This window comes from Lepeophtheirus salmonis, chromosome W (genome assembly GCF_016086655.4).
Source record: "Lepeophtheirus salmonis chromosome W, UVic_Lsal_1.4, whole genome shotgun sequence".
NCBI lineage: Eukaryota > Metazoa > Arthropoda > Copepoda > Siphonostomatoida > Caligidae > Lepeophtheirus > Lepeophtheirus salmonis.
Window position 1 is genome coordinate 676,966 of NC_092585.1, and position 123,058 is coordinate 800,023.

The following is a 123,058-nucleotide window of genomic DNA, read 5'->3' on the forward strand; positions in this document are numbered from 1 at the left end:
ATGCCCTAGTAACACAGCTGATATGGCAGATCCTACACCCACCCCAACACTTGTCCATAGTGTCAGTAAGTCAGATTCTGTAAATCCTTTATTAATTTCTAAATCTAAAGCGACCCCCATTACAATTATATAAATTCTAGCTTATACAAGGTGCTGTCATACACCATTTTGACTACTACCTAGTATCCATACAAATCTTCCAGGTTGCTCAATGGCTTGTTGTGCCAAGTTAATACTTGCTATAGGAGTACCCTTTGTAGTACTGCCTTGTTTGGCAGCACTGCTATTTTTTACAGGAATATTTTTCTCACTTACTACATGTACTGGTGTGTTGTTTAAGTCATTATCTATGCCAATTGTAGGTATATACAATGTAACTGTATAGGGTTCATCTGCTACTTCACTTTTTTGATCAGTGCTAATGGTTCTATTTGGTCACTTATTTGGGTGGGTAAAGTGTGCCCTGTATGATTTGCCATAGCTTCTAGCTTTGACATACTTGTTTCATTGACCGGCACTACTGGTTGTGTAGTGCTATCTGTTATAATTCTAAATCATAAAATAAACTGTGAAGTTATCACCACACTAAACACCCTTTTTAAATCTAAATAAAAAAATAAAAAAAATACCATTAAATATTATTTATTACTCACAAAACTTCTACCTACCTTTTTTAATCCCTATACGGGGTGTTGTATCGAAATTACTAATTCTTCTTATCAAAAAGTCTTATCTTTAAAGTACGTACATTATGTAATCTATCGGCCAACTTTACTTGTGCAATACGTATATCTTAATTTTTACAACTGACTAATAGTTCTTCTGTTTCTTTCTTGATCAACTTTTTTTTACGGAAAGAGTTGGCCATATTCATAACTTTATTTACAATATTAGCTACATTAGTACCAAAACGTGCCTTAATATAAGACCGGGGCACCTTGGTATCTTCTAGTACATCATTCAACAGGGATGCTATAATGGCATCTTCATCCCTGGTTTCCATCTATAAAATCTCTGCCACAGACATAGTATGTGTATAATAAGGGGCTTCAGATTCTCTTTTTTGATCTCCATGACATTTCTTGATAAAGTGAATTGTTGCAAGTATAAAGTCTCTTTTCAGGGTAGTCTTGCTCAATAATAGCTTTTCGAAAGATTTTCTTATGCTTCAGATGAGGCAGTAAAGTCAAACTTGAAAGTCAAAATATTTAGGTACAGAATCCATCACTTTATTTCTAATGTCATGCATTATCTTTTTGATTAAAATCCACGTCTCGCTGACAATATTTCTGACTAATGCGAATCATTCTTCAAAATATCTTTTGTTTTATAGATTGCATTATTGTTTCCATACATAACATTCATATACTCTTTGACTGAATTGAAGTCCTTGGCGTAGTAGTCAATTGTTTTAGATCACCTGAATTAAAAAAATATATATTCACTTCAGAGATGATAATGTCTGTATTTTAAAAGAAATCAGGTAAGAGCGTTGCTATTCTGTTCAGCCTATGAGCAAGACAAGTGATATGCTACATAATTAGAAAATGTTGTTCAAGGTGTTGGGTTGCTTTAATACAATATGAAGCTCCGTTGGTAATGAAAACCTTCAGTCTTTCGCCTCTGAAATAAGAGACAAGAACGTTGCTGATACTTTTTACAGCAACACATGTAATCATTGGATACCTTCCAAATTAATGAGATAAGGACAACCCAAAAATAACCATCTAAAGGACCAACCAACACTGCAGTCATGGATTGCTGTCGATTGTCTGTAGTTTAGTCCAATACAAGAAATATACCCTTATCTTCAAGTTCTTTATCATGGATAACACTTCTTTTCATTGAGACTCCATTGACTTGGTAATGGAGAAGCGAGAGGGAATTACTTTTCCATAGTAAATATCCATGAACTTAACAAAATTTGGATAATTCATGATATGATATTGCAAAAGATAAGGATCTTAGTTATATCAGTAATAAAATTGGAATGTTCAGAATTCGAATTAATTATGTGACTTCTATACAATACCAAATTCCTCTCGTAAATTCGATTTTTAATGTGTTGTTCTAGTTTGAACGTCTTCTGGGTAATAGTTCCATAATTACAAAGACGTCATGCAAAAAACTCAAATCCTCTTCGTAACTCGATACATTTTTACTACTATTATTAACAATCCAGGATTTAATATCATTAGTCAATAATGTATCTCAAACTTCATCACGATACAACTTTACATGTTTCTCAAACTTATTAAAAACGTAGTTAGTAGCTACAAGTTACAGAATACTTATTTGAAATGATAATGATGACAGCATTTAATACTAGTTTGTGATAATAAGGATTACCAAATGCAAAAAGCCGCTCCCACCTTAAAGGACATATAATATTCATGTTTGCCTATCAATGAAGTAAAAACATAACAATACCCCCATATCGTATCTTCTCTCACACGCTTTCTCTTCCTTAAAGGTAAGTATTCATTGCTCTATACCAGGGGTAGGGAACCTTTGAGTCATGGAGTGCCAATTTCAACATTTCTAATCAATGAGTGTGCCACTATCAACAATATTGGTAAAAAACATACACAAACTACGGAAATACGTTCTAATTTGCGCGTGCCAGTGAATATACCTCTGCGTGCCATAGGTTGCCGACCCCTGCTCTATACAATAATAAGAATGGAAGATGATTACTCAAAATTCTTAGAAGTAAGGAATCTATAACAATTCCCTGCAATATCTCGTGAATTTTTATATATTTAATTTTAATCAAAGTTAACAAAAGTATGTATATAGGAGTATGCTGTAGTTTTATGGTAAGTATATAATATTTAGTTGACTACATAATCATGTCTCACCAAAGAACACAGGTAGAGAAGAAAAAAAAAGACAAGTACAAAAAACTAGAGTTGGCTTCGGCCCAAAAATCCTGTACCGGTCTGAGACCGCTATGACTTTAGGTGGACCGAACTAATTCGGTGTTTTAAAAAAGTTCGGCCTGAACCGGTCTCAAATAAAAATTCGATATGGATCGATCTTACAAAAAAAAAAAACGGTCTAGATCGGTCTCATTTAAAATTTGGTTAAAAGCGATACTTTAATTGTATCACGCAATCTTTCATGCTAAATGCATAATTAAAAAGGACCAAAATCAGTTGGTAGTGATACAACTATGGGCCAATTCTTACCAACTGTTTAGTTATTATTCAATAATTGTAAAAAATTGTTCACTGGTTACCAAGAGCAAATTTGCCATTTGTACGTTTAGAACATAGATAAATGGAAAAGAAGCAGAAACATAGACAGCCTACAACAAAATGTATATTTTTGTGTTAGCATGCTATAGATTAATTGTTGATAACGTCAGTTATGTCTCGAAATTGTGAGCATCGACCTGCAATAACGTCATATGAAGTTCTTAACTGACGTGTTGTATAAATCATATTTGTCAATTCATAAATCAGGTGGGATGGGGAGAAAATGGGTCCATAGATTGAGAACGACACAAAAAATTGGTCTGTATTGAAACAAAAAAAATTGTTTTATATAATAAGACGGAAAAATGTGTCCACGATTTGAAAACTATTAAGTTTTGGTCTACGGTCCCAGATGGGACTAGGAAATGTCGTATTTGTACCATTCCTAAATCAGGCGGAATGGGGAGAAAATCAGTCCATAGATAGAGATCGACAAAAAAAATTGGTCTATACAGGGTGTCCACGATAAATTGGAACTATCTTAAAATTCAACCTGCTTGATAAAAATGGAATTTGGAGTGTATTTGTTAATATGAAAAAGTTAGACATGATATTAAACAATAAATTTATTCAACATGTCCTCCCTTAGCAGCCACCATCTTCTCCATCCTGCCCCTAAAGGATTTGCATGCCCTGATGACTTCCGTTGTGCGTTTTGTTCAATTCATAAATCAGGTGGAATGGGGGAGAAAATTGGTCCATAGATTGAGACATACAAAAATCATTGGTCTATATGTTGAGACCAAAAAAATCGGTCTACAATTTGAAAGTGATTAAATTTTAGTCTACGGTTCCAGATCGCCGTCCGAAATATCGCTCTAGAAAAAATCCCTTAAGACCGAACCGAATAATAAAATTTGGTCTCGGACCGAGTCTCAACACTACAAAATACCTACTGAAGAAGATGATGCAAAGGCTAGTGAAGGGGAAAAATAACTAACGAAAAACAGTCGCACATCGAGTTATTGAAGAATATAATATAAAAGAGAGGCTTGATTCTTATTTTAATTTTTTTTAAAGATCGTTTCGTTGTTATTGTTTGTTAATTTGTTTATTTTTTGTCAGAGTAAAAAAATCATAGTCATTACATAATTATATATATCTACATAGTTCGAATTAGGTATTATAACACACGCACAAAAATACAATTTTTACCTGTACGAATTAGGATGTATTGCGTATTTCTTTCAACGAATTGTCGATCAAAAAGTGTATAATAATTATATAATTAATCCGTGGTTGTGATCAGTTACTGCATATTCAGCGTATTATTCTCTCATAATCGGATCATCGTTAAACCTATGAGTTATAGCATTAATCCCTATATAACTCCGTTCGTAAGCTGAAAGGTTTTGATTTGATTTTTTTTTACTTTCTATTTTATTATTTGGCCGTTGTATGCCTCTCATGACGTCATTAGTGGTATCGTTTTACGATGCATACTTCATTGCTTGATGGAACAATATCAAATATTTATAAAATAGAAAAAAATCTTATTTGAATTGTTTGTTAATTAATCAATTAAATTTTTATATTTCTTATAGCATTTAATCATATTAGCTAAATGATTAATTAATTCCCAGATATCAAATTACAAAAGCTTTGTTCCTTCATTCAAATCCAATTTAACACTTTATTTCTTGGAGGATTTTTGAAGACATTCATTATGTTATGATTTTGTATTCCACATATTTACGAATTAAAATGCAATTACTACCATGTACAGCATAATTAGTCATGATGTCATGTGACTTCCTTGATATATATAATATAATTCGAGCGTAGAAACATGTAATCGTTTTTCCTTCAAAAAAACAAAACGATTTCATTACACGGCCATGATTTTTTTAGTTTAAAATCATTATTTAAATTTAAATGATTTAAGTGACTTATATATAGTCCAATATGGTCTGTTTCGACCATAAAACCTATCAATTTATCCTTGTTTTATTGAAAGGTTCATTAAGTGTCTACATTTTGTGCAAAGGGTTAATCAGAATAATTTGTAGATAGAAATTGACGAATATTCGTCGAAGAAGAATACAAATGTAATCCGTGCAATTTTGAGAAAAAATACTTTAGCTTGCTTTTGTGCTGACGGGCTACAAATGAAGTCTCGACATTCCTCCACTTCAAATGAAAATATCTTGATACCCCTTGATATCGTCTCTCATTTTGTATAATTTTTCATACTGCTTTCTTGAACGACTTAAGTCCTTTTTATCTATTTTTATCTCATGTAAAGTTTATTAATAAAATATGTTTATTTTATTTTTACTTTAGTTATTTGCTCTTTATATTATATTAGTATTCAGGTCACGATACCTCGTTCACCTACTGGATTAGGCGTGGTTATATATTGTACTTATACCTATATATAATGTTAGATTTATTAAAAAAATATTGTACTCGAGCAGGGAAAACATTACATAAGTTATCTGTTAAAAAAACGTTTTCATAAAACTGCACATATATATTTTTTATATCTTTTTTTTTAAGATAAACATAATTGATTTTTGACTTTTATTTTAGTTATTATTATTGAATCATATTATTCATATATTAAGAGAGCTAATCACTTACTAGTCAGTGATAAATGACCTTAAATTTCCTTGCATAGAACGAAAAAAATAACCATCTTAATCTTTGAAATACAGTTACAGCTTGGATTGCGAACATCAGTCCTTTTTTTATATCTGTGATATGGTTGTACATTTATGTTCCTAATCTATATCCCTTTTTCTTTAAAGGCCTTCTTATTGGTTCATTATGGAATCATAATATAAATAAACCTACATTTGCGTCAATATGCGTGTTGCTTCTATTTCCTAGTTTTATTGTGCCAATCTGTTCAATAAAATAGGGTTTGAGTGATGTCTCAACTCTGTTCAAACAAGCTTAACCTTATTTTGGTATTGTGTATGGTCCTATTGAACTCATTTGTGCAATTTCATTGACATACTGTCTAAAATCTTTCTTATATTCGAAGTATATAACAAACTACAACTTTTATATACTAATGTAAATAATCTAATACAGTCAAATTTTTACTTTAAAAATGTAATGTTTATTTAATATATTCAGTAATTTTTTTCTTTGCTTTTTTGTGATATTAAAAAGTGTTTTTCGGGGTTAACTCATGAAATGTATCGGTATTGATTGAAAATCAATGAGAAATTAATTTAAAAAGAAAAACATATATAAAAATATGTTGGTTACAGCTTACAATTTGTAGGAAAAATCTTCATTCAAATTTTTTCATTCAGGCTCATGAATTCCTATGAAGTTGATAACAAAAAAGGGAAGAAAAAGTTGACTTTATGCAGATTTGTTACTTCATGTTTTTCCTATGCAAAGTATTTTATTTAGTAAAAAATTGGCATAGGCGTCTGCGGGATTATATTGGAAGGGGCTTAGATTTTTATCAAAAAATCCAAATTAAAATTTTTTCCTCATCGCTGAATTTTATTATATGAAATGACCTTTTTTAGAAAATAAATCCAGCCCTGTCTTCCCATCAATTTTTTTTCTTCGTTCAAAACAAAAATTTCAAGAATGAGGGGGGAGGTGGATGGGTATGTGAGAGAGTGTTGACTATATGTGTGTTTTTATTATGTCCGGCTTTGAATCTATATATATATATATTTACTTTGAGCAAAATGCCAATGAAATTTTGGAAAAAGTATCAAAACTATAAAAATATTACATTTTTGGGTTTTTGAATGTGCGTAATAATTTGTTTACTAAATATCTATGTTAATTTAAAATCTGCGGTAAAATAGTTCATTAGATCTCTTTAAGTTTGATCTTTTTTATTAAACATATGTAAACAGATATTGTTCCCCTTTTTCCCTTGATCTAAACTAATTATCCTAGTTACTTTGATTTTGGAATTGGGTTTATATCCACCTCAAGAGCCATGTAGCTTTATTGTTGACGTTTTTCAAAAACACTGCAAATTAAATAGTTAGAATTTTCACAAGTTTGAATACTAAGTTCAAGAAAACTGTTTTTACTTTCATTCGTTATCATTTTTTATCCTTGAAAATCAACCTCTGTGAAGCTACAATGAAAACAAGGACATAATATCCCGAATTTTGTAGTGTTTTTGAAAAATGTCAATACTAAAGCTACAGCTGTTAAGGCAGGCATAGACAAGGTTCAAGATCAAAGCAGCTAGTACATTTAGATAATTTAGACTCCTCATAATGGGAATAAAATTCGTTCGCATAAGTTTGACGATAAAAGTCGGATTTTAAAGGTCTATAATAAGGAAAAAAATATATATACATTGTTTAGATTCTGCACAGCCTATGATAAACTCTCATCCATATTTTTGTACTAAATAGTAGTTTAAAAAAAATGATATAAATACTTATTGTATTTTAATCTAAAAAATAAAGAAAAACTGTTAGATACATTAAAAAAAAACCCAAAATGGGGTTTTTATAATTTTGTACCAAAAAAAAAAATCAATTATGCCAAGGTAAATAGGTATTTCACTAAAATTGAACAAGTATGTTGATTAGATCCATACGCACTACCAAAAAAAGGTTAATCGTGATCATTCAATCTCCAATAGAATTTTTTTGTCTATTAGATTCACACTAATGTACATTACACAAGTTCTATTACCCATTTCTTTTTCGTTTCATTCAATCACAACATGACTCATTTTAATTACTAACCATTGATTAGTGCAATCATTTCATTTTTTACTATTAAAATTACTTATTTATTTTTCATTTACAAGTAATATAATAACTGCCGGCATTTGAGCCTTTTAATGAGCCACAGAATACATCTGATTAATTAGTAACTTTCAGCCATATAAAATAAGTCAAAAATTACACCATTGTAACTATTGCTACAAGGCGGAAATAAAACATTTTTGATGGAAAAAATACAATGATTAAAATGGATAAATTAATGGAGTAATTTATGAGTTTTCTGATTATAATGCTTCATAAATAAGTACTCTATTGTATATATAATTAAATGCCTACGGATTTTTTACACGTAAATAAGTAATTAGTGAGTAATTTTAGTCTATCAAAATGAAATGATACCATCAATTAATAGTTGGAAGTTGCTATAGTGCTATAATTTAATAGGACGTTATGGGGCATTCAAATTACAGCTTCGGCATTTTGCTATCAAAACATCAAAAATTACATAATTAAATATCGACTAGGGTTTTTCATTGTCTTTGAGCGGGATTCCGAGAAGTATTGGGATTCTATTATTTAATAATAAATACTGTGAAAATTAAGTATTTCCTTCTATATTTTAGGAATAGAGAATAAGTTTTTAGCTAGTTTTCAGCTATATTCTCAATTCGTATTTTCTCCAATTTTATCATTATTTCTATTAGTGCGCAAGCTGTTTTGTTTAAAGCCCGAATGTAATGGTTTTTTTAAAATTTTCCTAACTCGATCCAACTCGCAACAAGAAAAAAAAAATATTATAAAATTTAAATAATAAGTCATGAACGAGCTTATTTTTTGATGGATCTGGAGGTTGTATTATTCTGAAATACACAACCCGATCCGTGGGCTAAAAGTCAACTCCCATATCCCCAGAATCAATGTCCTCTTTTTTTATAAAAATATAAGAGATCTTAAATATCTCAGAAAATTATATTATCAAATAAGTAAATGCCGGACTTCCCTGGAAACTAAAAATTCACATGGAATTTCCTGTGTTTTATCAAACCCCAGGAAAGAAACCCTAATATCCACCAAATTAATAATATTCAATTATAACATTGTCCTCATCACAAGTCCTACTCTAAATTCTTCATCTCATTTTTGAGATATAACACAAACAAAATCGCAATTGGAACACGAAATATGACCATTTTAGAAGCAACTAAGTATATGTGATGCGTCAACATAAGAATCATCTTGAACAAAAATCGAGAATATGTAGAAGAAAATTTTACTGCCCAATATTTCATAAACATTTTTGAGTCCATTATAGCCATTGCTTTAATTAATTTTTTGGGATAATTTAATATACCGAATTACTTTAACCATAGTTTATAACCTTTATTTTAGTCAACAAACTAATATTGGCCCCGATATTGCATCTTTCAAGTAAAACATGTCAATTTCTCATTATTTTTTATTGTGGCGATTAATTTTGACTACTTTAAGTGCAATTTACAACACATCAAAAAAGTTAATAAGAATCATTTGTAGATGAAAAATACATTAATATACATCGAAGGATTTAAATTATTTCCACATTCACTTTTGAGAAGATTCATTTTAGCTTGAATTGTGTTGACGTGCCACATATATAATGTTTATTTATTTATTAGTATAAAGTAAATTTAATTTATTTCTTGGTCCTACAAATGGGGAGGTTATATACGAACGTGTGTGGGATGTAAGGAATCGTCTCTGTGGGTTTATTGATGTGACTTATTTGTGCTGTGACTCCAAATTATTTTTTTTAATTTGAAGAGTGTGTTATAACACACTTATTTATGTAGGTTCTTTTCTACTGTAGTCATTACGATTATTGTATTTTTACTTATAATAGACTGATAATTATTTAAGAATGGGGGGATCAGGCATGACAAAATATATTAATAATTAATTCTTAATGTTAAATCTTGATGGTCGAATGATGTGCCTCGAGATTATGAGAGATGCAAAAACTACCAACCACTTATATATGTATATAACCACCATAAACATGGCGTAGTAACTCTTTGTTTGTGAGTATGTAAATGTCTCTAGAAAAAAGATAATTATTTTTTATTTGGATATCTTCCCTACCGCCTATGTTTGTAGGTATATAGGTGATCATTACTATAATAATACTCAACAAGGTATGAAGGCAGACACAAAAACCACAGGGTTTCTATAGCAAGGAAGGGAGTTTATATATGTATATTTCGCTCTCAACTGTCGATCTTTCTGCTCCTTTTCCCCTAATCACTGTTCGAAAATTTGAATTGCTTATATTAGCTCTTGTTGTTGACCATTGATGGAGCCTGAGCGTTGTTTAGTTATATTAGTTAGTAAACTAAGCGATAGAGAGTGGCGCCGCCCTGGGGCAAAATACTCCCTACTACTCCCTAAAATATAGCACGGCTTTACCTCGCTAACACAAATATACCCTATGTATTTTGTTGTCAGCTGTCAATTTCCTTGTCTCGCCTGATACGTCATGGCTATTTCATAATGTATTCTTTTTGATAAAAGTTATTCTATTCTTATGCTCCGTTTCCAAAAGGACAGAAATACAATTTCTTGTTGATTCGTCGTCGTATATATAATATATATATTGGCAATTTTATTATTTCTGTGAAGAAATTTTGGCTATCATACACAAATACGAATGTATAGCTACATTTTTAATAAGACATTATTAAGCAATATTATAATACAATATCGAATAAACTACTATGTAGGATTTTAATATTACAAAATATATATACATATGTAATTCATTTTAAAAATTGTAAAGAAATAATATGACAGTGATAGTCTGGGAGTCCATAAGAGATAAATAACAGTTAGTATGATTGACTTATTTGGCTAACTACCATATTAATTGTGGCCATTTTTTTGTATCTTTTTTTTAAAAAATGATTGCATGATGCAATAAAGGTAACGACGTGATAGGTGTATCATGTTACTCACATAAAGGGCATTGTAAAAATTCTCCTCAGCATGAGTCATTTTTTTAAAACAACAAGCTACAGACTGTCACATTACCTTGCGGATAATAATTTATTCTAGTTAGTTCATGCCCTATTACCAACAATTCAATTAAAATAAGAAAGAGGGACTCAGGACCCCTTCTTAGCTTAATTGAATCACACAACCTTTCATATTAAAGAGCACAGAAAAAGAGGATCAAAATCAGTTGGTAGTTAGCCAATTATAGGCCAATTCTTCTCAACCTTGTTATTATTATATAATACTTGTTGAAAAATGTTCACAGTTTAACAAGATCTAATTTTAATTCAACCAATCAACGTTCAGAAGACTGATTTAAGAGAAAGAAATATAAATCCCGAACACTGAGAACAAAATACAATGTATATTTGTGTGTTAGGGAGGTAAGGCCATGAGGAAAGAAGAAGAATGTTATGATCACGAAACCTCTTAGATAAGAGTAGATCCCTACACTTTGACAGTGTTTGATAGTCCGAAAGAATTTGATAACTGTTACCAACTGATTTTAAGTCATTTTTCTTTTACGGGGAAAGGTTGAGAGACACAATAAAAGTAACCTCTGAAAAATGCACTAAACATGCCCCTTTTGTCAGTGGAAGGAAATGGGTCAATCTTGTGCAATTCACATCTTGTCTCCTCTATGATTTCGTTCTCTATAGAATTACTCTTATTTCCTTAGAATAATTTTTGGTGCATGAGAATCGTGGTTTTAAGGAACTCAAAATTTCTGGGGGGTGCAATTGTATAAATATATATTTATTTTATAAACAGTCTGACTTAAAATAAGGATCAAGAATGGCCAATGACCAGGTAGTAGATAGATATTCTTTCATTAATAAAGTGAATTCATTCCTGACCATAATTCCTGATTAAAACTTACATAATATTATTCCAGGTGAGAAAGTTTCATTCAGATTAATGTGCTTTATCGTTCACACTTTTTCCAAGGGAGCAGACTGTCCTACCCCATATTCCCCAATGATCACGCCACTAAGTTATGTATTTATACTCCGTGTGACTCAGTAAAAGAGTGACGAGATCTGAGTACAAATTGAGACAATGGTTTTCATTAATTTTCTTTAAAAAATCCATATTCGGATAGATGGAAATGGGGCCAAATTTAGTTCAATCGCCCAAATGGTTCAATTTATCAAGAGGTGTGTGTGCATCCATTATTCCCTCAGAATATTGATTATGAGTCTGATGGCGGAGGGGCGGGGGAGCCAGACCCCGTCCTATTTGTTCATTCATCTTTGACTAAGTTGTACTCTGACTAGCCTGTTCATTAGGAATATGCGTATATAATGTATAATAGTACGACTCATTGTCGAATAATAAGTGAAAATTGATGTATTTTTAAGTCGTAGAAAGAGAAAAGATGAATTAGTATTGGTAGATATCTCTCCGAAATACACATTATGAACTGATTTTCCTATTTTGATTCTTGAACTTATAAAATGATTTATAAACATCTAAGGGATTGAATATCTACTATTTAAATGATAGATGGGATTCATTGATTAACAAGAGAGTTGGTCCATAGTTCCGCTAATAAACAAAGTCCTATTGAGGCTATATATTAGGTATAACAAAAAAAAGGGGTATATAAAAAGAACACACTACTTTTTTTAATAGAGAAAATGAGTGAACAAATGAATCGAGACATTTGGTCAATAAAGGAGCTCATACGTAGGTTACTCAATCACATTTCATTTACTTTAATTATGGCTTGGAGTGAATTTTAAAGCATTCCAAATTATGGCTATAGGGATACTACAATAAGTAATACGTACTGGTTTTATATTTAGAATAGGGGTGGAGCATTTTCCCAAATGACATTCTACCAGAATTTTCCATGTCAGCCATTGGCATTTTCAATTGGGGATTTTAGCTCAAGAGCAGAAGATAGAGAAGCATTGAATAAAAGAAAAAGAAATGAAAGGATAAGGAGACCCATGAACGCATTCATGGTATGGGCCAAAGTGGAAAGAAAAAGACTGGCAGATGAAAATCCGGATTTGCACAATGCGGATTTATCTCGCATGCTCGGTAGGAATTATGATGCCTCAATTTCATAATGACTATTTCTAATTTTACTCTCATAGGTACAAAATGGAAGTCATTAACTCCTGCAGAGCGAGCACCGAGTGTCCAAGAAGCAGAGAGATTACGATTAATACACATGCAAGACTTTCCTCATTATAAATATCGTCCAAGACGAAAAAAGAAGGAACGATCCAAGGGGGATAAACCAAGTGAAAGGCAGTATTTATCAGTTGATACTCCAGAGCGCTCTCCAAATGAAGGTTCATCAGATTATTTCAGTATGTCTCACCGTATAACATTTATGCCAACTCCAGAAACCTTTCCTCAGCTCTCTAGCTCTAGCTCTTCAATGACTTATAACAATACTAATAATAACAACAATAATTCACGGGCAAATCCAGATCATTCATCATCGTTTAATGTTAATTAGTTACAAAATTAAATATATTCATAGAAAAAATATACAAATAAACAGATAATTTACAAAAAGAAACAATTTGCCTAATTTTTAGCTTTTGCTGCATTACTTGCCACTAAGACATTTGAGGCACCTACAAATTTTATATTCTTATCCCTACAATAAAAGTGTACCTTACAATTACAATTTTTTTTACAATTTACCCAATGCTTTAGGGCGACAAAAATTAATAAAGTCATTGAAAAGATTTGTCTGGGTTGATAAAAATATTTCATGAATATATTGTTATTGACATATTCTTGAATTGTAGCTTATAAATACATATATAGCTATATTTTTCGAACAATGTAATTTTAAGAATCACTACAATAAATTAAAGAGTTCTCTAAATAGACTTTATTTTTAGAAAGTAAGTTTAAAGAAGAGTTACAGTCCTCAGTATAATACTTTAAATATTGGAGACATGACGACTTGATAGTTCTGTGAATGCAATAACCTTCCAAGACAATTTTTTGAAATATTACAGTTCAGACAAAAAAATAGAAATTTTTGGTTAGAGTTAACTTTTACTTTTCTAGGAAGCTGCTGAGATATATCCTCCAGATCGGTGAGGAACACGGAATCATCAAATTGATAGCTCTCAGTATCTTTCCCAGAGATGTACTGTTACAAATTCAATAGTCTAAGACCATTTTTAAACTCCTTTACATTTGGAATAGGATTTTTTCTCAACACAGTCTTGAGTAAAGCGGCTACACAACAAGAAATCAAATTTATAATAATAAAGAAACTTATTCTGCAATGTTATCAGAGATGATGTACTTAAAATTATGCCTCTTCACATCAAAATATAAAAAGACTGTAAAATAAATATATTATACACTAAATTTAAAACTACCTTCGACAAAGTAATTACGTCCTCAAAAGTACCAAGCTTTTGAAGTCTAAAATTAAAAATAAAATTCAGTCTTAGTAATGCATAAATACAAATTAAATTTATATAAACAATTCATACATTTTATGAGGTCATATGATGTCAATACAGTACTTGTTGAATAGGCATAGGAGTGTTCAAGAAGTATACAACGTCCCGGTTCTGTGTCATTTTCAGATGAAGTATCTCCAACTTCTCCGACTAGATAAAAATCTTAGGTGGACACCGAGGCTTTATCTGATCTAAACAGTGATTGATCATGTGACTTCATTGAATTGAGGGTTGTTCTTGGTTTTGCTTCTTAAGTATAAGAAAATTTGCTGGGGATTGCACCAGAGTGAGCAGAAGATAAAACATGCGAGCCTTTCAGTTCAAAGTTCCTCCACCTCAGAACACGTAACCAAGCCTTATTTTGGTATAAATCTTTTGAAAAAAACCGGTTTATTCGATCCTGGAAAATGCTTATTCCGGCATCCAAAAGAAGCACAAGCAGGCATTTTCACACAGAAAAATATTCTTATAATTAATCAATGACTTCTATTCTTTTAAACTAGGGTTTTAGAGATATGTTTACTTGAATCAGCTTACATTTCAGCTGTCGAATGTCCAGACTCAACTATTTTAAGGTACTGCCTTACACAAAGATCTTTTTTACTGGGGACAATCAATAAACTGCCCCATAACACAAAAGCAAGCTAGAACTACTTTTCTCAAAATTGAGTGTGAATTACATTTGTATTCTTCGACGAATCATCGTCTATTTCTATTGATAAATTATTCTTATTAACCCTTTGGGTGCAGAGCAAGTTGCACTTAAAGTAGCCAAAATTTATCGTCCAAATAAAAATTTGAGCAATTAACATATTACATTTTAAAGGCCATATCGGGCACAAATGTAATCTTAAATCAAATAAATGTTCGAAACTATAACTAAAATTCTTCATTATCTTATCTCATCTCATAAATTTGAATACACAGTCTTTAATTTACTCAAATATGTCTATGAAATATTGGGCTATAGGTATATATGAAGTAAAAAATTAATTTTGATCATTTTCTTAATTTATGTTCAAGATTGTTTTTATGTTGACTTACCACATATATTATATACCTATGTGTTGCTTTGGATTGATAGTAATGTAGAGTTTTTTTGTTCGTTTGTAGATATGTGTAGCATGGACGAGGTAGCCTATCAGTATCCTAACTACGGGGATGCCTATTTCTGGAAAAACTATGATTACTTGGGATTTAACTATGCTACAGGAGCCTATAGAGTACCACGGCCGCATCACATTCCAGCTGCCTTTACTACAACAAGTAAATGGGATTCCGATTCTCATATTCAACAGTGTGGTGTGGATTACTGTGGGAGTAATGGAAGCAACAGTAGCTCCACCAGTAGTAGCGGCCATAACATAGATATGAATTTGAACTACTACGGAAAGCTCTACGCCCAACAATCACCCTTTTTTCAAGACTCAACAGCAACAGCTCTATATAATCCTCACCAAGATCAATGGTTAGGAGCTGGCGGGAATAGTATAACGAGTAGTAGTGGAGGAGAAAATAGTAGTTCTTTTGGGTTCGCTATTGAAGGCAAAAAAGAACCCCACTCCCATCTCCCCTCCTACCATCCCTCAGCTCACCATCCCCATCCTCTGCATCACGAATCATGAAGAATTAGTTTGAATTAAAAGTGAGACTTGATGTGTTACTGTAGTCAGAGTCGGTTTTACCGGCTGCAGCGCCTTTGGGAAACATAAATGTATGGGCCTGTTTCTTTCATTATTTGAATTTAATTTGAATCCTACATTTTTTTTAATATCTTGTATACAAGAGGCGATGTCTGTACGAGTTGCAACTTGTATAATCAAATCCTACAAGTTGTAATTTCATTGTCTTAAAATGCATGATTTCATTACAACAATGGTCATTCTAATTAACAACTATACATTCATACTATCCTTTCATTTTGATCTGTTAAACTGACAAGGTTATTATGTATTTATCAGTATTATAATTGTGGGCATTTTAACTTTATACTGTGCCACAGAATACTTGTATTTCAGTATTTTCAAGGATAATAGATATACAAGGTTAAACCATCATATAATCGGGTTTGGTAAAATTTTCAATCTGATATATTGTACCGACTGTTGAGCAAGACAGGCAGATTTGGACAAAACACGCAACCACTCATCTACTATAACGTCAATATTAAAAGCTTGGTGGAAGTCAAACATCAGTCGTACACGTGTTATGGTATGACCTTGTATTTCTATTAACCTTGAGTAATTTGTATCCAAATCGTCAAAAATGGCACTATTAATATATACATAATCCATGGAACATTCCATTATTGGATTGTCCTCATCCCAAGAAGTACTATAAAATTACTCATCTATTTTTATGGTTGCAACTTGTACAATTTTCTTATACAAAATACAACTTGTACAAAATCGTAACTTGTACATAACATAAATATAACATAAAACGCAGATCCTTTTTTATATTGTCACTGAGACATTTATGCAGTGGCAAAACAACACCATTTTTACAGGGAGGTTGTTTATAAAGTTTAGCGTTCCTTCGCCACAGATTTAAAAAAGTGTATTTTTACTTTCGATTAGAATTTAGAATCCTTTTTTTAATCATTACTAATTTCACATATTGACAATAATTACCTTTTTTTAAGAAAAAGTCAATCCTTCTTTTGATTTATGACCTTGTTTAAAAAAGGAAGGAGTTTATATTTTGTTTCAATGAAATGAATTGAATTTCTATCAATTTTTCTCCAAATTTATTACCCTCTCTAACAATTGCAGCCAAATACAATATTTCTCACTCGGGGGCGGGGGTGGCAATAACTTCGTGGCTCCGCTGCCACTTCATTTATGTGTTAGTTCATTTATAATTCCAAATTTTTGTTTTTTTTAAATGAACTATTTTATAGAAAAATATGTATTATATTTTTGTAAACTATTATCGTCTACCCTATGTGGAGCATCCTGCTTTTATAACCACTCCTAAGTAAAGTTGATAATTCTGTAGAGAAAAACGCGTGCAAGGAGAAGGGGGGGGGAGACTTTGGTATCATTGTTTCAAATACTGATGTGATTATCAACTGCCTGCTTTATTATGAATTTGAGGGCATAACGAAAGTATTTATTAGCAAAATGTTTAATGAAGATATACTACGTAAAATTGACTTAGACGCTTTTTATCCGTTACAGTAGATTAGAAAACGTCAAACTCCATGAAATTGTAATTCAATATGCCATATTCTCAGAATAATAACTAATGAAACGACAAAGTAGAGTATTCCGAAATATATATGAAGTTCCATGTTTAAAAAGAAGGCTTAAATTAAACATAATCTACATATTAAAAAATAAACCATCATACATTTATGTTACATATACGAAATTAAACAATTGTAATCATATAACTTATAATAACAATAAATACAGAATATTAAAATAATACATTGATCCAAATAATATTTTCTTGTTCTGACATGAATTCAGTTAAATATGTCATAACTTAAAGTTGCTAAACACAACCCAGACGTGGGGCTTAATCAAATTTTTACCAAATGTGGAAGTTGCTATATACAATTGAGCACAGGATATCTATCGATGAGATCTAAATAATTATCAATAATAAAGTAAATGTCAAAATCATAAAATTATACAATAAATATTCAAATAAAAAAATGTTAAAATTAAATCCATCGTAAAGATTTAGAGCAAAGCTAATTATGTAGTAATGTCCGGCGATATTACTCCTTATTAAGAGTATCAAAAAATATTTCCCCCCTGTTATTTATGCTTGTATAATAATATACTATTATCACGAAGGATACACACAATTGCTAATTTAAACACCCAATGTAACTACCCCCGTTGTTGTGACCATTTAAGCAGTTGTTTTTGCCTTTTATGAGTTTTTTGAACACCATTTCTTGGGGCTTATCAACCATAGCTAATCCTTAAGTGATAAAAATGTAATATTTATTGACTATGTAATATTGGAAAACCTAATGATCAAACCCAAGTCTTTAAGTGAAGAGACTAGTGTCAGACAAACTAGTTGTGAACCATCCAAAGCTACTACCTCTGTTTTTGTGACCATTTAAGCAGTTGTTTTTGCCATTTAATGAGTTTTGTATCATAATTCTTGATATTTTAGCTAAAATAGAATCATATTTTATGATTAGGTTTAAAAAAAAAAAGAATACTTTCTGTTAGATGGTACAAAATTCAGAGTTCCATTTCGTAATTTGTTGTGGATGACTCTAAACATGCTGAAAATTATCTTAACTTCACAATTTACAATGGGGGGTATTTCTATAAATGACATAATTACCAACATCTTCCATTAATTGATGATGGTTCCTCGGGAAGGGAAGAATTTACCCGTGTATTTGTCCATAAATTTTTGAACATAGGATGATTAGCAATGGATAATCATCTTTGTGAGATCAGAGTTAAAGTCTGACTTGATGTACTCATCGTTAACTTGATTTTATTGATGAATATCCATACTCTTGATATGAGATGAGGATAATGAATGGCGTGTAATTCTAGACAGGGGACTAAAGGCACATTTATATCGACAAATCCGACAAACCATCTGTTTCTCATCTGTTAAGTATTTTCCGAATTCCTGGGCCTCCATTTTCAGAAATCCAGACAAAAGGCGACGTTATTTTAGGCATTTTATTCAGTTCTCTATCGACTATCAGCATCTAATATTATATTAATATTGAATAATAAAGGCAGGAATGATAACGTTCTTGTTAGAAGAAGATGTATATTATTTAATCAATGATACCATAAGTATTTCTTCCCTTCTCCTTGCACGCTTTTGTATTCTTACCAAAATTATCAACCTTACTCCTAAGTAAAGCCGGCCTTTGCTGTAGTTGTTGTTTTGTTAAATTGTTATTCCTATATATTATAGTTCCAGAAGAATTGCAAAAAATCTGCAAAAAAGTCCTTCATAAGTTTCTAAAAAAGATATTGCAAATCTTTTTTATTTATTTAAATAATCTAATATTTTATATTTAAAAATATTTTTATCATTATTAATCATATTTTTTCTTTTACCAAATTATGATTACATTTATTACATTATTGGATATACTTATTTTCTATATTTGTATTTTTAGTAGTAATTTGCATTTTTATAATATTTTTTGGTTTAAAATGTATATAAATATTGGATTTTAAATACAATAATTTTTTCTCTTATTATAAAACCATTTTTCATTGATGATAATATCATTTTTAAATAAGAAAAAATTAGTTGTAAATTTCCCCCATTATTAAATTAACGAATAGAAAAATCACACATAAAATTATAATTATTTTTTTAAAGGAAACATGGTTATTATGGTGAATATTTCGTAGTAGGCCCGGCTAAAGCTTTAAACCCTACACATATTCATACAAACCGGGCCGTCAGAATGTCTTTGAAAAAATTAATTACAATTAATTACACCTAAAATGAAATTTTTTGCATAAAATATTTTGATAGACATTTTTGTAATCTATAAAAAGTGTTAAAAAAGGTTTTTTGTTAAATTGTCCTATGGAAAAAAAAGAAAAATAGTTGGAAAGATTTGACGATCCGCGGATCCTTTTTTTACTTTTTCAGAAAGAAAAGATCAAATTTTTTTAAAGTAATTTTCTCTTTTTGCTCCATAGGATAGTTTTACAAAAAAAACTTTATAAATGTTTTTTATAGTTTAGAATAATGTATATCATAATTATGTAATGCAAAATAATAATTAATACTGCATTTTAATCCTTCTTGGCGAAATAAAGAACTCTAGTTCTTTGCAAACTTTAGACAGGATGACATCGTAGAAAAATGAAATTTTTGCAATTTTCATACCATATGACAACTTTTCCGTAATTGAAATTTTAAAAAAACCTGTTGATAATTAAACTGGTCCGTTGCACTTGTCTAGCAAAAAAATATTCATGTTTTTATTTTAATGCAATATAAAGCGAACATATTAATTATATTTAAACTTAGTTATAAGTTCTATTTTATAGCATAATATTTAAAAATAGAAAAAAAACCTTCAACGACGTTACGAGGGATAGATTTGACCTTCTGCAAAAACAAACATGTGGGACTGGAATGGATTGCAGTCCTCACAGATCGACACAGTATTACTTAAAGCAAATAGAGTACCTCAATTGACTAATTTAATTATTTTAAGTATCATTTGTCAAAGAAAAAAAGAACAATTTATTTGTACCCATATGAGCTATTGACCCCTCACTTTTGCGAAATTTGTATCGGTATTGTTATAAAAAAAAGTTATCGTCGATTTAAAAAAAAATTTAAGTGTCAATAATTTTTTTTTCAATTTGTCGTTTCTTAAATCTTATATATGTAATTTTCCAAAATTTTATTATATGTATTACTTATTACTAAGGTTGATAATTTTGGTAAGGATACAAAAGCGTGCAAGGAGAAGGAAAGAAATACTTATGGTATCATTGGCCAGTGACTAAAAGAATAACCATCTTCCCACCCAGGCCCAGGAATTCGGAAATACTTACCGGACAAGAAACAGATGGCTGGTCGGATTTGTCAATATAAATGTGCCTTTAGTACCCTGTCTAGAATTAAACGCCAATCATTATCCTCATCTCATATCAAGAGCATGGATATTCATCTATAAAATCAAGTTAATGATGAATACATCAAGTCAGACTTTAACTTTGATCTCAAAAAGATACTTATTGCATGTATATACCCTTACCCATAGCTAATCATCTACGTTCAAAAAATTTATGGAGAAATACACGGGTAAACCTATCCCTTCCCAAGGGAACCATCATTAAATTAATGAAGGATGTACCCCCATTGTAAATTGTGAAGTTGAGATAATTTTCACCATGTTTTGAGTCATCCACACCAAATTACGATCAAAGTTATCAGTAAAAAGTATAACTTTTTTACTAATTTCGAAATGGAACTCGGAATTTTGTCCCATCTAACAGTAAGTATTCATTTTTTTTTAAATCTATCCATAAATTAAGATTCTATTTCAGCCAAAAATATCAAGAATTATGATACACAACTCATTAAATGGCAAAAAAACTGCTTAAATGGTCACAACGACGGGGGTAGTAGTGGATTTGGATGGTTCGCTACTAGTTTGTCTGACACTAGTTTCTTCATTTAAAAACTTGGGTATGATCGTTAGGTTTTCCAATATTACAAAGTCAATAAATATTACTTTTTTATCACTTAAGGATTAGCTATGGTTGATAAGCTTCAAGAAATGGTATTCAGAAAACTCATAAAAGGCAAAAATAACTGCTTAAATGGTCACAACAACGGGGGTAGTTATATTGGGTGTAGCATTATAATCAGCAATTGTGCGTATTCTTCATGATAATAGTAGGATGTTATACAAGCATAAATAACGGGGGGGGGATCTTTTTTGATGACCTTAATAAGGAGTAATATCGCCGGACATTACTACATAATTAGCTTCTGCACTAAATTTTTACGATGGATTTAATTCTAACATGTTTTTATTAGTATATGTATTGTCTAATTTTATGATTTTGACATTACCTTTATTATTAATAATTATTTAGATCTCATCCGTTGAGATATATCTATCACGTGCACAATTGTAAATAGCAACTTTCACATTAGGAAAAAAGGGTGATGATCTTTTTTATTAAACTCCACGTCTGGCTTTTGTTTAGCAACTTTAAGCTATGACATATTTAACTGAATTCATGTCAGAACAAAAAAAATATTATTTGAATCAATCTATTATTTCAATATTCTGTATTTCTAATTTATTGTTATTATTAGTTATGTGATTACAATTGTTTAATTTTGCATGAATGCATGATGGTTTATTTTTTAATATGTAGATTATGTTTAATTTAAGCCTTTTTTTTTAACTTGGAACTTCAAATATATTTCAAAATACTCTACTTTGTCGTTTCATTAGTTATTATTATGAGAATATGGTTCATAATGAATTACAATTTCATGGAGTGTGACGTTTTTAAATCTACTGTAACGGATAAAAAACGTCTAAGTCAATTATACGAAGTATATCTTCATTAAACATTTTGCTTATAAATACTTTCGTTATACCCTCAAATTCATAATAAAGCAGGCAGTTGATAATCACATCAGTATTTTAAACAATGATACGACATAAGTCTTTCTCCCCCCTCTCCCCTTCTCCTTGCACGCGTTTTTCTCTACAGAATTATCAACTTTAACCATAAGTCTTTCTCCCCTCCCCCTTCTCCTTGCACGCGTTTTTCTCTACAGGATTATCAACTTTGCTTAATATATATTTGAAGTTGTACCTGGCATTGCCTGGATTTTTTAGATGTCAACCAACAAACAAACATGGTTTTAATAGTTTAAGTGATAACTTCCTAACATAACATCAAATTTACTCTCCTTTTTTACGAACACATTTACAAGTGGTTACTCACTCAATACTTAAACATTCTCTCCACGAGAGAAATAGAATAATAATAACAGTTTGATCAATTTTTATATGATGTGCCAGGGAGTACATTAGCTTGTTGTCCACGTCGTTATCTTAATTGCATCACGTAACCTTTTTCAAAAAAGAAACGGGAAAAAGACCCAAAATCATTTGGTAGTTAGCAAAATTAGTCAATCATACCAACTGTCATTTATCTCTTATATACTCCCAGACTATCACTGTCATATTATTTCTTCACCATTTTTACAAATTTTTACATATTATTCAAATTTATATAGTATTTTATTCGACACTATAATATAATATTGCTTAGTAATGTTTTATGAACAGAGTAATTATACATTTTATTTGTGTATGATGCCATCATTTCTTCAAAGAAAATATAAAATGGTCAATATATATATTATATAAACGACGAGGGATCAAGAAGAAATTATATTCCTGTCCTTTTGGAAACGGAGAATTAGTAAAATATATCTAATTACTTTGTTTATTTATGAAAAAAAAACAACTATGAAATAGCCATGACGTATCAAGAGAGAGGAAGCAATCGACAGCTGACAACCAAATACATAGAGCATTTTTGTGTTAGCAAGGTTATTCAGTGGGTTAAACCTCGTCTAAAGGGTTTTTTAAATTTTTTTTCTAATAAAGTACTTCCCATTTTTCATATTTTTTTATATGAGTTGACTTATGCTCCTTTGAGATTTCATTCATTTTAACATACCATTTTTATACATTTCTATTGTGTTTTGTCAGTCCTTATTTATTTAGTTCAGTCTAGTCTACACTTAGTAATGCTTATATTTGTCCTGGGAAACATTCTTTAAGATTGTTAGTACTAGTACTGATTAATAAAAGAATAAATAAATTTCAGTGACCCCATCAAGGACCAAAATATATAATTTTTTTGGGACTGATGTGCAGGACTGAACTGGACCAGACTGCAGTCTTTCATCCTAAAGAAAGACTGACACATCATTAGATTTTATAAAAAAAGTCTTTTTTTTTTCTCTCTTTTTCTAATATGACGTGCAGGGAAGATTGTACTGTTATATCTTAAATCAAGTATCTACACTCAAAAATGACATACTTTCAATATAAATACATAAACTTTGAACTATTAATATAGATATAATTTAAGGCTGTATATGTCCTTAAATATGGTTTAAAACCGATTTTGTTCCAGTTAGTGCCTCTTTGAAAAAAAGGTAGGGTATAATTCGGGCCGTGACTAAAATTTGGCTCTTTTTGGGGAATCTTTAACAAGTTGTTTTAGTTTTTGTATAAATTTTAGAAAAATGACAAAGAACAAAATTTAGCAAATCACTTTTTTCTAAAAATTTTGGAGTTTCAATTTTTTGGAAAGATACAAAATTTGAGAGAATAACTTTTTTTTCTAGAAGAAAAAAAATTGTCACAAGTCCAAACTGGAGTACTATAAGGCCCTATCTACACAGAAAGTTTTTTATGGAATTGCAAAATGTTTCTCTGTTTAGAGCTTGTACCCACAAGAGGTGGGTGTTTCGTTTCATCTATCAAAAGTGAAACATTAAACATGTCCTGCTGCTGTGTAAAAATAAAAGAAACCTAAAATGAACATTTGATTAGATCAACTGAAAGCACCCATGAAAATAATGAAAGAAAGACTAATCTAACTCTTTCTATAGCAAGAACATATAGACAGGCATTACTCTGATGTCAATCCTAAAATTATACTATTAGTATAATAAAAATTAGACTTAAAACTCCAATGGAGCAAAGCCTCTATGTTACTCTCCGTCTTTCATGAACACAGGGGCTAGTTATTACTTTGTTCTTAGAAGTTCTGTCTACAAGAATTAAATAATAATGACGACAGCTTTGGAAAATGATATTTTTTGTTCAGATTACCATTTAGAAAAAGCTGTACCCGTTTTCTAGGACATGTTTTGCACACTTTTAATTATAAAACATTAATTTAAAACGTGATAGTTGAAATATTCGTTTTCTACCACAGTCTTTGTTCCTTTTAAATTAATATTCTTCTCAAAATACTTGTCAAAATGATGAAATTAACTACATAAATGCCTAAATGATATTAACAATGGTTTGTAGAATATGTGGTTGTGTTATATGTGCTACTTATGTAGTTAAATATCCCGGAAGATTTCATAATTACACTATAACTAAAAATATTAAAAATAATTTTAACAAAAAATTGAAACACAAATATTTGACCTTAAAGTAATTATATACTTAACAACTTATCTGATACTTTTGTTTACATTTCCTCTTTGAGTCTACAATATTAGTGTTTCTCTCCTAAGAATCTGTTTTCCCGAGATTTATTGGGGTTTTATAACATGTAGAAATTCTAAAAAAATATATTTCTCTAGACATTTTTCCATTTCATTATTTCATATTTAGAGATGGGATTTGTGTTCTAGTGTGAGGAGGAGGCGGGAGCTAGACCTATGATATTAGTGAATTAATATCATTGTCAATACCAGCTGCATGTAATATGATTTTAGGAGGAGAAAATGAATTACGGTTATAAAGAGGAGAATCTTCTGCATTTAAAATAGTATTAAAATTTTATTTAAATTCATCTATATTTATTTTATTATACATTTTTAAATCAATTTACACCAAAGATAGTAGATAATTCTTCTTTTAGAGGGAGATGTTACCACACCCACGACTTATTAAATAATGAAAAAAGAAGTAATAGGAGCACACGCATTACTTTACTTTTTTACTTTTCTAATAGCTATACTTAGTTTTTTTTACACAGATTCCTTCTTTTTTCATAATATAAGATACCATTATGTTGTATTTTGAGAGGTACATATAATATGTCCTAGAAAGTGAGAGCTGTCTTTTCTAATTGGCAATCTAATATGTTTTTTTTTTAAATTTTTGTCAATGCTGCTATCATTATTATTTAGTTATTGAAGACAGAACATCTATGTATAAAGTAACAACTATTGTTCATGCGTATGAAAGTCGGAGAGTAACAATGAGGGTTTGCTCCTTAGGAGTTATAATTGGAATATGTTAGATCAGAGTATTTCCTCCCTATAAGTCCTTGCTATATACAGAGTGAGAGGTGTGTTTATTTCCATCCTCTTTCGTCTGCTTGCAGTTTATCTAATAAAACGCCATGACAGCTAAGCTGCTCTCCTCCGAAACATTCTTCAAATTGTCAGGGTTACCACGTTTTTTTTTTGTTTGTTTTTTTGGTTTCTTTCATTTTTAAATTCCATAGGACATGTTATAGGGATCACTATGTTTTGAAAAGTTGAATTCAATAGATTCACCCGCGATAAAGTTTTTAAAGATTTATGTTACAGTGTAGTGTTGTCACAATTACAATATTTTTGAATCAGTTTCTTTAACAATATCCATACGTCAGTACTTTTATCTATTTTTTTGGGCTACAAGAGCAATAATTTATATTTAGGACTAGAAATGTGATGATTTTTTATTGTTTCTAAAATCGATTTTTTTGTCCTTTGTTTTTAACAACGAACAATTAGGTATTGAGGTGATTAATCTAAAGGTTACGTCATTGACGGCTGGGTTTTTTATATAAAGAAATGGAGCTGTATGTACTGGTTCTAATATTCAGTACTGTATGAAATGTCTCAGTACCACGGCACCCCTATAGTACCGGTATATTGAACAACACCACTACATTGTAAATGATGTGTTATGTACATAAACAAGCTGGGGATTTTAAATTTTGGAACGAATTTAGATATCAATATCTTGGTAACCCTGAGATCTATGTTTATAAAATTTGATCATCAAAATTCAACTGACAAAACCGTATTAGACAAAATAAAAAATCTTTGAGGTGTCCTCCTAATAAATCAGTCGTGTGGCCATTATTGTGTATCTCTGTCCTAGGCCCACGCTTAAGGACAGCCGTCAAAATTTCATTACAATTTGTTCCTCTGTTTATAATTTATTGTTCCAAGTGTGACGCTGCTTTTGTTATTTCCAAAAGAATGGATCAAAAACAATTCCATGTTTTAATTTTACACTGCTTCCTGATGAGAAAAAATACCGTTGAATCTAAGCAATGCTTAGGATAAAGCATCCTTAAAGTAAAAATAATAATATTAAAAAAAAAAATTCCAAATTGGAACCAAAAATAACGTTTTTTCTTTGTTAATCCCGATACTTTTCACGCCATGTGTTACGAAGCACCTATCACCATCAAACAAATGGACATTTAATTATTATAACTTCAACTAGGAAATATAGGAAACAGGAACTAATTTTGGACCTTAAATAAATGACTAGCTTCAAATTTATTTTTATCTTCAAAATAAAAATTAATTTATTTTTATCTTCAAAATAAAATATAATTCATTTTAATTAGAAATTATATATTATTTTCTATTTAATCTTGGAATGTCCCAGGACCATTTACCAAAAATAGAGCACACCTGTCTATATGTACATACGTATATGACAACACAGTCAAACTGACTAATGAATAGTTTAATACTCTCCCTTGTATATATTTTTTCTTGTACTATAATTTATTTAATGCTTTTAATACTTTCCATATTTCTTTTTGTCTGTTAAAGTAGTCCAATAATAACTTTTTTTCCTTCCCTTTGTATCTATTTCTATATTACGTTATTCCCCTCAGAGACAAAAATCTGTTAATATAATACATGGGCTAAAAAGTCCTGGGCTTAACAAAGAAAACACGTGTTGCTTTTTTTCCGTTCGAAATTAGATTTTTTAAATTATTTTGTTTCTGCTTAATGAAGCGGAGTCCTCATAATATTTTTCAAGTCATTGTTTAGCTTGAACGATATTTTTTCCCGTCAAAAAGAATTGTAAAATTAAAACACAAAATAACCAGCTCACACCTCAGCATTTGTGGTCGCAAATGAATGGAAATAGGGTTCCAACTCGAGATGACCACAGAACTAGCAATCTCACGCACTTTCAATCTTCTGCCTCTATCACTATATATATATATCCCTTTCATTCAAGCGCATGCAATCGTGGAAAAGTCACTACAAAGTTACATTTATTTTTACCATAAAAGTAATAACACTAATAAGAATGATTGCCCAAGGAAGAGTTTATCAGAACAATTGATGTTTGCCAATTATTAAACCACCAACCCGAATTCCTTCCCAAAGTCAAATGCAGGAAATTGGACGACTTACATGTTTAGAGATATGAAGAGTAGTCGTAGAGGTTGTGTATGTACAGAAAGCTTTATTCTTACTATATATTTAGGATTGAGATACAACACTTATATACCCATAATTTGCTCAAGAATTATGTATTATTTAATGCACTGTCGTCAAGTACATTCCAAATTTACATCGCGATTACTAAGAATATTAATACATTGTACTTTCCAAAGTTACGACACAAAGAATATTCTTAGAATTGTACATTAAAAATTAAATCATAATTACTAAGAATATCAATACAATTGTATACTGAAAACAATACAATTACGTAACCTCATTAAATAAACTAGTTACAAATACGTATTAAACTTTAGCAATCTTCATCCTCCAGATGTCTTCTTTTCCAGTGTTTTCCCCAATGTTGTATATCAGTTACTAAGTGAGTGACATTACAATATCATTGATTTTATCTATTATTTCTGGTGTAGAAGCGTCAAGTCCAGAAATCCAATGTCACATGTGCCCATATGGCCACTCCGAAAATTTTGAATCCACTTATAAACAGTTCAAAGGTGCAGAGTCCCCATAATATTTATCTAGCTTATTTTTTTGTCTCCTGATGCGTTTTGTCTTTCATAAACTAATGTTTAATCAACACACGAAATTATTTTTTGTCCATTTTTTTAAAATTACTCCACTTCTTCGATTCAAACGACTGCCAAACCGAAAGAAATTGGTCAATCTGGACGAAAGTTGGTGAATATTCTTCCAAAAGATACACGCCAATAGTGCCATCTCTCAAACTTTGCACGTACTTTTCAAACGACCCTCGTACAGTGTGGGACATGTATACTGATGTAAATCGTGCGTATTTTGGCATGTTAAAAGAAAAAAAATCAACATGGTAGCCCTGACAATTTCAAGAATTTTTAACAAAGAGCAAACAAATTTTACTCTGAGTCCACCATGGACTTACAATTATAACTCTCTAACAAATCCTGAAGGTTGCTCTCTGTCTTTTATGAGCACACACGAATGTTCCGTTAGGTTTTGAATATAATTAAATGAAGTTCACTACTTAGGAGTTGAATAACAAAGACAATAGCTAAAGAAAATAAATTTATTCATCCGATTAGAAATTCAATAAAAAGTTAAAAAATGTACACTTTCTCCTATCAATAATATATTTGATTAGTCATAGATAGCGTTAAAAATCATGTGTATTTTTGGCATGTTATAAATATGAAACCGAAATCAATATGGTAACTCTGACAATTTGAAGAATGTTTTACAGGAGATAAGCTGTCATGACTTTTCATTAGAATAGTTAAAATCAGCTATGAAAAAGGAGGAGGGGAGAAGGAAGTAAATATGAATATTGGGAGGAACTACTCCGATGTTGATCCCCAATTCTACTTTCAGTCCAACCAGGACTAACAATTATAGCTCTGCAACAAGTCCTCAAGGTTAATCTCAGTCTTTTATGAGACACACGAATGTTCAATCAGATTTCAAATGTAATTGATTGAATGTAGTAGAAAAAGAAATGACAACAATTGAGGAAAAAAATCATTCTTCAGCTTACCAGTTCGAAAGAAAACGGGGCACATAAAAAATAAACACGATTTGCATCACTAGATATGAATATATTTCCATCATCTCACAGTTGCTTGCAGCTAATTTAGTGAATCGTCATGACACATTAGCTACTTTCTATTCAAACATTCTTCAAATTGTCGGGGTTAAAATGTTCTTTTTTGTTCTTTATTTTTTACATACCAAAAATTCTTAAGTTATACAACTCTAATTCTCCATTAATAGGTATCATAATACGAAAAATATTATAATTAATTACCCTATGGCTGCTAATCGCCTTTAACTGATGAACAGTTCCACGGAATTATTCATAATTATTGACTTTCATTTCTTAATATTTTTACTTTCGATATATTAATTTTACAATATAAAAGGGAATTTTCATCATTGATATTTGGAACACTGTTATATAAGCTTCATACCTAATAGGTTTAGTGACTGTCATTATAGATGAGTAGTAGGTTATAAAATTAAAAAATATTTCATCTCTAAACATAAGGCATTAAAGATAACGAGGGTATTTTATATTCTTTTTGATATGAGAAAAAGTAACTTTATTTTCAAATAGAATACAAATTTAATTCGAATTTATTAAGCATTGTTTATTATATTTTATATAAATATTGTTCATTATACAAGTTTCAAAATTTAATAAACATATTAAGTTGTAGGAGGTGGAAGGCATTTGGACTCTCCAATTTAGACAATCGTCAACATATTATATAACCAAACAATTAATTGTAATTCGAGAATAAATGTAAAGTACTATTTAATACAAGATCATTTTAGTGAGGCTTAAAGAAGTCTATTGCAAATGACATCAGTAATCAAGAAGTTATGAACCAACTTTGTTCGTATGGTTAATTGGACATGATTATTGATAATTTACCATTGCAGTTATTGAGCATTTTCACTGACGTCATTAATTGCAACATATCAATGGTGATTCCATTTTCGGAGCTCAAAGTTGATATTTTTATTACACTTCATCAAATAACTTTAAGAATAAAAAAAGACTTGATATCTGCGTTGAATACTACTTTATGCCAATGATAAACCCTTATATTTGAATTAAATCAAAATATTACGCTAAATTTTTTACAATTATATATATTTTTTTGATCGATTAGGGACGGGAAAAGTAAAATAATTAGAGCAAAATATCTTTTATTTTTCGTCGTAACAGTTAATTTTTATATACAATATGGAAATTAGATTTTATTTCGACGTAATAACCCAATTTTAATACATTTTATGGTTTCTATATAACAAAACTAAGTAATAGAGGGATACAAAATTTATAGACAGTAAGGTTAAAGTCCTTTTGTTTATTGGTCCCATTTTGACATACCATAGTATTTTTCCCTAATATTAATGAAAAAAGAGGTTTTTATTATTATAAAACTTTTTTTAGGCCTCCTATTAGGGCCAAAATCCACTTTGTTGACGTCATTTGAAAATACTTTATTGATGAAATTTCAACAGTTGAAATTAATTAGTACCAAAGAAACAGGTTGCGAACTCCAAAAAACGGGCGAGTAAAAGAAAATTCATTCTTCAGATTTCTAATCCAAAAAACCGGGCAGCTAAAAAATACATAGTGATTTATATCACTACGCATAAATCATGTGTTCCTGGAAATTTTATAGATTGCCCGGCATTTTGCACATTGCCTGATTTTTCATATGGAACGTAACATATATATAAAATAGGGTTTTGTGCGTGTGCGTGTATGTCCTTTATGCGTGCCAACACGGTTGAAGCTAGGAGGTTGAAATTTTGTATGGATGCATCATTTGAACCTGGTCAGGCTAAGATGGGGGTGCTTCACCCAAAATACAAAAACCGTTTTTTGGAGCTCAAGTAGACTAGATAGGAGTTGAGTTATAAATCAAAAAGTGATTGGCGTCTCAAAAAATGACTTTACAAATAACTACATTTCTAAATCTATTCAAAATCAAAAAAGTTAATGGCAAAAAAAAAAAAAAATAATAATCGGTTAAAATTGGAATTTCGTTCTTTTCAGGTTCAAAAATATGAGCTTACAATTAAATATTGGATTTATAAATTGTAATGTTTTAAGGTGGTTACGTATTATAGCTCGTCGCCAATTTAGGAATAAATAGAGAGCCGGGAAGGAGTAAGTAGAAGGTATGCTGATGAGACAGGCTATCATCCCTCTGCTCCTCATCTTCCTAAGGATGTTCCTATTCCCTATACTGAGATAATTTCATTTGCTGCTGCAAATCCCAACTACTACGACGATGGTTCTTACAATGGTAACAATATAGTATACGATGATCGACCTATTTCCAACTATGGCTATAACAAATACATATCTTTATTTTAAAAAAGATAAGCTTTGGTTGATAATTTTAATGAATATTAATTATTGTAGTTTTGTGTTTTCGTTAATTCAAATTTTTCTTCAGATTTAATTTGTATGCATTTTCATACTTTCTATTAATGTTTTAATGGCTAATTTGATGAAATTCGAATTAAATATTTTTAAGTTTTAGACTATCCGTACTATTTATTAAAAAATTACAAAGAGTGACTTCATAAAATAATAATTATTAAATAACTTAAGGTGTTATACCTACTTTCTTTTTTTAAAAGGAAAAGTCTCTAGTAACTAATCGATTAATAAGAGGTTCAAACTTTCACATTTTTTGAAATTATAATCCTCTTCAATTTTGAAAAATAAGAATGCTTTTTTTTTTTATAAATCCATCAAAATAGAAGATTTTTTGATTATTTTAAATCTTGAGTTTTGATTTTTGGTGAGAATTTTTTTCAATGCAACTGAATGACTGTACTTGTAGATGTTTATACAATGTAAATAATTTTTTCCATAATATTACCTTGATAACGTAAATTTTTTGTATAACTTGAAGATCAAACATTCGAAAATCCAAATTACTCCAAGTTATACGGATCTCGTGGTTGCTACACATTTATAGGTCAGAGGAGGCGAGAACCAAAAGAACATTTCACTGATATGTAATAAAAATATTTATATAAGTATATAATCCTGAATTTGATAAATAACATTTTATAATAATTCGTACTTAATTTAATAAAGAAAGATCAATAAAATTGTAACCAAAATAAATATCTTATATTCTGGAAAATCACAGGTTGAAATTTAAAAAAAAAACATATAATATTTAAAATTAGTAAAATATTAAAAATAATTCGCTTTCAAGTGATGCATTTAATAACAAGCTTATAATATAAGTTAAAGGAATTAATGAGATTTCCAAATGAGACCTCAAATGTGGTGCCCTTGAAAATTTAAAGTTGAGATAGTGTTTTGTTCAGAAATTAGTGAGATCAAAACATTTTGTCTTTTCAATTTTCCGCACATTGTATTAAATATAATTTTTGCAATATTTCAAAAATAAACTAGTGATTGCGGGTTATTTTTTCATGAACATTATTCTCCATAACTTTTTTTGTTTATAGAAGTACGAAAAAGTTATTGGTAGGTTTGTTGGTGTTAGATTAGTCCTAGGACTGATCGCTTTATTTTTTTATCTGTCCGATCGTTTTTACCATTCAACCTTAGTAAGTACTATTACATCGGTCTTTCAGTCCTATGGTCATAGGTATTTTTTTATTTTCTTAAATCCTAGCTATAATTGAAGAATATAACAACTAAGAAAATAATAAATGATAGCTAGATAATATTTAATAACATTTAATAATATGTTCTAGTCACACATCTCCCACAGGTATCTTGTCTCTTTGAAAGAGGTAATGAAGCTAGTAGTAACTACGTAATTTTGGCTGTAGTAGTTTCTACAAAAAACCGATAAGTACAAGTTTTAGGACAGACAAATTTTATTAGGCCCAGACTAATAGGACTTTAATCTTTGTAGTATTTTAAGCCGATCCAACACTAATGCAGGGTATTTCGTTGTCAGCTGTCGATGCTTCTGCTTCTTTTCTTCTAATCAGTGTTCAAAACAATCAATGGTTATTTATTTTTAGGCTGTTAAAATTCTCTACAGTTATTTAATAATAAAATCACGATTTGGCCAACTACAAACTGATTTTAGGCCTTTTCTTTGTTGATGGAAAGGTTGCGGGATATATCAAAGTAAATACATGTAAGAAGAAACAGGGTCAATTCTAGCCAATGGGCCCTCTAGGTTTGCTTTTAGGCTTAATCTCTTCAATAATAGACACTTTTCAAAAAGAACATACTTTTTGGCGACCACCATTTTGACCAACGATCTAAGCATTTTTCTATAAGCTATACTGCATATACTCGGGGCTGGCCCTGGCCAAACAGTTAGGTGTTTCATTTGAGGAGCCATTAGATGAAGTTTACTTAATATTATTTGTGAGGCTTTTCTTTTTTAGGGGAAAGGCCTGTATTAAGCGGGCAGGCAAAGAAAATTGAAAAAGCAACCACTTAGTTTAGGTTGTCTCCAAAAAAAAGTGTTTCTTATTTTGTAGCAATTCTAAATTTTACAACTGAAAATGGCTACTTAGTGCAGTGACACGCTTTATACAGGGGGCCGGGATGACAAGATTAGACCGATTTTTTAAAAGGAAATAACTTTTATAAGGGTTCTATTATGAAAAGAAATGTATCACTACACTTAAATACATTTATCATTATCACTCGATTTGTTGCTATGTAGAACATATCTTTTAAGTTTTTTTTTTCATAGCTCAAACATTTCAAAAAATGAACGGGAAAAGGGTGAATGGGTCCAAGCCTGTTTAATATCCAAATAAACAACTATGACTACAACATGTCGCCCCTTAATTTGTTTTATTATGCAATCTGTGACATCAGTGATAACACTCAAAATTAATTAGCCATTAATAGCCTTAATTAATAATGGCCATTAAAATGAACCATATTTATAAATAAAACTGTATTTCTAGATGAACTAGAACTAGGAAAATGTAGAGAGATAGCTTTAATAGTTTATTTGAGTTAGAAATATTAGCTATTTATTTGTTAAAACAATTTATTCAATATTATACTTGAATTTTTCGAATTACAATACAATCTATGCTAAAAAATGAAGTATATCATAAAATAATATGAGATATTGATGCTTCAATCTCCTTTCGTCAGCTAAAAAAGTTCTCCCACCCATCTGAAATTTGGCATGTATTCTTATTTTTATGCATAACATTGAAATATAACTCCAAATCGGTCGAGCAAATCGTGTACAAATGTAAACTTGACGGATATGTGCGTCTTGTGCAAGAACCATAAGAACTACAAATTCAACGTTTATATGTTTTTACCTGAAAATAAAAGTAGTTCTTAGAATATTATCTTGAAGCTTATGTGGAATGCTTTGTTAATGAGGAATTCCTGTCCAAAGTCACTCAACTTTTTTGTGTAAGTTATGCCTTTGGCTGTGAAGTACTCCTCTATGAAGTTTACAATAGTAATGTTCCTTTAATACGTTAGAAAGTAAGAATTTACCTGAACATGGCCCCTGTTTTGTCTAATTTTCTACTCGGTTCTTACATAAAACGTTCATAAAAGTCCTGCATACATTTGTACACGATTTGCTCGACCGCACCGTAGCCATATTCGATTTTCTAACTTTTTGCATTTCGGCTCGCTGTACTGTATATAGTTCTCCCTCATGTATATCATTTTTTTTTTATCCAAGAAAAAACAATGTAGAGGTAACAATGAAATATTGTAGGCGTGGGCATGCAGCTTAGAATCTGTAGCACTGTTTCTGGTTGTTTTTTGGTATGCCTCTTTAATGCATATCATAATTGATCTGCAATTACAGTATATCATAAACTATAAATGTTAAGGTTTGAATAAAATATAAAGGCTTCTATTTAAAAATGTATTAACTCTTGCAGGTATTTTGTAATAAGGGGAACTGAAGGACTATTATCAATGAAGTAGTTTTCTTAGAGTAGAAAACGAAGCAGAGTTGAATTAAGGAGGAATGGAATAAGTATTTTCAATGAATGAGCTGTGGATGGAGTATGATAACTCTCTCTGTTCCCCACTGGGTCTTACAGTCGATTATTCTGTCTTATAATGGAACTTCTTAGTTCTTATAAAAGTATAGGATAATTTTGAAGAAAATCTGAATTAATTCATGTATTTTGGAGCATAGAGACAGTTTTTCACACAGTTAAAAGTCACTATCCCATACCTTGATGTGAAGCAGAAGGATTATGTTTTGCGAATTTTTGCCTGCATAATTTTTAGAAAATAAATCCTTAACGACACATAAATTGCATAAAGTAGAGGTATCGTGACTTGGTGAATTATGAAAGTTTCTAATGTATTAGTTTTATGAGTACTTTAGTTTGACATAAGGACTCAAAGGAAAGAGCAGACAGCTAAAAAATCAACAACAACCACATAGATATAACCGGGAGTACTTTAATACTCGAGTGTGCATTATATTTTACACGCCCTAAATTAGTTTTGTGTTGGTCCTTATTTAGGAACTCAGTCCGGTCCCACTTGTTAGTCCTTAAAGAAGATAAAATCGATCCTTTGTGACGCCAATGAGGGTATTTTTCCTTTTTTTAATTATTCCGTTTTATACTATAATTAATTATATAACTAAGTAACAATATAATATGTTCGTATTATAATTTAAAAAATCCTATTTTTTGCAAGATATGTACAATAATCTTAATATATATTTAATATATCTTATTTGGCTTAATAATCCATCGATATTTTTATGAAAAATTCCAAGGACCGACAGTTAAAGACCGGTGCTAAGACTGGACTGGACTGATTAAATAAGGACCGACACAACACTAGCCTTAATATTTAAGAAGTTGTGTTACAAATTAAGAGTAGGTGTATTGACTATATAATGTGTGTGAGTATAATTCTTAATTTATTGTTTGTTAAGAAAATTTTGGAAGAAAATTTAAACTAAATGGAATATTACATTCCAGATTAATCATTTTTACTCATAACTGGTAAGAAAAACTAAACTCTTAACTTTTTGTGTTTGAATATAATAGGTCGAATTCATTCATAATTATTAATAAATAATATAAATATAATATACAGATTAGAAAAATAAGTATTTGATCTCTTCCCGAATTTGCAAGTTTGCAAGTTTATAAAGATTTTCTATGGGATTTATGTCCAAAGACTGGACTTCTTCTTTTTTAGTCACTTCTTTGTTGCCATGGCCGTATGTTTTGGGTTATTGCCGTACTAGAAAATCAATTACTTCCCGTGCTCTGAGCTAAGGAGGTTGTCGCCCCAGATTTCCCTGATGATGATCCCTTCGATGTGATGAAGTCGTCTTCTCGCCTTCACCGAGAAACACTCCCAAAACATAATGTTCCCCCATTTTTGACGATGGAGAATGTGAATGGTGTTAGTTGGGTTATAGTCGGCGTTTTTCTTTCTCCAAACACTTGTTTTGTTTATATCATCAAATGTCCCTCACGGTTAAAATAAACCTACTCTTAAGATTACAAAGAGTTATTTTCGTTGTCTGTAGCCAGACTTACAAAATCGGCAAGCCATCATATACTTATTTTTTCGTTTGTACGTCATTTTTCAATTATTATGATAATTTATAAGCAATTATAAATTATAATACTTAATTATTAACGTCAATGCTGCAGTATTTTACCTTTAAAGGCCATTGGATCATATTTGGGACTGCATCCAGATTATGATAATTATTTATCCAGGACGATGTCAATTAATGTGGTATTGTATTACTCTTTATTATTATATACTAATTTTATAAAAACTGTTTCAATTTTAGAACCCAAGGGATTAATTAAATATGGGTTTGATTCAATCATCAACTTCTGAATGTTTCTATATTGTACAAAGCAGTTCAATATTTCTTGAAATCAATGGGAAAACAACTATTAATCGATATTATGTTATGTGAATATGTGTTATATTTGAATTGTATGATTTATATTAAAATTATAGACGAAATTAAATAAAATAATTAGATTGTTAACAACTTTACTTGACATATTTATTTATTTATAAGTAGGAACTCAATCAAAATTTATTAATTTAATTATCGAAGCTTATTAGTTCGTTTTGCACGCTTACTTTTACCTGATATTTTTTTTCCTAGCAGTATGATTTTGGTTTTTCATTTCATAAGAACATTTTTTTACAAGCAAATTGTAAATTTTAAAAGATATTTTATCCAAAAAAGTTATTGAATTTTTATATTCTGCTGTCATTATCCAAGACAAGTGTTCTTCGTTTTTAATCAAAATCTTTACAATAATAGCAAATACATATCTTGGATTCTTAAATGTAAATAATGTGTTTCTTAGAGTATCTAATTGACAAATTTTCTGCAATATTGTATAAAGATGAATTCTAGTCAAGTTTATGACTTTTGTTGGTCTTTTGAAACCAAATCCGTCCATAGTAATCAAAAATGAATTTGAGATATCATGTGCTCCAGTTTCATCGACATAAATTATAAGATCTGATGAACAGACCAATTCCATAGAAACATTTTGTTGTAAACATTTAATTGTGCTAAAGACCATAAATTTGCTAACGTAATAGATAACATTTTCTAATCTGGTAATTTTATCTATATTGGAAATCATTTGATAAAATGGATGGGAATGTTTCTTTTAATGTACTAACGGACCTTATGTTAATTTTCAATCAGGACATATTTGATTTATCTTTTCACTCTTTGAAAATTATCTACAACTCAAATAAAAATTAATTACCACCACCAATTTGGTGTTTTTTTCCGAATCTCCTTTCAATGGGGTAAGAATTCATTTTTCTGAGTAATATAAACTTAACGTATTTTATACGTAGGAGATAAGTCCTAGGCCAATCCTTAACTGTGTGAAATACAGTTTGGAACGTTTAATTGATAAACTATTGCGGTTACCAAATATTGTCTTCCATTTCAATCACTATTTTCCGAATGAAATTAGATACTATAGTTGTGTTCTTTGATAGTTAGAAATTAGTTTTCTACTGCCATCCCTTAATTTTACACGAAATATAGTTGAGTTAACATTAACACAATTACAAAATCTTTTTTCATTATTACTAGAAATTTCACAGTTTCGACGTAACTTTGCAATTCTTCATTATTTTTACCATAATGATTAATTATTATCTATTGTTTATTCATCAAAAATTTTAGTTATAAATTAACTTTTATTTTTCCAATAGGACGTGGATAAATTACTTCTAATATCCTATGATACATCGTGCAAGTGAACCGCTGGTCCAAAATGTGGATTATTACACACTGTCACATTCTTTTGATATAAAATTATACACCCTACCTATGGGTTGTGCAAAAGAACTGCAGGTTCAAGGGGTGGATCATTACCCACCGCCGCCGCTTCCTTGAGCATCAAAGGACCCCTTTCAATATCCTATAATACACCCCGCCCATGAGTTTTGCAAGTGAACTGCTGGTCGAAAAAGTGGGTCATTAGCCACTTCCACCGCTTGATTGAGAATCAAGAATCTTCGTTTTTCACACAACTCAAGAGATTGAACTTTCTTTTTTGTTTTATACTTATTGTGCTCTGTAAAGGTATGTGTAACTTTGCTGGTGGTTTATGACCGTCATGCAGCTTCTCTGCAACCAGAGGATTCAGGTGTTTTTTAATAGTAAAATGTAAGCCAAAAAGGTGAGCAATTTGAGGGAACGTATTAAAATGTGGGTATATCAGGATGACTAAAGCAACAAGTAAAGATCTAATAAAAATTTATATTAGAATTGTTGATTTAATGATATTCGAACTACAGGGTTGTAAATTTCGTATAATTTTTTTTTCTTCAAAATAGACATAAACAAAAACTTATTTAAATATACTTTGCAACATCATATGTAATCATTTCAAAAAATCAAATTTTTGAACTAACCTAATATTACCTAATTTTTACCTATATATTTTTACTTAATATATCCTAAACATAAACTCATTTGCCAAATAAACTACTTTTGCAGTATTCTGTGCTATTAAGGCATTTGCTATTACAGATTTTTTTTTTTTTTTGCAGATGAACTTATTTGTTTGAAGTCTATGCAATTGCACCACTTAAAGCCTTATTCATTTACATCCGACATAATTGATGCAATCAGTCGCAATGTAACTTCCTTCTATCTGGGAACTTCATCAACACTGAGGACGGACTCCTTGCAAGGGTCAAACTTCTTTCTTAAATTGTACTATTTTAAGACATCATTTTTCTTCCCTAAACACGTTGTGGGCATCAGTTTTTCCACGGTAGATACTTAGAACTTGGACGTTAACGCACCTCAGTCTCCTAAAACTGCATTTAGGAGAGCTATATCATCCTGTTTCATTGTTCTTCTTGCATGTGAGTAGCTCCTCTCTGTTGCACTTGGCCGTTCTGAACAGATTGTTGATGTGAGCACTTTAGAAATGTCCAATACTCTTCCTTTTCCCCCATGGTAACTTTGAAGGTTCTGAAGGGTTGCATTTAAGGCCGCAGATAGAACAATTTTATTCTCCGGATAGAGATTGTTGACAGAATTCTGATTTCTTGTCATCAACCTGTGTTCTCTCTATGCCCTCCTCTTCGCGCTTTTCCTCCTCTATATTTCCACACATTTCTAATAGATGCTACTCCATGGTTGTACCACACTCTTTGGATAAATAAAGGCCCTCACGCCCGACCTTTATCGGATGACCGTACATTACTTGGTATAAGTTGGCCCAATACCGTAGTGAAAGTGGTGATTCTTTGCATACTGAACAAATATCTGTCGATCATCCAACTCACTTGTCTTGTTATCATGTTATAAGAATGTCTTGAATGTTTCATTTTTCTATCTCATATTATTCCTAAGATTGTGAGTGATGGGGATTTCCATGCACATGTTCACTTGCACACCTGTGGGCTGAGTTCTATTTACTCTATTAGAAGGGGTCCTTAATGCATAATTAAGCGATGGCAGTGGCTAATGACCCACCTTTTCGACCTGTAGTTCACTTGCACAACCCATGGTATTAAAAAACGTGTATTATAGGATAGCGAAAGGGGTTCTTGATGCTCAGGGAAGCGGTGACGGTGGGTAATGATCCACCTCTTGAACCTAAGGTTATTTTGCATAAACCGTGGGTAGGGTGTATTATTGGATATCGAAAGGGGTCTTTGATGCTCAGGAAAGGAGTGGCAGTAGATAATAATCTATATTTTGGAACAGTGGTTCACTTACACAACCTGTGGACTGGGGTGTACCAAACGATACCAAAAGAAGGGGCCCTCGATATTCAGAATAGCTTTGACAATAGATTTTGATCTCCCTTGTGGATAAGCGGTTCACTAACGTAACCAGTGGAATGCAGTGTATTATAATATATTCGAAAGGGTCCTTTATACTCAGGATAGTGGTGGTGATGGGTTTTGATCCACCTTAGGGACCACCTGTTCACCTGCAGAACCTGTTGGTAAATAAATATTTGTAAAATAAAATGAAGTATCTTGTTACAATTTCTTATCATATATCTATATATCATTATCTATAGCTTGATTATCTGAATACAATATAAATTTCAATAAAAATGCACTAGATCATGGATGTCTAGCCACTTGAAATATTTTAATTGGTAACAGAACCTATTGAGTTAAATCTAAAAATGAAAAATGACTACATAAAACAAAACTATTAAATAAAATTTTATTTCAATTTTAGACGAAATATAAAAAAAGGCCAAATCTGATTTTTCAAGACAAAACTGCTTTAAAAAGCTAATCCGGCAACCCTATTAAGAGTCTCAGAAAATACGAGATACCGTCAAATATTTTTTAATGTTTGTACGTATTATGGGCGTTCTACGCGTTTTGATGACATTACGACAATTTTGCTTAAAAATACTACGTGAAGTGAGTATAACAAGTGGGCTACACCTAAACATTATGCTGACCACAACGCAGCCTGTGATCCACAGATCTATGCAGTATATTATCAAATTTCTGGCAATTAAATTGAATCTTAATCAAATACAGAATGATAAAATTGCTTGCAATGAATTGTTTAATAATCTAATTCCTTGGAATGAATTGTTTAATAATGAAATTTCTTACAATAAAGTGTTTAATAATTAAATTACCCACAATAATTTTACCTTAAAATGTAAACATTTACCACTTTATGGAAATTTTATAGATTGCTTGTGCATTTTGGACATTGCCCGCTCTGACAGGCATATCGAAAAATGCCGAATTTTCCACATTGACCGTAACATGTTAAAGACAGGTTAAGATCCCTTTTATATGTTATTTGAGAACTTTGTCAAAATATAATCAGTTTAAGTTAGTAATTTTATGTGGTGTGTTCCTTTATATATCCGGATTAGAGTGAAACGTAATTAAAAAAGTAGGAATGTTTTTATTTTACATTTTATTTTTCTTAACAAGTAAATAACCATCAAACGTACAAAAAAAATGGTCCTTCATGGACGCAGTTTGATTTAAAAATTTGTAAAATTATGAAAAAAATGAAATTTTGATGTTGTTTCTTTAAACTTATCGATTTTAATCCAGTTACATGACTATTATTTTATTAAGTTATATAGATTAAACATTATTTTTGCAAAAATAGTTCAACAGTTTTTCTCTAACTTTCCTAATGGTATGTGTATTTTAGTTCCAAACATGCTGTCAACTATATTATCTTTTGGTACTGCATATAACGCGCATTTATTTGGACGTTTCTCTTCATTTTTACTACTCAAATCTCGTTTTTTGATATCTATTGTTCATTATATTATTATTAAATATACTTTATTTCCATTTATGTAATTAAAATACCCTATTTCACCAATTTATAATTTTGGACTATGAAAACTGTCTAATAAACTTTTAAAAATAAGACCTTTATTTCTAGATTTGATTAGTTTTTAATTTAAACATATTTTTGTGAAAGGTTTTAACCAAGTAGCGAAAAGAGCACGAAAACAATAAACAGTTGGAAAATGTCTTGGTCGGAATTTACTCTTTTTATCCGCCAGGGCATTATTTCTATAATTACAACTCTAGCTATAAACTAGAATTTATTCGTGTATTAATAAAACTAGCTAGATTTGAGTCACAAGTGTAGAAAGTACAAAACTGAATATATTCTAATTCTACAATTAATAAATAACTATTAACTATAATTTAGTTTTTTTAGTAATAAATTATGTGAGGTGGTAAAATGAATGTAAGGGAGTCTTCCTAGAATGGTCAACTTTGACAGCTCTGCAACTTGTTCTTCAAAGGAGCGGATGAGCTTTAAGCCATATCAAGAGTAATTTTAGAGAATAACTCTGCCAGTCAATTGACCCCTACAAGTACTGTATGGCCTTGCTTCGCAATAGCAGATAATACCTACTTGAACATTAATATAAATGGTCTCCATTTTTTGGATTACTTCAATTCTAAAATCCAATATACTCCTCCAAAAGATGAAACCTAGTGTTGTGTATCCAGCAGGGCTAGCTTCGCCGACGATCCCGCAGCTGGGAGGTCACGTGATCATGATCCCATCCTATGTCGCCAATATTGTGTCTGGACGAAGGTGACGAGGTACCAGTTATTTAATAAAAGGAGGGATCCATGACGAACGGGAGAAATGAGGAGAAGAAAGACGTGGAGGAATACAAGGATTGTTTAATAGGAACAATTACATTCGTATTAATACAAAACCGTACTCTGGTATATACATAGAATACATAGCTATTTATACTTATAAAAAGGTAAAGACAGTACTTTAGAAATATATATACATACAAGAAAATACACTAAATAAGAGAATCAGAGGGAAGGAGACACGAATACATTACACCAAGATTGTTCGACTAAGTCGCAGACAATAAGGAATATTGCCTTACAATGAACAGTTACAGTTGAACTTATTGGAAGGGATTGAGTTCGATGAAGCTTTTCGTTCCCTTCAAAATGCGTCTTTGCATGATCAAAAAGATCGTCTGCTCCCTTGAAGAACAGGTTGCAGACCTTACAGATTAAAATATCCGAAGACTCCAAAAGATTATTCTTGTCAACTGACATAATTTATTTATAATTTAAAAGTAATTAACTAAATATATAACTATTTACAGACTAGAATATGATATAATATAAGATATTGATAAACAAAAAACACGTGTTACCGTCTTCAGTATAAGTAAATGAATGAATTCATAGGAAAAGCGACATCTAGTGAAAAAATATGTAAAATATTGACCATACTATTTTCTCAGGCTAATGGTTGCGTTTCGCTACTTGGTTTAAAGCTTTAATTTTTATATGCTACAAGTTTGATATTTTTAATTTATTATAAATATTTAATTTCATTACAACAACTCATAAGGGGCACAATCCCCACACCAAAAAAAAAAAAAAAAAAAAAAAAAGGGCTAGCTACGCTATTGGTTAGAATAAGCAAAACTGCGTAGGAAAATTACCTTCTGCTCTCTGTACGTAGTGACAATATACATTAGTATTTGAATAGAAAATTGTCCATATTTCTTGCTATTACAATTTCATTTCTAATTATTGATCTTTATATTATAAATATTTCAGGTAATAGTTACAGATAAATTTTCGTACTTTTTAAATAACCATTGTATTGAAGACAGAACGTTACGAGGAATGGATAAAAACTTTTATATGCTTTTTGGATTCCTTTTTGGAATGCAAATAATTATCAACTCTTCGGATGGTGCTCATGATACACTTATGAATCTACTCTTGCAAAGTCCAGATCACGATAAAGTCTCATTATGGCCCCTGAAAGAAGTATATGGGCCAGATCTAAGAATCATGGGTAATAACTAACTAATTCAAGTTTTATGAAAAAATAAACAAATGTATCCCCCCAACAGAAATTCAAGCGGGGCTACATTTGTAGCTTTCAACAAATTATCGTTTATTTCTATCATACAATAGTTCAGATTAACCCATTTGAGGCGCAGCAAATTGCACTTAGAGTAGTAAAGATTTATTGTCACAATTAAATAATTAAATATCAAGTCTCATTAATCAAATGAAGATTTTAAACTATAGCTAACATTTGTAACCCACCGTTAATGAATAACTTATTACTTTGTTTATTTATTAAAAATAATACATTATGAAATAGCCATGATGTATCCTGTGAGAGGATGGAATTGACAACTGACAACAAAATACATAGGGTATTTTAGTTTTAGCGTTGTAACTCCATGCAATGAAATAGTTTTCTTAGAATAAGAAACGAAGCAGAGTTGACTTAAGAAGAAAGCGACTTAAGAATTTCAATGAAGGATCAGTGGATGGAGGATGAGAACACTTTCTGTTCCTGGCTTGGTCTTTTAGTCGATTATTCTATATTTTTATGGAGCTCATTACTTCTTATGGAAGTATACAATGATTCCGTTCAATAACTGGATGAATTAATATATTTTTGAGCAAAGAGGCACGAGATCAGAAGTCACTATCACAGACTTTGATGGGAAAGGGCATCTACAAAATGAACGATCCTTACATTAAAGAAGATTACATGCACCGATTATGCAGGTCCTATTAATTGCAATCCATGATGAGGGGCAAGGTTAAAAGAAATACATGGTTAGACCATAACGTAATCGGACTTGCTTCAATTTGGTGTATCGTACCGATTGGTGGGCAAGACAGACAGATTTTGACCAAACATGCAACCAATCATGGTTTATGACGTCACTGTTGCTGGATTTTTCAATTGATGTATCGTACCGACTGCTGGGTAAGAAATACAGATTTTGACCAAACACATAAACAATGACGTCAATATAAAAAAGCGTGGTGGAAGTAAAACAGCAGTCGTATACGCGTTATAGTATAACCTTGTATTTCTATTAACCTTGGAAGAGGGGGAACTTTTTTAAGTTATTTGACAAATAACTTTTATAATATACAATATTGTATAAAGGTAAGTGGCAAACTATGAGGTCTTTATTAGAGCCGAAGTCATCTTTTACTTCAGGACTTGAATGGCTCACGGAACCTTTTGAAACTACCTGCTGTTTTTTTAATACATAAAAGTGAAGTGAAGAAAATATTATTCGTTTTATTCGGTCATCAATTAATTATAATTATAACTCACTAAACAGAATTGGAACCTGGAACACGAGTTGTACCTAACTCTTACTAAATTGGGACTTCATACTCCACGTGGACTCCATTTGGACTAGAAAATATAAATTTCAGATTTGATTAAGACTCAATATGAAAAACTCTAATTCGACTAGAATTCGTCGTCAGATCGACAAAGTTCAGATTTTAAAAAGACTCAAGGCTTGAAACTCACTTACTCACGTGTCCAAAAACTCGTGACTTGACTTCGACTCGTATTTAGAGATATTGGACTTTACTTTTGAGAATTCACTCGAGCTTATCTCTCTATAATTGTGATTCCACTTGTGTTCGTACAAATTACTAGTGAACATACTTATGTTTTAGATATGCAGAGGGGAGAGTGAGGAAACATGTTCAAAAAAATCATATTTTTTTAAACTGTCATAAGTTTCACAACTTAAAAGATAATTCAACGTCCGGGCAACATGACATAGGTAGTTACCTAAGACATATAATTCCAAAGTATTTTTGATCTAGTGCTATAATTAAGAACCATTTATTGGTGTTTTCGAAACTAACTAAAAGTAGGATATTTGATACACCAGGAGGAGACATGATACAGGGTAGGATTAGACATGTTACAACAGGAGGAAACATGTAAAATTTGCCATTTGTTAGATTCAAGCATTTATTTTACTTTTTATTACAGTTTGTCAGCATAAAGTAAATACTTATAACTACATAAATGAGATAAACAAATAAAACTTTTACAGAAATAAAGCTTAGTTAATAATAAAATTAAAAACAATATTTTTTTATTACTATTTACTGTGATTGATAATTAAAGTATAACTCTTCGTTGAGTCGTCTACGGGTTTGAGAGTTGCCTTATTGCAAGTTTGGAGTGTCTTTTCACCAAGCTCATCGTTGCTAGCAGATTTTTCGGGCTCTGTGTTTTTATTTGGGTCATTAATTTTAGTCAAAGTTGAAATAGGTGAGTCTGTCCGTTTATCTTGTGATTCAGGATTAGAAAAACTTGTCATTGTGCTTTCGGGTGTTGCATCAACAAGAAGAGTTATATTGGATCTATTCGAAGGTTTGTTCAATTTTTCTTCGATGTTCGGAGAATTTGATCTTACCTCATTCTTATATATAAGTTCTTTAAAATCCTTCAATGATGACTTTCCGTGGTCACACTTGGACAGGGTATGGCCGATTTTGAAGCATTGGGGGCACTGTTTCTTTGCTCTTTCAAATTCTTATTTAATAACACTATTTCTAAAAGGTAAGAAAATAGGCAATTTTTTTGGGATCACCATAGGCTTCGTACAGGAAGTTACTGGCTCCAATATCGCTATTTTTGAAATGTCGATGTTTTTAAGGCTTTTTTCGTTTATTTTTGATCTTATATTTGCCTTCTTTGACAAAGCTTCCAAGAGCAGTAAGGACCTCCTTGGGGGGAGGCCTCACCAAGGCACCTCAGAGCTTATATACGAAATGGCTTGAGTTGAAATCGTACAAGAATACTCTTCATTCGGATTATATCAATCACGAATTCTTCTTTGGTTGTAGTTTGTAAGTAGTAAGAAATGTATCAATACTTCTTAATTAATTAATAATTATCAAAGAAAAATAAAACAAACTCTTTTTCAAGGCACCTCTTCTTGAAAGTTCACTCTTCAGCTCCGTCAATGTCCAGTCCGAATAATTTGGTTTTAAATCCATATTTTTAGAGATTTTAATCCTCAGAGCTATCATAGCGATATGAAGTAACGATAAAAAATATAGAGTTGTTGCAAACGTCATCATCTGGTGGATTTACCTTGCACCTCTTTGTTTACCTTAGCAATCTATTGCTATAAAAGTGTACGTAAAAAAGAGTTTAAAACTCTTCCAAGGTTAATAGAAATACAAGGCCAGACCATCATGCAATCGGGCATGCTAGAATTTTCAATTTGATGTATCGTACCGACTGCTGAGCAAGACTGACAGATTTTGACAAAACACTCAACGACTCATAGTTTGTGACATCATTATTGCTAGAATTTTTAATTTAATGTATGATACCGACTGCTGGGCAAGAAAAACGCATTTTGTCGTACTCGTGTTATGGTATAACCTTGTATTTCTATAACCCTTGGACTTTTGTTTATTTTACTTTAAGTCAAAAATGTCTGATAGTATTGATGAAGAAAAAAGCTGGAAACTTATATAACGAATTACCTTCATATGTTTTATTAATACCATGTCGTTATGCAACATGCCAATATAATACCTCAATCCGTGTGATTACTACTGGAAGGGAAGTTGAAGAGGGAGGTGTGCAAGGTCAGCCACAAGAGCATTACTAGGGAGTGGAATGCTGTCGATTCCGCTGAAGTCATCAGGGCATGCAAATCCTTTAGGGGCAAGATGGAAGACATGTTGAATAAATTTATTGTTTAATATCATGTCTAACTTTTTCAAATTAACAAATACACTCCAAATTCAATTTTATCAAGCAGGTTGAATTTTAAGATAATTCCAATTTATCGTGGACAACCTGTAAGTTTAATAATTACGATTAATTGATGAAGGTTTAGTGATTGAAATTAATTCCTATTCCGATGTATTAAAGCATAAAAAATTAGTTACAAAACAAAACAAAAAAACCTGAGCTCTCTACTTTAAGTTCAAGTCAAGAAAATGAGTCTTCAACGTGATCTAAGAATTTCCATTCGCGCACTCTTTGACGCTGGGCGTCTCCAGGACTGCTGTCTACGCCGTCAGCAAATCAGAAACGTTAGAGAGGAAGAAGGACTCTGATAAAAAGGCCAAACTGGAATCACAGGAGTTAAAGAAAACAGCTGTGTACAAAGGGTTCCAGAGGCGGTTGGAGGCTGCTCTAGTCCACGAGGGCCCATGCAAGAGATATCGGGGTTTCATACCAGACTGTCCAGAGAGCTATCAAGAAAGTGGTTGGAAAGAGCCTTGTGAGGGTGGAGAGGCCATTATTGACAATATCAATGAAAAAAATCCGTCTCTGCTGTTGCAAGACTCTTTTGAACTCTTTTTTGACACTTTTAGCCCCCTACAGCCCTGATGCCAGCCCCCTCGACTAGACCTTTTAGTTGCCTGTCGAGGGGAACCCTGCAGTGTCCGTATTCCAAACACCGAGGCCCTCAAAATTTTATTTTATTTTTATAATAACAAACATACACAAGAAGTTGTGCAAAGTTTGTCACATCAGTAGTTTCATCAAGCTATATATATGCTGAGCAGCCCAGTATGAGTTTCTTTTAATTCTTGAATAATTTGACATAAAATATCCTCGGACATATCTGTTATCCTTCGTTTTACCGTATTGTTTGACACGGATATAGGCGATAATTTATTTATTGCTTCAGGACCGATCATGAGACGCACAATATCTTTGGTGCATGGAAAAATAAGATTATCAGCTATTGTGTGTGGTTTCTTAGTTTGTGCTATTCTTAATGCAACCGTGTATGAAGCTGCAATGGCGGCTAATTTTTTGTTTTGTAATAATCCAATGCTATCAATGTGCCGACTTTTGACGCCATCAACTTTTGCTTTAAATAAATCAATACTTTTATCTTTCAATTTCAATTTAGCTTAGTTTCGATATATCTTTGAAGTTTAGCTGGTTTCATAGACTCATGGGCAAGAACTTCCAAACATACTACACACTGTGGTCTTTCCACACCTGCATTAACTTTGTCAGTGAATCCCCACTTTAAGATCATCGCTGTATTTTCTCTTTCTTACACTTATTTTTAAAGGGTTAAGAATTACTCGAATAAAGCTAACAATATGTCACTACAAGTGCGACAACAAGACTGATGGGAGGAGCGACAGTGGTGGCGCAACCAAAATAAAACACGTTCAATACACCCTCAGACGTTGTGTTGAGTGACTTATAAGGAGCGACAGCGGTGGCGCAACCAAAATAAAACAGAAACGAAACATGTTTCATACTGTCTCAGACGTTGTGTTGAGTGACTTAATGAACTGTTTCATTTATTTTAATAGTGTGAATTTATATAACTGTCTTAATTTTATTACAAAAATTTAATTTATTTGACTTTCTTCATTTTTTACCGTATTTTATATAATATTCACGTTCGGGTCAAAATCGATTAGCCACCCCATGACATTGGGTTCGTGACCCACAGGTTGGAAACTGAGTGAGTAGTTCAGCCATTATAAACCATATTCCTTTTAGATATTTACAGTCACGAAAAACACGGGCGAGCGTTTTATTTTTGTTGCAGTCATTCCAAGGAGTGTCTCTCTCTATATAATACACTCCAAAGGCGACCCGTTATCTCAGGTAGGATTGCTTAGGAGTAAGATATGGATCGAATAATGACCTCACATATTGTTTCTGGATCATTTTATCCTGTATTTTGCATTTAAAATTGTTGCAGAGATCGTTTGGAGGGTGTTTTTTTCTCACTCACTCTTTAATTTATTTATAATTAATATTTAGTGCTACTCTTAGATGAAATGTTTTTTTGGTTGGTTTGAAGACCCTTAAGAGGGAAACATATAGCATACTCTAGGTATGTTAACAAAATTTGAAAAATCACAATATCGGACTAAAAATTAGCTCACAGGATGTATTTTGCCTTCTAGTGGGGATCAATATCTCTTTTACCATAATTTGTTGGATGATCACGGAGTAATTCTGATTTTTCGGGTCCAAAACTTAATACCTTTTCTCACTAACTTTTAGGTTCTACTTAACTTTTGCTGTTTATTTATGGTGAGCTGACCAGGTGATGGATCGGATTTGAAATAAAAAAACTTGTAATTCAAATTAGTGATTATTAAATTTATACGTTTATTTTTTGTAGTTTATTATTTTTTGTAGGTTTTTCGAAATAACTTAATGGATTCATCAGAAAGGATAAGAAAATTATGGGAATAACAAATTTTATGATGAAAAAGTTGTCTAACGATGCAACTATTGGTAGATGAATTCGTAGAATATATCAATTTCCAAATGCGATTAAATTAATCAAAAGACTTAAAATCTCCAACTAAAACATCAGCTCCTGAAGCATATGCTGACATTTCATATTTTTCTAAGGTATCTCTCTGTTTGAGGTCAATATATTATAAGACATTTTGTCAACATCGAAATCTTCCACTTTAGCATTAAGATTTTCTAGTTCAGAGTCTACAAGCCATAAATGACCGGCATTTTTTCCAATTATTTTTCCTTGAAGAATTCCTATTACTTCATTTTTAGTAGATGCATCAATATTAGTTACATCCTTCCATGCTGATTGTAATTTGCCTTTCTTTATTTTTTTTTCTAACTTCTTCCGCAATTTGTCGTCCTTGGATGTTTCTTTTATAATTTTTCTCCTTATCAATTTGCTACCTACTTCTTCATGGTACATTATCTTCTTTTTTCTATAATCTCTGGCTAATTTTATACTTTTTTATATAATGTCTTCTCTCAGTGGAGTATCCATATTGTCTAAATATTGAATAGTTTTATTCTTTGAAGCTCTTAACCGACATGATATATGGTCCATTGTTGCACTTTGGGATTAATTTTTTATCCTAGAAAATATGCCAATAACTTCCTCAGAGTCCAAATTATGACACCTTGCCGACGTTACTTCAACCTTAATATTTTCAGATATATTTGAACTATATAATTGGAAGTATTTTTTATATTGTCGCCCTCTAGGTTATTAACATACCTACATACTCACGATCGGATGGTTGATTATATCCCTGGTAATTACATCATTTATGGTGTTAAGACCCAGCTCCTGTCTGATCTTATTAGGAAGACCTATTTTTACTTCTGGGTTTCCAACTAGAGGGCCATTCGCCCCCGCTGACCTCCAATACACCTTGAAGATATCATTGGATGGCTTTAATTTGTTCCATGGAGATGATGTCGGCGTATTCGTATTTGTCAAAATTTCCCAGTGCAACTCTTGGTCCATCATTCTGAGTCCCCCTCTAGCCTTTGGTAAGAAAAGTCTCTGATGACTGATTGATTTTGGAGTGCCAACAAACTCTATGCTCTTTCTCTTCCAAGCTTGGGCCTTCAATTTGTCAAAAAGGGGTGCATCGAAGAATGTGATTAATTCCTGAGAGTATTGTCATATTCCCACATTTTATTTTATCAATAACCCCAATTTTGTGTTTGTGGACTTCTATTATTAAGTGAGATATTTTCTCATCTATCCGAGGTATGTTCTCCAGTCCTCCATTGAAACCACATTGTCAAGGACCTTGAACGGGATAAGTAGCGCTAATTTTGTTTAATTTTTCCCTAGAGTTTGTCAATATCTGTGTTTTCTTATCATTAATTATTAAACCTGACTCTCTTCCATATTCTTTCAGGAGCGTATCCTTGCTATTTTTTTCTTCCTTGAAATTCTATTGTTAATTAATAAACTATATTTTGTTGAAGTTTGAAATTAAATGTGTTCAAATTTTAATAAACCACTCGTTATGTAAATATTAATAGTGTAAAGTAAATAGAACATTTATTGAACATAAATTAAATCTAAACAAATAGTTATCCATCTTTTATTTAAGACACGAAAATATTTAATTCAAATAATCATTATTTCAAGTTGTAAAAGACTTGCCATGCCGAAATGCAAAAAAAACAAAACAAGATAAACAACATGGTGACCCTGAAATTATCAATTATATTTTAGAGGAGACCAGCTAACCTGTCATAAAGTTTCATTGCAAACAGCAATAACACGAATGAAAATTAACACAAGTCCCACTCCGTATCGAGCAGGGACATATGCAATTTTTACTCCCTTGTTAATACTCAATTCTACTCTGTGTCCAACAAGGACTTACACTTTTAACTCCCCGACAAAGCATCATTAATTCATGAACACACAAACTAAGATGTTCTCTCCAGAAAAATTAAATAAAGAGGATTTATGGTGCATTAACATTAAACAAACAATAAAAACTTGTTTTAAGTAAGTCAGAGGTGTGCGTAGGAGGTGGGCCCAAGGAGCTGTAGCGCCTCCCCCCAAAAAAGGAATTTTTGGTCTTCACTAAAAAAGTTTTTCGTCATTCGGGCAAATTAAGCAGCAGAGCAAAAAATTTAATATTTGAGATTTGATTTTTTTTAAGTCTAATTTTTTGTAAATAGCTATGGATTTTAAAAATTTTTTTTCCAAAAAAAATAATTTTCTGTGAATAAATATGAATTTTAAAACTTCCCAAAAATTTAATTTTTGAAATTTGTTTCCAAAAAGTTAATTTTTTTGTGAATGGCAAAGGATTTTTGAATTTTTTTTCAAAAAAAAGTCCAAGAACCAAGCCCCCTAAAAAATAGATAATCTTACGGACGCCCTTGCAAGTGCTTAAACCTGTGGGTTCTACAGATATTACCTCAAACAATTTTCATCAGGACCATTCCAAAAAAGTTAGCTAAAATTGAGCTTGTATCGAAAATGGTTGAGGAAGTCGGAATAAAATACGAATATGGAATGTATACATCAATACATAGAATTAAAAAACGTTACACAATTAATGGACTTAATCAAACAATAAATATATGTTTAATGTAGATCATTTATGATTTTAATTGTCATATTTTCACAAGTTATCAATGTAAGAATACACACACTAAAACATTTCTTAATAAGAAATCACATTACGTATACATATTATTAATTAATATTTTTTTTGTTCCTATTATCAGTGAGATGGAGCTGCACTGATTAAGAATGTATAACTAAACATTTCTTTCGACCAAGGAATTGCTTTGAAATCTATATACTATATACTTACATTAAATATACATGGGTTGTCGGAAAGTTTCCGACCTAACAAAAATACAAGACATATTTTCTGAATTTTTATTTTTTAACATAAAACTCTACCCACTTCTCCCAGGGATGCTCCCATCTCTGTAATCTATCCAAATAGTACTCTGCGTTTTTCTCTGCAAAATAATTATTCACGATTAACTTTTTGTTTTTGGCTCAATTACTCAGAGTTGGATTGACTTTGACGCGTCAAATTTTAATACAAACCTTTATTATATGGCTGATTGTTAAATTATATTTATAAGTTTTAACGCACATTCCGTTCAAGATAATAATTTCTCCCGAGTGTGTTGTCGATTGAGCAACGTTGTTACATTACTTTATCAATTATAAGTAGTTAAATAATCTTTCTTCATTTAACTTACGGTAATGAAATGAAATAGCTACAGTAATTCATTTGAATAGTAATATTATTTACTCTTCTTTATATTGAACATGAGACACGCAGCATTGAATACAACAAACATATAATGACTTTTTGGGTATATAACACCCATGACTGTCTTAGTTTTTTAGAATAAATTAAGTAAATACTTTAATTTCTTCTTATTAATAAGTATTATCATACGACCTATCAAATATTCACACATTGATGTATCATAGGTATGCTCGTACTTCCTCCATGCCAAAAGAATCCTTTCATACAAAATTTGTAATTCATTTACCGTGAGCAACTTGTCACAACATATCAGTTCAATACCATAGTTGTAAGATACATAGTCAAAGGAATGAAAATACTTCAACAGTTCTTTAATTGTTTTCGCATTGACCTTTTTCTTCCTTCATCAAAATTTATTTTATTTCATAATATCGAGACAAATCGATTTCCTAGGATAAGATTAAATACTTTTTAATATTTTAAATTCCATGATAATCTTACCTTATTACAGTTCATGCATTTTTTACCATCCAATAAATTTTGGCATTCGGGACAGAATGGACTATGTGGTTTCAACTTTTCAAGATTCAAGGGATCTTCACTACATTCTTCGCAGTTACAATACTAAAAAATTTGTTTTTTTAACTATTGTTGTCTAAAACTCCGTGGCTTAATGATATCTAGATAACCTACTCTTACATCATCAAAATAAGCAATATCTCACAGAGCTTTAACTACTAACGTACAATCAATGACGATATAGACTGTATTTGGTCTACAACAATGATCTATGGCAGAAAATTCTAATGATAAACAATGCCCAAAATTTATAAGTTTCTCATTCAACATATTTGCCGAATTTATCGATAATTTCGTGACTATATTCAGTACTTCAGATTCATTCGTTTTCAATACTCCACCAAGCTGATTTTGAATTAATCTTAAATACTCAAAGACCGTGCTCATAAACAAATGATCCATTATAAAAAATTTCCTTCTAAGACACAAGGTCAACAAATCTTCTTGAACGGCCATTGGATAAAGTAACTATATTTTTGCTATTAAGTGAATTTTTTTTGCTTTTAAATATATATTTATTAACTTTTATTTTTCTATTACTTTCCTCTGAATATCCACCATCAAATTGAAGCTTACAAAGTGTTCGAACAATTAAAAAGAAATCTTTTGGAGGCACTTATGAACCTAACAAACATTTTCAAGTATTTACGTTCGTGTTTATGAGTTTCCGTCCAAGAAGATCTTTGGCATTGTCTTCTACAATAATATATGACGCAACACCCGGAACATCTCGAAATTTTAACTTCTCCACGTGAAAAGCAAAAGTTGCATATTTTATCACGATGTTCTTCTTTAACGACTTATGAAAAGGGTTTACATCTCAGGATTTCGTCCCCTTTTTTATAAAACATGATCCTAGTCCTTACAGATTTTTTTAAAGAAAATAGTCTAAAAACCGGCTTAAGAGGAAATTTTTTTTTTGAAAAATCAAAATTTAGTGTTTTTAAGCCTTTTAATTATTAAATATAGCACTTTGTTGATTTATTGAAGCATTTTAGCAAAGAAATAATGCAATTTGGAGCTTTTTAAAGAAATTACAGTCAAAAAGGGCTCAAATTAATAACATTTTTTGAAAAAAATCATAATTTAATGTTTTTAATTCGAAATTCGTCTGTTAATTATTAAATGCATCACTTTGTTGATTTATTGAAGCGTTTTAGCAAAGAAATAATGCAATTTGGAGCTTTTTTAAAGAAATAAGAGCCAAAAAGGGCTCAAATTAATAACATTTTTTGAAGAAAATCAAAATTTAGTGTTTATAATTGGAAATTTACCTTTAAATGATTAAATATAGCACTTTTATGATTTATTAAGGTGTTTTAGCGAAGAAATAACGCAATTTGAAGTTTTTTAAGAAATTAGTCTCAAGACGGGCTTAAAATGAGCATATTTCTTTGTGAAAAATCAAAATTTAGTGTTTTTAATTGGAAATTTGCCTTTTAATTGTTATATATAGCACTTTGATGATTAATTGAGGCGTTTCAGAAAAGAGAAACGCAATTTGAGGTTTTTTCAAGAAATTAATCTAAAAACCGGCTTAAAATGAGCATATTTAAAAAAAAAATCAAATTTATTGATTATTATTGGAAATTTTTCTTTTAATTATTAAATATAGCACTTTGTTAATTTATTGAGGTGTTTGATCAAAGAAATAACACAATTTGAGGTTTTTTCCAAAAATTAATCTCAAGACCGGCTTAAAATGAGCATATTTTTGTTAAAAATCACAATTTGGTGTTTTTAAATGGAAATTCGTGTTTGATTTATTACATATAGCACTTTGTTGATTAATTTATGCATAAAAGTAACCAAATAACGCACTTAGAGGTTTTTTCAAGAAATTAGTTTCAAGACGGTTTTAAAATGAGCATATTTTTGTGCAAAATCAAAATTTATTGATTATTATCAATACATCTAACATCAGATTGAAATTTCTAGCAAGCCCGATTACAGGATGGTCTAACCTTGTATTTCTATTAACCTTGGCCTATCCTACAAGTTGCTCTTGAATTTGAAGAGCTAACACGGCGTTACTGAAATTAATATTTTGTTATTTATGGGAGTGCAAAAGAATTTTCACATATTATATTTCTAGCGGTAGTACACTGCATTGCCTCGAGTTATTAGGCGTCGACAAACATACACATTTTGCTTTAATAATATATTAGATAACTCCTCAACAAATCTTTGATTTTCATTTTTGTTTTTCATGAGCACACTCACACGTAGCTACTCCTTCAATACTTAGACGTTCTGTCCTCAAGAATAAATAAAAATATCAACTACAACTTGAGAAAAATAAAGCATTAAACCATGTAGCAAAGCGCGACCGTTAGCCTGAGGAGAAAGAATGGTGCAGCGTTATATTTTTTTTGCAAGATGTCGCTTTTCATTTTCCTGCTACCGAGCCTCACATATATAAATTCCCCTTCAGTTAAGTTCTTAATGCGGTAAAGCTTGAATTACTTGAATTTAAATATGGATCATAATTATCCACGAAACCTCTGAAATTCACCTTTTTCATTTAGTTACTCAAAGGTTATTGTTTATTATTACTGTTGTAATGCTTTGGACCTCTGGTAATGTCATTAATTACATGTTTGAGAATCGCAAAAAGTAAATAACTTTATTCTGAACACCAGCAAGTCGCCAAGAGTCCTTATTTCTTCACCAAATCAAGAGACGGATAAATATTTACTAAATTACTTCATTGTCGTCATATGGGATTCAAGATGTCAAATTTTTCTCCGAGACAGTAAGTGTATTTCCTTTTAGTGGTGGAGGATGCAAGATATTCCCCTCCTTGACGAAGTACTTTCGTCAGAGGAAGATAAAAACACCAAATTGAACCCTCATCTATTGGAATGACCTTTCTGACTCCAAGATTACTAGGACACTAGTTTTCCTAATTTCATAATACAAGTCTACGCTTATATTTGTGTAGTTGTAATTAGAGTTGTTGGAATTGTTGAAAAAGAACGAATTTGATTGGTTGAAAGAGATTATATAAAAAAAGGAATAAAATACGTTGGTACCCTTGCATCTTCTAAACAAATTATCCTCAGTACTGCTCTAATCAACAGCAATGCAACTTTCCCTTACTGCTCTCTCACGTTCATCATCATCATGCTGAAGAAAACGTGTCTTTTTTCATGGGTTTCTAATAACGAAGGTACTGATGTATGGAATTATGATTTTGAAAATAAAAGTATATCTTACTGTTTTTGTAGTTTCTCGTGTCCATCTCGTTATTTATTGCAAGTAATCCGCCACTCCAAAACCTCCCATCAAATCAACAACTTAAAAGTCTTCAAGAAACACAAGACTCAAGGAGACGAAGGAGAATTAAACGGTTCATCATTCAATTTGGACGTGGCAAAGTTATTTTTGTCGTGTAACATCCCTTTAAATGTTCTGAATCATCCCAATTTCTCCAAATTTATTCAAAAATATACTGGAAAACTTCTCCAGGTCAATGGGTCGTTAACAACTTGGTTGGGGAAGTATGTCAAGGAGTTTTGAATAGAATAAAAGAAGAAGTGGAAGAAAAGGATATTTTTGTTGCACTAAATGAGACAAGAGATCATCGAGGGAGGTCAATGATGGCAATTTTGATTGGCCCTATGGACAGAATTTTCTGTGGGAGACCTTACCTTATTGAGTTGATTGATATTGAGATTGCAAACGCAAACAATGCAAAGAACATCGTCATAAGCTCAGTTTATAAGTTATTGGGAGAAGATTTTGTCCCGCGTAAACTGCAAGTTTTCATCACTCATTCTGCCTCGTATTGTCTCAAGGCAGGAGAAGATTTTCGAGATAAAAAAATCTCGGTATTGATTCACATTACATGTATTGCTCATAGATTACATGGAGTTACAGATATGATTCAACAAAAGTTTCCTCTAATGAACGAACTTATTTTCAATGAGAAAAATATGTTTTTGAATTTTGGAAGAAGAAAGAGAGTATTAACTGCTTCGTACGAAATTTCCCTCCCTCCATCACCAATTATAACAAGATAGGGAACTTGGTTAAAAGCAGTGGAGTACTACTACCATCACTTCGACGTCTTCAGAGAATATTTAAGCAGCCTTGACGAAGATTTGGCAGCAACCAGAAGAACACAAGAAGTAATTAATAATGATTTTTTAAGAGAAGAAGTCGTATTTATGCAGGAAAATTTTCATCAAATACCTTTGGCAATTACTGTGCTTGAGGAAAGATTGCCTCTTCTTACCAGCATAACCATAGTAGAAAAGATTTGAAGGAAGAGCCATTCAAGACCAAGTTCAAAGAAGTGCTTCAAAAGAATCCTGGCTACACAAAACTAAAGGAACTCTGAACAAGTGACAACCTTGTATACAAAAATATTGTCAATTGTCATGCTGTGAGAGTCTTTAGTATGATGAATATCATCAATACGAAAAGGAGGTCCCAACTAAGTACTAAGAAATGGAGGGAATTGTTGATCACCAAATGGAATGAATGTTCCGTTATCATTTAATTGTCAACACGTAAATATAAATAAAAATTTTTTATAATTTGTTACTTAATTTCCTCATTTCTATTCTTTAGATTTCGTGCCAAAGTTATCTATTCATCCTTTATTGTCAGCGGTCACTAAGAAGTTACGAGTACACTTCCTGTAATGATGGGTTTGATGTTCTCAAACTAACAATATATTTTGTCTTGCATAAATTTACAGAATATAATTTACATTTATAAAGTTATTTATAGGGAAGTTATATATTAATAATATACAACAATCCCTCTTCCTTCATGAGTAAATAAATAATCATTTAAGTTAAAGATATATTCTAAACGATATTCTTTTATTTGGGTTGGAATCGATATTTACTTGGAACTCTTGATCCAGCGACAGATACAATTGCACCACTGTCATATGTAGCTATTATATTTTTGAAGTAATTTCCATGGACATTCAATACATCGATGGGTAATTCATTCAGTTCAAATTTTTGAATCGAGTTGATGATCAAAATAGAGCTTTCTTGTAGACACGTGCATACTCTTGCATAGTGGCCTCTCTTACCATATCTTGTGCATTCGACGCTTTTTGCAAGTAAACTTTCCCATTCTTATGAGGAAATTGGAAACCACACTGTCTTCACTATCTTTCTTGGCTCTTGTTCCACGATCTCCTACAACTTTGACTTCTTCAATATATATATTGAACCCACATGACTTTGTATTTGTGTTAACAACCTTTGATACTAAATCATTTAGACTATTTTGATTATTCTTTGCCGTTTCTACAATTCTCTATTAATATATACTTCTCATATTCTATTTGCATCATCAAATAATCTTAATTGTGATTATCTATACTTGCATACCAAAGTTTTATATTATGACAATTAATATTTAATACTATTTGTATCATACAATAAATTATAACCAACATTAACACATTTTCTAGATAATATTATTTTGATTAAATATTACCAAGTAAATCTATATTTTGGTGAAGGAAAGATTCTATATGTAGTAAATTTTCAGATAAGTTGTAATGTTAAAAAAAATCATAATTGAGATATCTTATAAGTATGTTCGAAATTACCTATCGGCCATCATGTACAGTTTAGGAATATAGGTTTGTTTATGTCCGAAAGAAAACAGAGGAACCAGATAGTTGAAGTTGTATTTGCGGGCGCACTTGCGCAAAACACGATTCCCACAACCCTAGTTGTAATATTAATATTTATGATTTATTTTGTAACACTTGTCTACAGTTTTCGTTTTGTACATAGTTCAACTTTATATTTCGCGTGAGCTATTGATGTTACAATTTTAATTATTTATTATATTATTAGAGGTTTTTATTGTTTCTCAGAATTTAATAAATGTCAATAGCAAATAATATATTCAGTTTTGTGTGAGAGTATAATATTGAATATACATATTATTAACTAATATCTAGCATAGGGCACGAAATTGATTCTGATTCGCCCTGTTTGATTGTATAGCTGATCACAATACCACAAAAATGAAATTTAAATACAAGAAGCAAGAGTAGGTAGAAGCGTCAAACGTCATCGACTCTCCTTTCTTTGATTTTTCCACTGGCTTTGCCAAAGGCCAACAAATGAGAAACTAAATCTAAATAACTCGAAGATAAAGCTGTAAATCAGTGATACTTTTTAGTCACATCTGCAGTCCCAACTGACAATTTTTACTTGTATAGATGTAAATTATTCCAGACTGTCGAAAAAAGAAAAAATACAAATATGAACTATTCACACCCTAACATTCATGTTTAAATAATAATAAAAAAAATCATTTATAATTTAATTCAGGGCGTAAAGCGTTAACAAAAACTTGATATAAAACAGCCAATCGTGGTATAAAGGTTCCCCAAGACTCAGAGCCCTAAGGCTTTTTTTGGAAAATAGGGTCCCTTGTTAATTTGTCTTATAACCCTTATAACAACAAATATTGTAAAAACTGTAGGTCAGTGGCTCTTGAATCAGATGAAAACTAGACATTACCTGATCTCCAAGTATTTTTTGATCCGATATTTTACTAATGATTAGATGTACGCGTATCCCTAAAAGTGTTTGTTTTGATGCAATTGGTTTGTTTTATTTACCAATTGATTAAATTCGTATTTTTAAAGATAGAATATTTAAAAAATATCAAAACTTAATATTTTCTAGAAGCTTTTCATTGACAAGATTTGTATTAGGCTCTAATAGCAAGATAACAATGATAAAAGTAGCAAACTTGACAAGTCTTGGTTATTGTTGTGTCTTGACGAGGTTGAGGAGACACAAATTATTTAAACCAAGGAATCCAGGATGACCGAGATAAATGAGGAGAGGAAAGACGTGGAGGAATAAAACAAAGGTTGTCTATTAGGAACAATTATATTCTTATTAATACAATAACCTACTCTGATACATACATAAAATACACGACTATTTATACTAAAAACGAGGTAAAAGAGTGTACTTTACACATATATATACATACAAGAAAATAAGAGAAGTAAGAGAACAAGGGGGAAGGAAACACAAATACATTACACCACCCCCCAAGCACCAAATCCTTGCCGGTGCTTAACCAGGTTCTGCTGCATGAATAGAAGCTTATTGATCGGCTCCATCCATAATCAGGTGTGGACAAACCATTTGCTCTTGTATATACAAAATTTATCTCCATAGCCGTGCTCTCAGTATGCGCACCAGAGAAAGGAGAACACTACTCCTCATAGAGGTTTTAGGAACGTGAGCACCTTGCCCGTTCCTGGGAGAAACATCGTTCACCCTTATAGAGGTTAAAGGCACACGAGCACCCTGCTCGTTCCTAGGAGAAACATCGTTCACCCTTATAGAGGTTTTAGGGACAGGAGCACCCTGCTCTTCCTTGGGAGACATATCGATCTCACTCGATTTACCCTCATCCAACTCTGAATGATCCAGAGGAGAAACCATTGCACATTCATAACCTAATGAGGTGAACGGGAGAGTAGGAACAACGGAGAACCAGAACTTCAAGGAATGAAATCCACTTTGAATGATGTGGTCCTTGACACGGACACACACTTCACTTATTGTAAGTGACCATGGTTCTCTTCCTTCCTCCACGAGGCCCAAACTGAGGCACAGCCCGTATTGCTCCGCCTTCCGTAGACAAATGATCGTTTTCCCTGTCGACGAAAAAGGGCTACCCAACTCCAGCAGGGTTAGCTTAACTAAATATTACAAATGGATTCAACAAATTATTAGGGACAAATGAAACGTAATTGAAGTATTATAATTAAATATTACGAATGGATTCAACAAATTATTTGGGACAAACGTAAATTATAAAAGTACAAAAATAAGGAGACATTTTTATACAGAAAAAAATATACTTATTATGAGTAGAAATAAATATGTCAAATTCCATGCAGAATCCTCATTTTTCGTCATCTAAGTCATTTGTAAAGAAAAAGAAAAGAAAAATCAAATTAATATGTTCAGTATTTAAAATTACTTATCATAAATAAATTGTACTTCAACATGTCGGAATCTATGGAGCATATCCAATTTATAACCCGAAGAAACTGATGTTAGACAAACTATTTGCACACCATTTGAAGCTAGGACCGCCTTTGACACCATTCATGCTGTTGTTCTTGACCAAATTACTGTATTTGAGAATTAATGTAATATTTTCTTTAAAAAAATTATTTGGTAAATACTTACTCTTACGAATCTAATATTTCAATATTCATTTTTTTTAAGTAGCTTCTTCCTGACACTTTTTACTGATAAACAGGATCTTATTTTGGTATGAATGGCTCTCAATATGCTGAAAATCCTCTTTAAGTCACAATTTACAATAGGTGTGTTTCTGTAAATTGTCTCCTCAGAATTTGCCAGGTCCTACAAATTGATGTACGCTGGATTTTCATGTAAAATTTATTTAATTTTGTATTGAATGGCTCTAGCTTGATATCGATGCGTAAATGTTCGACAATAGCTAAGCAAACAAGTAAAGGGAGTCTTCCTTCTAATGCAGTAATGGCTTCGGTAATTGGGTCGAGATTATGATTAATTATTCACAATTCTTCATAAATAAACTCATCATTTATAATCTCCTTAGTTTTAACGACCGTTGGTGTTTTTTTCATTAAGATTGTTTAATATTCCCTGATTACTTCGAAGTTATTGAAATAGTAATCAACTGCTTTGAACCAAGTTGCCTAGCGTGTGACGATAGGTGCTGGAGGTGAGGGAATTTAGTAAGGAGCAGTAAAGTTCTGTTTTCTTAGCCTGGCATTAAAAATATTTCTGAAATGAGCTCGTTTGTCTTTGGGAATTCTTTACGTGCAAGTTCAGCCACATTATTGAGTCTATGAGCTACACAAATAATATGTTTTTAAATGGGGGTAGCTTCTTTTGAGGCCTTGCCCGCTTTTTTTACAGTAGGACACTCCATCCGTGATGAAAACTTTTAATTTATTTTCATCAAAGTCCAAACCAAGAGCTAGTTGAATAATCTGAACGACAAAATTTGCAACATTAATGGCATTAGCAACTTTTATGTCATTCATGTTCATTAGATAAGGACGACCCAAGTAACGGTCATCCAATATAGCTTATTGATTTTCCTTTTCTAATCTCAAAACAGTAATTTATTTGAGCAAACCGCCCAGCTTTAGTTATGACCAAGGAGGTTGAACTTCGTCAAGTACTCTTTTTAAGAAGTACATAAGTCATAAGCATAATAGATGCATTCGTTTAAGTGTGAGTACTCTGTGTCTAAAGCATACCCAGGCGACTAAAATTTGTTTAACAATTTAGTTTTTATATCCTCTTTTTTTTTTGTTGATTCAATCATATAAAATATCGGACCGAATATCAAAATATCTAAAAAAACTATCCAATACCGATAAAATGCTAATATGAGATATTTTGTCCGATATATCGGATTTCTGATTTCGATTCTATACTTAGTGTTGGGTCAGTCTATCCATCAATCTAATCTGAGTGAGTCGATGGATTTTATAAGCTTTTTTTGTGCTTTACGTCTTCAGTCCCCAGGCCGATGCAGGACCGAGTCACGTGACTAGGCATTTATTTTTGGTTCTTTTTTTGGACTGATAATGGACCGACCTAACACTAGTGATACTAAAGGGAAGTCGAGAAATCAGTAATTTATTATATTTTTCATAAAATAAATTCATAAGGCCATTTGTCATATTCTTATGAAAAATTAAAAAATATTTATTAGATTCAAATAGTGGAACCTATATCTAAAAAAGAGGCCGGTGATAGACTTGATATTAGAATTAAATAATTTCAAAAAAAGAAATAAAGAGATTTATGAATTTCATGAACAAAGTTATAATTTGACAGCATTAACTTCACTGTTTATCTAAATATGAAATGAAAACCAACTATTATATTTTATATTTTTTTTATCAATACACATGTTGAAAAATCTACTTCAAAAAATAAGTCAACCATATGTATGTAGAAGGTAAATTAATTGAAGCTCTCAAAATTATACTTGTCAAGAAAATATAATCTATTTTTGAAGGCTTCATATATACTCCGTTATACAATTAGAAGCTATACGTATAATTACTAGAGCAATTCCTCATATTATTTTTCTGATTTCGACAACATTCGAGTTAATTAATATTATTATTTTTAAACGAAACCTTGACCTTTTGCACCAAAATGGATAAGATCAGACATAAGAGTTTATATGAAATATTGCAAGAAAATACTCTTTTAACACCTAAAAATACACGCAGAATCTTTATAATTACCTGTGCAACCACATTCCTTATCACACATTTCATAATCTTCCTAAAACTCAATCTCCATTCAAGCCTTACTTAGGGTTTAAAGACGTTTGGAGGCAATGAACAATGTCTTGAAGCAGTGAACATTCCCCTCACTTGTGTAAAATTTGGGAAGCATATTTCTCTCGACGCTGTGTCAGTTTGCCATTTAATTGGAGTCCTTGTGAACTTTGGAATGGTTGTCGGGTTTTATTAGGAAAATTATGGCCTTTTATATCATTTATGCATATGGTATTCATTTATGTCATGAATGGAGTTTTTGTAGCGTATAGTTTGTGGGAGTAGAATTTGTTGGGTATTGACTTGGGCTAGAGGCTCTTTAATTTGATATTTATTGTTCCTCTTTGCTTTTTGGTAGCAAATGAGTGGGGAATTCTTCGAACAGAAAAAGGAAATCAAATTTGGACTTAGAGTCACCAAAAAACGTTTGTCTCTACATGTTTATACTGTCATAAAGTCATAAAATAAACAAAATGTATTTATCATTTAAAAAAAGAAATATACGAATTTTTATATGATAAAAAAAACACTTTGTATTTACACTTTTTGTTAATTCATCATATGAAATATCGGAGTGAAATTTATAAAAAAATATCGATACCAATATGATGCAGCTTAGAATAAAAAATATATTGTTAATTTTATCTTATGAAAATTTTTATTTTTTTATTTTATGTCAAGGACTAAAATAAACTCTTAATTTGAGGATATAAGTAAATGCGTCGAGGGATTGAGGATTTGTATGTAGTAAGCAGAGAAATAAGTTTTTTTTTTTAATAATCACAATTTATTTAAAAGATTTTGAAATACTGGAAACATGTTAAAGAATGCTACAATAGGATAATAAAAACATATCAAACACATACAAATAGTCAACACCTAAGCCTAATTGTATTTAAAGTGCCAATGTAGTTTCTTAAGATATGTTTCATGCCCCCACCAAGCTATGCTGGATGTCTTCATTGATGCAGAATTTGAATTATCACGATCACTGCAGGAGGATATATTTTTCATTAAAAGCTAGTGTGAAAAATATCTTTCTGCTTACTGAGTCTCATAGTTGAATCCAAAAGCTGAAATTGGTGAAGATATTCTACGTACTTTTCTAAAGATATGTATATAAATGAATTTCCAAAAAGTCAGCTTTTTATTTCAACAAATTTTTCAAAATAGCACTTTTTGACGTTTTCTTGAACCTCCATTATCGACATGTTCCCGGCCCCAAATCAAAAAATTGTTTTTATGGATTCACCCTCAGAAGAACGTACCAGATAATTTGGACCGTTCAAAATGGTTTTTTTAAACTGGGGTAAAAAAAAAAAATGAAATTTACTAATAGAATAGAACCACATTGCTTAGCCAGTCCTTCTCAATGTGTCTGTTTGAAAATCAGTTCGATAAATCCGGAGAAAAAACATTTTGAATGCAATTTTTACATTTCTGAGTTACTAATCAGTCAATATTATCCGGTTATATCTCCGGGACTATAAGTCTAAACCGGACAAAAAAAAATGAAAGTAGTTCTTTTACATATACAACTTTTGTTAAATTTTAATCCAAATCAGAATTTGGCTTCATTCATTTTTGGACGTTCCAAATTTGAAAATTCTTCAAATTGGGGATTATGAGTAGGTGCTCATTGAAGTAAAAATTTACTAATCACTGACTTTTCTTTTTTTAATTATTTTTTCTTGATTTAACAATCACCCAGTTCTGGAATAGACGCTTATGTTACAAGAATTTACAAATCAAAGTTACTAATCAGTTGATCAAATATATTATTTAGCTTAAGCATATTAATATGTGTTAGAGAGCTAAAATTAGTGTCAGACGATAATTTAGCATGTATGGATTATAATATACTAAATGAGGTCCAGATTTTAGCCAACAATTTTACTACATCATTTTTTTAAAAATTTATTTGACATGGGTGAATATTTAGAGCTAATATTTAACATTACTAACTTTGTATCTATCAACTTAAACTTTGAAAAATATATCAATTTTAGCAATGAAACTATAAATTACAAAGTTGTTCAATGCAGTCCCCTGAGTTAAAAAAATATAAAAATCTTACAGATCAGTTCGGTGGAACCGTTCCAAAATGGAGTTACAGTTTTGTCTGAAAAAAAAAACCTGAATTTGAAAATATGAATAAAACTTCTTTTACCGAATTTCAAAAGGGTAAAAACCGTTCGGATCGGATAATTAGAACCGGACTATTTGACGAACACAAAAACATAAATTGGACAATAAAATTGGACAAAAAAGTTAAATCCACATAAATCATCCAAACTACCACCGCCGATTACTATTTCTTGTCGTTAATTCCAAATTTTGAAAAAAACTTTGGACCTAAATAACTTTTGTAATTTTCAAGCTAAGACAACCAAATATGCTCAACATGTAGCCATATACTAAAGCTATCTATAAATATATTAATCCACAAGCTGAAACACTTAAGTTATACTTGTTTCAATATTGACCAAATTTTCAATGATTATTATTATTTATAACATACCTTTTTTATTAATGGTTTTAGAGACAAATCACAGTATGCTTTTTGTACTAAAATTTTAAAACAAACTCTTTAAAACCTTTTTTTTAAATTTTAAAATATTCGACCCCAATTTACATCTTAATTGTTGTTTTATAAGAATTTGTTATATAATAAATCGATTTCAGTAACATTAAAACAGAAGCAGTTGACTGATTTTCAAAAATAGGCCTAATTAAAACTCAACAATGATTTTGCAATTATTTTTATTATATAGATAATTCTGTGAAACCATTTTTACAACCACATTTGGGCATATAATATGTGAAAAATATGAGCTCAATCGAAAACATTGCTGCTGTTGCCGAAAGCGAAAAAACGAGCAAGGAGCTGCCGTTACGGTCAATAGTGAGCGCTATCAGGCCATGTTGGAAGATTTTTTGTTTCCCCAAACGGAAAAGGAAGACATCGACGACATTTGGTTCCAACACGATGGCGCTACGTGCCACACAGCCAACGTTACAGTGGATTTTTTGCGCACTGTCTTCGACAATTGCATCATAAGCCAAAACGGCAACGTCAACTGGACACCTCGTAGCTGCGATTTGACTCCGTTGGACTATTTTTTGTGGGGAACCATCAAGGATAAATGTTATGCCAACCATCCAGAGACGATTGACGATTTGAAACACGAAATTGGGGTCGCCATTGCAGCTATTGAAGCTCACACAATCGAAAATGTATTGAAAAATTGGGTCGAGAGAATGGGCTACTGTAAGGCCAACGACGGCGGCTATATGAATAAAGTGATGTTCCATTATTAACCGGAATGTTGAGGCTTTCAAATAAAATAAAAATTATTGTTCCTAATGACTGTCCAAGGACCTGTACTAAGACAGGAGTGGACTGGACCAAATAATTAAATATTTATTCGGTCCAGTCCAGTCTTAGGATCGGTCCTATAGGTCCTTAGTACTTTTAATGCTAGAGACCGGTCCTTAGGACTGTTGAGCCCTTGGACCAGCCCTTGGAATTTTTCATAAAAATATCGATGGTTTATTAAGCCAAATAAGGTATATGAATTATGTAATAAGATTATTGCATATATCTTGCAAAAAGTATAACTTTTTCATTATAATACAATTTAATACGAATATATTATGTTGTAACTTAGTTAAATAATTCATTCTATTATATAAATGAATAATTAAAAAAAGAAAAACACCATCATTGACGTCACAAGGGATTGATTTTACCTTCTTTAAGATCACACAGGTGGGACTGAACTGGATGGGACCGTATTGAACTGGACTACGGTCCTCTTTCCTAAATAAGGACCGACACAACACTAATTGTAAATGAAAAATGCATTAGGTACATACCTAGTAATACGAAGTATCATATTTCATACAACAATCCTAAATTGAGTAAAATTTTCGATAATTTTACCAGAAGGAGATGTTTTAAGGACCAAAAAAGGCAAACTCTAAACATACACTGAGGATTTTTCAATTACAAGAGCATTTTGCTTAATAACTTTTGCAAAATTTGTACCCCGAAACCCTGTTTTTGTGGTTAGAAAGAAACCCGAAAAACAAAAAAAATAGAATTTCACAATCCAACAAAATCAAAAATTATACAAATGAATTCGAAAATTTGTTACTATACAAAAAGTTAACCCTAAGTCTGTGCTAAATTTTTGCATAACACTGAATTTGTAAAATTTTGAGATTTAACCCATTTTTTTAAAGTTTGAAGGTAAAAAAAAGGTCATATTTTAAATTTTTTGCAAACTCAGTATTATGCAAAAATCATTTTGCAATTTAATTAAAGATGACTATATAATATTGCTAAAATTTAAAAGTAACCTTTTGACTAAATTTATTTAGGATTTCTAATTATTGGCTTGTGCGATTTTGCCATGGAGCCCCTTATATATATGTACCTATATACTTCATAGAAATCAATTTGAAAAAACTGTAATCATAAAAAGTTTTTTTATGTGTTGGATAACTTTTAGCATGAATAAAATTTGCAAAATTTTGGAGTTCAATCCATATTTTGTACTTATGAAGGTAAAAAAACGGTCACAATTTCGGGTTTCCTGGAATAATCACAAACAATTTGTAAATTTGCATAAATATGAAAAGTTGTGACTTGTCCTATAGTTTTTTTAAACTTTGAAAAATTGAAAATATCTTGAAAACCAAGAATTTTATAGATGTTACAAAAATCCAGGTAAAAAATCATTCCTTTACTTCTTCCATTCTGTTTTCTTTCCCTAATTTTTGTGGTCTTTGCGTTCGGCCGTTTAATTATTTCCCCCTACGTTTTTAAGTTCTTCCATCTTGTGTGTTACTGTTTAATACATTATTAATATTAGAAATTATTTCATTATATAACTTATGCAAATATCAAGTTAATTCTAAAATTTCTTTACAAAACATCTTGAAATATCCCTTACTACAATTCAAATCAATAAAACATTTTTTCAAAATTTCATATATGTTATGACAAAAAAATACCATAATTTTCAAAGAACAGGTTTTCACATTTTTCTCTAAACTACAAAATACAAACCTCTTTAATGGAATAAGATATGATAGTCCCTAACTTTGGAAGACACATATATATGTTGAAGTTTGATTTGATCAAGTTGATCACTTTTTCTTATTATTTTTCTAGAATATAATCAGTAGATACTTGAAGTTCAAATACTTTAAATTGGTGACCCCGACGTGATTCGAAAAATGCCCCGAAAGCAAACTTCACCACCTGTGTCTCCCCAAAAACAGGCATGGTCGATTAAAATGGAAGAGGCGAATTTAGCAATGACCGTTGCGGAATTCTGCCTTCCTAGGTTCTGTTCTTTGGATGTTGAGAACTGGTTCCGGAGAATTGAACTTGAGTTTGTGTTGTCATACCAAAGTTTAATATAGTCTTATCATGATGGTTGATACTTCCAGGCTCTCGAGCATGTAGGTAAAAGATGAGGTTGAACGTCTTCTGGATGAGGAATACCTAAAGGATTTACATGAAAGTTTGATTAAAGAGACACTAATATGGAATGTTCCAAAGGAACAACAGGGTTATATTTGAGAGCACAATCAACACTTACGACTAAGAATTTAGCAGATATGTGTACGGTTGCGAAGGAAGTCACAAACACTTCCCTTTCTACTGTCGAGGATCCATCTTCTTCTTCCACTGTCGCACCTTTGATTAAGAAGAGACCGAGGCGAGCTTTTTCAAAGTCCACAACATCTGCAAAATTTAAAAAAGTATATTAAAAACAAGTCGTATTGAAGTAATATCATAGGGCGGAATGTCAAATTAAATTTTACTGAGGGCCACATTAGCATTATGCTTGTTCTCAAGAGGCATTTGTTACTGTAAAGCAGAAGAAATGTAACCATATCATAATACTTTTTGAGTCACATCTGGCTTGTGGGCAAAAGTGCAGTGTCAGGGCAGCCACGTGGTCCATGCCCCTTCTACAGTATGGAATATTTTCTAGGGCGGCAAAAGTTAGAAGCGGTGCAAAATTACAAAAAAGGAAATTCATAACAAAGGTCATTCAATGAAATATGCAGGTTAAAAGAATATGCATATATATTTTCTAAAAAAGGTCAGTAAGGTCAATAAGTGAAATTATTCTAAAAGAACAAAGATTCTTAATTCATTTTGAAAGAAAAATATTTTAAATTTATTTAAAAAATTAAATATTTCGGAAGCCAAATAGAAAGAAAATCTGAATTTTTTTATGGAAAACAAATCTAAATCTAAAATTTCGTTAGCAAAGAGGTAAATATGAAGTAAAAATATAATTTTTATTTATCTGTCTCATAATTTAAACAGTTTCTTCTGTGAAAATCATGTAACTCTGCCACAACTCGTGGTCTTTGATTTAAATATTAAACTTCAATTTGTCTGTATCTTACAAAACACCTGGAAAAGAGAAACCGCTGTTTTATTCGTTGTTTTTTGTATATATATATATTGCTATATGACGGAATTCATAATATATCACATGGGCAGAAATGTCCTAGGCTTAATAAGGAAAATACGTTTTTTTTCGTCCAAAATGAGTTATTTTTAAATTATTTAAATTTTTTATATACGTTTTAGGGAGCGGAGTCCTCATAAGTCTTTTCAAGCCATTAAACAATATTTTCCCCATAAAAAAAACAGTGTAAAATTCAAACACAAAATTGTTTTTGTAAATACCAACACACTTAGCACAATCACTCACAAAATAAAAAACAGATTATTATGAAATTTTGACAGCTGTTTTTTGAAGGTTGGTAATGAAAATGAGGTGAATTTAAAAAAAAAAATTGTGCCATATTTTGTGCAGCACAGGACTTTTCACCCAATATGATAGCTTTGCACATAATTTTTATATTTAACAAATCCAATGACTCACAAACTTTTGACTTGTGTATAACCCCCCGTTAAAGATTAAAATTGACACAAAAATATGAAAACGAACTTTTAATTTGATACAATATATCTACATATAGAAAAAGCCACATGTAAAAATTTATTTCCTTGGTTCAACCATAAGATTGAGTTATTTTTCCAGTGTTACAAAATTGCTTCGATGACGAATATTATCATTTGCTTTGAAATGAAATAAACAGAAATAATGAAATAAATGACTATAATCTTGTATTGAAAAGCAAACTAATGTGTATTATTAAGCACAACACTCATCGTTTTAACTCAGGAGTGCTTTGAAATTAGTTATCTAGTGCGTTGCAATGTGCATACCTACAAATGTATGGGAAAAGCATTAGGTATGTAGCCTTTATAAACGGACATACATAAATCTTTCATGAGTAAGCTGAAGGTAATTATGAATTTTTATCACATTTAAGCTTGTTGGTTTTTTTACTAATCCTATTTCACACATAGAAAGACTTATTGCTCATCAATAATTTTGGCGTCATAGAAATATTAGTTATGGCTTATTAAAGTTAAATATCTTTATACAAGGGTCTTTTTTCATACATTTCTCTGAGGGGTTTTACACCTGCAAGAAACTCTTGAGAAAAAAAATCTGGTTAAATTTGTATATACTAGTGTTGTGCGGTATACCGGTACTATAGTGCAACCGGGATACTGACGCATTTAAAACATTACTATCTTAAAAAAATGTTTCATTAAATAAATAAGGACATTTCATTATGTGAGTCATGAGATACAATTTGACTGATTCGAGTGACACATCTGTTCTTTTTCAAAGAATATTACGAATTGTCATTAAAAAGTAACATTGTTTTAACTTAAGAGCCATCAAGCGCAAAAAAAATAATAAATGTGGTATGTATGAAAAGAAGTCACCGGATACACTGAATATAGTGATCCCTGATGTATTTCATCTACCAATACAGTAAAAAGTAAAAAAAGGGAGTACAATATACAGTTTAGTTCAACTCATGTTAAAAAAGAAAATGAATCTGACTTTAGATGAGGTTTAGCTACGAGCAAAGTACTCTAAATCCTTTTTTTTTCTCAAGCTGTTATTATTATTTTTTATTCTTGAAGAAAGAACGTTTCAATATTGAGTGAGTAACTTCATGTGAGTGTGTTCAAGGCAAACGGAGAGTAACACCAAGGATTTTTTTGGGAGCTATCTTTTATATTTTCATAGTAAATTGATATCTTCGTCGATGCATAATAATTCAATGCAATGCCGAGTACTACCCCAAGCATCTACTAAATTGGTATTGTAACTTGTAGTTGCAGTGCCATTTTGTAATTCAAATATTGACCCGTCAGTTATGTAACTTCTTGAATACCTATTGGTCTGGAAAGACTCCCCAAAAGATCTCACGGAGTGCTAGACAGGTTCGATATTAATGGAACGCTTATCATTTGAGAAACTTGGCGAATGGAAAACGACATATCTAATCTGACACTTTTTTTACTTGTGTATATTTGATATAAAAATATGTGGCTATTCGTTTATTTCCCATTTGTTTTTTTTAAATTATAATTTATAACACGAAATACCCCTTTTTATTTGCTGTATCAACTAACAAATACACTATATCCGTACAGATCTATAGAGACAAACTTATTTGAATGATCCCAAAAGTGTCTGTTTTTGTGGAAATAACAAGGTCCATAATTCATTCATATTTGTAGAAAGTATTATTTCTAAAATAATATGTAATCTTTAAACTTAATGGCGAATATAATGTCTAATGTATCAAAATAAAACAGTAAAAAAAATACGTAAATTCTAAAATTCTGAGCTTTTTTTTTTGGGGGCCCCAAAAAAATTTGTCTTTTTTAAAAAAAATCTTTTAATTTATGAGATAGCAATCTCCTCCACCCCTCAACTAACCAAAACATCAACATTGTAGATGCCTCTTGTGAGCATGTTCATTCAATAATGTTAGTCAAAAAAATATCGAAAATTATCAAAATACCAATACAAATTTTGGTACCAGAACATGTACGAAAATATTGATATCGTGATAGCACTATTTAGTACAGAAAAACAATGTCAAAATAAGAATATTTGTAGATACACTTTTTAGAATTTGTATGATTCAATCCGAAATGGTCTAAAAAATGGCAAAATTTAAAATAATAATTTGAATATTTTCCTGATTTTGAATTTAGCTCCAACTATTGGATTGGATTCGGAAAGGGATACTTTCCCTACAAGAGACATTGAATAGCCTTACGCACCCTCCTCCTTAACAGTACATGGAATTCAATGATCAATTGTGCAAATAGATAGAGATAAATTAGGAATGTCTATCTCTCCGGGAGTAGAAGAGTCCTCTCTGTATCTCATTTATCTATTTAAAAATATTAGTTAAATCCACCTACATACTCTCTTTATTTTGATTATTGGATAATATTTGACCACTCAAAATTTAATTGATGTTGGCTTATTGCCCGCTCTACACTGATTGCACAAGGTCTTTTGGCAACTGCTGCAACAAACATTGAAATGACTATAATATACCCCAATTATTATAGTGATCTGATCAAATGAATAAGAAAAGTATAATAACATACAATAATAATAAAGACACACCAAAAAAGACAATAAGAGAAAGTTCATCCGGTCGCGCCCTTTTGACCCACCCTACGGCCTACAGTAATGTACATGCGCAATATTTAACTTTTTCCTAGTGTTGGAAATCTTTTTTAGTAGTTCATCTCCTCCCATTCAACGAAGGTAAATAGTTATTTCTTACATCATATCTTTCCCCTACAAGTGTCAAACTGTACATAAAGGTGTCAGTACAGAGTAGAAGCCATATATACTTCTTTGCCACATACATAATCTTATTAGTGACCACAGTGTTTTATAAATAAATATTTATTCTTTTTAGAGGAGAGCCTTCAAAGTCTGCGTGTGAGAACAAACCATGGGAATACCAGCTGATATTCTTGCCCGATTGGGAGAGCCAAAGAGTCTTGAAGGCTTAAGCACTGATGATCTCAAAGCAATTGTCAAGGAATACTACGAGAGGTAGGAATTTTCCACTTTCCATCATTATATTCATTTATAGCCATTTTCTTTAGCCAAATGATGGGGGAGGGCAATATTTTAAATACTATACATTGTTTGAACGATACTGTAATATGTTCACTACTATTTTTTTATAACCAAAATATCTTATAGGTGGGTAGAGACAGAAAGCACAAAGTATGACATTGAGCATGATGTCAAGGTACGTGATATGCAAATCCATGAATTGGAAATGGAAGTCTCTGACATGAGAGGGAAATTCATTGTTCCTAAGCTCAAAAAGGTTCACAACTTCAAACTCATGGGAGGTGATGATTAAACAGCAAACAAAAAAAAAACAATAAAAACGACAAAAAACATAAAAAAATACATTTTACTATTGGAGTTCTCTCAAATGAAGAAGTTAAAGCAGAGTAATGATGCATCGTTCCATTCATCCATGGATCATCACTGACTCCCACAAACTAGTACGATTACCAATCCACACACACCCTCATACACCTTCACAGCAATTGTTTCTAACGTTGTATCAAAAGTAGAAAGAAATATCAAATGAAGAGACCAACTATCATTTTTATACACTCTGCAGATTTTTTTTTTCCTAAAAATCAATTTATACTAATATATTTTCTACCAATCGATTTATTTGCATAGAATATATCTATATAAATTATGACCTCCATTTATCGACCAAAAAAGTATATATGTATAAATGAAGAATCGATCTTTAGTTATAAAAAAAATTTTTTTTTTTTGAAAAGTAAATTTTTTGACGAATTTAAAAGGGCATTCTATACATATCTGAACAAAATATATTGAAAAAGATACAATTTACGTGTCAATAAAAAATGTTTATTGGTTAATCTTTAGTATAATTAATTGTTATTATAATTTGTAAAAAAAAAGGATATGAATATTTTATGATTGATGTCAGTTCTAGGAATGACATTCATACAAACATGAATAATCATGGCTGAATTTTTTGTATCATAGCTTTTACTCGTCCGTTCCTACTTGTGCTTTTCACTGTTACTATCATGGAATTTAAAAAATCAACTTTCTACATACGTTTATTTAACTGTTTTTGAAAAGATAAAAATATTTTCTTCCTCTTTTGTGTTTATGCTCTCAGGGCAGAAGGATTTTTTTGATGTTCCTTTAATTGGTTAGATGGAGTTGGAATGATGAAGTTTTCGTACACATTATAGTATTACATTTACTCTATCTAAACTAGGAATCTTGTATGAAATCCATATACATAAAGTATATATTTTTCTCTAGGATAGACCAGGGCGCCAACCTATGCAGAAAGAGTTCAAGAGAATAATTTCTCCTGAGCTTGTTGTCCATGAGCTAAGTCAATTCAACTTCTTTTTATTTTATTTATTATTATTGAGCGTGACCGGAAATTACGCCCTGTGCAGTTTCGCCCTCATACATATACATATATAGCATAAATTTATCTTCCACATATAATTTAAGGTCTTCATTTACTTCAACTTGAAGTCCTTTGTAATTAATTATGAAATTTGAGTAATTAATAATGAAATTTGAGTAATTAATATCAAATAATTGTTGTTTATTATTATAATGAATTCGAACTATTTGATATGTTCTATTTTTAAAAATATTAAAATTGTATTGAATGCACTCATTTTACACTACTGAATACAAAAATGCATTACAAATGACTTCAATTGGGGGAGACTAATTATACGTAGAAGATACATTTATGTTATAATATATGTATGAGAGCGAAACTTCCGCAGGGCGAAACTTCCCATGGCAGAACTTCCAAAGGCGAAACTGCCCGGGGCGTAACATCCTAGAACAATTATTAACAATGCTCACATATATTATGCACACTGTTGTAAATGTTATCTGATATTGACCATGTGAGTTAGAAGTATTATAATATATGTAAAAAAATATGACCTACCAGTATGTTAATAAAAAAGGAAAAACCGAACATCAAAATGCTAATCCTGACGATTTGAAGAATGTTTTCAGGAAGAGCAGCATAGCTGTCATGACATTTCATTAGATTAGCAGCAAGCAGCTAAAATACTAAAGAATTACACAGGAATTACCCCGATAACGATCCTCATTTCTACTCTGAACCTAACATTGACTTTTTTACTCCAAAAAAAATCCTCAAAATTACTCTTCATTTTTCACGTACTAGTGATTACTTTATACTTAGATGTTCTCTCTCCAAGAATAAAAGAGTAATACAAACAGCTTTGTAAAAGAAAGAATACTCTTCAGGTTGCAACTAAAAAAAGTATACCACTTTTCTTTGGTCATATTTTTTTAATATATATGTAACACCATCCCATAAGTCATTGATTCCGTGATTTATGTAAGAATCCTAGATTACGCTAAAGGAAATTGAAGGATTGAGAAGACAAGAGGTTTGAAACAAGTAATAATTAAACTAGAAAAAATGTATTTAAAAAATCTCAGTCAAACACTCGATCAAAAAATAAGTAGAGATGGGACATTTGTTAACAATAGGAGAATATACAGGGATGACCATAAGTTTTAAACCTTTTTGAATTTTATATATTGAGTGATAGGTGGATCGAAGAGAAAAACACTCTAACTAAATATCTTACAAAAATTTATTAAATTTTATCGACTATCTTCCTTAGACCCTCACTAAAAAAATTCAAATTAACATATCAGTGTTCATATTTAATTCAAATCATGAAATATACTAAAACACAGACGAATTATGATATATTTAAGAGACCAATACCAATAAGAAACAGAAATATAAACCTAGAATATAATAGAAAAAAGACCCAAAATCAGCTGGTACTAGCCCATTCTTCCTAACTATGGAATGACTATTTAATAATTGTTAGGAATTGTTTACAAATTAAAGGAAGCGAATTCTAATTGAACTAATTACCGTTCAGAACACTTATTATTAGAAAAGAAGCAGAACAATCGACATTTGACAAAAAAATACAGTGTATATTTTGTTGTTATCGAGGTTACATCTGTGCCAAGTTTTAATGTCACATCTGACATAGGTGTTAAAAACTTTTATTTAAGTGTATAAACTTTATATGATTTAAAAATGTTTTTACTGGTTCTTTACCTTGTTCTGAACTCAAGTTATTTCCTTCTATAGACAGAAAAATGATAAAAAACGACACTCTTCTTTAGACCCTTATAAAACGGAGGGGGGCGGGGGCTATTAAAATTCAATTCCATTTTAGTGGTAATTTTCGGATCCAAGAGCTCATTCTATGAACTCGAAAAAAAATATTGAATATGTTGACAAAACAATGTTACTTTTTCATATATATGCTCATTTAATTTAACATAAATAAATTTTTTCCGAAATATTTATCATGTATTTATACAGTCGATGATCAATTTTATATAATTAATTAGTCAATATATAATTTTGTACTTGTAATATATTCGTGTCTCCTTCCCCAAGAGTACAAGAGTCTACTCCTAAAAAAGGGAAATACATATTTTCTGGTAATGTTCATGTATTTCTAAAAACCAAATGTATAGCGTAAAGATGTACAAAATGTAATCGTATGAATCACTTTGCTCAGTTTTGTAAATCCTATGTCATTAATGTAATTCAAGGTAATGTATCTACAGCGATAACAAGCACGAGGGATAAACGGGCGTTTGCTAAACTCAGTGTCGATGGAAGGGGGATCAAGTTCTTGCTTGATCTGGGTGCCAATGTGAACATTCTTCCAAGTTTTTTGTAACGCAAGTCTGTGGATCGTAGGAATGCTGGATCTATTTAAGTATTTAAAGGTGGAGTAGTCCCTACGAAAGGATCGGTAACCTTTCATGTTAAGTATAGTGGATCTTCTAAAGACAAGTTACAATTTTTAGTAACAGAAGTTGTACAACTAATTCTAGGTTTTAAATCTTGCATCAACCTTGGGTTACTATCTATTAATAATGGAGTTCTCGTTTTCATTGCAAATCCACAACTTTACGAGATACTTCAAGAAATTCTTTAATGTTTGAGTTTCCTACTCCTTTTGAGGACTCGAAAGGTCAAACTGTTTATCATGCTAAAGGTATAGTCCATATCAAAGATGATGCTAGGCCTAAGTACATCAGGTCACGACCAATACCTCTGGCTCTTCGAGAGAAAGTTGTATGTGAATTATCTGATATGATAAAATGTGGCACTTTAGAAAAAGTTGATAACTCAGAATGGGCCTCACCTATTGTCACCGTATTAAAGCCAGATGGTAAAGTCAAAATTTGTGCGGATTACACTCAAACTATCTCTCCGGTAATAAATAAGCAATTGTATCCTTTACCACATCCAGATGAGTTATTTTCTGGTCTTACTGGAGCAAAAATTTTCTCAAAACTTGATTTTCGAAGATGATACGAGCAATATAAGTTGGATGATGACTCTTAAAAACTATTATCTATAAATATACCGCTAGGATTGCTACGATATAATTCACTTCCTTACGGGTCTTCTGCTACGGTCATAGTTCAATGCGCTCAAGAGAAACTTCTTTAAGGCATACCGCAAGCCCTCTGCTATCTACAAGCTTCTTAACTACCCCAAGACAACGGTGTACCGGGTCTTCAATGCCTGAGAGGTTGAGGGGAAGGTCTGCTGCAAGGCACACAACATGAGAAGTGACCAAATCCGCACTCCCCGCTTCCTTGAAGGCCTCCAGAAGTCCATCAAGGCTTCCCAGGGGACTTTTTGTCTAGGTTGGCCAAGAACCGTGGAGTGAGAAAGCAGCTGGTCTCCAAGGATGTGAATGAGGACCTCGGGTACAGGTCATACCAAATGGCCAAACAACACATCCTCACAGCATCCATGAAGGCCACCAGGCTCACCAACGGTAAGCGTCTCCTCAATGACCTGAAGAGCCATGGAAGAAGAATCATCTTCTTCTCCGACGAGAAGAACTGGACTGTCAACAGAAGCTACAACGTCCAGAATGACAGGTGGCTTGCCAAAGAGAGAGAAAAGGTCCCTGCGGATTTCGCCACAAAGTTTCCGGCCTCCGTGATGACCCTGGGTGTCATCTGCAGCACCGGTGAGGTGATGTCTCCTTTCTTCTTCAATCCCAAGGAAAGGGTTAACGCGATAAGGTACTGCAAAGAAATGGAGGAGTTCGTCATCCCTGGATGAAGGATACGGCCGCTGGGAAGGAGTTCATATTCCAACAAGACTCAGTGCCCGCACACATCGCCATGAGGACCACTAACCTCTTGAACTCCCACGACATCACTTTCTGGGATCGCAACACCTGACCCTCCAACTCACCCGACCTCAATCCGTGTGATTACTACTGGTAGGGGAAGTTGGAGAGGGAGGTGTGCAAGGTCAGCCACAAGAGCATCGAGGCCCTGAAGAGCTCCATTACTAGGGAGTGGAATGCTGTCGATTCCGCGGAAGTCATCAGGGCATGCAAATCCTTTAGGGGCAGGATAAAGAAGATGGTGGCTGCTGAGGGAGGACAAGTTGAATAAATTTATTGTTTAATATCATGTCTAACTTTTTCATATTAACAAATACACTCCAAATTCCATTTTTATCAAGCAGGTTGAATTTTAAGATAGTTCCAATTTATCGTGGACACCCTGTATATGGAGTAAATAAATATGAACGCTACCTCATGGGGAGGCATTTCGTCATTTGAACAGATCACCAACCTTTGAAATACATCTTCAACCCAAATAAAGAGCTACCTGCTGTGATTTCTGCACGAATTTCAAGATACGCCATTAGGTTGTCAATGTTTAATTACACCATTAAAGGCTCAAATAACTCTCTTGCCGATTCTTTCTCACGTGGTCCTCTAGATGATCATATTTGGAGAATGATTCCACGGACATGTTAATGTGTATGGCTATCGATGCATCAAGTGTAAAGGAAGATGAGCTTCTTAATGCCACACGAATAAATGCTATGATACCACTTACGTCCATTTCTGAAGACCGTACGGCAAAATTTCGTCCAAATATGAATGTCTGATGTAGAACCTATAATAGTAGACGAGGACCTAAATGGATAGCCGGTGAAATAATCGAAGGAATTGGTAATGCTTTATGGAGTGTCCTGATTGTTGAGGACACTTCCACACGCCTTATCAACCAGCTCAAGCCTCGTTAATTCGTAGATTGGGGGGTACTGTAGTGTCCACGTACTCAACCTGCTTGGTCCTTTTATATAAATCTACTCTTTCTATTTATTTGAAATGTGTATCTTATCTTACTTTGATCTTATTTTACATATGCACTTTCAGTGAATCATTCTCCACGAGGATGATGCCAGTCCTCGTGTCTATTATGTCTTTATATAGACTATATTACCTCTTTTGTTAATTCTCAATCAAGCCTCATTCTTTCTTCCCGAAGTTCTTATCTTCCTGGCCCCTGGCCTGGCAACGAGTTTATTAAAGAACACAGTACTACAGATTCCCCTAATTTTTTTGCAATATATAATCTCTTTCGAAATAGCCCACAGTAATCCAAAAATGCAATTTTAGCTCAGACATTGCTATCAAGTTATTGACGACAGCCAATCTCCAAGGAGTTTTGTTAGATTTTGTATTGTTTGTGTGATCTTGTCTTTTATGGGGGTATACTAGTAAACAGACAATATTATTTTTATATTGTATACAACTTCAATGTCTTATATATGACACCACACCCCATAATAAATACAAATATAATATAATACTGCGCATTTTACAAAATAAAATAAACTAGTCTAATAATTAATATTTGATTTTTTTTTAATTCTTTACTTTCTGTGAATGAATCCCTTCATTGTTTCAAACCTGGAATCAGAATAAGATACAAACGTAGTAAAAACATATTTAAATCATACAAAATACTTTAAAATAAGTTGAATTAATTGTACTAATTTGATATTAATGTTGTTCTGAGAAGAAAAAAAATATTTATTGAATAACAATCCAAAATGGTATAAGAGAAACTAATATATATATAACGTGTTGCTCACAATGTTTTTATATTTTTCCTTTTCTTCACTACCAAACATGGTGGCTCAACGACTTTAAAAATTGATCAAAAGAAAATTTATATCATAAAAAATTATTTCTACCGGTAGTTGCATAAATACGCGTTCTAATTTTTAAACGCTTATATCTCGAGGTCCGTGACTGGAAATAAAAAATTCCAGCACAAGTAACTGTAAATCTTTTGGCTTTGTTTTTGTTTTTCTTACTCGCATCTAACAAAGTCGTTTACGATTAATGACGAGGCCAAACGTCATATGGTTGCCACTCTCCTCCGCGCCGGTAGGTCTGTCAAGGAGATAATCAAGGACACTGGATTATCCAGGACTACTGTGTTCAACGGCTAGAAGCTTGTCAAAGAGGGAAAAGACCTGTCCATACCTCTGGAATGACTCAGGATTGGCTTGCTGCCAATTTTGGAACAAAAAAATTTGGCCACCTCAATCACCTGATTTGAATCCCCTTGACTACAGTGTGTAGTGTCAAATTGAGAAGAAGGCCTGTGCTACCCGCCACCCGAATTTGGACTCATTGAAGGCCAGTGTCAATGAGCAATGGGCAGCCATGGAAGACCATTACATCATCAATGTGTGCAAGGCCTTCCGCGAGCGCTTGGAGGGTGTCATAGCAGCTGATGGTGGTTATATTCAGTAATTATATTAAATTTTATACCAGAATAAATTCTCTATTGTATAATTTTCAAAAAAAAATACGTCGTACGAATTTTATTACACATTTAATTATTTGCCACAAATAGTCTGCGTATTTATGCAACGACCGGTATTCTATGAAGCGTTATTATACAATATACCTACATAATATATTTATATAGGGTATCTTTTTTTTATTCTGTGTAATATGTCTGAAATACTAAGATTGCCTAGATGTATATTTTTTTTCGGGTCCAGGTATATTTTTAGATGCTCTTCAACGACTTGGAATAAGAATTGAAGGTGGAATTCGTCAGTTTTTAACGACCCACTGTATTATTTAATGAGTGCCACTCCTGGTTCTGCTTGATCATTGCTAACTTTAACAGCATCAATTATTTCAAGGTATTTCTGGAAATCATTGTTACATCACCATAATTTTGGATCGACTGTTAAAAACCCTTCTGGGAATTTCAGCATCTGAATGATATTTTTTACCCTGTTTGGGGCAAAGTCTTTTAATTTTTTACGGATCAATAGTTTCATTTAATTTTGGTCTTTTATTTTCATTTCAAACAATATTTTAACTTTGATGCAAAACTGACTCAACTATCAAGTATAGTCACACCAACAAGCTATTCAGATAAGAAGAAAGTAGAATGAGATGAGCAAGCAGCCGAGAGAGGAAGGAAATTTTTGACTAAATTAAGTTTGCATATATAGGTTAAATATTTAAAAAATAATTTGCAAAAAGTCCAGATATATCCAGACCTTGGCATAAGATATTCGGAAAATAAACCAGCCCACATGATTCACCTTTTCATGCTCTACAACATTTATTAATTGAACTGTAACTGTACACAATTTAGTTTCGGCGTATATAACCCTCAAAGCTTGGTCAAAAAAAATATTTTGAAAAGATGTGCCAGAAAAAGCATCCGGGCTCACACTGGACGGCATTCTGGCCTCCGGTTTAAAGATTTTTGTGATTTTTTAAAAATCTAAAGTTATCTTCAAGCCATCCCACAACTTTGTTTACTTCTACAGATTTGTTTGTCATTTTTCCGAGATACCCGTATTTCGGGTCAAAAATGACACTACTTTTTTGACATTTAAACCCTCAAAAGTGAGGGTGAACGGCGGAATGGATCAAACATATACTTATAACAAAAGTTAGCCAACACATATGTTCAACTTTTATCCTAATTGGAAGTTTTGAAAATTATGTATGATGATGTGAATGATAGTTGTTATTGTATATATATATTTCTCAGATTTAAGCTATCATGAGTTATTGTTATTTTTATATTATGTTTGGTGATAAATGATGTGTTGAGAGGTTTATTGCTGAGTTGTGTGTCTGGATATGATACGCGTATGATGGTAATCACCAAGGCCAAACATCACATGCTGGGAGCAGGTGATGAGGTGAATTGGAGAGTTCTAGAACAACTAGCATTATACCCCAAACGTCTATAAATATATGTTATGATGTATGTAGGGGAATGAATCGCCAGATTATCTCCGAAGAACTAAGTAATAAATAAGGCAGTGTGCAAACGTACTACGTGATTCTTATTATCAACCCTAAACTCCAAAACAACAACTTAAGGTAGGCCTAATAGTTATCCCATTGATCACAGCGGTGTTCTCATTTGACTCCCACTAAATTGTATCCTGAGAAGGAATGCTTATCAAATATTGATCTTATATTAATCCAAACTAAAAATATAAGTAAACTTTGTAGTAGCCTTTTCCACGATTGCTAGAAAAGGACACTACAAATTGGCGCAGTCGGTAGGATGCTGTCAGTCTTGAGCAACTTTTGCTCTTGCTTTAGTTTATTTTTGTTATCGGCCGAAAATCGCAAATGTAAAGTAATGTAAAAGTAGATTTTGTAAACATCTCTCAAGATGTAAGTACGGTATAGGACCTAATATTTGAAAAGCCTCCCGAGGAGAACGGTAGTGACGTAATCTTAATGCGGTAGAGGACAGGGCAGGAAAAGTTTCTCAGTATTCCTTTAAAGTAGAATCAATGCGCAAAATCACTGTCCACCCTACAGTTTAGTGCAGTAAATTTACGGAGGGTAGTTATTAGATCTGACTGTAGATTTCTTAAAGAAATATGTAATTAGTAACCCAAAAAAATAAATTTAAGTCAATGATAAAATTTAATGTCGGTTAAAAATTATTGAATTATCATGTGACTTAAGGGGAATGGGATGAGTGGGAGTATATAGACAAATTTATATATGTTATCTCTTTTGTATAATTATTTTGTGTTTATGTATTCAATTTTACATGTATATATTTATGTATGTGGGATCGAAGAATATAATCTGACATACATGTTCACTCCGTGTGGGGCATCTATAGCAGATATATATTTGGAGATGAATAATTAAATTGAAGGTTATATTATTAGAAGAACACAAGGGGGTAGAGATAATTAGTAAACTCATGTATCTATATATATTTCTTTAGACTAAGCTGGGGTGAGACGAATAGTGATACGCCCATTTGATTCGCGTTTTGATTCTGAAATAAGTTTTGATTACGCTTTGAGGTCAGGATAAATAGTAAATCGCTGTCTTGCCAAATTAAGTTTTTATAAAATTACTGACCTATTAGTTTTAACAATTTAAAGGACAGAAAATGCAGGCATCAGGCGACAATCTCAATCCATCGAGGTCACAGACCTTAACCAGGGAGCAGCTAAAATTGTATATTGGCCAACAGGTCAATAAAGCATCAAAACAATTTCAGGGGAACCAAAAGAACCCCCTGAAGGCGTATGATGGTAGTACTGACTTCCATTACTGGAAAATCGGTGCTTTGTCCCAGCTGAAAGATACAGGGGTGGATGAGATTCTCATGTGTAAATGGGCGGTGGAGGCCATGTGTGGTCCCGTGGAACAGACAGTCCGGCACATAGTCATGGACACATATTTTACCTTTGACGAGAGTTTAGGGGTCCCCCTGGAGATAGTCAAGGGCGTAACACATTTAATGGAGCGGTTAGACACCGCCATTAATAGTGTTGGGGGAAAGAAGAGGCGATGGCGGCCTTCCAAATGAGATTAAGAAGCAGTTTTTGCAGGGCCTGTTAAATAGGGTAATTGCAAAAGCTACTAGGAAAATAAATTATGACCATCCTGAGATGACGGCAGAAGAAGTGCTTCGACATGTAGAGCACTATGAGAGGGCGGATCAGGTCGATTATATCGACCAAAAGGTATATAAGAGGGATTGGGGACGAGCTGTGCCAAGTAAAGCACCCAATGTAAATGCCCCAAAGCCCCATTACGCCATGGTTGAACCCATGGAGGTAGATGCAATAAGTCTTCCACGCAAGGAGACCATTGCTTGATCCACCCTCAGGGTCGTCACAAAATGAAGGATTGCTTCATAGTAAAGAAGTATAAAAGGGAGGAAGAAGAAAGACAGGGCGCTACTGCGGCACCGAGGTTTAAACAGAAACCAAAGTGTTTTATCTGTCAAAAGGAGGGGCATATTAAAAGAAATTGCCCCTTGGCTAAAAATAATATACCTCAAATAGGTATTAAAACCTATTGAGGATGACGAGGCAGGGCGATAGTCGAGTAAAATTAGTCATTTCGACTATTGAAGAAGAACCCCGGCGGATAGCTCAAGGAAGAAAAATAGGAACTATCCGACGATTGAAGCATTACACGCCAACTCATGAAAATTTGTTGCTTCAATGGAGATGGAGAAAATCTGCCCTCCATCTGAAGAACTTGAAAAATTAGACCCTAATATTAATTATTCACTAGTACTAGATAAATTGTTCCAATATATTGGAAAACCTATTAAAAGAGTAGCTAGTGAGGCGGAGAAAATTAAAAAATGAAATTAATATTATGTTTGGGGGGAGAGTTCGAAAGAATGATTATCTGAGCGGTAATGAACGGGCACTAGTAGAAGAGTTATTATATAGATTTTATGGTATATTATCAAAAGACTCCTCCAATGTAGGCCGCACGGAAATATTAAAGTTGTGGTGGATACTAGTGAAAATGAACCGGTGAAGGCGAAGGTTAGACCTATGAATCCAGCTGTGAAAGAAAGTTTTAAAGGACAACTTCAACAATGGATTGAGGAAGGAATAATTGAACCGACCATAAGTGAATGAGGATCAGAACAAGTTAACAATTGTTTCCCCATTTGGGACTTATAAATTCCTTCGGATGCCTTTTGGACCCAAGAATGCGTGTGGACATATGCACGATTAATGCGTCAAGTTTATGGTCCACAACTAGACCGGCGAGGACTCCTCGGATTCTTTGATGACAATCTCATCTTAGGATGTACGTTCATGCACTATGTAGATTTGCTGAATTTATGCTCAGGACTGAGAAGGCTAATCTCAGGGTAAAGGCTACGAAAACAGATTTGTTTACGCCTATGACGAATTGGTTAGGGCACGAGATAGGGGGAGGACATGTTGCTCCGGCTGATAGACTAGTAGAAGCTGTTCAGCATTGGCCTATTCCTGCTAACAAGAGGGATCTCCAAACCTTCTTGGGCAAGACCTCTTATTATCGTAAATTTATAGCATCATATGCTAAAATAGCTGAACCAATTGCAAAACTTCTCCGCAAAGATGTAGAATGGCAGTGGGCTAAGAGCCAAGATGAAGCATTTAATGAATTAAAGAAAAGGTTGCAGGTAAAACCATTATTAAATACCCCAGACTTTTCAAAAGAATTTATTGTAGAAACAGATGCTTCAAATTTTGCCATTGGCGCCGTGTTAACGCAAATAGGGGATGATGGTAAAGAACATCCGATTGCGTACGGTAGCAAGTCCCTTAATCAATCACAAAGAAATTATTCTGCAACGCAGAAGGAATTGCTAGCTGTAGTCGAGTTTGTAGAACATTTTAAGTATTTTATAATGGGAAGAAAGTTTGAAATCAGGACTGATCATCAACCTTTACAATGGTTCATGAAATCAGTTGCGCTTACTGGAATGTTACACAGATGGAAGGAGAGGCTTATGGAATATGAATTCGAAATTAAGTATAAGCCTGGAAAAAGAAATCAGAATGCTGATTCTTTGAGTAGAAGACCCGACCATGAAGAAGGTGTAACGGAAGAAAGTAAAAAGCCCAATGAATATGATTTCAAACTAATGAAAGCTATAGGCAAACCCATTGCAAATGTTGCTGCGGTAACAACTCGACGCAGGAAAAAAGAACTTGATCAAGAACAAGAAAGGATCAAGGTAATAGAGCAAGAGATGATTGAGGTACAAGATAAGGAAAAGAAATCAATGAAAACGAAATTGATGATATCTCAACAGATAAATTTATAAAACTAGATTTTTATAGGTCACAAAGTGATGATACTTGCATGAAATATATTAAGGGTTTGTTAATGAAAAACAAAACGGTTGAGGAAATTAAAGCACAAGGTAATAAATTATTGTCGCGGGAAATTAAAGCTTATCTTAGAATATATAATCAATTACATTTAATTGATGGTAAATTGTATATGAAGGATAAGGAAAATGGAAATATGAGAATTTGTGTACCGGAAAAGATATACGTACAGTTATTGCGACTGTACATGTACATCCTTTATCAGCGCATCCTGGAATGACAAAGTCAAAATTATTAGCTAAACAATATTTCTATTGGACAAATATGGATAGAAATATTGAGGATGAAATAAAAGGTTGCGAAGTCTGTGTTTGTGCAAAGGAAAGGAGACAAAGACCATTGGAAAAAAATGGGACAAACTTCGACAGCCATCAATGAAAGATTCCTTGTATTTTACATGGATTTGATGGGTCCGATGTACAACGGTTATGCCAGTGATCCTAAGTATTTAATGACAATCACTGATGCATGTACTAAATTTCCAGAAGCGTTCCCCTTGAAGGAACCTACAGTTGAAAATATTTGTAAGATATTATTAACTGAATTCTTCCCAAGGTATGGAACGGGTATGAAATTAGTAACAGACAGGGGTTCACAATTTATTTCCAAATTAATGCGACAGGTGTGCGATGAGTTAGGAGTCATTAAAGCAGAAACTCAAGCTTATCAACCTCATACTAACCCGGTTGAAAGATTAAATAGGGATATTGGACAAGCTATTAGAACATTAATGGTCCAAGAAAATATCCCTGATAATAAATGGCATAAATGCCTAGGGGAGCCTTGGCTCAAATAAGGTTCCTAATTGTACCGAGGTTAGGGTATTCTCCATTTTTCTTAGTAACTGGAGCACATCCAGTGGTTCCTGCAGTTCAATTAGATTCAAATATGCAAAATGCTCCTACATCAGTTAATGAACTGGTAAATACAGTTACTGATGCGTTAGAAAAAGTTAGAGTCCAACAATTTGAAAGTCATTTAAAGAATAGAGAGGCTTATAATAAAAAAGTAGTCCAACAGGTAATTAATGTTGACGATGAGGTGTTTTTGTGGGCACCACAAACTGACAAGAATCGTAAATTGGCTACTTATCAAAACGGACCATTTAAGGTTCTAAAGGTAATAAACGACAGAATGGTTGAGATTAGAACAAACAAGGGTCCTAAAAAAGTAGCTAAGGACAGACTACGGGTAATATCGGGAAAAGATATTTCTAAAGAATTGATTCCCTTTAATACACCTCTCTATAGAACAGAAAGAAATAGACCTTCAGACTCTAGACTAACGGAAGAGAACGAAAGTAATAATTTAGATCGAGTAATTCAATTTTCATATCCTGATTCTCCTGAAATTCAAACAATTCCTAAGATTTCTACATCCGTAAGTAATAAAGATATAGAAGATCTTCCAAAAAAAAAGGGATGATGAGGAGGAGAATGGAAAACAAGAGGATAAAAATGAAAATGGTAATATGGATGAACTCGAGGAGGCATATATGAGTGAAGCAGGAGCGGAAGAAATAAGAAAAGAAGTAAAGAATATGGAAGAATCGCCCAATAAGATGCAAGGATCTGTTGAGAAGAAGAATAAAAAACGAAAAGCAACGCCTGAATATAAACAGAAGTCAAAGAAATTATTAAGTGCCGCCTTTGATGAACTAGCTGCGTTGCTAGATGGGAAAACACGCCCTAAGTCATATAAAAGGAAACCAGTCAGCCCCCACGCACAAGGTAAAAAGGAATCGCGTATAGAGTCAAGTGAAGAGAGCGAGCTGGACTGGAGTGAAGAAGAGGAACAGACTGAAAGAGAACTAGAAGATACAATTAATATATCTTCTACAGATGTTCCACAGGAGAAAGAGGGCGAGGAAAATAGTTTTCCTTAAAAAGGAATAAGTAATAAAAAATATGAAGTTACTTATTTTATTATTATCACTTACTTTTGTGTTTGAAGTTCTTCAAGTTAATTCAGAAAGTGAAATTAATGGAAAGGAAGAACTCGTCAATTCTATTCGAGGAAATGGGTAGAGTGGGAACTTCAGTACAATTGATAGAGGTCAGGACGGAATTACCAATGGTTAAAATCAACAGAAGAATTGAAAACGTCCTGGGGAGTATGCATGCTACAATTAAGTATATGAACATTGTGCGTATTCCCAAGTCATTGACGAATGCTCTACAACAAAGAATAGAATATATCCGCACACACATGAATGAAGTAATGATGTTATGTGGGTATAAGAATGACGGAAAAACGAAAAGGCAAGTGATAGTGGGCCTCGGAGTATTGGGAGGCTGGATGCTTAAGGGGTTGTTCACAAAGTTCTTCTCAAGTGATGATCACTCAAGGTATGAATCAGAGATATTGGATACCTTGGCACAGCAAGAAGAAGAACTAAGGGCAATCCGTGGAGCAATAAGAAACTTAGCCACAAAGTATGATATCCTTAAGAATGTCACAATGATGCTTCACAATCAGCTACAAGAAGTAGAAAGGGTTGAAACAATGATAATGGTGTTGACAACAATCTCAGAACAGATCAACAAATGGATCAGGGGAATACAGGCTGGTATGACCGGGAGATTAACACCAGACTTGTTATCAATCAATGATGTGGGGAAGATCTTGGATATGGTAAAAGAAAGGAATCATGATGGATCAATCAGTCCAGTTGAAAGTGAGAGTATTGGGAATTTTTACTCTCTGCCTGTGCAACTGGAAAGAACGGCAAACGGATTAGATGTGGCGGTTCGATTACCCTTATATTACAAAGATAATCTATACGAGTTATATAAGTATAGGGAACTCCCGATGACAATAGAAGAAGGAGTTCGGATGTCATATCGATCACCAATAGGAAAATATTTAGTGATTGATGACATAAAGGGTATTTATAAGGAAATTGAAACAGATGAATTAGTGGATTGTATTCATATTGAAGATATTCGTCTGTGTCCACATTTAAGGTTGTTCAGAATTGGACAAAATGGTTGTTTGCCTGCATTGATTCATGGTAACTTTAAATTGGCTAAGGGATTATGTGACATAATGTTACATAAATCGGATGACGTGTTTGTGTCGCAAATCAACGATGGAAAAATATTCGTGGATGTGCAGAAGACACAAATGATCAAAGCGTCATGTACAAGTGGTTCTGGTAGGACAACAAAACGTCGAGAAGCACTTGGGTCCGGACAATGGATGATCACATTGCGGAATGATTGCAATGTGAGGATTGGTGATTACTTGATTGGAGAAAGACCAGTGACAAGTAAGATCAAGGTGAGGGTCGTGGAAATGATGATTCTGGATGAGGTGGAAGATGTTATTGCGGATTTAAACCTCCATGAAAGCTGGGTTTATGGTAATGGACAATCAAGCCTCAAGGACAAGCTAGAATTATTGACGGAACCTCAGAAAGCAATATCTATAGACAAGTTGAGGATAATGGCAAGAACTGCCAGGGTTGAAGAGAATCGTTTTTGGATATACGGTATAGTGGTTATTGAAACCTTATTAATCATTATATTTTCAGGATTCTTTGTGACGTTGCTCTGTAAGGTACGAGCTAGAAGAGCTGTACAGGAGTGAGTTAAATCCTGAAGGGGCGTATATCGGGAAAGAAAGACGAGGTCGTCTTTTCCTCAAGGAGGGAGCATCTGTAGTATCACCAACTGGATGTATTATGTATGATGATGTGAACGATAGTTGTTATTGTATATATATATTTCTCAGATTTAAGCTATCATGAGTTATTGTTATTTTAATATTATGTTTGGTGATAAATGATGTGTTGAGAGGTTTATTGCTGAGTTGTGTGTCTGGATATGATACGCGTATGATGGTAATCACCAAGGCCAAACATCACATGCTGGGAGCAGGTGATGAGGTGAATTGGAGAGTTCTAGAACAACTAGCATTAGACCCCAAACGTCTATAAATATATGTTATGATGTATGTAGGGGAATCAATCGCCAGATTATCTCCGAAGAACTAAGTAATAAATAAGGCAGTGTGCAAACGTACTACGTGATTCTTATTATCAACCCTAAACTCCAAAACAACAACTTAAGGTAGGCCTAATAGTTATCCCATTGATCACAGCGGTGTTCTCATTTGACTCCCACTAAATTGTATCCTGAGAAGGAATGCTTATCAAATATTGATCTTATATTAATCCAAACTAAAAAATATAAGTAAACTTTGTAGTAGCCTTTTCCACGATTGCTAGAAAAGATATTAAATAAATTTGGCAAGTTAAGTAAATTGAACTCAGAAAAATTAAATGAACTGGACCATTTTCCCTGACTCGACTCACATTTCTATTCAAACAAACCCACATCAGACTTAATAGCAGCCAATTAGAATTTTATAAAAATAATTTGCAAATATTTATTATAAATATTCAAATTAAGTCAATTGAATCCTGAAAAATTAAATAAACTGGACCCTTTTTCCCAGGTAAGACTCGAATCACATTTCTATTCAAACAAACCCACATCGAAGTCAATAACAGTGAATTACGATTTTATACAAATAATTTGCAAATATTTATTTTAAATATTCAAATTAAGTAAATTGACCCATAAAAAATAAATAAACTGGAATCTTTTCCTGATAAGACACTACACTCATTTCTATTCCATCAGACACATATCAGAGTCAATAGCTGCCAATAAAGATTTCATAAAAATAATTTGCAAACATTTAAGAAAATATGCAAATTGAATCAAATGTATCCAGAAAAATTTAATTGAACTGCACCCCTCCCAAGATAAGAGATTTATTATTAAAAAGTTAATTTTACAAATATAGTTCTAGGAACTGACCTGCATCAGAGTCAGTAGCAGCTAATAAGGATTTTTCAGAAAGAATTCCAAATATTAGCAATATTACACAAATTAGTTAAGTAAAAAGTTAATTTAACCAAAAAATATGTAAATAATAAAAGATTAGTTTAAATAACCTGGTTCTCATGAAGTAGCTGTATTATATAGCAATAATAATTCGCCTGCCGTTCATTGACTTGGTACACACTATAAGAGCAGAATGAACTGGATAAAAAGAGATTTTATCTCTTTTTAAAATTCTAGGATGCTTTTATGCTAATATCATATTATAACATAAACACTTCACTGGCTTTTTTTTAATGCAAATGAATAGATACATACCAGAAATTATACATTTTTGAAATCGGTGGATAAAAGTCTACAATTTTGAATTCAACCAAAAAACTGATTTAATAGCCAATCTTTTTTTTTTATCCGTAGGGATAAAATTTATAACACTTTTTGAATGATAAATTTTGATTTGATTCTCAGATCTGTTTGGTCAAAGTAACATAGCTTAAACTATAAAAAGAAAGTTAGATAGGTAGGATATTCAACTGTGATTGTAAGAATATCATGTAGATTTTTTTTTATGTTTTAAGCCTTTGAAGTTTGGACCAAAAAGTGGAAATATTTTGGTTTTTATTAAATTTTCGAGGTGATAAAAATAATAACATAATATGTGCCTTACAAAGTTAAGGTACCATATTTTATTCCATTAAAGAGGTTTGTATTTGAAGAGAAAAATGTGAAAATTATGTAAGGGTATTTTTGGTCGAGACATACATGAAGTTTTGGAAAAATGTTTTATAGATATGAATTGTAGTAAGGGATATTTTAAGATGATGTGTGAAGAAATTTAAGAATTAACTTGATATTTGCATAAGTTATTTAATGAAATAATTTATAATATTACACACGATGGAAGAACTTAAAAACGGAGGTAGAAATAATTGAACCGCGAAAAGAAAAGACGACAAAAAATAGAGAAAGAAAAAAGGTTGGAATAAGAAAAAGAAAGATTTTTTTACCTAGATTTTTGTAACATCTATAAAATTCTTTGTTTTCAAGATATTAGCAAAGTTTCAAAGCTTAAAAAAACTATAGGACAGGGCACAACTTTTCATATTTTTACAAATTGTTTGTGATTATTCCAGGAAACCCGAAATTGTGAACGTTTTTTTGACGTTCAAAAGTAAAAAAAACAGGTAAAAACACCAAAATTTTGCAAATTTTATTTTTGCAAAAATATAGGCAAAACATGTAAAGAAACCTTTTATGGTTACAATTTTTTCAAATTGATTTGATTTGAATTTCTTGAAAAAAAAACGTGTGGAGGAAATTGTCTCATTTTTGTTTGTAACGGATATATCCAGACCTTGGCATAAGATATTCGGAAAATAAACCAACCTGATTTTTTAAAAAGCCTTGTTATTTTCAAGCCAGCCCCCAACTTTTTTTTAATTTTACAGATATCCGGATTGTTAGTCATTTTTCCGAGATACCCGGATTTCGGGTCAAAAATGACACTGCTTTTCTGACCTTTAAACCCTCACAGGTGGGGTTGAACGGCGGAATTGATCAAGCATATTTCCATGACAAAATTTAGCCAACAAATATAGCCAACTTTATCATAACAGCTACAGTTCATAACATAAATGATGTAGAGCATGAAAAGATTAATCATTTGGGCTGGTTTATTTTCCCAATATCTTATGCCAAGGTCTGGATCTATCCGTTACAAAAAAATTGAGACAATTTCCTTCACACATTTTTTTTTCTTCAAATTCATACAACAATCCTAAATTTAGTGAAATTTTCGAAAAAAGACCAGAAGGAGATGTTTTGTAGACAAAAAAATGCATTTTTTGACCTTACTTTGGGGGTTATATACGCCGAAACTAAAGGGTATACAGCTACAGTTCATTACATAAATGTTGTTGAACATGAAAAGATGCATCATGTGGACTGGTTTATTTTCCGAATATGTTATGTCAAGGTCTGGATATGTGTGTTACAAAAATTTCCTCCACACATTTTTTTTTCTTCTAATTCATACAACAATCCTAAATTTATTAAAATTTCCGAAAAAAGAGCAGAAAGACATGTTTTTTGGACAAAAAAAAAATGCAGACTCTAATATTTTAAAAAGATTTTTCAATTTCCAGAGAATTTTGCTAAATAACTTTTGCAAACTTTGTACCCTGTTTTTCTCTAAACTTCAAAATACAAACCTCTTTAATGGAATAAAATATGGAACCCTTATCTTTGTAAAAGACACATATTATATTATATTAATCCCCTCCAAAATTGACTAAAAATGAAGATATTTACACTTTTGGGTCCAAACTTAAAAGGCTTAAAACTTTAAAATTAAAAAAGAAAACTCAACATGATATTTTTAATCAAAGTTGTATATCCTAAATATCCATCTATCTTTTTATTATTTAGGCTATGTAACTTTGACCAAACAGATCTGAGAACCAAAAACAAAATTTAGCATTCAAAAAGTGTTATAAATTTTATCCCTACGGATGAAAAAAAAAGATTGTCTATTAAACCAGTTTTTTGGTTGAATTCAAAATTGTAGACTTTTATCCACCGATTTCAAAAATGTATAATTTCTGGTATGTATTTATTCATTTGCATTAAAAAAAAAGCCAGTGAAGTGTTTATGTTATAATATGATATCAGCATAAAAGCATCCTAGAATTTTAAAGAGAGAAAAATCTCTTTTTATCCAGTTCATTCTGCTCTTATAGTGTGTACCAAGTCAATGAACGGCAGGCGAATTATTATTGTTATATAATACAGCTACTTCATGAGAACCAGGTTATTTAAACTAATCTCTTATTTTTAAATATTTTTTGGTTAAATTAACTTTTTACTTAACTAATTTGTATAATATTGCTAATATTTGCAAATTTTTAGTAAAATCCTTATTGGCTGCTACTGACTCTGATGCAGGTCAGTTCCTGGAATTATATTGGTAAAATGATCTTTTACCAATACACAAAAATCTTGAAATATCCCTTACTACAACTCATATCAAAATTTATTATTCAAAAAGCGACAAAAATTTTACCCCTTTAGATAAATTTGTAAAAATAAAAAAGTTAACTCTATGTCCTTGCTAAATTTAAAATTTAACCCATTTTTTCAAAGTTTGAAAGTCTAAAAATGTCATAATTTTAATACTTATACTATATAAAAGTATTATAAATATATAAATTATTTAACTAAATAACTTTTGCAAATATATAGGCGGTTAGAAAGAAACCCCAGAACTAAAAAAATCGAAATTCAAATCCAAAAAAATCAAAAATTATAGAAATCAATTCGAAAATTTGTAAGAATAAAAAAGTTAACCCTAGGTTCTTGCTAAATTTTTGCATAATACTGACTTTACAATTTTTTTAGATTTAACAAATTTTTTTAAATTTTGAAGGTAAAAAAAGGTCATATTCAAAAAATTTGTAAACTCAGTATTATGCTAAAATTATTTTACAATTTAATTAATTGTAACCTTCATAAAGTTTTCTTTATGTGTTGGCTAACTTTTTGCATAAATAAAATTTGCAAAATTTCGGCGTTTAACCCTTTTTTTTTTTTGGTTAAAATAATTTATTTATATTCTACAATACAGACATTGTAAATAATGAATACACATAAAGATAAAAGTAGATCATATAAATAAAAAGCAACAGGACAATTACGTTTAAAAAAAACATAAATGAACATTTAAGTTAATATTTAGTGTCCTGAAGTAAAATAACCTATGTAATATTTTTTTAAATTCTAGACATAAGCTAAGGTTAATAAAAAACGACGAAGTCTTCTTATTATTGACTTGATGATATTAAAATATTGCGCGGACCTCGAAAGAACAAATTTGATGATATTTCCGGCCCATGCCCACGACGAAGATGATGACTATTAAGTTAGAAGAAATATCTACTGTCACACAAACGTTGAATTGGATAAAATATTTGACTACTCTCAAAACTGACAATCAGCAAAAGCGTGTAGAGTAGAGTTGAACATAAAACCACAGTCTTTGCACGGATAATAAAATTTGATATTGTCAGTGGAAATTTGAAATTGTGTTGTAAATTTGGTCCGTCTGAAATTCCAGAAATTGATCGGTGAATTCTTCGTTCCCATGAAGGAGGAAGATCGAGTAGTACCATAAATTTATCTGACACAGACTTCACCTTCACCTATGAATTTTGGCAAAAGGTCATTTTAAAACCATGGTTTCGAAGGTGTAAAATATTTAAGAGACCTCTCAAGAGGAAGACGGAATCTCCCATCCCAAAAGATAGATTTCTGGCTTAAGTCATGATAACTTAAAATTTTATGATGGAGAGCAGTCTTCTCTAATAAAAACGGATTCCCAAACTTATTAACAAAATGCATTTTAGTAATATTTTCGTGAATTTGAATCTGAATGATAAGTACGCCTTTCTTTCCATAAAATTATCTGAATAGATGCTAAAAGTGGCAAAAAAACTTCCAAATCCTGATTAGTTAAAGGTGTTCCCATTTGGATCCATTAATAATATTTAGAGGACGTGAAATTCACCCTCCAGTCTCTCAACGGGTATACACCTAATTCATCCACAACCTTTTTTTAACATTTTGGAATTATACTAGATAAAAGGCTGAGCCCACCGCCTAATTTATACTTTGGACGCCTTAAAACAGAAATATAATTTTTATGGAAGAGACCCTTAAACCATGCATCTTCTTGCATCATTGCAGATTCTGCTAGGGAAGGAATGGAGGTAGCTCTGTATAATACAAGAGGAACAATTCTCAAGTTGTATAAATCAATGTGTTTTTGTAGAGATAAATGACACCATTTTTGGATCTGTTTGTAGACCATCATATTTAATTGTACCCAATTACCTCTTGATACCTCATTGGTTTTCCATTCGATACCTAAGATGTTCACCTTCGGTACAACTCTACAAGCTTCGAATATTGTAGAACTATCCGGCTTCCACGACCAAAGGAGAAGGATTGCAGTTTTCCTAAGATTAATTTTCTAATCCAGAATTGACCTTAAATTTGTTAAAAAAAGTCAAAACAACTTTGATCCTATACCGAAGTTAAATTACCGAATTGGCTTCAATCATTAACGTTACATCGTCTGCATATAGGTCAATTAGATGTGGAGTCCCACAAAAAGAGTAACCGAATCCCAACTACTTCTTCGAAATGGTTCTTGTTAGTTCATCTATGGCAGATATAAATAGCAAAGGGGCGACTGGACATCCTTGTCTACAGCTCTTTCTTAATATAATGGGTTTACTCATTTTACCAACCAACGAAATTATAGAAGAGCTGTTAGCCAGTAAAGCTCTGGTAGGATTAAAAAAACGTTTAGGGTGTAACCTTTTAACAGATCTCATAATGTGGCAGTGACGTACAGAGTCAAATGCTTTGCAAAAATCAATTGCAATCAATGCACCAAACTTGCCACTCTTATTAAGAGATTCAATTGCTGTAGCTATATTTCGCAAAATATCCGTAATCTTTCAATTTCTCAGGAAACCTTTTTGTTCATCTTCAATGTTTTGGTTTAAAATGGGTTCAATTTGCTTAGCTAAAACACCAGACAATATTCTGTAAGCTTCATTTAAAACTGTGATGCGCCTCCAGTGATTGAAATCAGTGCCATCACCCTTTTTAGGTATAAGAGCTATCCTTCATTTTGTAAGAGAAAGGGGCATTTTTCCAGACTTCTCCATGGATTTTCCTACTTTTAAAAAGTATGGCGCAATTTCTTCAGGAGCGAGAGAGAAAATTTGCCCACAAAGGCCATCCGGACCCGATGCTTTGGAATCCTTGAAATCATTCTTTATATAATTTACGATGTTAGCCTTGGTAAATACTTCAACCTTTGAGGGTCTCTTTTCTTCGGGAAATTGAATCTCTCTCCGCCTAAAATCTCTGAGAACCTTTTATAGAAATATTGCAATACTTCAGACGACTCATCGATTGCTCCATTGTTAACAACAATTTTTTGTATTGTAGTGGCTGTATGATTTATGTTTGTTCCTAAGAATGGAGGTAAATATTTGGTTCTAAGAAATCAATCTATTTTTCTTCTAATTTCAGATCTATCCCCACTACTTCAGGAAATATTATCCTCTGGACTGAATGACACTCTTTTCGTCAAATCCACTTAATTTAACTTTTTTATAAGTTCCTGCAATATTGCAGCATTTCGATAAGAGCTTGCTGGCTTATCCAGATCTACATTGAAATCTCAAATCAAAAGCATTGGCGAATTGTCAGTAGTTTGGGAATCAATAATAGACTAAAAAAAGGTCAACGACTTGGAATTTGGCCCATACGCATTGATGACTGAAAAAGTACAGCCAGACACGGTAACAATAATTTTATGCCAATGACTGTCGATTGTATATTCTTTCTTTCGCTAATATTGGCTTTGGAACTCTTTTGGAAACGAAAGTTAGCACTCCTCTCTGATCTGAACCAGAAAAAAAATTAAATAAAGATGGCAGACACAGTGGACAATTTCCCGAGCAGGATGAGGACACCTGAGTCCAACATCGTGCAGATATAGGATATGGGGTTTTAAATTCAATAGATGTTTCATAAGACCATGTCTAACGTCTATCTCCTTCTTCCCTTATATTCAACGACAAAATTGTAGAGAGCCCCATATTGGCCTCTAGATCATTAGAGATTTTCGGAAGAAAAAAGTCAGTTATTTTGTGCTGGAGTTTATTAGTCAGAGACATTTTTGGTTTCTTCATCTCGTTCGACGTTTGGCAATTAGATTGCAATTCATTTCTGTTACGTTTGTTAAGTGATTGGGACCTAGTACGACTGAGTTTGACAACTTTGTCGCTCAGAAAAGGTTATTAAGCGTATTATTACATAGAGTGTTAGATGTTGAATTGGGTTCCAAGGAGTTCGGAACTAAGCTAACTATTTCCACTGTAGAATCTGAGATACTTTCCTTAGTATCACTAAATGTCTGCGTAGCCGGTGTGGATGAAACTGGATTGTTCTCTGAATAAACAGTTGATACTTGATTTGAATCTATTAGCTCAGCCCTGTTCGGTTCTTGAGCTTTACAATCTTCCTCTCGTTTCACACATGTTTTTCCCCTTTACTTGAGAGAAAAGTACTTTTTCTGCCCCATTTTTTCTCTTAAGTCTAGAGATCATCCAAGACTTATAGTAATTAACCGATTTAGTTTTTTTACCACAAGAAGACCTAAAATGACCAAACATAAAACAGTTTCCGCACTGTCGAGATCGGCCAATAAACTAAATTGTTTCAATTTCATCTCCTAATGGAATCAGTGAAGGGATAATTCCTGTAACATTTATTAATATGTATGAACCATTTGTGTTCCAATGTTGATATCCTGGATCATTGAAAATAGCAAATATTGTCAAAAGAGATTTTTGAGATGAAAAAGCATTCCCTATATGAAAGGAGTTGACGTTGAAGAAAGGCTCGAGCATAGACCTTAATGCTTTCTCACAAATATTTATATAACCATATTTTAAAGTCAAATCAAACACATGATCGCCATCTCTAGCTAGCATGAGTTTACGACAATCTATCAAAACTTTGACAGAATAATTATCTTCATCCTTCAAGTCAACTTCAACTGGAAGAACAATATCATTCGTGATTCTCTCCATACGAATTTTATTACAAGTTATTATAAGAGGGCGATGAGGTCTATCCCAATTAATATTGTGAACCTCGTTGGGATTTAATTTTAAAATATCCGTAGTAATCGAAGCAAGATTGCCAGGATGCATTTGACTTTTACTCGAAGGACTACGTTTGTCAATTCTTTGTGAAAATAAACAGAAATTTTTCCAAACCTTCGAGTCATTAACAGTCCCATCAGATACATAGTTAAATGAAGGGATAGAATCTTTGTTTAAATTTGAGTTCACAACTCCACTATATGACATTAATTTTGGTGTATTGGACGTTCCCATATTGACGGCAGGAATTATTGATGAAGATTCAAGGAAAACAGTGTCCTTATTCTTATCATTAGGATTGGTACTATTTGCTCCAAGAATAGCCGTGTTCTCAGAAGCAACGGAGCCCAAATGTTGATCCATTTAGAATGGATAAGGTTGTCTAAAGGAGATCCCAGTTGGGATTTCTCCTTTTATTATTATTATTATTCTTTCTTTCGACGGACGTCAAAAATAATAAGTGAATATAACAACCAAGGTGACTATAAGGTGGTCAGGGCAATTCTATGCAAACAAAATAAATAAATAAATTGTGACGTCACGGACGGGATAAAGCTATAATGTTTAAACGTATTAAGTATATAAATTATTGCTCTATTTCTTTGACATTTTTCTACTTTTCAAGCAAGATCTTATTATGACAAAGGTGCAATAAGTTAAAAAATATTAGGGAGACGAAGTAACAAATCTGCGGAAGGTGGCAAGATTCTCCTTGGGGAGGGGTTGCTAGCCATTTTAAGGATTTCAAATTTCCTGTGTCACCTTTCTTGGCTTCTTAATAGTTACAAGTAATAAATATTACTATTAAAATTCTTTGGGAGGGCCTGCGCCCCTCGGCTCCCCAGTTCCATCAACTATAAACAATATATCACTAATATGAAATTTAGAGGCTTGTGTATTATACTAACGATTACATAATGAACAGCAGATGTGCTTCACTTTTTATTCCAGTATAAATTTATAATGCAGAACATAGGAAATAATAAGAATTGGTTTTTGCCGTAGATAAGTTATATACTATACATAATAAAATATATAAAAACAAACATATACATATAAATTTTATAAAATAATCTATTTGGTGATGATTAATATAATATTGAATATTTGGTTAAATTATAATAAAACTTGAAATTGGCAGATTTGCTTTTTCCCTCTTATTTTTTCACTCCCTCCAGTATTAAATTCTAATTGTGCATTGAGGTATCTTATTCGTATCATTGTCCTTGTCTTGGCGAATAGATTCAGCCTTGTCATAATTGCCTCCAAAGGAGTGTTCCAAAACTTGACAAAAACGTTTGATTACTTTTGGATGACAATCTAACAGAGGTAAATGGAATTCCTTGAACTTCTGGTCGAAAACTTTTCAATTCGAAAATCTTTTAAAAAATTATCAGATGGCACCATCAGTCCTCCTCTAGACAAATGATATATCCATGGTGTCAGTCCATGATCATTCAAATATATGTCACTTGCCGTATTCCCCAAATTCGGATGTAAAAGTTTCATCTTGTGGGCAATAAAACCCGATACATAACTGAGCCCCTGAAAGTTGAGATCCCATTTTTTGAACTGATCTAGTTTATGGTTAATTGCAAAATCCACATGAACTTCATGAGGGATATCAAACTTAAATTCAAATTCTGAACAGCTTTCTTCACCAATTGTGATATCTAAGATGTCTCCAGTGATTTGCTTTGTTACGGATTCTTTTTCCTCTTCATTCTCAATTCTATAAATGTCATATTCTTTTTCAATCTGAAAACAGCCGGATTGCTCACCAAAGTTTCACAATTTTTTCCAATTTTCAAAATTATCATCCTTTTCATTGCTCCAACGGCTCCAGGGTGATCATCATCACCACCAGCACTTCTCAAACGGGTAAAAAAAAAATCAAGGCAATCTTGACTATTTCTGGACATCAAAATGAAAGAAAGAGGACCATTTGAAATCCAATCATGGTACAAGGCTCGAGTTGATTTGATTGACTCGCATACCTCTCTGCCATGGCAATTCACTCTCATTTCCCCTTCCAATGACCTTAAATGTATCTAAAAACAATTCCATTTTATCCAAGGCAATAAATTGATCTTCAAAATTGACACCCAATGCACATCTGAGCTTGACCTTGTCATAAATTTGCCTCCTATTTACTACATCGCACCAATTGTTGATTATTTCTACTGCGTTTTCCTTGGCTCTTGCTTCTTTACTTTGGCTATGAATGGTGAAAGCTTTGGCTACTGTATTACTCAAAACTAGTGCAGCCAATCTTACCCGTTGTCTCGCTCCTCCTTTACAGTAAATGTGAAGAGGTTTAAGCTTAAAAGCAATTTTAAATTCTCCGGAATCTTTCATCAATAATCCCTCAAAATCAGTCTTAACAAGAGGGACTAATGTTCCATCCTCTGCAGGAACCATAAACCTTTTGTCTAGTAAATGATTCCTACAGAGCTTGAGAAAATTAGGAGAATCAGGAAAAATGTAGACAACTCTGCTGCAATCAAATAGATTGGTGAAGAAAAAGTTTCCTTTGTCAATCCCAAGTAGAGAACGAAGTGTGTGGTTCCCAAGATCACAAACAATTGCTCTTATTTCAAAACTATTGCTCTCCATTTTGATTATGATATAATCAAGCAGCTTCTTGGTCATAGTGGTATCAAAATGGAACCAGATCGGCTGTTTCCATTTCTCAACTAATCCTCTCATCATAACAACTTGAACTTTAGAGTGAGGCCCATAAATCTTTTGCATCTTCATGCCAATATCATATTTTTTCTTAATTTGACATTCATCAAAGCATAGCACAGAAAACTTGTATTGAGATGTGTTGGTCTTGATCATTTCCTGAAGGACTTTGATCCTATCATCTTGAAATCCTGGATTCATTTTAAAATGTTGAAGCCATCTCGCTTGAGTTCGATTGCTTGGCATTTGCATGATTTTCTTCTGTCTTAAATATTCAAAAGCACGTCTACTCATTGATCTTATTATCAAGGCAGGAACAATATCTTCTTTTGAGTAATGAACCCATTTTTGATTAGGGGTAAAAACTCTCTTAGCTGGAGTACATTTATCATGAAGAGTCCTTACAATTTTGGAGTGTTTCTTTTCCTTCGCTTTAAGCAGCTCGAGTTTCTTTGTGAGAATATTTACCTAGACGTTTTGTTAACATAAATCTGCTTTCGTTTTCTTTAATTCTGCTTTGAGATTATCAGTATTTTCCAGAAAAAGGGAATGTTCTGTCTGTATCCCAATATCCTTATTCTTTTGCTCCGTTTCCTTTATCAATAAATTGGTTACCATTTGTTTGTTCTGCCTCCTCATTTCCCTCCTGGAACGAGGTGAAACAAAATCTACTTGGTCTTCACTTTGATTATCGACACTGCTGGGAGTTTGAGAGGATGTTGATTCATGCAAATTTTTCGGGAACTTTTTATCACATTGATCCTCAGGCTTAGGAACAGTGGAAGTAGGAAGTAGCAGACTTGGTACTGCATCTGTTTTTAGCCTCTTTCTGGGAGTCAAATAAATAAGCTCATGTTCCAGGTCCCCTCTTGTAGCTTCCATCATTTAAGTGCATACTACACACTTGTGCATTTTCTGCTTTAAATGTATCCTTCCTCTTGCAAAGATTCTTCCAAATACTCTGTCGAACCATGTTCTTTGGAAAATGGTGGTATATGACACCATCACGACTTTTGCAACCGAAGATTGCACATATTTTATTTTTTTATGGGGTTGGACTCAGGAGGTTCCACCCAAGTAATTAATTATTGATAGTAAAACTTTAACGAAATATCTTTCATATCGTTGGTTACCTTCTCTCCACGTAGATTCAAGTCCATGATTATTTAGATCCAAAGGATGTTTTATAATTACATTGGAAAGTAATTTATTTAATTATCAGTCAAGTAAAGTATGAAGTATCACTGAGTTTATTTTGATATTTATCCCGTTCGTGACGCCATCTGCCTGGTTAGCAGTGTTGACAGAAATGCATCGACCTTATATATAGGATACTTGATAACAACAACAACGACAAAAGAGGGAGACGAAGAAATTCAAGGTGAGTTTAGAAGAGGAAGAAAATCCCTTTACATGCTCCGTGACAATTCCAAGACGGTTTTCGACACCATAGGTGAGGTTTGTACGAATAAGATGAATCAGGAAGACTGTAGAGGGGTCTTGCAAACACACTGATGTATTTTTTCACCAAAAAAGAGTCTTAAGACCACACACAATGATAATCACTAAGGAGCAAATTAAAAAAAATACAAAAATCCAGGTAAAAAATCATTCTTCTTCCATTATCTTTTCTTTCTCTAATCTTTGTGGTCTTTGCTTTTGGCGGTTAAATTCCGTTTTTAAGTTCTTCCATCTTGTTTAATATTAGAAATTATTTCAATAAATAACTTATGCAAATATCAAGTTAATTCTTAAATTTCTTCACAAAACATCTTGAAATATCCCTTACTACAATTCATATCAATAGAACATTTTTCCAAAATTTCATTTATGTTATGACAAATAAATACCATGGACCTTATATAATTTTCAAAAAATAGGTTTTCATATTTTTCTCAACTTCAAAATACAAACCTCTTTAATGGAGTAAAATGTGGTACCCTTATCTTTGTAAGACAAATATATATTATTATATTAATCCCCTCCAAAATGGACTAAAAATGAAGATATTTACACTTTTCGGTCCAAACTTAAAAGGCTTAAAACTTTAAAATTAAAACTCAACATGATATTATTTTATCAAAGTTGAATATCCTAAATATCTAACTAAAATCTTTTTATAATTTAGGTTATCTAACTTTGACCAAACAGATCTGAGAACCAAATCAAAATATATCATTCAAAAAGCGACATAAATTTTATCTCTTCGGATATGAAAAATTAATTTAATAATAAACCAGTTTTTTGGTTGAAGTCGAAGTTGTAGACTTTTATCCATTGATTTCAAAAATTTATAATTTCTGGTATGTCTGGTATTTCTAGTTTTGTTTTGCATTTAAAAAAAGCCAGTGAAGTGTTTATGTTATAATATGATATCAGCATAAAAGCATCCTAGAATTTTAAAGAGAGAAAAAATCTCTTTTTATCCAGTTCATTCTGCTCTTATAGTGTGTACCAAGTCAATGAACGGCAAGCGAATTATTATTGTTATATAATACAGCTACTTCATGAGAACCAGGTTATTTAAACTAATCTCTTATTTTTAAATATTTTTTGGTTAAATTAACTTTTTACTTAACTAATTAGTATAATATTTCTAATATTTGCAAATCTTTTGTAAAATCCTTATTGGCTGCTACTGACTCTGACTCAGGTCAGTTCCAGGAAATATATGGGTAAAATTAACTTGTTAACTTGTGAAAAATAAATAACTTACCTGGGGAGGGTTGCTGTTCAATTAAATTTTTCTGGATGCATTTGACTTAATTTGCCTATTTTAATTAAATATTTGCAAATTATTTGTATAAAATCCTAATTGGCAGCTATTGAATCTAATTGTCTGATTGAATAGAAATGAGAGTCGAGTCTCATCTTGGAAAATGGTCCAGTTTATTTAATTTTTCTGGGTTCAATTTACTTAATTTGAATATTTAAAATATTTATTGGCAAATTATTTGCATCATATCGTAATTGACTGTTAATGACTATGATGTTTGTTTGTTTGAATAGAAATGTGATTCGAGTCTTATCTTGGAAAATGGTCCAGTTCATTTAATTTTTCAGGGATCAATTGACTTAATTTGAATATTTATAATAAATATTTTCAAATTATTTTTATAAAATCCTAATTGTCTGCTATTAAGTCTGATGTGGGTTTGTTTGAATAGAAATGTGAGTCGAGTCCTATCTGGGAAAAGGGGTCCAGTTCATTTAATTTTTCAGGGTTCAATTGACTTAATTTGCCTATTTTAATTAAATATTTGCAAATTATTTGTATAAAATCCTAATTGGCAGCTATTGAATCTAAGGTATGTCTGATTGAATAGAAATGAGAGTCGAGTCTCATCTTGGAAAATGGTCCAGTTTATTTAATTTTTCTGGGTTCAATTTACTTAATTTGAATATTTAAAATAATTATTGGCAAATTATTTGCATCATATCGTAATTGACTGTTAATGACTATGATGTTTGTTTGTTTGAATAGAAATGTGATTCGAGTCTTATCTTGGAAAATGGTCCAGTTCATTTAATTTTTCAGGGATCAATTGACTTAATTTGAATAATTATAATAAATATTTTCAAATTATTTTTATAAAATCCTAATTGTCTGCTATTAAGTCTGATGTGGGTTTGTTTGAATAGAAATGTGAGTCGAGTCCTATCTGGGAAAAGGGGTCCAGTTCATTTAATTTTTCAGGGTTCAATTGACTTAATTTGAATTTTTATAATAAATATTGGTAAATTATTAGTATACAATCCAAATTGACTGCTATTGACTCTGATTTGTCTCTTTTTTAATAGAAATGTGAGTCAAGTGTTATCTGGGAATTTTCATATTATTATTGACTCTGTTTAGGTCAGTTCGTGGAGTTATATATTGTTAAATTAACTTTTGAATAATAAATTGTTTACTAAATTAATTTAGTACAATAATGCTAATATTTGTAAATTATTTGGCAATTTAATTAAAGATGACTATATAATATTGGTACAATTTAAAGATAAAAATTTTGACTAAATTAATTTAGGATTGCTAATTATTGGCATGAATCGAACCTTGGCAATTTCAGTGGGAGTTTTTCCCCGCGCGGAAAGTTCCAAAATTGCGACTCGACGTCTCTCCATATTATCGGCTGTTGTTTCACTGTTGCTATTTAGATTTTGCTAAAGTTTTGTTTATAACTAGTCAAGACCCTTGCCTCGGAGTATAAACCGATTTCAATTCAATAAAATCACGAATATATGCATGGCGTAAAATTTAAAGGAGTGTTCAGTTTTAGACGCGCACACCTGTTTATGTCACAGTAGATATTGAAATCCAGTGGAATCGTTGATTCTCCTAGTAGAGATTACAATCTTATTCTCTGCCATAGAGATAAAAAATATGGAGTGCTTACTTGAGGAAAAAATTGAAGGGAGAGACAGCTGATAAATATAAACAACAAAAGGGTCAAAACATTCAAATATAATATAATAAATAGCCGTTTCGTCTTACTTAATAATGTGATTTTAGGGGCCTAATGGATAATGAGGGTACTCATTATTGTTCAAATTTTCAACTTTTCTCTTATCAAAATGGCAAGTATAAATATGAAATCTGGAAAATGTGAAATAGTTCATTGTTATTGTTATAATAATTCATCAATATCATTTTTCAATCTTAGGAAGGAATATGATCTCCACGATTGGTCTTTAAAATTGCCTTGAATCGCATGAAGCCTATAACAACATTATGAAGAACATTTTCATAATTGATTTTTTTCTTATAAATTCCTAATATTCTCGTTTGTTCTCGTAAATACTTATTTTAATAAAAAATGTTTTAGAATATCTAAGACAAATAAACTTGTAATCAATGAAGTATCAATTATTCTACAAAATATTAAATAATAATAAAATTAAGCCTTTCGACCTATTATTGATATTTTTAAAATTATTGATTCTTAAACTGAATAAGATATGGCAACTATCAAATATAACTGCTATCATGATTTCAGGATGTCTCTTTTTGCTCTATTTCTTCACCACCCTCAAGGATTTCATAGTACTAGGTAGGGCATATGTATGAGTAATGATTATATTTACCATTGGCCTTTTTTCAATTATGTCATCGGAATTCATTTTTTAGTACTGTCTTCTTCATAAGTTCTTCGCTTTAAGATTCGTCGATGGGACACCACTTTTTTTAAGTGCATTGGAAAGTCGAGAATGGGGGGCACTGCTCCATCAACAACTAACAAGAGTGCACTTAACATTGTGCTTAATGATGTTAGAGTCCTTGAAGTGCTTAAAAGATATCCTTGACCATTTGGTTTGTTTCCAATCTTGGCGACGGCTTCAGAACTGGATCTTTAGGACATCTGAAAATAGATGGTTATAATATATATATTAAATTAAGTAACAACTAACAAGGATGCCAAAACATATGAATATTTTATAAAGTTATGAAAATACTTACGGAAAAAAACTGTTGTGGTTAAGCTCACATTTCTTCCACAATTTACTAGGAAGATCGTGCTCTAGGGATCTAGAAAAAGTCGGTGTTCTTGAAGTACTATTGAATGCAATGGAAGCAGGCATTGAACTCTGCGAATAAAAAAATAAGAATGCATGAAGTTCCAATGATATCCCCAACGATAAACTTACCTAATACCAAACTCCTTTTGTTAAAATTAGAAGGTTATTTTATCACTAATTATTAATCTATTAAGATTTTAAGGAATATTATTGATAACTGAAAGGCTAATGTTGACATAATAACTGAATGATTTGATCCTTATGTTTCTTTATTGTTCATCAGCTGAACACTTCAGTAAATTGTCGTCGTCATTCTAATGAGTAAGCACTCTATACTTTATATCTCTATATTCTCTCCGAGGACAAATTACAATTTTATTGTGGGAGAAAGTAGCATTGAATCTTTGAAGAGGTTGCGTGTTTTCGAAAATATGACGTCACGTCATACCCTCTAATTTACCTATTATTAAGGTTGATAATTTTGGGAAGAATACAAAATCGTGCGAGGAGAATAGAAGAAATACTTATGACATCATTGATTAAATAATATACATCTTCTTCTATCAAGAATGTTATCATTCCCGCCTTTATTATTCAATATTAATATATTAGATGCTGATGGTCGATAGAGAACTGAATAAAATGCCTAAAATAACGTCGCCTTCTGTCTGGAATTATGAAAATGGAGGCCCAGGAATTTGGAAAATACTTACTGGATGAGAAACAGATGGCTTCTTGGATTTATCGATATAAATGTGCCTTTAGTCCCCTGTCTAGAATTACACGCTACTCATTATCCTCATATCATATCAAGAGTATGGATATTTATCTATAAAATCAAGTTAACGATGAATACATCAAGTCAGACTTTAACTTTGATCTCACAAAGATGCTTATTGCATGTAATATGACCTTATCCATTGCTAATCATCCTACGTCCAAAAAAATTATGGAGAAATACACGGGTAATTTCTTCCCTTCCCGAGGAACCATCATTAAATTAATGGAGGATGTTGGTAATTATGTCATTTATAAAAATACCCCCATTGTAAATTGTGAAGTTAAGATAATTTTCAGTATGGATAGAGTCATCCACACCAAATTACGAAATGGAACTCTGAATTTTGTACCATCTAACAGTAAGAATTCATTTTTTTTTTTTAAATCTAATCATAAAATATGATTCTATTTTAGCCAAAATTATAAGGAATTATGATACACAACTCATTAAATGACAAAAACAAGTGCTTAAATGGTCACAACAACGGGAGTAGTAGCTTTGGATGGTTCGCAACTAGTTCATCTGACATTCGTTTCTTCACTTAAAGACTTGGGTATGATCATTAGGTTTTCCAATATTACATAGTCAATAAATATTATTTTTTTATCACTTTAGGATTAGCTGTGGTTGATAAGCCCCAAGAAATAGTGTTCAGAAAACTCATAAAAGGCAAAAACAACTGCTTAAATGGTCACAACAACGGGGGTAGTTACATTGGGTGTAGCATTATAATTAGCAATTGTGCGTATCCTTCATGACAATAGTATGTTGTTACACAAGCATAAATAACGGGGGAAATCTTTTTTGAAGCCCTTAATAAGGAGTAATATCGGCGGACATTACTACATAATTAGCTTTTGTACTAAATCTATTATTTCAATATTCTGTATTTATAATTTATTGCTATTATTAGTTATATGATTACAATTGTTTAATTTTGTATATTTAACATAAATGTATGATGGTTTATTTTTTTAGTATATAGATTATATTTAATTTAAGCCTTCTTTTTAAACTTGGAACTTCAAATATATTTTGAAATATATGTCGTTTCATTAGTTATAATTCTGAGAATATGGTTCATAATGAATTACAATTTCATGGATTGTTACGTTTTCAAATCTACTGTAACGGATAAAAAAACGTCTAAGTCAATTATACGTAGGATATCTTCATTAAACATTTTGCAACTTCTGGTATTCCGCACACTTTCTCACCATATCTTCGATGTCCACATCTATTCCCGGCCATTAAATTATCTCTCTGGCACGTTGCTTTGTCTTCACTATGCCTTGATGAGATACATACAGATTTTCCAATATTTATTTCCTAGCTGCTCTTGGTATAACTATTCTTTTATTATTGACGATTTCAGTAGTTTTAATTCTTGTGGGAGATTTCGATATTATTTTTATAAAACCGTCTTTAATAAAATTTATCAATTTTAGATGATTAACATCTTCTTGTGCTTGGTTTCTCAATCTTCGATCCTTGATCTCATTCGTTTGAATATTTTTACCACATACAGCTCTTATTAATATTCTTCTCATGTCAGTGAAAATGTTATAATATTATAAAAGCAACGATTGCCTGTTCGTCGACGCCTATAATTCCGGGTACTACCGTTAGTAGATTAATAAACTGACTGTGAGCTTATGCATAGCTACTTAATTTTTTGACTCAAGTCGATCCTTAACGACTCAACCCAACACTAATTTAATTAACCCTTATCCTCATAGATTTTTTTAACGTTATTTTTCTCGTCAAATCGTCTCACTTTTAAAGAAAGTGAATAAGGTTAATTTGAAGTGTGTAAGTGAAATTTGAAGGGTTTATGTCAATTGGATGCTGAAATATTAGCAACAATATTAAAATACCTTAACATTTATTCGAAGAATAAAAAATATATTTTCTTTTGGGTAAACAAAATAAAATATAGATATATTATACAATTTATTGATCCATTCTATTGTATCGACTTTGAGTTGAAAATACCAGTGAAGGGCTTCCTCCCTGTGTTTTAGGTTTGATCTCATGTTGTTTGATGCAGGACATGACAATCTTTCTAATGAACATTTTCAATGCGTCTTCTCCTTATTCAATTTTCATTAAATTAATTTACCTCTATTGTATAACTGCAGCATTCATTTTGAACACTCACATCCAGAACCACCTAAAAAGGCACAATTCAGAGCGAACCCAACGTTTTGTAGTTTAACATCATACATTTTTGAAGCAACTATGACTACATTGTTATTGGGGGGAAAAGTCGTGAATATCCTCATCCAGAAATTTGATCCAAAGGAACAATAATGTTACTATAACCTAATAGCGTTGCCACATGGAAAAAAGCACAAAGAATACATTTTATATACCTATTAACTACCAAAAATAATTGTTTTATTACGAGATATCCATTTTCCAATATATGCAGCAATATAATATCAAAGAAAGTACAAAATATTTTTTGTAAAAAATATCAAAATAGAAATACAATCTTTTGGGAGGCATATTAAAGTACAATAAAATTAATTTACCTCTATTGTGTAACTGCAGCATTCAACTAAAAATCCTAATTAGATAAACACGTGTAGAACTATAATCAGAGGAAGGAACATATCATATTTATCCAACTAATCATTTCTGGTTGATTTATATAGACAAACATATATATGTGTTGCCATATGGTAATTCGAAGAAAATAAGGGTTAATATTAATTAAATATAACATTGATTTGTATTAAAAGCATCGAAGGAAATTAAGGAATCCCACAGCACTAAATAATCTGTAAAATTTATTTAGTAACTTACTATTAATACAATAATCAAGTATATAATCAACACACTTTAAAATTAATATTTATTGAATAAATGCTCATCACCTTTTCAAGAATAGGGGTCGCATAAAGTTTGTAACTCGGATATACATAGAAACGTGAAGTCACATACCGTCTCGTAATATACACATAATTCTTGAGTCAAAGGGATGAATGGATTCTAACAAATACGTACATAATAAATAATGGTAGTGAGAGGAAGAATCCGTTTTTCTTTCGTTACTTGACATGCACATACCTTCATTCCAACATAGTAAGTGAATGCTCAAATCACGGAATCAGTTGTTTGTGTACGAATACAAAATTAGGACTAATTTAAAACAAGTCGTCAACCAAAACACCCGGAGAACAACACACATTCCTTGATGTATCTCTATTTAAATTCCCATAAATCTTCTAATGCATTGATAGATCATAAGGTGAGTTCACTAAATAGTATAATCATAATAGGTGGGCAGGGTGGGAGTAAGGATGACTTAAAAAAAGAAAATAGTGAGCTCGATAATTTCACAAAGATATCATCTTCAGCCTTCATTAATTTGCTTTAGATTTCCTACAGTTAAATTAATATATATGCATTTTAACTAATCGTATATATATATATATGTATTTCTTCTTCTGTTTTTTTAAAGGAATTAAAAAAAAAAAAAAATTGAAAACTAAATATTACACTTAATATTTATTATTGCAATTATAACAATTTCTTATCCTGCTTTAATAGGGTATTCTTTTTGATTGCTACACATGACAAAGAATTGCACATGATTTCTTATTAAATTTTAAGTTATAAATCATCTAAACTTATCACCTTTATAAATTATTTGATTTTTGAAAAAAAAAAAGAAAGAAGGGATTGTCTCAAAGAGCGATAATTAAAAATAAATAATAATTCAATGGCACGTCGTCCCTACCAAGAGTCATCATCACCATCTTCAGAATGTGGGGATAGTAAATTATCATCGCTCCGTGATTTTTTATCTTCCTTGTCTTTGGAATGGTCTGTTGAAACATCAACATTTGTAGAAGACGGTTTAAAGACAACATCTCCTTCTTCCTCAGGAGGAGTTAGTTCTAAAGATCCTAAATGAATAGGAGCAACTATGTCCTCCGGATCAGGCGAGTCACGATCGATTGAAGTCATGAGTAGAGCTAGTCTTTCTTGGGCTCTATCCAACATTGTAAGTTCAACAGTGTGTGTCTGGATATTGTGTTGATTGTCAACAGGAACATTATGAAATGTTCGGGGTTGTAGTGGGCTATGCTCACGTAAAGCAAAAGCAAAGGCTGACATCCAGTTCACACAAGCGGATATGTCCTTCCATTGATATCCTGAAATAAAGAAGGGTGTACATTAGTGAGAGCCGCGTACAAAACATGAAAATAATGCGTATGGATGAATAATGTTTCAGAATTGCATGCACACTATTTAGTTCAATTCATACTTATGTTCATATTGAGTTTAAGGCTTTAAGTCATTGTGAGATATGAAGACAACATGTCAGGATTCTTGAGTCATTCATATTTCCTTTGTTTGTTAAAAAATAAAATTAGAGTCAGATTAACCCTTCAACTCAAACAGGATAACTGTTGTTTTATAAATGTAATTGAGTCGTGAAGTACTTCTAAAACTAAAATGCTCATGAAATTCAGTTGTCAATAAATTATCTACGTTATTGCAAGGGTTTCTAAAAGGAAAATGCAAATGTTTCCTTTATTTGGAAACTGAAAATGGAGTAAATGTTTTATTGTTATTTTATTACTAAATTAATTAGACTGCTATTTGGAAACAGTCTAGTATTGATATTTAGATATTGAATCGAATGACAATAGCTTGATACAATTAGTTCCTAGATATTTTTACTTCAATCACTACATATGTAATTACATTATTAATAACTATCAATATTAAAAATGTAATCAAAGAAAGTAGTTTTACTACATAGAATTGAGCGGGAGAAAAGACCGCCAATCTGCTCAGTCTGACGTCACCTTAAGTTTTCCCTCACCTTACTTTTTTTTTTTGGTTGATAAATCAAAAAAAAAATAATATATATATATATATTATATTCAATATATGACCTCAACTACAGTCTCAATGATGTCTCGAATTGGTTCTATTTCGGCACCAAATATAAGAAACTTGTTCATTCCAATGAATTAGTTACATTATTAATGCAACATTAATTGGGGAATATTTCCTATTATTTGAATAAAACTTATTGTAATTCCAAATCCTTTCAACTCCGTGCGTAAATACATCTGAGTTTACGAACTCCCGGCTCAAATAATTGTAATTACTTAAAATTACATTATTTTGATACTTCTAAACTCATGAATTGGGGATATGAGTAATCGATAAAAACTGAATGAAGTTTTCTATCCCTTTCTGATTGGCAACTAACATATAAATACATAATCATCGTTATGAATTAATTAAAATTCAAAGATCAATGGAGGATATAATATTTCATATTATTTGAATGAAACTTACTACATAATCTTGTAGAAACTCGGTCTGAAGTTGACACTTAATTTTTGAAGTGCAAATTCATTCTTTTAAATGATTAGTTTAACAATGTTTTAAAAGTTTACTTTAGAAAACCCCTTTGTATATATATCTACTTTGAATTTGAGATGTATACATTAAGTCAATCCATCAATTGTTGCTCAAAAATGATTTTTAGGATTTCAAATATAATCCCAAGTTGCTTAAAATACTACTTGATGTTGAAATATCAACTACAACAAATATTGTATCTTGTAATTGTACGAAGTTCATATAAGTTCATCAAGTGGAATTTATCGTCAAAAATGATGTTTTTCACAACAACAGGTTACGTTATTGGAGCTTGTACTCCTCCAGATAGTATTAGAACTCATTGAACGTGAGTTGAGAATTTATCAAGGTGGTGGATGATTCACCCACCACCTTGGATATACTCTCTTCAATGTCATGGTCTGTCCAAGGGATCTCGACTCTTAAGGCGAGATCCCATGAAAAAGTGTTTCACTTAGTGGATCTCATCTTCTTTAATGGAAGGATCGTTCATTGTGCAGCTTTACTTCGCAAGTATAAATATAATTGCTAGTATCTTGGTTGGGAAAATATATAAAATATGATTCCAATAATATACAACTAAAATATAATGCCAATTTAACCTGAAGACTCCAAAGCTACATGTTCATTTTCAAAATGATAGAGTGCTGCGGCAACGAGAACAGAGTACTTAAAGGAGAGGGAGCCCATATCCATTGTACAGAGATCAATTAGTTGCATAATACGGGAAAAAGGAAGACCTGAAAATTGGGAATTGACAAATTTTTCGTTTCTGGGTGTCTTGTCACAGTTTTTGAGCTGAAGAAATAATTTCATCCAGGCATTTGGAGTAACAGGACACAGAGACCAATTTAGTGCTTTAAGGATGACTAGTTCCATTTCAAGGATTTGTTCCTCAGTGCATGCTCCGTCCGTGACATAAGCAAACTCCTTCAACTTAGGAGGATAAATTTCTTCAATTTTGGCTCCAATGAACAGACAACTCACGCCTGAAAAAAGATGAGAAAGATATATAGCTAAATACCCTTAGTGTGTACCAAGGGACTCTATTACCAATGAGTTGTAATTTATTCTTTGGCATGTCCTGCGTGATAGACAAGTATCGATCAATAAAGTCAACGGCTAAGTAAAACGTTTCTCTGTGAAGTCTATAAACTTCACACACTTCGATGAGCCAGTCCAAGAGGATAGCTCTCATTCGAGGTCTGAAAGAAGGATGTCGATTGAGTATAACTTCTCCGTGCTATAAAAAATATATATATTGCTAGAATGGTTATAATTATATCATTGATTAATTAGCTTGTGGCTCTAATTTACTAGGATAATTATTATACTAAGGTACAAGAGTACCTTAGTTATGATTGAAAAATTACTTCAATAATATATATAAAAATTGCATTAATATTATTGTTAAAATTATAGAGGGCGCTACAATAGATAAACTTCATGCCTAGGAAGGAAGCAGAATAAAGAGGGACTGGAATAATCATAGGAATGCCATTAATAAGCTAAGAAGAGAAGACACACATTGGTTGTTTGGTTGCACTCTTGGCAGTGGATTGGGGCAGAATATATGTGTGATTAGTGATTACTGATTACTACTGATTACTGATTAATAAAGATAGGAAAAAAAGGATGAAGTTGAATAGCTGCTGAATATAAATATTATTTATTAATAAATAATTAATAATACAAAATATTATTAGGGGAGAGAGAGAGAAAGAAGCAGGCGAGAGTCCGGGCTTTTTATTAAGAGAAAGATTCAGTGTAGTAAATCTTGCGCCAAGTGTGGGTTGTGTGACGTGGTGCTGTTGTTATCAATTCCAACTTCACTTTTAGATATTTCTCTATAGAACATTAAACTTTTTTCTTGTTTCAAACACGGTAAGGTGGATTTACATATGAATTTAGGATTTTGATCTGACGAAAATTTCCATGTTTCTATTTTAGGTTATTGCGAAATAAAAAAATGGCCTCAGGCGCCACTGGGACCAACTCCTCAACCTCAAATCGTAGTAATGAAGGTGGATTTGTTCCTGCTATTCTAGGTGGTGGACGTAAACGGAAGACGGAGGGCAATCTAGAAGCCAACAAACGACGCAGAATGGATGATGAGGTCCAAGATCAATCCCTCACACAGAAGCGAGTTCCACTGGCTGCTATTTCTACCAGCCGGCAAAATGTGGTTCTTTCTCCCAGATCCCCAAATACTGGTTCCCTCAAGAAATCTCCTCTTGCCAAAGAAAATATCTGTTTCTCCTCTTCTCCGAGCTCTCCACCTTCCAAAACCTTGAGAATGCGATCCTCGTGGTCCGAGTAAGTTACTTTTTAAGTGTAGTTAGCCATAATTGAAGCTTCTCCTTCAGTTCTCGGGCATGAATTAAATTATTTATGAGACCTATGATACAAGTCCACATAGTGCCCCATGTACTAACTCTCCAATCTCCTATTCCATCTATAGGTTTCGCCAATTCATAAATCAGAGTGTGGAAGACTCAGACTATGAGACACGGAAACACAAATCCCCTTTCCCCGTATTAAGCTGGGCCGATAAAAATGATCTGTGGAAGCTCATGTGCAAAAAAGAGTCTGGTGTATATCGTCGACAGCATGGAGAAGTTATACTCAATCGACATCCTTCTTTCAGACCTCGAATGAGAGCTATCCTCTTGGACTGGCTCATCGAAGTGTGTGAAGTTTATAGACTTCACAGAGAAACGTTTTACTTAGCCGTTGACTTTATTGATCGATACTTGTCTATCACGCAGGACATGCCAAAGAATAAATTACAACTCATTGGTAATAGAGTCCCTTGGTACACACTAAGGGTATTTAGCTATATATCTTTCTCATCTTTTTTCAGGCGTGAGTTGTCTGTTCATTGGAGCCAAAATTGAAGAAATTTATCCTCCTAAGTTGAAGGAGTTTGCTTATGTCACGGACGGAGCATGCACTGAGGAACAAATCCTTGAAATGGAACTAGTCATCCTTAAAGCACTAAATTGGTCTCTGTGTCCTGTTACTCCAAATGCCTGGATGAAATTATTTCTTCAGCTCAAAACTGTGACAAAACACCTAGAAACGAAAACTTTGTCAATTCCCAATTTTCCGGTCTTCCTTTTTCCCGTATTATGCAACTAATTGATCTTTGTACAATGGATATGGGCTCCTCTCCTTTAAGTACTCTGTTCTCGTTGCCGCAGCACTCTATCATTTTGAAAATGAACATGTAGCTTTGGAGTCTTCAGGTTAAATTGGCATTATATTTTAGTTGTATATTATTGGAATCATATTTTATATATTTTCCCAACCAAGATACTAGCAATTATATTTATACTTGCGAAGTAAAGCTGCACAATGAACGATCCTTCCATTAAAGAAGATGAGATCCACTAAGTGAAACACTTTTTCATGGGATCTCGCCTTAAGAGTCGAGATCCCTTGGACAGACCATGACATTGAAGAGAGTATATCCAAGGTGGTGGGTGAATCATCCACCACCTTGATAAATTCTCAACTCACGTTCAATGAGTTCTAATACTATCTGGAGGAGTACAAGCTCCAATAACGTAACCTGTTGTTGTGAAAAACATCATTTTTGACGATAAATTCCACTTGATGAACTTATATGAACTTCGTACAATTACAAGATACAATATTTGTTGTAGTTGATATTTCAACATCAAGTAGTATTTTAAGCAACTTGGGATTATATTTGAAATCCTAAAAATCATTTTTGAGCAACAATTGATGGATTGACTTAATGTATACATCTCAAATTCAAAGTAGATATATATACAAAGGGGTTTTCTAAAGTAAACTTTTAAAACATTGTTAAACTAATCATTTAAAAGAATGAATTTGCACTTCAAAAATTAAGTGTCAACTTCAGACCGAGTTTCTACAAGATTATGTAGTAAGTTTCATTCAAATAATATGAAATATTATATCCTCCATTGATCTTTGAATTTTAATTAATTCATAACGATGATTATGTATTTATATGTTAGTTGCCAATCAGAAAGGGATAGAAAACTTCATTCAGTTTTTATCGATTACTCATATCCCCAATTCATGAGTTTAGAAGTATCAAAATAATGTAATTTTAAGTAATTACAATTATTTGAGCCGGGAGTTCGTAAACTCAGATGTATTTACGCACGGAGTTGAAAGGATTTGGAATTACAATAAGTTTTATTCAAATAATAGGAAATATTCCCCAATTAATGTTGCATTAATAATGTAACTAATTCATTGGAATGAACAAGTTTCTTATATTTGGTGCCGAAATAGAACCAATTCGAGACATCATTGAGACTGTAGTTGAGGTCATATATTGAATATAATATATATATATATATTTTTTTTTTTTGATTTATCAACCAAAAAAAAAAAAGTAAGGTGAGGGAAAACTTAAGGTGACGTCAGACTGAGCAGATTGGCGGTCTTTTCTCCCGCTCAATTCTATGTAGTAAAACTACTTTCTTTGATTACATTTTTAATATTGATAGTTATTAATAATGTAATTACATATGTAGTGATTGAAGTAAAAATATCTAGGAACTAATTGTATCAAGCTATTGTCATTCGATTCAATATCTAAATATCAATACTAGACTGTTTCCAAATAGCAGTCTAATTAATTTAGTAATAAAATAACAATAAAACATTTACTCCATTTTCAGTTTCCAAATAAAGGAAACATTTGCATTTTCCTTTTAGAAACCCTTGCAATAACGTAGATAATTTATTGACAACTGAATTTCATGAGCATTTTAGTTTTAGAAGTACTTCACGACTCAATTACATTTATAAAACAACAGTTATCCTGTTTGAGTTGAAGGGTTAATCTGACTCTAATTTTATTTTTTAACAAACAAAGGAAATATGAATGACTCAAGAATCCTGACATGTTGTCTTCATATCTCACAATGACTTAAAGCCTTAAACTCAATATGAACATAAGTATGAATTGAACTAAATAGTGTGCATGCAATTCTGAAACATTATTCATCCATACGCATTATTTTCATGTTTTGTACGCGGCTCTCACTAATGTACACCCTTCTTTATTTCAGGATATCAATGGAAGGACATATCCGCTTGTGTGAACTGGATGTCAGCCTTTGCTTTTGCTTTACGTGAGCATAGCCCACTACAACCCCGAACATTTCATAATGTTCCTGTTGACAATCAACACAATATCCAGACACACACTGTTGAACTTACGATGCTAGATAGAGCCCAAGAAAGACTAGCTTTACTCATTACTTCAATTGATCGTGACTCGCCTGATCCGGAGGACATAGTTGCTCCTATTCATTTAGGATCTTTAGAACTAACTCCTCCTGAGGAAGAAGGAGATGTTGTCTTTAAACCGTCTTCTACAAATGTTGATGTTTCAACAGACCATTCCAAAGACAAGGAAGATAAAAAGCTACGGAGCGATGATAATTTACTATCCCCACATTCTGGGGATGGTGATGATGCCTCTTGGTAGGGACAACGTGCCTTTTAATTATTATTTATTTTTAATTATCGCTCTTTCATACAATTCCTTCTTTCTTTTTTTTTCAAAAATCATTTTAATTTATAAAAGGTGATAAGTTAAGATGATTTATTACTTTAAATTTAATAAGAAATCATGTGCAATTCTTTGTCATGTGTAGCAATCAAAAAGAATACCCTATTAAAGCAGGATAAGAAATTGTTATATTTACAATAATAAATATTAAGTGTAATATTTAGTTGGGATTTTTTTTTTTTTTTTTTAATTCCTTTAAAAAAACAGAAGAAGAAATACATATATATATATATACGATTAGTTAAAATGCATATATATTTATTTACCTTTAGGAAATCTAAAGCAAATTAATGAAGGCTGAAGATGATATCTTTGTGAAATTATCGAGCTCACTATTTTCTTTTTTTTTTTAAGTCATCCTTACTCCCACCCTGCCCACCTATTATGATTATACTATTTAGTGAACTCACCTTATGATCTATCAATGCATTAGAAGATTTATGGGAATTTAAATAGAGATACATCAAGGAATGTGTGTTGTTCTCCGGGTGTTTTGGTTGACGACTTGTTTTAAATTAGTCCTAATTTTGTATTCGTACACAAACAACTGATTCCGTGATTTGAGCATTCACTTACTATGTTGGAATGAAGGTATGTGCATGTCAAGTAACGAAAGAAAAACGGATTCTTCCTCTCACTACCATTATTTATTATGTACGTATTTGTTAGAATCCATTCATCCCTTTGACTCAAGAATTATGTGTATATTACGAGACGGTATGTGACTTCACGTTTCTATGTATATCCGAGTTACAAACTTTATGCGACCCCTATTCTTGAAAAGGTGATGAGCATTTATTCAATAAATATTAATTTTAAAGTGTGTTGATTATATACTTGATTATTGTATTAATAGTAAGTTACTAAATAAATTTTACAGATTATTTAGTGCTGTGGGATTCCTTAATTTCCTTCGATGCTTTTAATACAAATCAATGTTATATTTAATTAATATTAACCCTTATTTTCTTCGAATTACCATATGGCAACACATATATATGTTTGTCTATATAAATCAACCAGAAATGATTAGTTGGATAAATATGATATGTTCCTTCCTCTGATTATAGTTCTACACGTGTTTATCTAATTAGGATTTTTAGTTGAATGCTGCAGTTACACAATAGAGGTAAATTAATTTTATTGTACTTTAATATGCCTCCCAAAAGATTGTATTTCTATTTTGATATTTTTTACAAAAAATATTTTGTACTTTCTTTGATATTATATTGCTGCATATATTGGAAAATGGATATCTCGTAATAAAACAATTATTTTTGGTAGTTAATAGGTATATAAAATGTATTCTTTGTGCTTTTTTCCATGTGGCAACGCTATTAGGTTATAGTAACATTATTGTTCCTTTGGATCAAATTTCTGGATGAGGATATTCACGACTTTTCCCCCCAATAACAATGTAGTCATAGTTGCTTCAAAAATGTATGATGTTAAACTACAAAACGTTGGGTTCGCTCTGAATTGTGCCTTTTTAGGTGGTTCTGGATGTGAGTGTTCAAAATGAATGCTGCAGTTATACAATAGAGGTAAATTAATTTAATGAAAATTGAATAAGGAGAAGACGCATTGAAAATGTTCATTAGAAAGATTGTCATGTCCTGCATCAAACAACATGAGATCAAACCTAAAACACAGGGAGGAAGCCCTTCACTGGTATTTTCAACTCAAAGTCGATACAATAGAATGGATCAATAAATTGTATAATATATCTATATTTTATTTTGTTTACCCAAAAGAAAATATATTTTTATTCTTCGAATAAATGTTAAGGTATTTTAATATTGTTGCTAATATTTCAGCATCCAATTGACATAAACCCTTCAAATTTCACTTACACACTTCAAATTAACCTTATTCACTTTCTTTAAAAGTGAGACGATTTGACGAGAAAAATAACGTTAAAAAAATCTATGAGGATAAGGGTTAATTAAATTAGTGTTGGGTTGAGTCGTTAAGGATCGACTTGAGTCAAAAAATTAAGTAGCTATGCATAAGCTCACAGTCAGTTTATTAATCTACTAACGGTAGTACCCGGAATTATAGGCGTCGACGAACAGGCAATCGTTGCTTTTATAATATTATAACATTTTCACTGACATGAGAAGAATATTAATAAGAGCTGTATGTGGTAAAAATATTCAAACGAATGAGATCAAGGATCGAAGATTGAGAAACCAAGCACAAGAAGATGTTAATCATCTAAAATTGATAAATTTTATTAAAGACGGTTTTAAAAAAATAATATCGAAATCTCCCACAAGAATTAAAACTACTGAAATCGTCAATAATAAAAGAATAGTTATACCAAGAGCAGCTAGGAAATAAATATTGGAAAATCTGTATGTATCTCATCAAGGCATAGTGAAGACAAAGCAACGTGCCAGAGAGATAATTTAATGGCCGGGAATAGATGTGGACATCGAAGATATGGTGAGAAAGTGTGCGGAATACCAGAAGTTGCAAAATGTTTAATGAAGATATCCTACGTATAGTGACTTAGACGTTTTTTTATCCGTTACAGTAGATTTGAAAACGTAACAATCCATGAAATTGTAATTCATTATGAACCATATTCTCAGAATTATAACTAATGAAACGACATATATTTCAAAATA

The 123,058-nt window shown here is 31.9% G+C and overlaps 4 protein-coding genes, 5 long non-coding RNA genes and 1 pseudogene across 20 annotated transcripts; 6 read left to right on the forward strand and 4 right to left on the reverse strand.

The window, feature by feature from the left end:
• Positions 1 to 149: 149 nt before the first annotated feature.
• LOC121130981 (transcription factor Sox-7) lies at positions 150 to 26,995 on the forward strand. Of its 6 annotated transcripts, XR_011783965.1 has the most exons (6): positions 11,840 to 13,006; positions 13,063 to 13,432; positions 15,499 to 16,051; positions 20,810 to 21,379; positions 21,446 to 21,573; positions 21,636 to 26,995. XR_011783965.1 is itself a non-coding variant. In XM_071893842.1 (4 exons), coding segments are annotated over exons 2-4 (588 nt in total). In that variant the 5' UTR covers positions 150 to 4,609; positions 12,766 to 12,789; the 3' UTR covers positions 15,500 to 17,838. The 6 variants fall into 6 exon arrangements, 4 of the variants coding, with proteins under 4 accessions (XP_071749943.1, XP_071749944.1, XP_071749942.1 ...); XR_011783966.1 differs by lacking the exons at positions 20,810 to 21,379; positions 21,446 to 21,573; positions 21,636 to 26,995 and adding an exon at positions 155 to 4,380 and having other exon boundaries at positions 12,766 to 13,006; positions 13,063 to 13,281; positions 13,332 to 13,432; positions 15,499 to 17,838; XM_071893842.1 differs by lacking the exons at positions 20,810 to 21,379; positions 21,446 to 21,573; positions 21,636 to 26,995 and adding an exon at positions 150 to 4,609 and having other exon boundaries at positions 12,766 to 13,006; positions 15,499 to 17,838.
• On the reverse strand, positions 17,670 to 29,105 carry LOC121130976 (uncharacterized). Of its 4 annotated transcripts, none has more exons than XR_005868890.2 (3): positions 28,054 to 28,180; positions 19,192 to 19,342; positions 17,670 to 19,105 (listed from the first exon to the last, which is right to left on the reverse strand). It is a non-coding gene; the product is annotated as an uncharacterized lncRNA (long non-coding RNA). The 4 variants fall into 4 exon arrangements; XR_011783970.1 differs by having other exon boundaries at positions 17,670 to 18,345; positions 18,408 to 19,342; XR_011783968.1 differs by having other exon boundaries at positions 17,670 to 19,342; positions 28,054 to 29,105.
• Positions 29,106 to 35,714: 6,609 nt separating this feature from the next.
• Positions 35,715 to 37,569, forward strand: LOC121130982 (uncharacterized). Its single transcript, XR_011784011.1, has 4 exons — positions 35,715 to 36,150; positions 36,342 to 36,470; positions 37,253 to 37,324; positions 37,383 to 37,569. It is a non-coding gene; the product is annotated as an uncharacterized lncRNA (long non-coding RNA).
• Positions 37,570 to 53,927: 16,358 nt separating this feature from the next.
• LOC121130971 (N-lysine methyltransferase SMYD2-B-like) lies at positions 53,928 to 55,326 on the reverse strand (annotated as a pseudogene).
• A 1,189-nt stretch (positions 55,327 to 56,515) lies between these two features.
• LOC121130988 (uncharacterized) lies at positions 56,516 to 59,287 on the forward strand. Its single transcript, XR_005868898.2, has 3 exons — positions 56,516 to 57,647; positions 57,706 to 58,992; positions 59,054 to 59,287. It is a non-coding gene; the product is annotated as an uncharacterized lncRNA (long non-coding RNA).
• A 2,059-nt stretch (positions 59,288 to 61,346) lies between these two features.
• On the reverse strand, positions 61,347 to 109,108 carry LOC121130985 (uncharacterized). 3 transcript variants are annotated; one of them, XR_011783971.1, is made up of 11 exons: positions 108,796 to 109,100; positions 108,608 to 108,735; positions 108,235 to 108,509; positions 107,547 to 107,574; positions 107,206 to 107,488; positions 81,574 to 81,606; positions 70,415 to 70,560; positions 69,877 to 70,317; positions 62,689 to 66,103; positions 62,477 to 62,630; positions 61,347 to 62,412 (listed from the first exon to the last, which is right to left on the reverse strand). It is a non-coding gene; the product is annotated as an uncharacterized lncRNA (long non-coding RNA). The 3 variants fall into 3 exon arrangements; XR_011783972.1 differs by lacking the exons at positions 107,206 to 107,488; positions 107,547 to 107,574 and having other exon boundaries at positions 108,796 to 109,108; XR_011783973.1 differs by lacking the exons at positions 81,574 to 81,606; positions 107,206 to 107,488; positions 107,547 to 107,574 and having other exon boundaries at positions 108,796 to 109,107.
• LOC121130984 (troponin I) lies at positions 74,341 to 78,715 on the forward strand. Of its 2 annotated transcripts, XR_011783967.1 has the most exons (4): positions 74,341 to 74,500; positions 74,658 to 74,797; positions 74,951 to 78,630; positions 78,701 to 78,715. XR_011783967.1 is itself a non-coding variant. In XM_040726594.2 (3 exons), the coding sequence occupies exons 2-3, from the start codon at positions 74,694 to 74,696 to the stop codon at positions 75,114 to 75,116; spliced, it is 270 nt and encodes an 89-aa protein (XP_040582528.1). In that variant the 5' UTR covers positions 74,345 to 74,500; positions 74,658 to 74,693; the 3' UTR covers positions 75,117 to 75,660. The 2 variants fall into 2 exon arrangements, 1 of the variants encoding a protein (XP_040582528.1); XM_040726594.2 differs by lacking the exon at positions 78,701 to 78,715 and having other exon boundaries at positions 74,345 to 74,500; positions 74,951 to 75,660.
• A 559-nt stretch (positions 109,109 to 109,667) lies between the features above and the next one.
• Positions 109,668 to 110,492, forward strand: LOC139907393 (uncharacterized). Its single transcript, XR_011783975.1, has 3 exons — positions 109,668 to 109,805; positions 109,861 to 110,000; positions 110,063 to 110,492. It is a non-coding gene; the product is annotated as an uncharacterized lncRNA (long non-coding RNA).
• A 1,737-nt stretch (positions 110,493 to 112,229) lies between these two features.
• LOC121130978 (G1/S-specific cyclin-E) lies at positions 112,230 to 116,206 on the reverse strand. Its single transcript, XM_040726589.2, has 4 exons — positions 116,159 to 116,206; positions 115,895 to 116,084; positions 115,444 to 115,830; positions 112,230 to 113,613 (listed from the first exon to the last, which is right to left on the reverse strand). Exons 2-4 carry the CDS (start codon positions 116,037 to 116,039, stop codon positions 113,192 to 113,194), a joined length of 954 nt encoding a protein of 317 aa, XP_040582523.1. The 5' UTR covers positions 116,040 to 116,084; positions 116,159 to 116,206; the 3' UTR covers positions 112,230 to 113,191.
• Positions 116,207 to 116,767: 561 nt separating this feature from the next.
• On the forward strand, positions 116,768 to 121,306 carry LOC121130975 (G1/S-specific cyclin-E). Its single transcript, XM_071893838.1, is given in 6 exon segments — positions 116,768 to 117,157; positions 117,303 to 117,640; positions 117,705 to 117,896; positions 117,899 to 118,006; positions 118,009 to 118,089; positions 119,920 to 121,306. Coding segments are annotated over 6 exon segments (1,488 nt in total). The 5' UTR covers positions 116,768 to 116,810; the 3' UTR covers positions 120,342 to 121,306.
• The last annotated feature ends 1,752 nt before the right edge of the window (positions 121,307 to 123,058 follow it).

Excerpts from the sequence above, each read along its gene's own strand:
- LOC121130981 (XM_071893841.1), top strand. The coding sequence starts at position 4,562 with ATGAGTTATAGCATTAATCCCTATATAACTCCGTTC. Across the intron at positions 4,598-12,765 it reads ATCCCTATATAACTCCGTTC|AATAGGGGTGGAGCATTTTC; the intron begins GTAAGCTGAAAG and ends TTTTATATTTAG. Across the intron at positions 13,007-13,062 it reads GGATTTATCTCGCATGCTCG|GTACAAAATGGAAGTCATTA; the intron begins GTAGGAATTATG and ends TTACTCTCATAG.
- LOC121130984 (XM_040726594.2), top strand. The coding sequence starts at position 74,694 with ATGGGAATACCAGCTGATATTCTTGCCCGATTGGGAGAGCCAAAGAGT. Across the intron at positions 74,798-74,950 it reads GTCAAGGAATACTACGAGAG|GTGGGTAGAGACAGAAAGCA; the intron begins GTAGGAATTTTC and ends AATATCTTATAG.
- LOC121130978 (XM_040726589.2), bottom strand. The coding sequence starts at position 116,039 with ATGAGAGCTATCCTCTTGGACTGGCTCATCGAAGTGTGTGAAGTTTAT. Across the intron at positions 115,831-115,894 it reads GAATAAATTACAACTCATTG|GCGTGAGTTGTCTGTTCATT; the intron begins GTAATAGAGTCC and ends ATCTTTTTTCAG. Across the intron at positions 113,614-115,443 it reads TGTAGCTTTGGAGTCTTCAG|GATATCAATGGAAGGACATA; the intron begins GTTAAATTGGCA and ends TCTTTATTTCAG.